This window comes from Melanotaenia boesemani, chromosome 8 (assembly GCF_017639745.1).
Source record: "Melanotaenia boesemani isolate fMelBoe1 chromosome 8, fMelBoe1.pri, whole genome shotgun sequence".
Classification (NCBI taxonomy): domain Eukaryota; kingdom Metazoa; phylum Chordata; class Actinopteri; order Atheriniformes; family Melanotaeniidae; genus Melanotaenia; species Melanotaenia boesemani.
Window position 1 is genome coordinate 17,973,354 of NC_055689.1, and position 120,307 is coordinate 18,093,660.

Here is a 120,307-nt window from a genome sequence, read left to right on the forward strand (position 1 = left end):
CAGAGACTCTTTGCAGCCTATGGATGGAGGCTTTGTCATTGTGAAAGAGATTCCTCCTATCCAGATGAAACTGGTTCATCATTTGGTTTGATAAAGATGATCACTCAGATGAGCTTTGTATTGATTTGCAAAGGCCGTTCTCCCCCAGCCTGCAGCTGTACAAACGTTGCTGTGTGGATTTTACATTTTGCGACATGCATTCCTCCACCATCTGCTCCTTGTGTAACGGACAAAAGAGGATAACAAGAAAATGTGCTGCTGGATTAAAGAAACAACTAAACATATTAGCCACATAAAAAAAGTACTAACATGCCCAGATGTTTTAACAACAGTTGTTTTGTGACTGATAGTATCTTGATTGTAAATTGAGTTTTTATGATCAAAAGTCAAAATGTGATCTGAAAATTGGCACACTACTTAATATGTTATTTACTTTGTAGGTTTGTTGATCTTGAAAGCCTAAAGATTTGTGTGTGTGTGTGTGTGTGTGTGTATGTGGGGGTTTGTGTAAGATCTTGAGTGGATTCTGGCCAGCAGCGATGACCCATATTAATTTTACGGCAAAGCTAAATTTATTAATCAGTGCTGAAATTTTAATTAGGTAACCGGGACAGCAGCCCTCAGACCTGGTTTGTTTGAGGGGTTGCTGTTACGTAACAGGCTGTTGCCCCCAGTCAGCTGTCCGAGTTTCAGCCTGTTCTCAGAAAGAATCAATAGACGTTAATGTGTAATCAGTAAGCCATCTTGGATCTGAGTTTAAAGGAGCACATAATTCATTTTACGTGAGATTCACTTTACATGTTATAGGTAACTTGTCAGTCTTGTCTGTAGTCTTTTTAGTCACTGCCAGAGCTTGCTGAAGTTTGAGAAGAAAAACTAATTATGTCAAGAAGGCTACTTTATGTTAATGCAGATTTAAGTTGTAAGAATATACATCTTATGTTCAAAGCTGAAGATGTAACCTTGCCTTCTGAGCTTGAACTATACCAGGGACTGGAATCGAGACATACAAGCCTCAATTTTGACTTTGAATTTATGCCTTGGGATTTTGTGCTTTACAATTTTAAAACACTAAATCACAATAATACCTCTCCATAAATGTAGCTTAAAAGAGTCTCAGGTGTAGAGAAATGGCTGATGATTTTAATCATCACACAAACGAGTAAAATATGTTTAGGTTTAGTTAGGTTTTTAGCTTAAATATTTGTGGCTATGAAACAAATTCTGTCCACTTTGCTGCAACCAAGTCATAACAGAAACAATGTTTGCACCGATAATAATAAGAGCAGCTCAACTGGTGAAAGGATTGTTGTTCAGCTTTGGCTCTTAACATCTCACCCTCCTCTTTAATTCCAACCTACACACGTAAAAACTCACTGTTGCTGTCACTAAACTGCATCATTACTCATTGAAAAGGCTAAAGTGTTTTTCTGGGCTTGATGAGGAGTATTGTCATCATGTGTGGGTATCAGGATGAATCATTTGTGACTGAGTGTTACTGTGTGTAACAATTTAACTCTACTCTAGAAAATTCTTTCCTCTTATAGTAGTGCATTTACTAGCGTTGCATACAGTATTTCACTAACAGCACATGTCAAGGTTGTAGGTTTTTTTTTTTTTTTTTGAGGGAAGCAAGCCTTAAAAAGTATTTGCAGAGACTGAAGACTGGCTAATGTAGAGTGCTTGGTTATTCTTCATTTCTGCTTTTTTATTTATTTATTTATTTTTTTTTTGCAAGTGTAATCATGGATGATGAGCTTATCTTCTTTCATTCATCCCAGTCAGAAAGAACATTACTCACTTTCAGACTTGTCAATCACAGGAGTCCTGTAAAGCAGCATTATCAGGGTACAAAGATTACTTCAAAATCTCAGTCATTGTTAATTGTTCAAATGTTCAAATCTAAGATACTAACATGGCATACTGGCAAGTAGTGTGACTTTCTAAAACTGCTTCATCTGCTTTAGTCTTTGTCTGGTGCCTCAAGCTCATGAAAAAGCATTACAGGAGAATAATATTAACCATTTCTTATTGTAGTGTGTATACATCTTGTGTGTTTTAAATGTCAAACTGTCCATTAAGTAGAGGACAGTAATGTCATGGAATACCAGCTTTGGTATCAGGAGGTGTCATTACACTGCTGAGTAAAGTGTCACTGATTGACAAAGGCAAAGCCATCTGTGAAGAGGCAATGCAGACTCACAACACAGATAAGAACTTTATTTGAGCAAGGACTTATGATAAGAAATTTCCTCAAATAAGTTTCTACTAAAAGAAGAAATGGTTTCATGTTAGGGTTAAGTTGTTTTTGCTCTCTTCTTTGGATTTAAACAGAGTAAAGGAGGATTTGGGAGAGATGAGGGCCTAGGTGAAGAATTAAGGCCGCTTTGAGCTGTCTGTGTCAAAGGTGAACAGAAGCCCTTTGTGTTTGCTAGATAGAATCGGATGAAAGGCCACTGTGCAGTGATTGGTATCCAAAGCAAACACTCGCACAACCGTGTGCATCTGCAGACAGAAGTTGTCAATACTGACCGATGTTGAAAGCTTTAGTAACTGGTAACATTTCCAAGTCAAGATTTTGACATTGTCAGCTTGAAATATTATGCAACGATTTGTTAAAATTTTATAATTCAGCTTGAAAATGGATTAATTTGATGCTTTCCTTCTCGGATTTTTAAGACAGTTTGGAGGCTTGAGCAGTTAGACAAAGTGAGCATTGTGAAGGTGACACTTTATTCACTGTTTTCAAATTGTTTCCTGCCTGGAGGGAAACAGAAATGCTGAAACTGCTGGAAGTCAGAAGCATGAAATCACAATTCATGTACAGCTGTATCTACAACTTCTGACAGAAAGGCCTCAATCTGTCAGATTTCACAGCACTCAAAAATGAAACCTCCCCACTGTAGACATGTTGAATTTAACTCGTTTTTCAGATTTATGTATCTGCATACATTATTGCCTAAGAAACTGGAGGCATGGTGCAAAAGGAACTCTTTTTAACATAAACAAAACAAAACAATAAAAAAAAAAAAAAAAATAGACATCAAGAGGATACATACCAGAGGGACACAGTCACCTCATATAATGAGGGACTGTACATGACCAACATGCTTATGTGGATCTCCAACTCCAACAGGTGCAGGAAAAAGGATCACTGCATTATGAAGGACTCCACACACCCTGGATTTGAAATGTTTGTCCCCTTTCACTTCTGGAAAGAGGTGAGGCTGCACCAGACCTGTACCACCAGCCTGAGGAACAGTTGATGTGCGACTGATAAACTCACAGTGGAGATGCGATGACATTCACACATCAGGGACATAATGTATTCTCATTACCTGTTATTAGAATATCATTCAAAAGGTCATGCACAACATTTCATGCTTTTTCTGCTTATTTCCAGCAACACAGAGATCAGCACGCCTGCTCAGCCTGTGTATTTGTTCATCCTGACTACAACTGCAAACTATGGGTAGTATGCATTTAATTGACGAAGATTATGAGGAAAATGTTAGAATTTCTTGGTAAACTGTGAAAGTTTTGCTCTCCAATAACACAATTTTGTGTATGTGTGCATCAATTCACCACTAAGTTGAGGTTCCAAAGTCTGCTTTGATTAAAAAGTGTTCATATTGACATGTTATTCTCCAGATGAAGACCTTTCCAATGATGTATTTGGTTTAGTGAAAGCCAAAGTTTTTATTTTTCTCATTTCATTGACAGAGACCTTCAAAGGCTTAGTTTTAGAGAGCACTTGCAAGACCTATTATACAAAATTAAGCTTTTTGTTTTGTTTTGGTTTTTTTTTCCTGTAGTTTTTGGAAAGTATAGGATATTTAAAAAAATGTTGGATTTAGGGTCAGCACAGTCTATGGGTCAGTCAGGGTTACATCACAGATTATCAAATATATAAATATGCATAGGCTACCATTTCAACAACTGTTGCAAAATAACATGAAAAAAATTAAATGACAAAGTTTTATTTAATGAAATTGAAATCTAAAACCTATTTACAGAAGCTAATAGCACATAGTTTTTAAACTGGATATAAAAGATTTTAAGTATTTGCTTGTGCATAAGTAATTTATTAATGCATCACTGGGGTTTTAATGCAATGCACTAAGTCCGGTTTGATTAAATAAATGAAAGTATAGAAGGGTTTAATGACGGATGCCGTTTAGAAAGACCTGTGTAACCCCACATTGATCATGTTTTTATAGTAATCGTTTAAGATTTGATCTGCACACGCACGCGGTTTTTCAATTATCCTTGAAGGTGTAATTTTAAGTCACCATTGTGACATAAAAACCAGGGCAAAATATTGAAGTAGCTACTAATACTGAAGATGCAAACTGCCATTGCAAACTGTAAAAAAAGGAAAAATATCCTATGTATTCTCGTAATATACATGAAAATAGACATAGACAAAGCTTATAACTCTCATACCGCTGGCCGAAGGTAACGTGAAATTAAACTCAGCCCACTGATAGACGTGCACGTAGCAGCGTCCATAGCAACCACGTTAACAACGATCTCGCGAGACGTAAGAGTCTGTAAATAATAAATAAAAAAAGACTGTTAACCTTTTTATTCAGTAAGCTAATATGTTTAAGGTCCATTGGGAATAAGAAGCAGCTTTTTCATTGTTATTTTGCTCATAGTCAAAGTTTAAATGTCTTAATTTTACGTCGCTTTTCCTGGAAATGGGACGTAATTCTGTCTGTCACCGGCAGACTGGATCAGGAGTCTTCCTGTATCAATCCTGCTGATCAGCGCTAAATAATGGACTGGAGAAAAGGAGAATAAAATGATCTTTTTAGTCACGTTGGCTAAATGAAACATTCCAAGAGTCAGTGGTCAGGTTTCATTCAAAATGATCTAAAAAAGAAAACACCTACACACAAAAATTATAATAAGGTGATCTTTTGCTATGAGACTCAGCAGCTACAAATTAAATATAGCAAAGCATATTAAAAATAAATGCATTCAAACTGAGCCCAAAGTAGATAACAATCCCTCAATTAAATTTTATTTCAATTCAGAATATTAATAGAGTGCCAAATTACAAGATTAATCTCAAGGCACTTTAAACAAATTCAACACAGCCCCATTGAATCTGATCTAATTCCACCATATTATAATTCAGCTCAGTTCATTTCATCATAGCCTAATTCAGTCCTATTCACTTTAATTTATATAATATACATACACACTAATGTGCCTAGGTAAGGAAATAAGATGATCACATCAATTCTTCACTTTAAGTCCCTCGTTCTGAGCATGCACCTGGTAGCAAGGCCACCACTCTATTCTGTAACTATAATGAAAGTGGTACACAGCTAAATTTAATGGCTTCCATGTCTCCTCCACATTCAGTCATGCACTTTATGCTTGGTCTTGCTAACAGAGAGATAAAGAAAAAAAAAAGCAGGTGATGACTTAAAGAGACTTATGCAAACTTTAACATTGGATGCAGGATAGTGACATAAATATCAAGCAATACTGACTTAAAAAAACAAAATTAATATTAGACTATTGTCTAGTTATTAACTATTGTGGTTTGGTTCGACTCTGAATTCCAGAAATAAAATATTGTTTATTTCATACCACACAATCCATCTTTCTGCTTTTGTGATGGGAAAGGTTGATTAAATTATGGCTGTACCAAAGTAGATATCGTACCCATCCACTTTTCCAGAATCATGTCTCAGAACTTTCTAAGTTGCACCATCACAGATAGAAATTAAATGTATTGTGAAAGAATAAGAAGGGACATTGCAAAATTTGGCAGATATATTTGGTAGAGGAACAAAGAATTAGGTGTTTTACAAATCAATATGAACCTGAAGCTCCTGGGTTACGTAATATTGACTGTGTAAATATGAGGCCTTGTGGGCCAAAATGCAGCTTTAAATAAAAAAAAGCATAATATTAAATGTAATTTTTGCCTTTTTGTCATGAAAAGTCTGAAACCTTTTTGAAGACGCAGAGTTATTACTTAAAAATGTTGTATTAATTGGGCCTGACTGACAAACAGTAATCATTGAAAAATGGTATAATTAGAACTCAAGTATCAGTTATATTTAACAAAGCTGTGCTCCTTAGGATATAAACTGCCCAAGCACATATTAAATATACAATCTAATGTTAATTAGATTGTTAATTATGCATTTGCTGAAGCAGGATTATTAAAATAGGTATTTTACGTGTAATGTGTTTTTTTTTCATATTAAAGTTCAGAATAAGTCTTCCACCTGTGGCCAGTGTTATAGGCTATGAACAAATTGGATTTATTGCATTTAGAAGATTTGCTGCTTGTGTTGTCCTTTACAAACAGACTGGTGATGAACAAGTCAATGAATCAATGTGTCCACAAAGGGCATCTGGAGGGGCAGTGAATCTGAAACGCAATGCAGTTATACATCACGTACATCGTTACCAGGAAAACAACTTAAACTTTGAGGAAAAAACAGTATATAAGATACTCAGAATGCGTGGAAATGCCCGTCGAGAACAGTTTTCTGTGCCTGAATAGTTGCAAGGAGCAACAAACAATGGTTTAACTGTTTCTGATGACTGTGAATTTCCATTATGTGGAAATTTTGGACAAGGCTGTGTAATCTCTCTCTCTCTCTCTGTGTGTGTGTGTGTGCTCCAGTGTACCAGCACACTAAAGTACACACGTGCTTGCCCCCCTGCATTTTGAAACTTGAGCAAACTGAGGTATTTTATCTCTTGGCCCGGTCCAATCGGGAATGCTATAAAAACCAGAGCTACCTCCCAGACATTCTGCTCTGCCGGACAGGAGACTCCCACTGCCCAACATGAAGCCTCTCCTCCTTGTGGCATTGTTCGGGTGCTTCGGTAAAGACTTTTTCTGATTTTGCGTGATTTTAACCACTGACTGATGATTATAATCAGTGCGTCTGAACCGGTATGTCGATATCTTTTTCTTTGCAGCCGCTGTGTTCGCGGCCCCTGCTGAGAAGGTGAGATGGTGCGTAAAGTCGGAACAAGAACTTCAGAAATGTTCTGCTCTTGCAGCCGCAGCTCCCACCTTCTCCTGTGTGAGAAAAGAAAACACCCTGGAGTGCATTGTTGCAATTAAGGTGAGAAAATTCACGTTACTTGGGTTATTCACTGAAATATGCTTAATATTGACCTAACTGCCCTGGAGAGGCATCAGTGTGTGACTTAATTATTACTAGTTGTATACGTGTGCTCCATGTAGGACTAATAGATTGAAAAGTGTGTACTGGGCCAATATAGATGTATTTATTTGTTTAAGTAAAAATAAATAAATAAAAAAAAACATTGCATTTTTTATATTTCATGCCTTGTTCTACTACTGTTGGGATGCTTGAATATTTTCAAACAGCACTTTTTGTTTTATGTCATATTTGAAGAAATATAAGTACATTTGAAAAGCCTTCAAGTAATTACAATCTGTTACTCATAAACTCTTAAATACTAAAGCCAATGAGCAGATAATATGTCTCTAGGCTAGTTATTTCTATCACTGTGTTCTATGAGCCAGCCAGCAATACATTTAGAAAATTCAGAAACACTTATTTTTACATTTAGAGAGATTGCATTGAAGACACTGTTTTATCTTACAGGCTGGTGAAGCAGATGCTATAACTGTGGATGGAGGGGACGTTTACACAGCTGGACTGTCCAACTATGACCTGCAGCCCATCATTGCTGAGGACTATGGCTCCTGTATGTTTACTTGTCAGCAGCAATCTTAGCTAAAGATATAAGCATAAGAATGTTTACCAATATACCACCATGTTTACCATTACCCCCCTACATCCTAATATATTCAGCTTCAGAAACCTGCTACTATGCTGTTGCTGTTGTGAAGAAGGGAACAGGATTTGGCCTCAAAGACCTCAAGGGAAAGAAATCATGCCATACTGGTTTGGGAAAATCTGCAGGCTGGAACATTCCCATTGGAACTTTGGTGTCCATGGATATAATTCAGTGGGCCGGCATTGAGGACAAACCTGTGGAGGAAGGTGAGTGTTTTTGCACTGTCCTCAGATAAAAGATAGCCAATGACAAGGGCAGAGCTTTTAGTACTACTGAGGACACTCAGCAGTAGCCTTTTTTTTTTTTTTTTTTTTACCAGTCATTAAATGAGATTATTGGTTTCCTACACCTATAACAAAACAACAGTTATTTTTCACATCTAGTTTTAACCTGTTAAAAAACAAGCTGTGGTTTATAAGAAATAGCCAAAGTTTAAGTATCTAGCCAGCTTAACATGATATGCTTTAGGCTGATATGAATATTTTCAGTTTCACTGTATTAAAATTATCCACTCCAAGGCCAAAAACATATCCATCCTTACTTTAAAGACAACATTATGATTTTTATATTTCATTGCATGTAGAGTCAACAGGCCCAAAGTCCACAGGGAAGGGAGTTACAGTCTCCCCCACAGAGGAAACTTTTCCTGAATTGCTTTAACACAACACAACACACACACACACACACACCACAGAACAAAACTGGAAACTTTTCTTTATGTTATCTGATCTAAGGAAGGAAATACTGCAGCACAGCACCGATTTTAACAAACAGTCAGCATTTCTAAAATGTATTTATTTATTTATTTGTTTCACAGCGGTGAGCAGCTTCTTCCAGGCCAGCTGTGTCCCCGGAGCAACCAGGGGCTCCAAGCTGTGTGAACTTTGCAAAGGAGATTGCTCCAGGTCACAAAAGGAGCCTTACTATGATTACTCCGGAGCCTTTCAGTCAGTATAGCTTTTCTTCCATGCTTCCACATTATGACTTTTATTGTTCTATAACAAGTTTTACATGAACAGCTTATGTTATTCTCCATTTAGTCTGTAACACAGTGCCAGTTTTACATAATTAGATGTTCTTTTGTAGAAAAACACAAACAATCCTGTAATATTGATGCAAGTCTGGATTATTCTGTCTAATAGGTGTCTGGCAGAGGATAAAGGAGAAGTGGCTTTTGTGAAGCATCTCACTGTACCTGGTCAGTGTCATTTATAGATTCTAGGATCTAATGAAGTAATGATCCATATCAACTTTTTTTGTGGTTTCATTCAAAGCAGCATTATATGTTGGACACAATCGTCATCACCATTGCTGAACATTGTTTATACTTTGCTGCTCTTTGACGTGCTTTATATGAGCCAGAGAGAATAGTATTAACATTCAGTTGGCTGTATACATTGTAATATAACTATTAATACCCAATTATTTATGTGTTACAAAAATATTATTTATTTATTATTATTATTATTATTATTATTTTATTTTTTTGTCTCTCACAAATTTAATCCAAAAATGGTAAGTTCAGCTTTTAACGCAGCAGCAAATCCCTTCATAAAATCTAATGAATGTAATAAGTTTGATTGATTACAATTTTAGAGGCAGGAATATGGATGAGAAGTGTATTTAGAGAGAGAAATACAAGTTACATCTTAATGGTGTCACTCTTCCAGATTCTGAAAAGTCCAAGTACGAGCTGCTGTGCAAGGATAACACCAGAGCACCTATTGACAACTATAGAAACTGCCACTTGGCCAAAGTGCCAGCTCATGCTGTTATCACCCGCAAGGACCCACAGCTGGCTGACTTGATCTGGAAAAGCCTCACCTCAGTTCAGGTAAAATTAACAATCATTTACACTGACTGATAAAACAGAAAGGACAAAAAAAAAAAACAAACAAAAAAAACAACATGAACAATATCACAGCTAAAAAAACAGTGAAGGAACTTCAGCTGCCTCATATTGTGCTCTGTGCTTTCATAATGACTTGGCTCATTTTGTGCCCTTTTAGAACTTCGAGCTCTTCTCATCTGAGGCCTATGCTCCTGCCAAAAACCTGATGTTCAAGGATTCAACCCAAAAACTGGTGCAGGTGCCCCCAAACACAGACTCCTTCCTGTATCTTGGTGCTGAATACATGAGTATCATCCGCTCCCTGAGGAAAGGTACGTGCAAGAGAAACACATATATGAATCTAAGATGAGCAGAAAAAGAAATTTATTAGACAGATGTAAGCCTGACTCATGCTTTACGTCCATCTTCAGAGCAGACCCCAGACCCTGCATCCTCAGCCATTAAATGGTGTGCTGTAGGCCATGCTGAGACCGCAAAGTGTGACACGTGGAGCATCAACAGCATGAGCGGTGATACCACCTCCATCGAATGCCAAAACGCTCTGACAGTTGAGGAGTGCCTAAAAAAGATTATGGTAAAATCTTGTGGACAAATGGGAATCTGTTACCAATTCTATCTAGCTGCCCCATTCAGTTTGTCACTGATTATCCATTGTTATATCTGTGCAGCGTAAAGAGGCAGATGCAATGGCAGTAGATGGAGGACAGGTGTACACTGCTGGGAAGTGTGGCCTAGTTCCTGCCATGGTTGAACAGTATGAATCAGGTATGATGTTTGCATAGCATAGAGACCATCATATGCTGTACAGTTCTGTCATTAATATAATGTTTTTATACATGAGTAATGTTTGCATCTTTGTTTCTCTCCACAGAACTGTGCACTTCTTCAGGTACTAAACCCATCCATGTTTTCAGTTTTAGTCTTGGAAACAAATGCAAAGACATTTTTTACACATCTAGAACATTTAAAAGAGGCTAATGAGATGTGTGGTTTAACTACAAAATAGCCTCAGTGACCATTTTATAACACTTCATTTATCCATTATTGAAAAATGATTTTGATGTAAGTTTCCAGAAAACATTTTTGATATTTGATGCAAATTATAAGATAAATAGAGTGGACTTTGGTAAATTAGGCAGTTTCAACTTGAAAGTGATCTTGAAGCATTTTGAAATGTGTGTATATTTCTCATGATCAGTCTCCTTCTAAATTCCCTTTCTCAGGCACAGCCTCCTCTTACTATGCTGTTGCTGTGGTAAAGAAGAGTTCAGGAGTGACCTGGGCAAATCTAAAGGGAAAGAGGTCGTGCCACACAGGCATTGGCAGAACTGCTGGCTGGAACATCCCTATGGGTCTGATCTATAATGAAACTAAAGACTGTGACTTCAGTAAGTGACTGGTTCTTAATCCTTTTTTTTTTCTTTTTTTTTTGTCCTAGCAGAATTCTAGAGTATTATAGACATGTTTTATGTGTACAGTATCTTCAAGTGTCTCACAGCTAAGTAAAACATGAAACATATCAGACAAATAGCATGACTTTGTGGAAAAAAATTAAACAATTCATAAAACATCTGATATAAACAGAAACAAGCATGCTTTCGGCTTAACTAAAGACAAATCTGAAGACAAAGTCCAACAAAACAAAGAACAACTGAAGACAACTTGATGAAAGGCCTGCTAAAGCATCTGAAATCAGTTACTGATAACACTCACATTTATGTTTGTCCTGTGAAAATGAAAAAAAAAGTAGTTCACAATCTAAATGTTGGATAAACTAGATTACCAAAATCTAATTTTTAGTTCACCCTTGTTGCATAAACCTAACCAGGCACCATTCATGTCTTCTCAGTGTAGACAAGTCTAAACATGATCATTTTTAATGTCAGCCTGAGTTGTCTTTCTCTGTCTCTTCTTCCCTACAGCCAAGTACTTCAGCAGTGGCTGTGCCCCTGGAGCAGACCTTGCCTCACCATTCTGCACTCGGTGTAAAGGCAGTGGCAAATCTGTGGGAGATGAGGCCAAGTGCAAACCCAATGCCGATGAGCAATATTATGGCTATGCTGGAGCATTTAGGTATGACAAGAAGTAGCATAAAACTTGATCCCTGTGCTGTATTTCATTCATTCAAATGTGGTTGCTTTGATAGCCTCCTTTAAATGTAACATTAAAAATGACTGTTTTTACAGTGTTACATGTAAGGCTGAAGCAAAAGAGATTCAATATACTGTGTTAGGTGAGGTTTAGAAATAATCATAGGTGTGCTAATCAGGTGTTTGGTCTTGCTTCCTTTTTGCAAAACTGCCTCACAACTACATCCACATGAAAGCTGGATCATTTTGGAAAATATGTTTGTCATTATTTCAGATGTCTGGTTGAGGATGGTGGTGACGTTGCCTTCATCAAACACACAATTGTTGGAGAAAATAGTGGTGGTAAGAGGTGGACCTTGATTTAGTTTTATATCATGTTTCTGCTGTGTTGTCTCCCAAGAAACTATGTCATTCCTCTTAAATGTGTCTCACCTCTACTTGTCAAAGGTAAGGGTCCTGAATGGGCTCGTGGTGTGAATTCTGATGACTACCAGCTGCTCTGTCCTGGCAAGGATCCAGCACCAGTCAGTGACTACGCTGAATGTAACTTGGCTATTGTGCCAGCACACGCAGTGGTGACCCGTCCAGAGAGCCGCAGCGAAGTGGTCCGCATCCTCCAGGTTCAACAGGTCAGTAATAAGCTTCTAGGTCACAGAGTTCTACAATATTTATATGGACAGGATAGAAATTACATTTTTGATTGGCAAAGAATTTATTAGTTATGGCCGTGTAGAGCTCCTCTGTTGCCTAGTTGGTGGTTTCTTTCCAAATATCATAGCAACACTGAAATAGCTCTTTTTGAAATATAAATTTTGTTCTTTTGCCCAGACCATGTTCGGACCCAGTGGCAGTGATTCCTCATTCAAGCTGTTCCAGTCAGATAATGGAAAGAACCTCCTCTTTAAGGACTCCACCAAGTGTCTCCAAGAGGTTCCACCTGGAAAATCTTTTGAGCAGTTTTTGGGACCAGAATATGTATCTGCCATTACCGGACTCAGAGAGTGCAGTGACACTGCCTCAGGTTTGTGCTACTGACAGCCACATCAATAATAACAAGATAGAAATGTGTTAATGATAAAAATGTTACATTTGTAGTATCCATGTAAAGCATCACATTCTGCTCTCCATTTAGAAATAATTTATTTTTTTATCCCCCAAAACCAGATCTGGAGAAATCTTGCACTTTCCATTCCTGTCAGCAAGCCTAAAGGTGGTGTGGACCATGCAGTGTTTCAACAGATCTCAGTGATTCGTTCACTCACTCACACTTCCTACATTTGACACCCAAACTGCACTGTTTAGTTATAAGTGATCTTTTTGTAGGTCGGTATGATCAGTAGAGATTGCAACCCTTAAATCAACAGTCACAAGACCATTCAAGTCTGCATGTGGTAATTTTAATGCAGCTTTAACAAAATGTTACAATTCCTTTCTTTCTGGATCAACTATGTTTTGTTAAAACGTGCCTGACTTTTCACAAATAAAGCCTTTTAATGCTCTTTCATGTGGCCAACATGGTTTCTGTTTTCACACTGATTAAAAGAATAAATATCTGTTGTCTCCTCTCTAAAGTATCTAAACTAAAAAAAGAGTGGATAAAAAGACAAAATTACAGCTCCACTTTCAAAAAGAATTGAGAATACTATGTAAAAAGCAGCAATACCAAGGGCAATAATTTACAAACTATTTCATTATGTATTTTAAATTAACTTTGTTGCAAGCATAAAATTAAAAATAATTACAAGTTTTTAAGGAAAATCCAAACCTGGTTTGTTGTATTTGTACTATGTTTAATTCTATGAATGGATTAATAATTTACAAACTTTCATAGAAACAGTGTTTGATCAATATCAATTTCTTTTTTTATATTTTATTTTTTATTGTTTTCATACATACAAGATCAGTAAACAAACAGAAAAAAATCATCAATCAGAACAGACACAGATTGTAAAGAAAAGATCAATAGCAATTTCAAAAGAAAATGTAAAACACTTGCAATCTGAAATTGCATGGATACAATAAATATTATGCAACCATATTACAGTGGGAAGGTCAAAAACTGATAATGTAATTGGTAAATCACTATGGGATGACGTTCAATACAAGGTTTATTATAACTAATCACTAGAAAGTAAATAGCTCATGTTCATGTCATATGTCCATAATGAGAAATTAATTTGTAATTTCCTTTCAGATAAGTTTTTTTTCAGTCAAAATGATCGTACATAAATGCACCGTAATGCTCTTTTTGATGTGCACCTTGTTTACACTGATATAATACTCACTATGATATTCCTATAGTACTTAAACCCTGTACTATCAACACTTTATACATAGGAAATGTATATAATAAATGGACCTATTATGGATAATTTATTCACCCTGTCAAAGCTTAGGTAAAATGAAAAAAACTGTGCAATTGACTGAGGTTACAGACATGGCCATTATTTTCATTATAAAAAAATATATAAATAATAATAATAATAATAAGATTATTATTGTTGTTATTATGTCATTTCAAAGTGAGGTTGAGGACTCTCCCGACCCTATGTGCTTGGGACACTTTAGAAATGACTACACAGTATTCATTATTGGAGTGATTTTTAAGGATTTTTATGGTGTCATCATTACAGTTTTAGATGGTTTTGCTCAGCTGTCATTGAAATTCAACAATCTCCATGTTTTCACAATGTAAGCGTCTCATAGAGAGGTGTGAAGGTTTCCTCTTGAATCCTTAAACATATCCAAGTCTGCTTGGACTTTTTAAAGTCAACCAGCTCTTTGGAGCAAAAATATCCTGATTTTCTCTGTATCTTTATACTTGGTAGTGTACGTGCAATGAAATGTGCTAAACAACATAAAAATGTCGTTGCTTTGTATAGTCTATTACTTTCTTCTGTTTTATACTTTCTCCATTGTAAGATGACTAGGAGACTTATTTGATCAGATGATTCATGCTCCTGTATCACATGACCAAGGCTACGGCATCCAAGTTTAATTTCCCCGGAAGTTGCCCATGCGACTTGGAGGCGCACCGGCTCCACACAGCAGAAACATCGCACTATGGCCTCTGCCTGAGCCTCCTCACACGACAGTTGTGTACATACCTAACCGGCAATCCGTCACCATCGACGCCTTGAACATGGACCTCCGGTCCAGAGGCTTATTTCGGGGCCACCGGAGTTGTCAATAGTACTCCTGAAGAACTATATTATTAGATTTTAAGCACTGTCACTTTTGGACGTCCTGGGATTTAAACCGAAGTGACAGTAGTAGCACTCACTCCATCTGCCGGTTAGCTTACTAGCTCGCTAAGCCAATAGCTAAGAAGGGCATCACTTTTCTGTTGGAGTAAAGGACAAGAAACTACAACATTTTCATTAACAGAAGACTGATCAGTGGCAGATACTCCGACGTCCTACCTTACAACACTGTCACAATTTATAACTGGTAAGAAAAAATAGAATCGACGGCGGTAGTGCTGGCTCTAAGTACACCCGAGTTGGACTTCATTTTTTGTCAAAGGCATGCGGGCTGAACAGGCCCTGCCGACTGTCATTCTTCACAACAGAATATGAAGCATTTTTTTTCACAATAAATATAGGGATATGTCAGACTACTTTAATATAATTTTAACTGTAATTCATTGGCTGCTTAAACTTTGTGTTCTTTTGAAGAACTACTTACTTAAAGTTAACTTGACGTTAGACTAAATGACAGCTCGTGGCTAAATCTCCCTGGTTACCGTTATTAGCTTTAATTCTTATGTGCTCAGTGTAAACGCGGTTTGTGTTCTGAGACGGTTTCTTGTTGCTTGCAGTTAGGTCTGAACTTAATTGTGTTTCCATAAAATGTGTCCAATGTAACGTTGAATGTCAGGTTGGTGCTTTCATTTGATCGTGGAGCCTGCTGGGCCTGCAATGAAACACTCTTGATAGCATAGGGCAGGGCTAATCTGCTAGCTAACATTCACCAACAATAGCTTAACGGTAAACCTAATCGGTCGCAAGTGTGGCAGCACTATTGCCAGATCCAGTTTATTTGCCTTCTTGAGTTTTGGAAGTAAACGTATCGTCCAGTAGCAGTAGCTACCAAAATTAGCGCTGTCTACGTTAAGGTTAAATATGGACACAGCCACGTAGCGTAACTACATAGAATGTCTATGTGGTAGCGGGACACGTAATGTTAGCCGGCTGTTGGCTAACGATTTAACCTGCTTTGGCCGGGAATGCTGCCACGCTAGCGGGCCAGCAAAATGTATTTTATGCTATATCCATGTTAAGACATCATAATCTTTACGTTAAGAACCTACTATCTTTAATCACGGTTCACAAGCGGGTTAGCAACCACTGCTGACAAAACCATATGGCAGCATTGCACATTAATGCTGTAAAGCATGGCACTAGCTAGCAGCTAACGATAGTTCTTGTGTCAGCAGGTGGATGCGGTATGACACGTCTGTCAGTGGTATTAATACTTTTTAAAATTAATTAAGGCCAGCATATCTTAGATGTTTTTAACGTCCACACAGTGATATTTTATTCTTTGTTTAAAATTTACTGGTAGTTATGACATCAATAGAGTTATTTGAATAGGTTATTTGCACGTTGCTAGCACAAGGGAACATTGAAGCCACTGTTAACACAGTAAATGAACTTTGACCCGAGGTATCCATTTTCTTAAAATTACTGTAAACATCATTCCACGTAGTTTTGTTGTTGATATTTTAAAAGTTAAGTTGAACTTTAATCCATCAGTGCCACTCATTACTACATGTCTCCTGTTTGTATTTGTCAAATTATATTTTTAACAAACTTTTAAATCCTAATTCAAGCGACTCAAATGAAAAACTTTTTGGTGTTAGGCAAAGCACAATTCTATAAGGTGATATGTGCAAGGAAATCACTGGAATGTATGTTGTCAAAAATTGATTTAAACACATGCATTAACTATGCAAAATGAAAGTCAACAAAATTTTGGGAGGTGGTGGCGTTATCATAAGCATAACCACAGACCACACCCTCACTGCTGCTTTAGATGTTGACAAACTAAAGATGTCACCATACGTTAATGTTTTTTATTCTTGTTCTTTTTTTTTTTTTCTTTTTTTTAAACCAAGTTTGGCTGCAAGTTTGTTTATTCCAGATTTGCTATGCTGTACAAGTATTTATCATGATATTGTTACAAGTATATTTATTTTCTGCTAAAAATAAACTCAATTGACTTAATACCAGGTTTGTACTGTGTTGCATGTTCTGAATTTTGGCATTTCCTGTTCGTTTTCTCCTCAGAAAGGCTGGCAATACACCGCCACCCTAATGCAGACCCATAAAAGAACGTGAAATGAACAAACCGCCACAGCCTATAACGGGACCTACTTCTGTCCCAAACCCTTCCCCTTCTCCTGGACTTACACAGGTGAGACCCTTTCACCAGGTGGAATTTAATTAATTTGTCAGTTTGATGTTTACTAACATGTCTTTGGTTATTTTTGCATATGTTCTCCCTTGTCAAGGCTGCCTACGGGCCTGGCCAGCCACCTTCTCTTGTTTTTGCCACCCCTCCTCCACAAATGAACTCCGCACAACAGCCAAGACAGGTATTTATCACAGTATGTTTTGGGTTTTTTTCCCCTGTGCAAGGGTTTTTGCATTCAGTGTCTTACTATGTGATATGTATGAGAACGCTTAACTTTTGGCTCCGTCACATAGATTTCTAACATGGCTTCTTCTGCTGTAATGCTTTGGCTAAATGTGTGTGTTACAGCCTGTCTTTCTCCTTTATTGTCAGTCTTGACTTCTTTCCTCTCTTTTGCTGTCCCCCAGTTTGCTACAGGGCCCCGTACATTACACCAACAGGTACTAATTGCCCTCACTTTTCCTTACATCCCCTCAATTTCCTTAGTGTAATGCATGTCTTCAGATCAACATGTTGGAAAATTAGACCCAAAAAATATAAGAAAGGCCAATATATCATTCTTGAAATGTTTTTCCTCATAGCGATATTCCTCATTATTCTTCATCATGTATTAAAAAACATTATTAGTGACTTATTTCTGTAATTATCTTGCATTTTTATGTAGCCAGACCCCCCCCCCATAAAAAACTTTTTAAAATATTATTCCAATACCAGAGTAATAACTTTAGTTTGTTTTTGGAAAACTCATTTCTTATTCAAATCTGAAAAAAAATGTTTATTTGGTCAACCTTTTAGTTATCCTAAAACCCTTAACACTATGCTTTAACAACATAGTCACAGTTCTTGAGATGGTCTAATAAAAATGATGGTTTTTGTATTTGAAACCAAGTCCTCAATTTATCCACTCGCTTTACTCTTTTTGAAATTGCATTTCCACTTCAACTCGCTTTGCTAGTCATGCACAAAATGTATATTGTCCTCCATTTTTATTTAATTAATATTCAGTTGTTTCTTCTTGAAATCTTTATCCAAAAATTACTTAAGCCAGTATAATTATCATCAGTCAGTGCTGTATACTGTGGACAATAATCGTCCTGACATTGCTAGATTTCGTTCCTAAAAGTTTCTGCTTTGAGTTTTGCATGTTGTCCAGGGTCACTAACGGTGTGTTCACACTTGTGTTTCAGTTCAATGGTCCAGACCAAAGTATAAATTAGTCCTAGTCCACTTTGCTGTTTTGGGTTTCTGGGCTGTTCATTTGCCAATTCTTCCATCAAACCATCAGATGCCCAAAGACCTATATCCTAGTTGCGCCCTTATTGAATGGGTCTGATTTGTATTTTGTAAAGCTAATTTGTTAGAATAAATGTATTTTTTTTTTATATATGGGGATTTCACAAAGAACTTTATAAATTAGAAAAAGTCAAAATAGAGTTAGGAGGTGCTGCATACACAAGGGAACATATGGTGCACAGAACAGTTTATCCAGGATCTGTATTGAACTATGGGCAACACAGCTTCTTAGATTAGATAAATGCGGTAAGCTTTACATAAAGAATCGGGGACTGGATGTTTTTAAGTCTTTGGTTTAACTACACTAGTTATTCAGGAAGCAGATTGATATCCACCTTTTACACCTGTTTGGTGTATACTAGGGCTCATGTGACAGTGTTACTACTTCTTCAAATGTCCCACACTAGTTAAGCAACTGCTCCAAGGCTTGTTTTAATCAAACAAGACCTCCTGAGTGTGACCACATTTTAGAGCTCCATATTGGCCGCATATCATCTTGTGCAAAATATCACCTCTATTTTGAGTTGAGCACAATAGATTTTATACCTTATTCCTCTACTTTCAACTTGCATCTCTGACAAGCCCAAACTGGCATGGTGTAAAGGAGCCTTGAAAAGTTCCAGCATAATAGTTTGATAGTGAATTAATCTTGGGTACCTTCTTACAACATGATCTGTACAGAGTTGCATGCACATTTATGAGTGAGCTCACTGCTCATGGCTGTGAGACACATTGCTGCCTCTCATACCCCTCCCTCTAACACCATGTAATCTCAACCTTCCTCATTGTCTGTAGTCTTCATTTTCACCTTAATCTCACTCCCTCTCTTGCTCTCTGCTCATGTGTTGCGCGGCTGAAGGGTGGATACAGAGCATTGCAGGTAACAGCTTTTCTCTTCGTACCTCCCCTCTTAATTTGAGCTAACCTCAGTGTGGCAGGGAAACATGACTGTCAGTGCAGTGTAGATTACATATTGCCCAAAACTAGAACTTACTGCAGCTGCTACCATGTATATTAAGTGCATTGCTTCAAAATCAGGTTAAGTGTTTGTGTGTGACTGGACACATGCACACAAGCACAATGCTTCAACATTGTAACTCCTGTGTTAATTGAGACACTAAAGGCACATTCAGAGCAAGTAGATTGCCCCCTACTATATCCATTATTTTCTCTCCAGGGTTACTATCAGAATCGACCTGCAATGGCCGCTAGTGCTCCAAGGGTACAGGCGAGTAGTGGCCCTCGACCTGTTGGACCTACACATGTCTACCAACCCAGCTCCCAGATGATGATGATCCCCCAACAGCAGCTGCCCCCTTTCGCTGGCTCTCCTCAGGGCTACTTCATCCCCCCTGGACAGGTTTGCTCACATTAGTAATTACTTCTCACATGGTATCTCTTGGCCCAGTAACCTGCTTACATAATGCAGAGTTCATGCTCATATTACCATGGTAGCATAGTTGTAAGACAGGACTCCAACTACAGCCAAGATAAGACAAGCTGAGTTTTTGTACAAGTTGCACATCTTTTCTATTCACATAGTTATGTAAACTGGAATAAAGATGCAGTTAATTATTTGTATTATACCACAAATAAAATGATAAAAATTTAATTGATTTAAAAGCACTTGACAAATGCAGGTGTTTTAGGAACTTGATTAGAATTAAAATGGAAAAACAGTCATGATTCATGAGTTTGAATTCAGATCGGCTCATATAATTCATATTCTCCAATACATATTACCAACTCTTGATAAATGTTTTTTGTAAATTTCAGTTTTAAGAGGCTTTACTTGTTTTGAAAGGGTAGTCTATAACAACAACAACAAAAAGAACTTCAACAAAGCCTGGTTGTGTTGCTGTTAGAGTAGCTTCTCATTCCTTGATTTATTTTTGCAGACACAGATATTTTCAGCAGAGGCAATGGTCTATGTTAGCAAGCTGTCAGCATCTTAAGTAGTGTTGAATTTTATTCTCATCTCTAACTCGATGCTTGGTTTGCTACTAACTTATGGGCTCGACACACTGGGGACCAATGACGGCGACAGGCGAAACTCATCACCACCCAGCTGAAACCGAACACATGGGACGCGACAAACGGCAGCAACAGTGGCAATGTGGCGCATTGCGCTCTGTGACCGTCTTTCGCCAAGAAATTTGATTAGTTATGATATTCTAGGGAATTTTGACATTTTCAAAGCAGTCTGAGACAGACAAGGCGTGACGGATGTTGAGTCAGAAGATTTTGCTCAAACTGACAGAAATCTTGCTGTTTGACTCTATTGTACAAAAGATAAAGACAACCCTGGGTTCATCCTATTTTACAAACAAGGAAACAACATGGTGAAAATCATTTGATGGCGGACCTCAAGGCTGGTCCAGATAAATCCAGGACCTACGTTCGGACAAATTCACCCAGGCTCCACGTGGCTGCCTTTTTATTTACACCTCTATAATCTTTGTGTGAAGTATCGTAAAGTGTGGGAAAGTCACACATAGCGAAAATGATCAGTTCCTCCATATTCAGGACTCCAGACTAACTTTCTTTACGAGGAGCACAGTGGTCCCTAACTTAAATTTTTAGGAGCGCAAGCAGAAAATTTAGGGGCGCACACTGAAATCGCCTTGCGAAGCAAATATTCACATTTCCTCTCATTTTCATTGTATTAGTGATAAATACTTGAACAATAAATTCAGAAATTATTGTTTACATTTCCCATTTTTTTTGCAGTTGACATAATATTAAAAAAAGAAAAATATCTTACTGGACGCACGAATACAAAACAAGTAGACATAGAAATTGTCAAATAAAATCAGATTTGATTTGATTTTCACTTTGTAGTCTAAGCAGAACTGCAACTTTGTCACCATCATCCCCCAACGGGCATTGTATGACTTATCCATGTAGTTCCTGGCAATAAACAGCTTCACGGACTGGTACTCCTCTCCAACCACTGTTCCCAACTCCTCAGTAAGAAAAGTAGCTATTGGCTGTCCTAAAAGTGCTAGAAGTCGCTAATTAGCATAATCAGCCTAGTACATATAAAGTTATATATATATACATATAGTTATAGTATAATGGATGCAGCCATAAAGAGGGATATAGTGGGAAAGGCAAAAATCTATTAAAAAGACTACCTAAAAATGTTTAGAACAGCATATAATAATAATAATATTAATAATAATATTTTCTTTATTTTTTAGTTCAGTTTTTTTAAGTGTATTTTGTTTTTTAATTAGGAGTCTGGAACATGTCACAACACTTTTAACTTTTTAAACATTTTTGTCCACACTCTTCATTAATAGATATTACTTAAACAGTAAGTCAGCGCAGGATCCTCCAGCAGCAGCTTTGTACGTTTTCATTTTCAGCCTTGTCATGAAACAGAGGTGAACTTCGTCTGCTCTGAATAGAGCTGGGAGCTGCTGCTGCTCCGAGAAGACCAAGCCTTGTATGAGCGCTTTTGTACGGGGATGGGTCTGTACAGCACCCACTCCTCATTGGGATGGGTAAACTACTTTCAATCACGTCAGTCTCCAAAAGTCTCCAATAATACCAGAAAAAGTCGCTAGATTTGTCATTAGTCCCTAGAGGAGTCTGAAAACTCGCTAAATATAGCGACAAAGTCGCTAAGGTGGTAATAAATTCCCCCAAGACCCGCCTCTTTCCACACATAAGCCAGTCAGTCACAGTGGTCGTTCATCCCCGCTCACACGCACATTAGCTGTTGTCTTCTTTGTTGGTGTTCGTCTCCTTTTCTCGTATTGAAGTTAGTTTGAGTCGGCAAACCAGCAGCTAATTTGCTAAATTACTGTAAACTACTGGGCTGAAGAGGGGAGCAGAAGTTTGTTAGCGACAAAGTACATTAAATTCTAACTACTATAAGAAAAAGACCAGCAAATGTATTGGTTGCCTTTGTGCGAGTAGATGAAATAAAAAAATTCACTCGGCACTGTCTCACATTTTAGCCGCAAAATTCGACCATTTGGTTGCAGTTTGGAGCCCTGATATTAAAAGTGTTTGCAGACTGCAGTGTCTAGTGTGGAAGTAATTTTGCTGCATATGGTAATCACTCATATACTAATAAAATAATCACACGTATATTCAGTTTTTCTGTATTCATTTATTCATTTCTTATTGTTAATCCATTCACTATTACTAGCCTGCTCTCAGCTCATTGGTCAGTCAATGAAGAGCATCGCTGGTTGGTTGTAGCGACAAAAATTTAACATCTCTCTATTTTTTTGTGTTGCGTTGCAAGCCCCCATGTGCACGTCTACATGAACGAGTGCAACATTTCATATGCACGAATGTTGCCTGTTGCTTGGCCTTTAGGAGGGCAGCGATTTTTGCCTCATCAAGCAATTTTCATAAGAAATGAATAGAGAAGGAGCGACGTTGCCTCCCATGTGTCGAGCCCATTACACTTCAGTGCTCTTGGGAGAGATGGCACTTGGTTTGTTTGTTTGTTTGTTTATTTATTTATTTATTTGTGGAGCTTGAAAGTTACTTTATAGAAAGTTTGTGGCTAGTTGATCTCCATTAAAATTGATAGATACTACCCACTTTAACCTCCAGAGCTTTTCCACAGCTCATCACTTTGTCAAAATTGCATCCTTGTCAGACATTTTTGTTTTGTTTAAACTGAAAAATTATCCAAATAGTACAGACCAGGGCCAAATTGTCTCTACAGTGAAGCAAAATTGAAGACAGAATATCATGATGGAAAGCTCAAAAATACTGAAAGACAAAGAAAAGAATTTCTCTTGTTTCTGTACATGACAAACCCTGTTTAAACAAACTACACAAAGGTTCTGGACGCGGAAAAGGGTTGATTTTGTGTCGGGTGTAGTTTGTTACTATGGATTTGCCAGAAGTAATGGGTTGGATCTCTAATATTAGTCATTTACTTTGATGTTTGTTGTTGCAGTACCGGCCGCAATATATGCCACCTACCCAGCAGTATCCTGTGACCAGTGGTACTGGCTTCTACCCAGGAACTAGCCCTGCTGAGTACTCCGGTTATGGTAAGAGTTTTTACCTGAGACCAGCAGCAACCAAGCACAACCATTAACATGATGATTAACATTTTAATGGGGTAAACTTCTCAAACGCAAGGGTCCGTACATCTATCTGCCTTTTTAAAAGCTGAATCCATTTTAGAATTTCACTGCTTAGTTCAGAAGTTATTTTTTAATATGTCATGGTTTTGCTTGGCTGGTCGGAGAATTTAATGCTTGTCTGGGTCAAAACAGTGCTATGTGTTCAACTGCCAGTTGCATGTGGTCTGGCTTGTTTCTGCTTCAGCCTGTGTTTTTTCTATCTGCAGTCACACCTGACACTGCCTTACAGGTTCCATGAAATGACTTTGAGGCTGTCATTTTGATTTGTTAATATCTAATATAATTTTTAGGTGGTATTTCATGTTACTAATTTGAATATTCAATGAGTCTTAGTCAGGAAATGGTCTCAATTGCACACTATATTACCATCCAAACACACCCCTGGCCTGTGTTTTGAGACAAATGTTGAGTACTGGCTTGTGCTCACACTTAAGGACAAAATGGATCAATTAACTAAACTAATAACATTTAAGAAAAGAGTTTAAAAGCTGAAATATATTTCTACATAATAAGATGCAGCCAGGAATAATCTAGGAGCACAATGAAGCCTTTGTTCATTTCTTTGGACCTTCTTAACACCCTGCTTCCTCTGGATCCTCTCATTAACTCATTCTGCATCTGTCTCTTCTTGCCCTCTTTCCTTCTTTCCTCCCTCTCCCGTCCCTCACTCCCCTCCTCTTCCTTGCTGCGTTGGTTCAGAGCCCTCTCTTGCTGCGAGGGAGAGGCGGGGTGGTGGGGGGAGAGGGAGCGGGCGAGAGAACGGCCGTCTCTCTCTCCATGGTGCTCCTCTTACCTCCCAGCGCTACCCCGGTGAGTAGTGTGTGTGCTTGTGTGGTGGTCAGCAAGCTTCAGTGGCAAAAATCTCCATGGCTCTTCCTGTCGCTAATCATATCTTGTATGTGTACTTTTTCTTATGGTAACACTCAAGGATGAATTTATGGAGATAGTGTGTGATATGTTGCTCATTTAAAAAACCAAAGCTGGCAACAGTAGTTTAAAACAAATGATGATCTACATGAGCACACATATTTTGTATGTCTGTAAAAGATCTTATTACTTGTGAAGTATTAAAATTAAATTTACATTTCTGTCACATTAATTGTATTCTGCAAATATACCAACGACTCCTAAATCTACACAAGATTGTTATTTATATTTTTATATATATATATATATATATATATATATATATATATATATATATATATATATATATATATAAATATATATATATATATATATATAAATAGAGAGAGAGAGGGATAGATTTTCTGTGGATTCAGCAGGTTAACGTGTAATTTTAACCTATGGTCCAGGCAGTGCTGGAACAGAACTTTTCCTCCTTGTGGAGAGGTGTAGAAATATTATGACCCAGATTTTTTTTACATTCAGGAGAATATAATGATGTAGGCTTAGTCTTTGACCCTACTTTGGAACCCAAACTAATGGGAAAAGATATATGGACATTGCACACAAAAATTTAAGCTAAGTAATTTTGTGTAAAATTGCATCTTGTGTTCAAGAGTTCATCCCAGTTTTCAGTAATGCATACTCATGTGATGTGATAGCATTACTACAAAACACAATGTCAACTGTTAGTTTAACCTGTGGCTCTATGCAAACCTTGAATTGTCTGTTGGGTGATTTGATTATAAATAGGCTGCCCTAAGTACTTTAGTTTGCAATTTGGTCCCAGGGGATCAGATGTGATCGGATATCAGTTCCCTTCTCTGAATAAAAAGAATCCTATTTGCAAAAAAAACAAATGTTAAAGTTTTGCATTGATGTCGTTTTAAAGACCTGCAGTCATGTAGCTTACAATCTTGGAACTGACTTACTACCCCCAACCTACTGATATAGCTCAAGTACCGCAATCCTTTTATTACACGCTGTTCCTCATTGATGCACAGCCATTGTGCCTGTTGGTAGAATTTAAAATAATTTATGAAAACCTTTGTAAAAATCAGTGCCTAATTAGAGGCATGGGTACCGGGTTGTTTTTCCCACTGGTGGAAGGCACCTCTTTTGGATAGATGATCCTTCAGTGAGGCATGGGACACATCTGTGTTCTCACTGCTTAAGCAATTTGTTGTTTTGTGATCAAGAGCTACAGTATGTCAAGATGTGTTTTGGTCAATCACACTTAAAGCTGCCCACTTTTGGTCAGTAAAACATAACACATGCAGATGTAAGGCTTGAACAGGATCTGTAAGGGTTTTTAATACATACACATTAACATGTTTTAGTTTGTTTATAGTCTGATCCACATACTTATTATATGTTGTCATTGTTGGCTCTGTAATTGTATAAGTGATTTTGTGTGTGCACAAGCAAATGTAAAAGTTGCACTTTCTTTGCACCATTATTACCATTTATAATATTAACTCATTAGGAATAAGGTCATAGCAATTTGGAATGTTTTTTTTCCATGAAAAGTCATAAATTTGAATATTGTGTTTTATTCAGAGCATCCTTTGTTTTGTTCTGTCTTTTACAGCAGGAGCATACTATCCAGCTCCATCGCAGTACTCTGCATCTGTCCAGCCTCAAGCGGTCATTATCAACCCCGCCCAGCAACAGCAACAAGCCCCGCCTCCTCAGCAGCCACCGGCACAGTCACAAGGCCCACCAAAGAGGGAACGCAAACAGGTAGTGTGTCCCAACAAAAGGACAGTTCAGCTCTGGTCCAATGTAAAAAAAGAAAAAAGACAAAAAAACTTTTGAATGGAGAGTATTGTCTTTTCAATGTGGAACATTCCCTTTTGGCTGAAAATAACAATAGCATTTATCATGATGGGCCACAGCTATAGATCAGTAGTGACCGGATAGTTGCATACAGTTTGTTGAATATATGTTTGGCAATATTTTTATGTTAGATATAAGTTTTGTGGAAAGCTTAAAATATATATTTTCCATCTCCGGCAGATAAGAATACGAGACCCCAACCAGGGTGGGCGCGACATCACAGAAGAGATCATGTCGGGTGGAAGATCCACTACCACACCGACTCCACCACAGGTAAGACGTTGGGCAGTTTAGTTTGTATTGACTAAGTTTAAACAAAGATATAATACAGGTATAACTTTTGTCTGCTGTTCTGTACAGGATTTGTATGCTGTGTGTGAGAAATGTAGTTAAATAAAAACAGTTAAGGGCAGGATTTGATTTGTTTTGTAAAACCCGAGCTGTAAAAGGAAAAACCTCGAAGTCTTTTTTTTCTAAATAAAATAGAATGTATGGTCAAATAATGTGAATTCTAAAGATAGTGTGTATTTATTTATTTACTTATAAAGAAAGTACACGTTTCCTGATTGAACAAAGTATTCATTGTTGGACACAACAAACCAGTGCTTTGTAATTCTGGACATACCAGCCCCACTCTTTTATTTTTCACAGAGGTGGTAAAAATCTTTGTTAAAAATTCATATCATCTGTGCCTACCAGATCAAGCAGTTTTAGTGTTGAACTAAAATACTCAAATTTTGAAAGCTCTTTTTGACCTGTGGTCAAATTCTGTCAGCTTAGTTGTTGCAGGCAGCATATAATTTACATGATACATTTCAGGCAACAAATACAGGTTTTAATACAACCAAATGAAATTGGTACCCCTCTGACATAATATCAACAAAAAACAAATGGAATCATCCTAAAGATTGCATGTTATAATCTGTCACAATGGTCACTGATGTTTCCAGTTGCATATGATTTCTGTTTTTTGAATCATCAGTTTGAGAAGCAATTGTAACTGCTGCGATTTGATTGTAGGCTTCTGTAGGAGATGCAAGTCCTCCTCAGACTAATGGTGAAGTTGGCCCACCTTTCAATCATATGACAAGAAGAGGTGAGGAAAAAGTTTGTGATTTAAAAAAAAAAAAAAAAAAAAAAAAAATGTACCATTTCTGCAAGTTTTTCTTATTGTTTGATCTACTTCCTGTTTCACACTGTCCAGATGATGTTACGGACCTCCCTGCTTGTGCTGAAACCCCTTCACCTCCTGCTTCAACAAAGATAGAACCTGTTGTGGAGGCCAAACAGGAAGTGGACAAGCAAATAGCTTCGCCTCCTGAGTTAACTGCTCAATCTGAAGCCCCTACAGCTGCTGCTGAGGCACTGCCCCCACTAATACAGGACCAGCAGTCGCCACCTTCACTCCCTCCAGCTGCAGCAGGCACTACTACTCTTGATGAGGTAGTAAATAAAGTCAGTGCTGATGTTGGAGACACGGTCGACTCTCCCGTAGAACCTTCAGCAACATTACCGGTGCAGGAGACACCTATGAAAACTGAGGAGCCCCGGGCAGCTCCAGCTGAGAAAGTACCAGAAAAGGAAGAAGTGAAAAAAGAGGATGTTAAGAAACTAGAAAAAGAAGAGCAAGTGACCAGCACTAAGTTGGAGCCTGCAGTTGAAGTTGTAGCAACAGTTAATCCTGTTAGCATGGCAAAAGAGAAAACGGCTTCAAAAGAAGTGAGTGAAGTCTCTCAGTCACCCTCCTCTGTACAGGAACCTGCTGCTTCACAGAGTCAGGATGCTGCCCTGAGCTCTGCCCCTGAACTAGAGCCCCCATCAGTTGAAACAGTAGAGCCTCCCCTCTCAAACGGTCTTCCTCAGGAGATCGAAGAGCTGTCTGAAAATATGACAGTCACAGACACTACACCCCATGACAAGCCTGATACTTCTCAATCTCAGGAATCAATACCTGTGGCTAAAACAGCAACACCAACCCAGGAGGAGGAGGAGGAGGAGGTTGTCGAGAAGGAGGAGAAGAAAGAAGTGGAACAGAAAAAGAAAACAGAAGATGACCCTCCTACCTCTGTCAGCTGCCCAGAGGAATCTACTATGCAACGTATGATGGAGCAGTTTCTTTCTTTGATTTTTGATAGTCATGTGGAAAATGTTGATTTTGAGTGGGGTTGTAATGTCAAAATTTTTTGCTTATTCTGCAGCTGCTATGTCTGTGCCAAAGAAGAAGAAGAACATGAAAGAGCTCAACAAGAAGGAAGCCATTGGGGACCTCCTGGATGCCTTTACAGAGGTGTGTTTCCCTTCAGACACCAATACAAGGATGACATTTAAAAGCAATTTTATCTTCCTCAACAATAATTGTTAGGATATTTAGTCTTGACATGTACATTTACTGTGGGGTAACTATAACACTGAAATATCTCCATTCCTGTTTGCAGGAGCAGGGTGCCAAGACTGTTCCTGAACCCTTGCCCACTCAGGCCAACCTTCCAGTTCCAGCTGAACCTCCTATTGAAGCAGCAGATGAGACCTGGGAGGAGAAAGAAGACAAGCAGAATGCAGAACCAGAGAATCCTAAAGCAACACCTGAGCCAACTGAGCAGAAATACCAATACAAAGAAGGTAGGTTATGACATACAAAAGTGCAGTAGTTGTTAATTAAATAACATTGCATACATAGATTATTCAGGCTATATTTAAGAAAAGATGTTCAAGTTTCTGTCTATTCACTGTTTTTGATGTATGATGTATTGAATGTATATTTTTGAGAGATTTCTATTTAAGTCTCTTTCAAACATGCACTGCATCTCATTTAACATTCGGCAGCGTAACATGCTGGTTTTATGTCTCAATAAGCACACTGATGGTTTTCTAAGCTTTGTGCTAAGGGATTCTCATTAGTTCAAGCTCAGAAACGTACACATTGCTGTCACCGTGGCACCAGTCTGAACTGCAGCAGGCACATTAACACGAGGTGGATTAAACTGGTTTCTCATCAGACATATCGGCCAGAATGTGTAGTTATTTTCTCTCCAAACTTACCTTCTTCATGGTTTCACCCACAGTAATTACTTTCTTCTCCAAGCCATTGTTTTTTTTTTACAGTATCGGAGACAAGTTACCAAGAAAAAAACTTGTTTTAGTTACAGCCCAAAAAAAAGTAAGGCTCTGTTCACAAATTGGACAGTCTTGCCTATATGTGGCCCATTTCAAATCTTTTTATGACTGAACAGCATTGAGCTGGTGGGACGCAGCAATATTTAAAAAATAGACAGAACTAATATTATACATACTTTTGTCAGCTCCCGTTCTGCAACAACTTTAAACTGATGTGCACACTTTAACATGTTTAGCATCCATATTTACCTACATATGTTCAGCATGCTGCTTGTGAGCATCTGTGGGGGATGCGAAGCCCATCAAACGTTTCCCGATGAGAGGTTTCAAAACCTTAATAAGACTAAGTGAAGACGAGGTAGGCTACATGTTTAAGTTAAACATCATGTGACAGCTACACTGAGCTGTTGAGTCATGTCTTTAAACATCATTACGGACTTATTTTCCATAAATGATTGAAATGCTGAGACAAAAATCACAGGACAAAAACAGTCTAACATCTGAAATGTCCCGATGGGGTGAAAAAAGACTGTTTTACTGGGTGGGGTTGCTCTAAATATTCAGTTTATCTCAAATAATGTGTAACCGACAAAAAATATTGGATCCATTTTAAGCCGTGATATGACTCAGAGTGACTGTAGAGACATAGTTTGTTCAGCTGTGTCTCCGTGATGGACATTAAGTTTTCAGCATAAGTGTTTCCATCGTCACCTCCCTGGGAGAGTTAAAAAAACAAACAAAAAAAAAAAAAAACAGGATTTCAGGTGGTTGACGCCACATATTGTGCAATACAAGTTCTCTGCTGGTTGGAGTCTGTGCACCTGCATGTTCACGTGTCTGTCTGTGTGGCATCAGGGTGAAACTCAACTGTGTGCAGTACAGAAATCATGTAGAGAGTAAAGATGTGCTGTGGTGTAAACCAGATAAATAACAGACTGTTTAGTTTTTACCACAAGGACAAAGTATAAACCTGTATCAGAGAAAACTTCATTGTTTTAGCCATAGCTTGCATCAGTGAAGCTGTTCACTGCTCAACTTTTTTTACTTGTTAGACTATAAAGCAATTCATATTTAGATGTCATGAGATAATCCTATATCTCATATAGAAATAGATTTCTGCATCAACATTCAAACAGAAGCTGGAATTTGATGATTAAATTAAAAGCCAAATCAAAATATTGGTTAGAAAAATCGCAGTTAGATGTTTTTTTTTTTCCCCCAAAATAATTCAGGCCTATTGTTTGACCTTTGATTCCACAAATGGCAGCATCTTCAGCTTAACACTCTTTCTCAAGTTGAAAACAATTTTGCTGTTACAACAGGGTAAATTGAACTGGTAGCATAACACTAACTGTTCACTAAGGCCCCTTTTATACTTGAACAAAGGTATCTGTCTGTGTCACACTCAGATTGCACTCAGATGTGCAGTCCTCCATAAATGTTCACGGAACATAGCCTTTGGGGAAGACTGTTTACATTGATAAAATGCTGACTGAAAGTTAGCTCGAGCTGGAATGGGCCAACAGCAACCAATATGATTATAATTAGAACAAAGAGCCAAAAATGAGAAATGGCAGATAAACACAGGGGAAAAGCTCAGACAACTGCTGCACCGTACAGTCTTTATTATTCAGCATTAGTTTCCCTCCATCACAAAGCAGATCTTTATCTACTTCTGTATTTTTCATAACAGTAAAAGTAAAGCAACACAAACGCAGCCAAGAGCAGCTCGCAGTTCGGATTGTTCCACATATTTCTGAGACTGCCACCAAGTGGCAGCAAAATGCTATAACATGCAGATGTGCATTAGCCATGCCCAGAAATGAAGTTCTTGCAGGAGTGATTCTTAAGCTTAACCATGAAGAAAAGTTCTTGTTTTTATCCATTTCTATCTGCTATGTTTAACACATAAGAAAACTGTGACTCAGAGGACATTATTGATGCACCTCACTTGATTCATTGTCCATTATCATGTGAATGGCAAACGTTGCTTTTTCCAACACTTTCGCAGGCACAACTGATTGAGGCCGTTACAAACATTAACTCTTTAAAGGGCAAACTAATGAAAGATTAATCTTGTGTTCAATCAAAGTGTTCAAATAGCTTGGTGGAACTGCAAGAAATAATTACATACAGGAGTAGGAACACCTCTCAGTACAGCTGTGTGTGTTACATCAAAGAGAAAGCAGGGTGCAATGCCAAGACGCATAGCTCCAAAAATAAAAAATAAATTTGTGGCTGGTGAAGCAAGCTGCTTCAAATAAATTAATTTACTGTAAAACGTAAACAGCACTCCCACGTGTGCAGACATAGCAACAGCAAGCTTGCTGTGTGCTTTTTTTTTTTTTTATTTAAAACCACTCATCGTTTTGTGTCTGCTCCCACAAATGTATTTTTTTCATCTTGTGTTTTCATTTTTCTCTGACAAATTGAATCTTGGGACAGATAGAACTGCTTCCATTTTCTTGGTCATCAGGTGTATGAGTTTTCCCCATATGATTCATGGCCTGAAATGGAAGTCATATTGACAACAGCATATTTCTGAAATGTTTAGAGGTTTTCAAGTGGAAGGATTCAGCCCTGCTGGACAAAAAACAGCTTTAACTTTTCATTTGGCAGCAGCACACTCCAGCTCCCCTTAACTGGAATCCTTGAAGAAAGATGCTAGTTCCTCTACATGGATACTCAGCCTAAAAATACAGAGTTTAGTACCCAAGATTAGCAGTACTTGCAGTCAAAGGATAAATTCCCCTAAAGGCTTTGCCTTTTGGCATGCCCTTGCTGTATATAAGAATTTGTTCTTTGTAACTTGCTGGGAAAAGTAAAGATTAAGTTAAAAGAAATATAAGATAAAGATACATGTAACCTCCCCTTCACTGACATATATCATATTGTCACATGATGTTACTCAGAAAATTGGAAGCCAATAAATCCAGAAGAGAAGAAGCAGTACGACAGGGAGTTCCTCCTCCGCTTCCAGTTTATTAGCGCCAGTATGCACAAACCCGAGGGCCTACCGATCATTAGTGATGTGGTCTTGGACAAGGTAGGTGATGGTTTGACTTCACTGAAACAATCTCCACTATATGAAAGTACCTTATTTGATGTTGCAAAAAATACCTTTGCTGTATTTGGCAATTCTGAGTGACCATGTCAAAGTTACCTGTTGCTTATGTCTCAGGTGAACAAAACTCCCCTCCGGCCTGCTGACCCGACTCGACTGATGAGTGTCGGCCCTGATTTTACTCCCGCATATCTGGGAAATCTTGGAAGCAGATCAGTGGGAGGACCACGAGGACCGGTTAGTTCAGATGTCTGTATTTTGGGTTATATTATATCCTACGAGTTGTAGTCTAGTTCTCATTATCATTATTATGGTAATAATTGTAACTTAACATTTCGTTGAATAAAGGTTCTTTCTGTTCATTTTCTATATAAGCATCTAGTTACCTTTCTTATTTTTTCTTATAGCCCCCTGGGCCTCGACGCTCCCAGCAAGGCCAGCGTAAAGAGCCCAGGAAAATTATCAGCAGGGTGTCCCTAAACGATGATGTGCAGCTCAACAAGGCTGAGAAGGCTTGGAAGCCCTCTGTGAAGAAGTCCACTCGTCTGCTTAGCGGGGAAGAAGAAGACGATGACCCAGAGCAGGCCAAGACTCAAGATGTGTTTAAGCGTCTGCGCAGCATCTTGAACAAGCTGACCCCGCAGAAGTTTCAGGAGTTGATGAAGCAGGTGACAGAACTAAAGATAGATACAGAAGAGAGGCTGAAGGGAGCCATTGACCTCATCTTTGAGAAGGCCATCTCAGAGCCCAACTTCTCTGTGGCCTATGCCAACATGTGTCGCTGCCTTATGGGGGTAAGTCACCTTGTACTACTATAATAATGACTGCTGTTTTGTGCTGTGTCTGGATGCTGAAAACTAATGTATGAAGGAGCTGAAGGAGCACACTTTCATATGTACATCTAAATTTTATACCTACTTCATGCACCACATGAAGATTGTTTGTATTCTAAAAGGCATACAACTTCTTAATCTACCATTGTCATCCTCCAGTTGAAAGTCCCTGCCCCAGACAAGCCAGGAAATTATGTGAACTTCCGCAAACTGCTGCTCAACCGCTGCCAGAAAGAGTTTGAGAAGGACCAGGATGATGATGTGATCTTTGAGAAAAAGCAAAAGGAGTTGGAAGCTTCCAAAGATGTAATTAAAAAAAAAAAAAAAAATCTTTCCCCATTTACCATTTTTAGAGACCAGTAAATGGCTGTGCAAATAAAATTGTTTGTGCAAGCAAAGACCCTCTTTTTGTTTTTGCTGTCAGGACGAGGAGCGCGAGCGCTTGAGGGTGGAACTGGAGGAAGCCCGAGACCAGGCTCGACGGCGCTCACTGGGCAACATAAAGTTCATTGGTGAACTCTTCAAGCTAAAGATGCTGACAGAAGCCATCATGCATGACTGTGTAGTGAAACTACTGAAGAATCACGACGAAGAGTCTTTAGAGTGTCTCTGCAGACTGCTCTCCACTATTGGCAAAGACCTGGACTTTGAGAAGGCCAAAGTAAGTCTGTGATGTTTTTACCATCTGCTCAGAAAATTGTCCCCAGTGATGACTTTTGTGTTAGTGCCACGTGTCTGGGCCACTGATTATTAGTGATGGGTTTGAGGTACTGAGGAGACATTAGAATTTCTCTTACTTGCACAGCAGCATTTGTTTCATAGCAATGCAACATGAACGCCGTCTTTTCTACCTCAGCCTCGTATGGATCAGTATTTCAACCAGATGGACAAGATCATCAAAGAGAGAAAAACATCATCCAGAATCCGTTTCATGCTACAAGATGTCTTAGATCTCAGAAGGGTAAATAATACTTTACACCACAGCAGTACATTTGGTTTTGGAGGATGTTATCATATTAAACCTCTTCCACAACTGATCCTTAGAATAACTGGGTGCCCCGCCGAGGAGACCAGGGTCCAAAAACTATTGACCAGATTCACAAAGAGGCTGAGATGGAGGAGCACAGGGAACATATCAAGGTTCAGCAGCAGCTTTTATCGAAGAAAGACGGTGGTGGTGGTGGTGGTGGTGGTGGTGGTGGAGGAGGAGGAGGAGGTGGCAGGATGGGAGGGAGCACAGGGGGCAGAGGTCCTCACACTCCAGGAGGGGGCCGGGTTAGCCAGCCGCAGGATGAGGGCTGGAACACGGTGCCCATCTCAAAGAACCGACCCATTGACACCACCCGCCTCAGCAAGATCACAAAGGTAATGGGAAAAACCTCCAACCTGCGGGTTCTGCTATTTTTGTATGGTTTAACATTTTAAACCTTAAATTAGTTTCAAGTTAGAAACTATAGTTTTATACAGTGTTAAATAGTTTTTGTTATATAGTTTGTTTATAAATGGAACTTTTTGGTTTCTCTTAAGCCTGGTGCTCTGGACTTCAACAATCAGCTGCTTGCTCCAGGTGGAAAAGGCATGTGGGGTAGCTGGGGAAAAGGCAGCAGTGGAGGAAGTGGAGCTAAATCAGCAAGTGGCGAGCAGGGTAAACACCTCCTGTCCAAAATAGACAGTATGTATTTGTGGTTATTTTAGTGACTGGGTCCTAATGTATTTTTCTTTCTCATAAAGACACTGGGCGCCCAGCCACCAGCACACTCAACCGCTTCTCGGCCCTTCAGCAGTCTGCTTCCATGTTGTCTTCAACAGAATCTGATCGCAGAGTTCCTCAGAGGTATGCAGACGCAGCAGATATATTCCCCACTAAACATCCCTGTTCCTCAGCTTTTCTGCTCCTCAGCAAATAACCGTAGAGTTTTTCAAGCATTTTTGTTGGCGATTAAAGCTCAGAATAAAATTTAAAAAAATAAATAATTAAAAGCACATTTGACATATTCTAAAAAGATGTTTGTTTCTGTTCAGGTCGAGCTCCAGCCGTGAGCGTGGTAATGACAGAGACAGGAGTGACCGTGACCGGGATCGGTTTGACAGATTTACTCGCAGCGAGGGACGGGATGGAAACCAAATCACCAAGAGAAGTTTCAGCAGAGAGTCACAGGAGCGTGGCGGGAGGGGCGGAGAAAACCAAGCTTCAACTGAACCTGTGCGTCGCGTCGCCAGCATGACCGATGACAGGGACAGAGGAAGTCGGGACAGAGGAAGTCGGGACAGAGGCAGCAGAGACCGAGGCAGTAGAGACCGAGGCAGTAGAGACAGAGGCAGTCGGGACAGAGGTCTAAGCAAAGACCTTACAGGTATGAAACTTCATAACGAAGTAAAGAATTTAAATGCATGCAGTAATGGAGACATGTCAAGTAGATAAACAATTATGTAAATTGATGACACCCAGGATAAAAGGTGAGTTTTCATTTGTATTTTCATCTTGTTTCTCTGCAGTTAAGCGTGAGAGCACTGCCACCCCTCCTCCTCCTCTTCCTAAACCTTCCTTGTCAGAAGAAGAGGTGGAGAAGAAGTCAAATGCCATTATTGAAGAATATCTCCACATCAATGATGTCAAGGTACAAACCTGGTATTATGCATGCCTTCGCGCAGCAGTGTGAACTACACTGAAATGTGCTGACATGGCACCACTGACATCTTTCTTTTTTCTGGCACTTTAGGAGGCATTGCAGTGTGTGGCAGAGCTCAACAGTGCCTCGCTGCTCTATGTATTTGTTCGGAATGGTGTGGAGTCGACACTTGAACGCAGCACCATTGCTAGGGAGCATATGGGCCTGTTGCTGCACCAGCTTGTAAAGGCAGGGACATTGCCCATACAGCAGTACTACAAAGGGTGAGCATTTAACTGGAAATGTATCACACAGTTTCCAGTGTCTCAGCTGGGCTTGTTTTGCGTTGCATAAAGCTGTGTGCTTCAAAAGAGATTCAGTTTACTCTTTGTATCCTGTTGTAGGCTTTTAGAGATCCTGGAGGCAGCGGAGGACATGGCCATAGATATACCTCACATCTGGCTCTACCTGGCTGAACTCATTACCCCCATGCTCCATGAGGGAGGCATCCCTATGGGACAGCTCTTCAGGTGAGTGCTGAAGCAAAAATGATTTACTAAGATGATTTCATAATGCAGAAGTTGAATTCAGTGTAGGTTTCTGAAATCAAGAAAAACATGTAAATAAAGCACATCTGGTAGCTATAAACAAGATTGTGGTGGACTTGTGGTTAAATAAATTAGCAACCTTTATGCTAATTTAGCTATTATAACTGATTAACGTTGGTGACTATTTTACTTCACACAGGTGTTATAGAAGCACAAAAACTTAATGATTTTCACTGGTAGTTTTTCTTTATATGTCAAATATGAAGCTGTCACTTAATGCCAGTGGGAATCCCTTATGGAGTCCTTGCCTTTTTTTTTTTCCTTGAAACATCCATATTTTTTTAACTATTTATGCTTTTTGCCTCAAATACAGCTGCAGTTTTACCAACAACTGAAATAAGCTAATGAATAATTATTTAAAAATAGCAAAAAGCTTAATTCAGTTCACTTGCCTCTTCAGGGAGATCTCAAAGCCTCTCGTGCCTCTGGGGAAGGCTGGCGCGCTGCTGGCACAGATCCTCAAGATACTCTGCAAAGGGATGGTAGGTGGATGAATCTTTAAGCTGACTTCATACTAAAGTAATTGTACTTGGTTTGACATTGAGAACGTTGTAAAGCTAAATAGGGTCTTTATCAAGTCCCTCTCTTACCCACTTCAGACTGCTAAGAAGGTCGGGGCTTTGTGGAAAGAAGCTGGGCTAAATTGGAACAACTTCTTGCCGAAGGATGAAGACGTCAACAAGTTTGTCACAGATCAGGTACAAAAGGAAGCTGTTTTACTTTTAATTTTCTAAAATGAAGTTTATTGAAAACATGATGGTGTGGAAAAGGGTTTCTCATACAGGGCACATGCAGGAAATTAATACACATTTAAAGCTCAACTTCACATGGACCCCTGACAAATCATTTAATATAATTAATGGTAACAGAGCTTTTGCTTTTAGTCTTGTGTGTGCTGCTGGTAATACATCTGCACTTTTAACTTTTTTAAAATGCAGGATTTTTACATTGAATTTAATTTTGTGCCATCAGCTCTCCCACCAGTGTTGCATGGTCATGTGTTAAAGCTTTGACTAAAACAACCCTTCAGTCGTAGCAATGAGTGAGTGCATGCTAGCTAATTCTGGATGTTGAAATCTGTCACAAAATATTTATTTTGGTTGTTTTAAGCACAGCAACATGTTATTTTAATGTGAGGAAGAAGTGATTAAATTTGGAGTGAATATGGGTATAATTATGTAACTTATTTGAGCATTAAAGGTGTTTAAAATGCTGAACTTGACCTTAAAACACAGTGTTAAACTGCTCACTGCTCAGGTGTCTGTATCATTAGAAATTAATGTTGGGTTCAGTTTTTTTTTTGTTGTCTTTACTCAACCAAAAACTGGTACTTCAAGTTTGACAGAAAACGGCTCAGGATAACTTGCCAAGTGACACCTTCAGACTTTTTTAAATGCTATGTGTATTTCAGAAAGTGGAGTTCACCACAGGAGAAGAGATGGAGTCAAAGGAAGTCAGTAAGAAGATCCTCAGTGGGGAGGAGCTCAGCAAACAGCTGGACAGACTCCTCCAGGACAAGGCCAACAACCAGCGAATTAGAGACTGGGTTGAGGTGTGTAACACTATGAGCAAGAACTCAGGTTTTTAGCTACTTTTATTCAAGCACATTAGTTCATGCTAGGTGTGCATTTGTAAGCAATTTCATTAATAATCATTCAAAATGAGGGAAATACAGTTTATGCTTCTCTTTCCTTAAGCTAATAAAGCACTTTTTATCCATATATAATCAGTGTTCAATGCTACATTTCCTCAGGTACATAAAAAAAAAGTAAATATAAAGAAGATAACTTGGTTTATAGATTTGGACATAATAAAAAAATAATTTAAATTTAGATTTAACAGCCTACCTGCCAAAATAACTAGAATGGCGTATGGTAAATGAGCTGTAGTCCTCTATGAATGGGAGAAAAACAGCCTCTTTACAAAGGAGTTTGTCAATTTGCTACCATGTAAGATAGCACACACACATGATGGAGTTATAATTAAAATTAGTCCTGCTGCTGGACACTGCTGCTCAGCTCAAACCGATATCCACAAATACTTGGCACCAACTTACAAAATTGTCACTTAAAAATTTGTTGCATTTATTGTTTGTAGATTCACTTTGTAAAACATCTGCTCATCAGCAGCATTTGCATCTGCTGCTGGTGTGTTGTTGGACACTTAGCTGGCGTTAGCATTTCAAAATGGTATCGGCATGAGCTTCCTGCAGTTAAGTGTACAACCGTGAGATCATTTTCCTTTTTGTCACTTTCTGCAGCAGCCTTCATCAGCACAACTAAAACAGCACAGTTTTGCTTACTTACATTTTCTGACCATTTACATCACATTTATTTGGGCAAGTTGACCTCTATCAGGTGTAAATAGTTATACAGGAAAGCTATGTCATATTACAGTGCACTTCTCCTGTCTCCTGGTATTTGTGATACCAGAAAATGATAAAATGACCAATTGTGGTTAATTGTGAACATTCTTTCTTCATGCAGTCTTTTGTTTCATTAAGTGTAATTATTACATGATTATTAACGTTCTCTTTCCATCAATGTTTCTTATTTAGGCTAATCTGGATGAGCAGCAGACTGCTTCCAACCAGTTTATACGAGCACTGATGACTTCAGTCTGCCAGTCTGCCATCATCTGTAAGTATGACTAATTCAGCCTGTAGAAGTCAGACCTGTTTACCTCTAAATTTATCTTACGTTTTTGTGTTAGTCAGCACTGACAGTCAAGACAGCAGCACATGCTAAAAGAAGAGAAAATGTTTCTCATACAAACATGATGTTATTTTTCAGGCTAATAAGCGAAACCTAAAGTGGCACGAGTCTTTTTCTTTTTTTTTTTTTCTTTTTTTCCTTTTTTAAAGTTTTTTTCTAATCTTGTGTTTGTAATGCATTTGAGGTGACAACCCGTACAGGGTTGACGTGAAGCAGATCAACCAGAGGGCCAGTCTGCTGCAGAGGTACCTTGGTGATGAGCAGAAAGAGTTACAGGCCCTTTACGCCCTCCAAGCTCTCATGGTGCACATGGAGCAGCCTGCAAGTGAGTATTATGCACGTAAAATGTGAAACCTGCAGAGAAGAGAACAACTTGAGTCATTGTTCTACAGAAGCTTTTCCCCGTGCTGACATGCAGCTAGTGTGTTTTGGAAAACCCATCAAGGGTCATTCACTAGCACTCCCAAGCTACAACACAAACTAGAAAGAAGGAGTGTGTATTTTCTGGGTTATTTTAAATTTCCCCCTTTGCTGCAGTAAACTGGACAAAGTGCAATTTGCTGATTTAAGACAATCAGCTCTTCGAATGTCAGGGATTGATCAATACTTACTTCTGTGCAGACCTGCTGCGGATGTTCTTCGATGCCCTTTATGACGAGGACGTAATCAAAGAGGAGGCCTTCTACAAATGGGAGTCCAGCAAAGACCCTGCAGAGCAAACAGGCAAAGGTGTGGCCTTGAAATCAGTCACCGCTTTTTTCACCTGGCTCCGCGAGGCCGAAGAGGAGTCCGACAAGGACTGAGGGAACGACGAGAAAGCTGGCACCCCCATTTTTGTGAAGGTGGTAGTTCAGCAAGGAGTTGTGGAGAGTTATGAACAATATTGCCATAGGGGCAGACTCGAATCAATCCTCAATGAGGATAAATCTTTTTTTTTTTTTTTTTTTTCTTTCTTTACTTTGAGGGGTGGACTCAATCATTTCTCTCTTCCCTCTCTCTTCTCTCTATCCTGCTTCCTCATTATCTCTCCTCCTGCTTTACACAGCAAGTGTCCTCATCAAATAAACTTGAAAATGGATTCAGAAGGACTGCTTGTTAATGAGGTGTGAAGTATCCCACATCACTACGAAACTTTTTTATTTTTTTTTGTCACAGTAACACAAACCAACTGGCTGCTTTTTCATTGATCTTGACAATTATGATGCCTAACATCCTATTTGACCTGCAGGAGGAAAAAGCAAGACGTGTGGTGTAGTGAGTTCCCAAATTCATGGGTATCATCATGCTATAATGTGTGTTCAATCCAAACACAGCTCTAATGTCTTTGTCCTTTTACTGGAGTGTGCAGCATGACTGAAGTGTGTTTCTATAATAATGATACCGTGGGCAAAATGTTCGTAGATGAAATGTACATGAACCAATCTTAATTTGATGGATGGAGTTTTTAAAGCAAAGGTTGTCTATTTTCTCTTCCTGTTTCCTATCATAAACTTGCAGAGGACTGATGTTGACTTTGACTACTGGGGGGGTGGTCTTAATGCTTCCTCTAAGCCATCCTCTCCCATCCCCAGTAGTGAACTACGCTGACTGACTCTTCATCTTTACCTCTTCTGTACTTAAACCTGAGCAGTTGTAGAGAACACATAATGACCCAATCACAGTTAAAACTTGAAATCTACAGAGAAATTGACTTGATGGATATATATAAAGTGGAAAAAAAGAAGATAAAAGAAAAAAAAAAAAAAGCAGAAGTGATCCGAAAGCCTTTTCTACTTTAAGTGGAAACTCATTTCAGGACCGTTCTGTAAATATATAATAACTTTTTTTCAATTTTATTTTTCAGAAACAAATTTCTGATGTTAATTGCAGTGTCTCCTTTTCCAGCAGAAGCCACAGTTGTCCAGATGCAGAGAGGTGCTTTAGATAATCCATTGATTTAGTTTTATTTGAATTTTGTAAATATTGTTTTTCTTTTTTGTTTTGTTTTTTTTCTTTTGCTTCCTTTATTTAAGAAATTATTGGCTTCTTTTGCATCGGAAACTGGAAAGTTGAGGTAACGGAACATTGCAAATAAAGGACTTATTAAGTTGCTGAGCAGAGTTCTGTGTCTGAAATGTGTTGAATACCTTTAGCTTTACCGAGGCCACACTTCATCTTATACTTGCAATTTAAAAAAGGTGAGGTTATAAGCCCTAAATGTATGAATCCACAAAATAAAGGGAGTGGAGGACTAGTGTGTTAGTATGCTGGTTCAGGTTAGGGTGGGGTTTATCAGCCTGCTGGTCTGCTGTCCATCAGCCATGTGCCCGGCTTTTGTGCCATTTTAAATTATAATCTTGAGTCTGTACAAGTCAGAGCCAATGTCATCATAGCTGGTTAGAAATGTTTCATATGACGTAATACAATAACATAAAGCATGAATGCAACATATATACCTGGGGAATCTTTTTCTCTCTAAACCACGTTATTAAAGGCTGAGTCCTCGATTCATCTTTGACATAGAGACCATTTGGGTCTTCTTGGGTCCAGTGTTGGTAATTTGGAACCTAGTCTGTTTTTCCATAAAGTGTCATTCTTCCTCAATATTCAGTCACTGATCTATCCTTGGGGGGTCTTTTCATTCAGCCATGGTCTTTTTATGTGAGGGCAAAATCTTGAAGTGATATATGTCCCCACTCTGGAGTGTACAAAAGATTCAACACTGCTGAATTTATCCATCTTTTAGAGCCAGTTGGTGGTTGTGTTTTATACAAAGAGGACAAATCCATCCAGCAATCGGATGTTAATCCATTTTTTTTCCACTTAACTGTCTTAGTACCACTTCTGCTAGCTCTTACACACTTTAAAACCATTTTTCCAGCAGTATTTTATGCAATTATCACTTCATTACCTTCTAAATTTCCTTTTTTTTTAAGTCTGTATAATAAGAATGTCATAGCTGAAGATATCTGAACAAGTCTTTATTCTCAGACAAATTCAACCAAATATACAATTTTTCTATTTATTTTACATTTGTCAATAGTCTATAGAGAAGATGGTGCATGCTGTAAATTCTTACAGGAGCAGATTATGAATGACAGCTTAACTAGAGATGTCCTTTAAAGGCAGGTTATAAGATAACTGACAACTGATTGAACAGATTCAGGAAAAAATGCGTTAATTTGTATACACAGCAACAATTTAATGCTTTATAAGCCATAACAAGTATATACATGTAGCCTACCTACTGGGGCAGCTTATTTGTGTTCTGCTTTATTCTATTTGTCTTTTCCACTGTTATGTTTAATAACACCAACACAAAACTGGAAACATAATGTAAAAACATCATGACAGCAAAGACTTCTGGATGTTTTGAGGCTGCAGTAAATTTCCACACATTTACTGTGCGTCCTGTCACAGCTGTTTACCGACAAGCGACTGCGGATGTGTGAGGTCTCTCATGAAATGAATAAAAACTAAACATCGGTTGTTTTTCTTGAACTAAACCCGCAGGTTGCAGTATCTTCTTGGCTGCAAGGGGGTAGGAGGGGAGGGGGGGAGAAGCAATGACACCGCCTTGCTTCGATGACGCTCGCCATCGGGAGACATTTGGACAGCCTTCAGCCTATGTAACCCATATTCCGAGCAACAAATGGTGCGTCTGAGCCGGAGATGTAATCCTGGAGTTAGAAAGATGTTTCCGCCGTCAGTAGGGCACTGATGCTCAACTACAGACCCTGCAGCTGGAGGACAAAACGCGCGGTATCATCTGTTGATCGGATTGGAGACAATTAAGCGCATTATCATGAGCCGCAGCGGTCCGACTTCCAGGTAGGTACCATGAAAGATCCGCTGTGGAGGGAAATAATTAGACGCACGCGAGCATAAAGCTGTGCAGATGTATGTAAAGGGCAAGAGCTTTCGCTATATCCGTGGTGTTTATCTGATGCAGGTATCGCGCTATTGGTATGCAGATTGAGACTTCAGAGGTTTGCAGGGGATCTGCTGCTGCTGCCGCCTCTAGTGCCTTATTTTTCCTCATAATTGCAGGCTACATACTTGCTCTCGTCAATGGCGGGGGGATGTGTTATTCAGCCATCAGCGTGTCGCTTCTGTTGCTTGAATGCACCATTTCCAGATGAGAAAAAAAGGAAAGAAAAAACCTTTGCTTCTCAGCACTGCAGCTTCCTCCATTCACACAGAGCTGAAGATGTTTGGCTGCAAGCAGACTGACTTCACTCGATCCCACTTGTTGGTCATATAAGTCACAATCACAGTCTCTCTGGAGTTGCCATAAGAGACAATGTTTGGTCAAGTCACACTTTGATGTGTCAAACTTGGACAAAATAATCCAAAGACCTCATGCTAAATGCAGTTTTACTACAGTCATGTGGCTTGTGTGGATTAATTAGCAGCATTTTGTCAGATGTAATTTAGAGCTGGAAACCATCCATGTTAAATATGAGTTTTTAAACGTGACATCACATAATTAGCAGCTCTAGAGCCCAAATTGTGTCAGTGCAGTTACTCCTCTATATTATTTTCTAAAAAGTCCTAAAGCTGTAGGGGGAAAGAGAATATACAAAGAAAGACATAATCAAATGATATACTTTAAAACATGTAAATTTAATTGAGCCTACACAATTTTCAAATTGGAGAAGCTAGAACCAGAGAATGTTGTACTTATAATGACTTAGACCATATATCACGTAACTGAATATTATTGTTGATTAAATTCTAATCTCTTGACTAATGACTTGATTAATTAAAATATATGACTGAAGCAACAGAAGAGCAGAGCCTGTAAGTCTAAGCCAAATGCTATGTAACCAGCGTCTAGCAGTGGTTTCCAGCCTGGGGCCTGGGACTTTCCTTTGGGTCACAAGATAAATCTCAGGGGTCAAGAGGGAAGGTCACCTTACCACTGAAAGGCACATAAAAAAGGCAAAGAAGCACACAATGAGGTATTGTATAACTATGAAGACAGAAAAAATATTTAAAAACATAAAATTATTACAAAAAAAATCTATGGGTAAAAAGGAAAAGGTCTAATGTGAAAGCAAAATTACAAAATAAAAAGACTAATGAGAGCATCTGTGTTTTACTGGTTGTTTTTGGGACATTGAATCGCTTTAACATGTATCTAATCTGTAATGATGACATGATTAATGCTGTGTAAAATTGCTCCTCAACATACATTTATGTATGTATGTAACCCTTTTAATGTACTGGAAATGATCTAAATGGGTCAATAATAGAAGACAACTTATATAAAAGTCTACTCTATAGACATGTCACAAGCAAACTAAAAATAGATGGTCAAGAACCACAATAATACAGTGCAAATGCTGCTAATTTCCATGTGACCTACTATAATTGTCATTTCTAGTACTCAGTTGTAATGTAGGCTAAAGTAGAAGCTGATGTCCATTCATTGGACTTATTGTCTCCATGCGATTAAAGAGCTGAGCTGTCTGTGGTGCTGAAATCTGTGTAACTGAATCTCAACAGGAAGCCTTTTTGGAGCGCTGCATGTTGAACATGTTTATCAGCGTTCGGCATGAGTGACATCTCTCAGGTGCATTTTTAAGCTGAAGCTCTCCTCTGTGGAGCATGAGTTGTCACCTTGGCTGGAGAAGCTGTTTGCACCTTTATATCACTTCCTTCCAGCATCCCTGATGCACATTTACTGTCATGCTTGACTTCAGAGTAAGCCCTGAACCACTGTCAGAGGCTTTTTCTTTTTTAGCTGCTTTAGGGGCCAATCTGCTTAAGAATGTCTGTCAAGTCAGATGTGTGCTCAGGCAACATGTTTCTTGCTTGTTAAAAGTCAGCCACTCCCACCCGAACAGTTTCAAATCTTCTTGTGCTCTGACTACTATAGCTACAGATTTGGATGACCCATCTGGTCTACTTGGTCATGTGTGATTGTTTTGGACATGGAGTTCATTAGGTAGCGCTATCACTTTTAATCAGCAGCTTTGTGGTGAACAGGCCTGGCTGGAGCTGCTTACTCAGGGTTGGTCACACGCCATATGTTTGTCCAGTCAAATGGAGACTGTCTCCATTGCCCTCTCCGCCCCTCCACCCCAACTATTCTAACCGGTTTCACCGGCTTACTGTGGCTTTAGAAGCATCTGTGCAGTAAATTTAGGGCATTGCTGTCTGCTTGTCTGCCCTGTGGTTTAAACCACTATACTCAAGCTGTGATGTTTAGTTGTGTTGGTTTACTGCGCCGTGAAACCATCTCTGCATGTCCACAATGAGGGAGAGAACCAGGAGTAGTGAAAGAATGGAGAGACAGAGAGAGAAAGAGGTAGGATTTTTTTTCCAATCTTAAACTTGATGTGAAGCAGTTTTTTTTGTTTTTTTTTTTACAAGGAGGCCAAAGATGTGTTTTTGTTTGTGTTCATCCTGTGCTCCATATTTGATCTTTGAAGCTATTTTAAGGTTTTTCATTTAAAAGTTGCCACTGCGTTACAATTAGCATTTTTTTCTTTTGAGAAACAGAAAAAATTGACAAATGCTTAATATGGCATACAAAAACAAAATGAAACAAACTGTGTAGTTTTGTGCATTAGCAAACAAAAATACTTTTTGTGTTGTTGTTTAACTCTTACATGTCCTGCAGGTGAAATTTGAGGAGAGTGAAATGATTCCAAAGTCAGGAAAATCTCCAGCTGACTCACGGAAAGGTGTAGGCATCCATGAGTTTGCAGCACTGGCCAGATCCTCCTTAAATGGTGAAAGACCCTCTTTTGTTTTCTGTGTTTTTAACAAAACATCAGATTCTAACCTCTGTTACTTTGTGTCCAGGCATCTCTCAGGCAGTGAGGGACCATGTGACAAAGCCCACTTCGCTTGCTCAGGGCCGGGTCGCCCACCTGATAGAGTGGAAAGGTTGGCCAAAACCTGCAGCTGCTCCACCAGGCACCCAGTCACAGTTTAACTCCTACTGCCATCTGACTGAAGGGGAAAAGGAGGCTCGGTTTGCTGCAGGTATTCACTTTTTCTGTCTTTTTTGACCCTCAGCTGCCAGAATCTTTTGTTTATTTTATTTCAAAAGAGTGTGAGGGGAAAATAGCAGTGTTTTGTTTTTATTTTTTCTTAAGTCACATGTCTGATTGTGTCGGCATGTGTATCCTCTTAGCATTGTTTAACTACAGCATCATCTCGTGACCGGTGCCCACCTTCTGTTGTGCACCTAATCCCCTCAAACTCCTCTATGTCATCTATAAGCTCCACCCATCATGGTGTCTCTCGGGTGACGGCTTGTCTTGGCAGCAGATGGTGGCCTATTAGACACTCTCCCATAGCACTTCAATGTCCACCAGCAGTACATCAACCCTTGTTGTTTTGCTGTGACTCATCCTTTCTGGCGCCAGTGACATTGCTGTGGTTTGATGAGGAGACAGAGCGAGAGGGAGGAAAGCGAGGTGCGGAGTTAGCGTGCAGCATGTACTTTATGAAGTTTTCCTTTTTCTGCTTGCTAATCAACACAGCAAATTGCCAAAAAGGTCTTTCTGTGAATATTAAAGTTAAAGAAACCTTTTGAGCTGGACCAGTTTTATTTTATTTATGGGTAACTTATTAATTATTTTAGTATGTATTATGTATATATGTATTAATTTATGTGTTACTAGGTACTGTTCAACGAAGAAGACGATGCAACCTGCAGGTTTAGTTTAAGAAAACAAATTGGTACTTATTTCATGAGAGACCTCACACATCTGCAGGTGCTTACTGAATCAGTTCTGACATGATGCATACAGGATATGTGGGAATTTACAGCAGCCTCAAAACATCCATAAGTTGTTGCTTTCATGAGATTTTGGCCTTATCAGCCCAGTTTTGTGTTGGCATCATTAAATGTAGCAGGACTTAAAACAAAAAGGAAACAGAATATAGAAAAACACAGAAAAGCCATGCAAACGTGCTGCCCAAGCAAGTGCTTGTAGGACATACTTGAAGTAGTGGCTAGTAAAATATCAAACTACATAAATGTTTGCCAGTTTTTATTAAGGTATCTGTCATTTGCTTTCTTATAGCCTGTCATTTAGTATGATTACAGCTGTGTCATTTATAATCTTCTCCTATCATCATTTACTGCATCTAGCATCTTCTCTATAGACTACTGTTGACCTATTTAAAGAAACAGCTTATATATTCTAACATTTTATTCTAACCTGTATTTGTCATAGACTCATACAGCCTTATCTGTGCATCACAAAATAAGAAAAAATGGTTATATTATTCATATCTTCCTTAAATTGTTCATTTGCCACAAAAAAAAGAAGAATATTGGATTAATAATTTGTCTTACTGTCACTATTTAGCTAAAACTTATTAAATCACTTAAGTGGAGCCAATTGGTAAAATCAAACTCTCGCTGATGTTATTCAGGAGGAAAAACCTTCTGTTGTATTTTTTTTCAATGATAATTGGCTTATTATATTTTTATAATTTTTTTAGTTAAATTGTTTTGACATGTTGTACCATATTGCCACTGTACACCAGTATCTGGTCCTACATTACAATAAAGCCAATTTGTCAATATTGTAATAATATTTCAGAGTTTCACTGTCATTCTCTGAAAATTTATTTAAAAACTTTGAGTCATCTTGCACTCAAGAGTATATGCTAGTTTTGTGTCATACATTAAATTACTTCATTAAAAGTGAGTATTTTTTCTAAAAATGTTCCAAATCCCTTTAGGCTTTTTTAAACCCCATTGATAGAGGATCAAACCATAAAATGAAAAAAAAAACAAGTTGGCATGCAAAACTAGTAATAAAAAATAATAGCAAATGAAAGTTTCTGACCTTTTTGCTCTAAAATGAATTCATCAGTAACTCCCATAGCCACCCAGACATGTTAGTCAGGTCAGTTACACTCAACTACATACAGAGTTGATTATTTTAAAAGGACCACCAACCTTGTCTACAAAAGGTAAGGAGAAAAAAATATTTGTGGAAAAAAATGAATTGACATGGTATTTCATGAGAGAAGTTACCTTTTTAGTGGGAGTTATAGTCAGAGGTGTTTTTGGAGTCAGTTCAGTGGTGCAGGATTGGTCTTACTTATATATCTGGTGTTTACATCTATATTTTATTACACACAGCCTGTGATTTAAAACCAAAACATTTGAGAACTGCTGCATTAATTCATTAGACCTGTGTTTCTCATAGGTGTGGCTGAGCAGTTTGCCATTGCTGAGGCTAAACTGCGTGCCTGGGCGTCTCTGGATGATGATGACGAGGAAGTTTTCAATGATGAAGACTCCCACATGAATGGACAGACTAATACCGTGTCCAGCCAGGGCTCAGGTATTCAGTATGACCACAAAATGAATCATTTCATCTCATGACACTCATCATTAACAGTCATCATCAATGTAAGAACACTTTATCTCCATCTCCACCCCTCCAATAATCTATCATTTTCCAGGTGTTCTGACTTTTTACTCCTCCCTCAGAGTCCGCCATGCCTAATCCTTTCAGCGGAGAGCAATGGCAGCCTGAGACGCAAGGCCTTGAAGCACCATCCTCCGACTGTCCTATGGGCTCAAACAACAGCAGTCTGCTCTGCGATAGGCCTTCAACTTGCAATGACCTACATTCATCCCAGACCAACTCGCCTACTTTACCCAGCGACTGCATGAGTCCATTTCTGGAGGAAGAGGAAGAGCAGGAGAGGCTGGATGGTCTTGAGGAGCAGATGGTTCCTTTGCAGGAACAGCACAGTGAGGTCTGCATCCACAGCAAGCCAGAGTGGAGACCTCGAGGCAGGAGCAGCAGGTTTGACTCCTGCTACTCCACCTCTCATTCAGAGTCTCCTGGAGAGGAGGATGAAGAGGATGAGGAGGAAGAAGGCAGCGTGTTTCACGACGTTCGGGTTTGGCACTGCAGCCCTAGGGGCTTCTTCTCTGACCGGGCATCCTCCGGAGTGGCATCGTTCGATGAAGAGGAGAGAGAAGGGATAGAGGAGGAGAAGAAGGAGGAGAAAGAGTATTTGATGTGATGTGCTGTCCATCTTTAAGTCTCTTTTGGGTCTGTGTTGATTCTGATATGACATAATCTATTCTGCTTACACTCTAAACCTCTCGTCTCCTCTTCCTCATCGTCTCTTCTCGACTGGCAACCTTTTGCCCTTCATCCTCCTGGCTACTCACTGATCTCACCCCAGTGTTTATTGCTGTCCCAAACAGTGAACATGTCAGAGTTCAACCAGAACGTAAAGCTGTTGTTCAAACTGAGTTTTGTACATTTTCGTGAGTTGTGTGTTGCTATTGCGTTGGTTTTCTATGGATATTTTGTAGTGTTGTGTCTTTTCCGGGTCATGCTGTATAACGTGGTTTTGATATGGAGAGCCTGAATGTCCTGCATATATAAATATGATTTTTTGAAACATGATTCTTAATTGTTCTTTTTCCTACAAAAAAACAAACTTAACAAGAAAAAACAAAACAAAAAAACAACAACAATTTGACAGATTTTTCAATATGTTTTGCTTTAAATTTAATCATTCACTCTTACAAAAACAATTTCATGTTCTCTGAAAAATAATAATGGCTGCTGATTTCAAATCCAAAATTCTTCTGTATACAATAACATGTATGTGATTCTCCTCCATGTCTTTTCATATGTACAAAGCATATACAGGCCAGTGCCGTGTAAAGGGAGAAACTACAGACTTATTGCTTAACTAGATACGCTGCAAATTAGCTTATACGAATTCTACATTTAATTCCTTATATGGCGAGCACTACTGTACATTCTATATGCAACCAAAAAGTTAAGACATTAATTGTGCAATTGCTTACAGAGACAATAAATAAATAAATGAATGAATAAATAAATAAATAAATTGATAAATAAATAAATAGGCTGTTTTTTGGTGTGCTGCGGTGATATCACATAAGACTGAATATGGCTCAAAAGTGGTGGATGAAGGTAAAATACATCCAGTAGAAGGTCATAACAAATACTCACACACACTCTTTGCTCTACAACAGTGATCTTCGTACAGAGATAGATTTCTCAACATTGTATTAGAGACCAGGCGGGATTAAATGTTCTCTGTCATAAATATCTACAGTCACAGCACATGTGTCCTTGTCTGTTTGTGTTTGCTCTATACAACCGCCAGTATTTTCCTGTCACTCCGAGCTCAAGAGTCGCTCTTTTATCATGCTAAAAACATGTCAAACTCACAAACAGCATCAGATGTTTAAATGATGAAACACCAAACTTTGTAAAGACAAACAAGGCTACATGTGCAGTAAATTAGATCATGATAATTACAATGTGCTTCACTATCAGATAGAGCCCTGTACTAAGCTTTGGGACCTTTGAAAGCTGCCTTTGTCATTGTGTTAGCTGATCCCAGCTGACAAGACTTGGGGACAGAGAGAGACATTAATATAAGATAGTAAAAATAAATAAAAAAAACTCCAATAACAATATGTTGCGACATGCAGTTGTTGACTGTTAACCCAGTCAGCATTTCACCTTTAATACATTAATAATATAAATTTATTGCATATCAGCTGACACATAAACCAGAAAAAGCCGTTTATTCTGGCCCTCTAAGATACTGTATGTTCGTCCAGTGTTATTAAATAGGTAGTTGTTTGAATTCCACCATAGGTGTGCTCATTTGAATATTTTTTTTGTTCTGTGCTTTCTATATTATTTTCTCTTTTTCCTTTCCACCTTACATTATTTGCATGTGACTTCTTTCTGTACTTGTGTTGTTTGGCATCAAGCTATCAGGATGCTGTTTTGTCAAATTAATTTTAATAGTCTGGACCAAATTTGGAAAGTTTCTCTCTCACACACAAACACATGCAGACATCTATAAACACACGCACACACATGTACAGTAAAAGAAAAAGCTGGTGATGTTCTATATGCTTTTATCGTCAACAAATCCAATTTTGAAAACCAAACTGCTGAAGCCTGAGACTGGTCTGATGTGCTATTTACTATCACCATCATTTAAAAAAAACAACTAAAAATACACAATAAGCCACAGTGTCAACTCACCTGACATGATCCCCCATTACAAGAAACACAGGCACTGAGGAGACTTTTGGGATCTGAAGCTAAACAAATTCATCACTTACTACATGGCATAGTAAGAGGTAGGGAATAATTAAATTTATGTGACATGACTGGGAAGTTTCAACAGCTATTAAATGGATGTTGTGAAGCAAATCTCAACCAGGTCAGTAGTCCACCGCAGCAGTTTCCCAAATGAATATTTAAAAATGAAGAGTCAACAACATTGCAAGTCGACCAACGATATTTCAGAAATTTCCGTGACACGTGATAAGCTGCTAATGCATACTCCAGCCTCAAAAACAAAGATGAGGTGCTCCATCTACAACATGAAACTTTTTATTTCACTAAAAATAATTTATCTTCAAACTGCATATGTGGGGAAAAGAAATGCTTTTGCAGTGGGACTCACCCAATACGTGTAAACAAACTCTGATGTATAAAATATTAAATCTTTCAATAAAAAGAAATACACACGAAACTCAGAAAGAGCTGTTAATTTAGGTCTTATCAAGGGATCTGTTGACTGTAATAAATATATAAAATAAAACCAGCTTTTTTTTCACACTTTCTTTCATACACTTACAGAACTAACATTAGAAACACAAGTATCTCGGCTGGATTTCTACAAATGTAAGAAACAGCAACATTCAAGATATGACAGTAGGATCTGATTATTCGGACAGGTCCTCAGGGTGAACGGCGCTACCCTCTCCGTCAGGTTCTGATTGGTCCCTGTTCAGAGATGGACTCCCTTGCTCTTGTTCCATTACATCCGGCTCTGGAGTTTGGATTGAAGGCTCATAGTCACAGGCCAGCTCTGATTCCTCAGTGTGGGAGGGGCTATAGTCAAAAGTAAACTCTGATTGGTCCTCATTAAATGATGGGCTTTCCTGAAGCACCAACTCTGTCAGCTGGTTTGTGATCTCGCTGTGGCTGCTTTCAAACTGCAAATTTGTTTGTTCCAAGAAGCTGACAGGACTGTCTTTGTATGGAAGATCTGGCCTGTTGGCAACGTCCGGAGGGTTTGGTTCCCGTGGCAACGACAGTCCTCTGTGGCGCATGCACAGCTTGTGTAGTTCTGTTACCTCGGATACGCTTGTGCTGTTCCCACTATCACGAAAACTGGCCAGAGGAGGGCGCACTTTTACTCCAGTCACCGTTACTGAGCCCTCTATGGCCTTACGCAGCTGTAAATGCAGAGGAAAAGCCAAAAGGGAAAAAGAGATATAGTGTTTATAGAGTGGATAAAAAGAGAGAAGAGGTTGTCTTTTTATTTTTATTTTTTTAATTGTCACACTTCAACAATTCAATGAAACACATACACACCTCTTTGAGAGAGACTACTCCAACCAGCCGCCCCATGCTGGTGACGTAGGCATGGTCCAGGCCCAGCAGTGAGAAAATAGTGTGAGTCTGTGGATAGGAAGGAGAGGTGGGTCATGGCCTATATAGAGTCAAAGGGGGGCTAATTTGCATTTTAGATCTGGGTTATGTAAACTGTCATGCTGTAATTGGACTGCATCTTATTTTTGGTTTGATGGAAAATGAGTTTGATGAGGCAGTCCTCAAGTCATAAAATGGTGCACCCAATCACAACTGGACACATCATATGCTAAGTGTGAAGTACACGAATAATCATAAAAGCATTTGCTTCATAATGGCTTTTGAACAGAGCGAGCACAGAGAAGTTCCGATGTGGCATGATGCTCCTGACCTTGGGGATGACCGTTATTCTTCTTTTAGTTTGGCATGTTGACAGCTCACAGTTTAATGTTTACATTTCCCATTAACGTCACAAAATGTAGAATCAGACTTGGCAAAAAAAATACTGGAACAGGGCTTCTTGAGGTGCATCATTGTTGGCTTCCACAATAAAGCGGGGTCAGACTGTTAATGTTATGATTGTAAACGTCACCCTTCATCCGGTCATGACTCTATCAATATCAGTGTTACTGTGGGCCAATGGGTCTACTAAAGCCTGCAACAGTAGTGGCTCATTCTGCACGCTAGCCTCTGAAAGCAAAGCAAAGCTAGGTAACCTTTCGATTTAGGTCACAAAGCATCTTCATGGTGTGATTTAAATTTTCTTGAATTTTAAAGCTAAACTTCTATTAATAATGAAGGAAAAAATATGTGTTGATGGCGTTTTGTTGATACTGTACTTTGTGCAGAGATGTTTGCTCCACCAGCTGGAAGGGGGCAGGATCAATCTTGCAGTTCTTGAAATCCACCAGCTCATCAAGCTGCTGCTCCTCCCACTCCGCTATCTGCAGAGACACGGCCAACAGAGAAATGAAGCATGTAATCTCTGAATTATAAAAGTCATTCTGAATCTCTTCTATCTGTGAAGGTCTCACTTCTTCGGGGGTCATGCAGTCTTCCACTTCAGTGGAGTCCTGAAAAGACCAAATTCAATCAGCCACTGGTTCCACAAATACACAAATACACAAATACACAAAGCTCTGTACAAAATAAAACTGTGCACTGATCACATTGGGGTAGTCTGCTTTAGTTACCTGTTAGTGTCAGTGTAGCTGACACTGAACGGAGTTTAAACAACTTAAATTACTGAACTCTGATGTTAAAAAGACTTATCTCCTTCTCACACTCACACACACACACACACACACACACACACACACACACACACACACACACACACACACACACACACACATGCTCTCTTGGCAAAGCCACTCTACTGCTTTTGGTTTGCGCACTACAAATATTTTGGTCCAGCACTCACTACGTGTGTGTCGCAAGGCAACGGTTACTAAGCAACAGTCTCTAGGCGGCAGACAGTCTTACCGCCATGGAGATCCTCACTCGTTTGGGCTTCAGCTTTATCTTTTCAGGAGGAGCCGGCCCAGCTGGGCTCTTCCAGCCAAAAGGAGGGGTGGGGGGGGGTCAACACAGCAAAACATTAACACAGATTGAGAGAAGCTGAACAGTTTTTACCCCTTAACATGCAACATCGTATCCCAGCCTGACTTCTGCTGGGAGAAGTCTCTGTGATGGGAGCACAACGCTACTGAAAGGATATTATTACAACATCATTGATAAAAATGAGAGCACAGTATCTGTAGATACTGTGGATCTGGATGACAGACAGTACCACAAAAAAGGAACTGTAAGTCAAACATTTTACATTTTTGTTGAAATTTAAATGTCTATTTTTGCAGCTTTAATAATGAAAAATGATCGCTCACACACAACTGAATCAGCTTGTTTAATCTGCTCAGTGAAGCAGTGGCATGATCAGGATGCAAATCGTAAAGGGAAGCTAACAGACTTTTGAAAAATATTTTATTCTTTTAAATTTAATAATTATTATTGCACTGTTTTGCAGTTAAAGAGATACACATTGTTTCAACACTTAGATATTAACAAAAGTATTTAAGTTTAGAGGTTTATTCTAAAGAGGCCTCATATTCCAGATCCATCATGAATGACATTAACACATATATTATATATTCATAAATATATAAAAAAAAAATAAAAAAATGAAAAATATCATAAGAATATGTTAAATGAGAATAAGATGGTGTAAAAGGTGCAGGGGACATATTACACAAGCTAACAAAAGGTGGGACAAAGAAAATAATGTATCCAGAATATTTTACTGATAACCATGGTGATAATTAAGATATGAATCGTCGTCAACAGAATGAATAACTTTTTTGTGAATGTGGGACCAGAGTTGGCAGCGAAGATTTCCGGCCAAGGAAGAGACGCCATGTGAGGAACACTCATTAAGAATAATTCTCACTCCATCTTTCTCTCAGCAGTAGAAGAGTTGGAAGTTAAATCAACTGTTAAAAATGGTAATAAATTCTCTACAGACTGTGATGGTATTGATATGGCGTTGGTTAAAAGAGTTATCGATGGCTTCTCAAAACCATAAACTTACATCCACAATTTACTGTTCCAAACTGGCTCATTTACTCAGAAAATGAAAACAGCTAAAGTAATACCACCATTCAAGCAAGGTAATAAGCATCTGTATACAAACTACAGACCAGTGTCACTCCTCCCAGAAATTTAAAAAATCTTGGAAAAAACTTGAAATGAAAAGTGCCACGCCCCTAGGAAAGCCCTGCTTCCTGAAGGGGACTGGACTCAGACAGGGAGCACACACACACGCTCTCACAGTGCAGTACACACTCTTGCAGAGCACTTGTAAATGTATTCACTCTATATTTCTTACCTCAAGCAGCTCCTTGTCTTGATCAGCACAGGAGAGGGTCTGTGAGCCTTACAGATAAAAAAAAAAATCACAAATTTTTATTAAATTTGCTTTTCAGTCATTTATTTCAACTGATGTTTTCTTAGTGTCCTTTATCTTTGTTTCGATGTGTAATCGTCTGTCTGTGTGTGTTCGTGTAGAGGTGTAAGTACATACTATTTGGTGTCTCTGTTTCACTGATGGCAGACACAGTTTTCAAGGCTGATTTCAGAGGAAGCTGAACATTGGAAACCACGGGGCTGAAGGAGGACGACGACTCCTCTGTGGAGATCTATATGGAAAATATATTAAACAGAGGATGCCAGACACAAGCACATACACATACACACACAAGCACAGAAAAGACAAAAACAAGCACATGCAGGTAAACAAACAAGACAGCACAGGTAAGGGCACAGACGACAGAGACACAGAGAACAAGAGTTAATGTAAACGCACTAATAAATTACATTAATACAGTTTGCAAAAACTTACCACAACCACAAGAGCAGTCCAAAACCTCCATCTGTGCCTTTACCTACTGCTACATGCTTCACACATGCTGTTTCTCGTCCACTTTTGGTCTACTGCTTACAACCCACCCCAAGCGAAACTTCTCCCCAGCCCTGCCCCTGGCGCCCCCGGACGCCTCACACCTCTTGGTTGCTCACCAAGAAGCGGACCCCTTGGCGAGCGCCGGTGTTGGTCGAAGCGTTGAGGTGGCTGTGGGCACAGGGGGAGCTGGGGCTGCTATCCGTGGTCAGACTGGGCAGATGGTCCTGAGTGCCGTTGTCCTGGGCCTGCTGGCTGAGGTACTCCAGTCTCCTCTGGCGGCTCAGCTGAAGAGACAAGAGCGACTGGAGCTGCAGTCGCTCTATGGAGCCCAGCAGGATCATGGACTCTGAGGGAGAAGTGAGGAAAACAGAATGGCAAAGGAGAAGTATAATGATAGAAGACAAAGTGTTGAAAACAGTGTAAAACATACATGTTTTAACTTGGATGGAAGTTTTGAAATGAAAAGTTAGACATGCAGTATAGTAGTAATAGCTTGTGATATTTCTTTAGCTACCAAAACCACATTATAAGTAAAACCCAATTGGTATCTTTTATTTTAATTGGAAATGACATTGGGAAATGCAAAAGTGAGTTGTTAAGATGCCAAATGCATGTTAGGAAAAATCATCTTGAATGTGACAGAGAACATCTTATTCTTGAACTGTGGCAACACAAAACAAAAAGTTTTTCAGAATTTGGTTGAGGCTGGCTTTGGCTTGTAGTCTGAGCTCCAAATCATCCAAATAGTTTAAGACAGAGGTTGCAGAAGGAAAAGTGATTGTTTTGGGGTCACTTTGCTGCCTTAGTGACTGGGTAGTTCAATTTAGCACTTAATTCTTCAAGTTATCAAAGAGCTCTTAAAGAGAGACCTGAAACTGGTCCTCTGGAGCTGGTCCCTAGCACATTGTCATTTAACACATAGGCAAAGACCCAAGGCCTCATTTATCAAGCTTGCATAGGAACAGAAACCGGCAAACGCCAAATATAGGCAACTTTTGGGATTTATGAAAACCTAACTTGACAGGAAAATGTTCCAACTCTGACCCAGGTGTACGCACAAAATCTGGGAAAAAGGGAAACTGCGACACCACGGTACACAATAAAATCAAGAAAATGATGTAAAATGTGAGACATTTCTGTACAATCCACTATTACCTTTCACACTACGTGTTATTTATTAAAGCTGTTTGCAGAAATTAATAAAGAAGCAGAGTTGATATTAATTCCCCGTAGAGCGCACGCTCGGGGTGGAAAAAAAACAGGATTTTCAGGAAAAAGGGAGACGATATTGATAAGAACCTCAACCACTTATATATGTTCTGTCATTGTGAAACAAAACTTACATGTTATAAAACCCATCCAGCTAAATAAGGTGGACAGTCTGCTGCCAGCATGTAGCAGTCAGTGTGAAAAGTAGCTTTGGTCATTCATTGCAGCAGAGAGGATGCAGACTGGAGGCTGGAGGTCTAGAAGTGATGCAACGCTAATGAAACGCACAAGAGGTGGATTTCCTTTTATTTATTTATTCATACACAATGTTTTTTTTTTTTTTAAATTGTTGTCCCAATTTCTGTCAAGATGGTCTTTATTTCCTGCAACTCCTTGTCCACCTGGTTAACAGCGGTGATCATGTCCCTCTGCACCGCCTACCCAGCTGGAGCGCTCAGCAACTAAAGCAATATTATTTAACACTAAATAAACTGCTACCAATCTCAGATGTATGTGTACATATTTATTTTATAAATTAAAACAAATGACTAAATTACTGGTATCAATAATGTCATTTAGCAAACGCTTTTCTCCAAAGCGATTCACCACTCTGGGAATTGAACTTCAGCCTCCCACATGGCAGACGGATACTCTACCAACTGAGATATCCAGCTGTGTGTTCCGACTCCTCTGGCATGTCTTTTCTTCTGATACTGCGATGACAACATCTGCCACCTGCTACCACTATTCTGCCTTTCTGACACAAGTAATGTCCATGCCGTGCCCACCAATAAAACATTTTTACGTTTGTCAATGTGGTCCATCAGGATCTCCACCGCACACCCCGAAAAATTCCACTTCTTCCCTCTTTTTCCTTCTCAAGCAATCATGCAAATGATGTAATGAATATGTATCATAGGCGTCCACCTGACCATTTATAGTCACCATGTGGGCGTAGGAAGGCGTTCCCTCATGTGCGCCCGCTTTAGAGTTGATTCTAATTTATGAATGGAAACAGGTGTAGGACGTTTGTGCGCACTTTTTGATAAATCTGAAAGTTGAAGTGCGCAGCATTTCCTTTTTGCGCCGCAAAAGCCACCTGTAATTTGTTTTGCTACACAAAGTTTGATAAATGAGGTCTCAGGCCCTGGACAGATATAAGAGTCACTTACAGATTTGTACCAAAATATTTATACATAATTTGCTGTGATGGCTAGTACTTTGCACATTAACAGTCAAAATCTATGGCACTCAAAGGGGATTGTCCATATAGTGTAATTATTTATCTAAAATAATTTTTTAATAAATTTACCACACACAGCATCCTAAAGGGACAGTGTGTCCTAAATGTCAAAGGTTTTTGTTGGGATTTCTTATTTATTATTAAAATATGCCAATGACTTCATCATCATTCCTTTGAATATATCCACTTTATCTTTCTTTGTGGACCTAGCTGGGCGCATGCGTACAGCCAAGATAAAACAGCGATTACCAAGCCTGAACACATATTGTGCACACACTTACCTCTGGATTCAACCAGGGCGAGCGTTTTGAGTTGACCAGTCAATAGCATTTCCTGCAAGTCTCGGTAGGAAGAGTTAAGAGTGATGTAGCGCACATCCCTGACCATAATGTCCCCCACACGGATATTATATTTCCTGATACACAAAGGAGAGACAGATGTTAAGAAAATGCAACAAGAGTCAAATGAGCAGAAAAAAGAAGCATTAGCAAAAACAAAATCAAGATCAGAATTTGGCTTAGAATCATTAAGATCAGATTTACTCGTGGTGTCCCATCCCCAGTTCAGGCAGATAAGGAAGTTTCTTGATGCGAATGATGGAGTCGTACAATGATGGCTGGAGCGCCTGCGCCACTGCATTGGCCAGGATTACAGCGATCATCACAGGCAAGATGTGGGAGATTTGACCAGTCAGCTCAAACACAATCACTGCTGTGGACACAGTGTGGGTGACTGCTCCAGACAGCGCTGCAGCGCCTGTAGAGATGAAATGTAAATGGAATAAACTCTTTTTTTTCTTTGCCTCTCTAATGGGAGTCACAGAGTTAACTGTGTTTAACTCAAAATGTTCAACATAAAAAACAACTAATTGCTATTAATTACAGCAAATCAAAATAGTTTTCTACAGGATGTTGCTCTCATTCATACCATTCAGCACCGAGTGAGTCATGACTGTTTTCGGTTTAACTTCGCTCCAAAATTTAAAGTTCAACTTAAGAGGAATTGATTTTTATCAGACAATTTTTAAAAAAGTCTGAGAGAGGAAAAGTGGCCAGAAAATGTGTTAACAATTCATGGTTGATAAAAAACAAAAGATGAATTATGGCAACTTACCAACAACTGCATAACCGCCAGGAACTATGGGATACACACTACCATCCGCATGTATGCCATCAGGAAACATAGTTGCCATGATCTCTCCAACCAGTCGGCCAAATGCCGCACCTGTTAGTCATGCACAGATTAACAAGTAATTAAGTCAGAAGGTTTGCCAGCTCATTGTAAACAAAATAAAACAACATAAACAAACAATAAACAAAAAACATGGAGGTTTCCTTCACCTATAAGAAACACAGGCATGAAGGCCCCACATGGAACAGGCATGGTGGTGGCCACAGCAGACATCCAGAACTAGAATAAAGAGAAAATTTGAGGTAGAAATACTTAAAACAGTATCAAATTATACATTTTTCTCCATATACACAGAAATTTAGATTACTATGGATGACTCAGTATTATCAAGGCAGCAGAAACAACCTGAATCCAATAAAGAACAAAACAAATCCACCACGGTGCTGAAAAGTAGTTGCATTGTTAAAGGCAAAGGATGCATAAACTATACTTATTTTATTTTAGTGCCAATACCCTTTACACTCTTATGCAAGGCTTACCTTCATGATTATGAAGAGCATGAGTGTGACGAAGACATTGACCTGGGGGTGCTTCCATGCATGGTGGTGGCTGATGTAGTCAAACTCCTCAGCCACACCCTGACGGCACCATGTGCGGTTGTCAAACAGTGCGACCAGAGACTCATGCTGGGTCAGCTGACAGGTAAACAAAAGAAATGGTTATCTAAATCATAACCTCAGTTTATGAACATCAAGCTCCACAAACCTTAATGGTTAAAAGTTGTTTGCTTTGTTCAGGTTAATAATGTAAATCTCAAAACAAACATTTAGTGGCAAAAGCTCAGCTGGTTTTGAATCCTTAAAATTTAGGCCCTGAGTCAAACTGGCTTCATTTTCTGCAATGTTCTTTCTATCTTGATGAAAACACACAAACTAAAGACACACTCAGACTTTGGTGCAGTACCTGTCATTTATGTTTTTAACTGAATGTGCTGAGGCACAGAGCTTGCAGAACAAAATGTGTGACTGGACTGTATGCCGGCATGGGAACAGACTTGTTGACAGACTTTCACAATTAAATCTGGACACGTCACACATTCACATTCAACAAATGTCAGACTACAAGTTAAAGGATGTTCTCTAATGCAATACAAAAAAAAAAAAAGAAAAAAAAAGAAAAGAACCTGTTACGTCTTTTAAATATTGCATCTACAGTATGCATCTCCTCCCTCAGCAGCCACCTTACCACGGTGGAGGAGTTTGCACGTCCTGATGATCATACGATCTATGTTGTCAGGTGCTTCATGCCCCTGACAGGGTCACCCATGGCAAACAGGTCTCTAGGGGAGGGACCAGACAAAGCACACCCTATGTGGTGTGTGGTGTTTGTTATTGGACGTCTGTGCTCGTCATGGATTGTCCATAATGAACATCATGCTCAAGCATAAGTGTCCACATGTGCACTTGGCACCAGACACTCTAAGCCACAGTTGCATGTCTTGGACGCTCCGGTGAAGAAAGGGGTGGAGCTGTCAACTGATCACCACCTGGTGGTGAGTTGGCTCAGATGGTGGGGGAGGATGCCGGTCAGACCTGGCAGACCCAAACGTATATTGAGGGTCTGTGGGAAAGTTTGGCAGAGTGCCCTGTCAGAAAAAGTTTAAACTCCCATCTCTGGCGGAGCTTCGATACAGGGATACAAGGAACCCCGGATAAAGGGTAGAAAATGGATGGATGGATGGATGGATGGATGGATGGATGGATGGATGGATGGATGGATGGATGGATGGATGGATCTACAGTATGTAGCCAAAGCTTATGCTAATTTAATAAACCATACAAGTACTATTATTTAATGATGTAAAGCCTCATTTTATGCAGCCCATGGTGGTACGAATCTCAGCTGTGGCTACAATAATAACTGTGATTGAATCCATAGCTTATAGCTCTGCTTGTTGTTGTTATGATTCTGACTACATGTAAGTGGTTGTGTGTGCTGGGCTACAGGGTTGTGGTGTGACCACATTTATTCTAGCAACACATCTGTCACATCTGATCAAAACAACGCAGGTTTAAATCCTATGTGGCTTAATAATGCTTTAATAGGAATGGCAAAGAGCTGTTAGGATAGAGCGTGGGGGGATTACTAAAGTCATTGGGTTCATCCTGAGCATACCATGAATGTCTGCAAAAATTTCACTGCGTTAGCTTCTTCTGGATTAGAGCTGTGGTCTAGCAAACTGACGACCATCCCTCACATTACAAAAAAATCTGACGGTGTTTTCTGGGAACAAGTAAACTAACATTTTCTTGATCAAAAAGAAGTTTTTCTGTTCGCTAACAACAAACGTCTCATGTCTTGATCTGTCTTTAAACACACCACATGATGCTACAATTTAATGTCAGAAATCAACTGAGAAGTTCAGGCAGAGGGTTAAATTTTTATGAGAAAAAACAAAGTTTAACATACTATATAGGAAAGCTATTAAAAAGGTTATTGGTATCAAAAATGACAAGCGCCACCAGACACTGATACTCACTTAATTTAAAATGAACATCAGTCAGCTCACATCAGTCAGGGCATGCTTTAATTCTGACAAAAGGGTGTGAATCTATTTTCTCACCTGTCCAGCCATGAACTGTCCAAAGCCCGGAGGGAATGTGAGAGTGGAGACCAACAGGGTGACGAGAGCAGGATACACCAGACGCCTGACAGGAAGAGATGGACTGTCGGGTCATTAATTAGTGTGTTTGTCACACTGTTCATGGATACATGATTCCTTGGTCTACAAAAAAAAACACTCTATGATAAACGTAAAATAAACTTTATTCATACTCCTACATTTCCCAGTACATTAGCATTATAACTTAGAGCATGAGAAAAATATCAAACATAAATGCTGTTTTGGTGATTTCTTCTCTGTTTTTATTATCTGTGTTTCTTTTTGCTGTTGAGTTTTAAAAGTATACTTAATGTTTTTATGATTTGCTTTTTTTTTTGTGTGTTTTCTGAATGTTAATACAAGAAGAAACTAAAGCAATAACCGAAAAGTTATAGTGGAAGTGATAAAATGATGAATAACAGAAGTGTTAAAAGCAGCTACAGAAATGTGTTAAACTTTGGCTTTTGTATTTTTATTTGTATTCTGTGCAGTGAGCTCTCAGGGCCTCCGCCCTTGTTTATCCTATGTGAAATCAGTGGCTGCAGACTGTAAGCTTGGAAGCAGCTACTTCTTTTACATAAAGGATTTTAAAACTGAGGTCAGATACTCACTTTCTCAGCAAAAACTTGTTTATAGTCTTCTGTTTTCTCATGCACTCCACGATCAGCCGGTTCAGGTAGACAAACAGAGCGCCACCAAAACCACAAGCGATCCTGCAAACAGACATACACACACGACTGTTTGTGGAAAGCTGTCTGAAAAAATAAAAAAACATTAAACCTCCATTGAATTACAGCCTGGATTTGTCATTCATGGTTGTAGGCTGTTTAACAGGTAGCCAAGCAATGATAATTTATTGTTGTACTCTAAAAAAAAAGGAAGGAAAAACGATTTTAGCTTCCCCAAAAATTTAAGCTCATATTGATATGGATCCATGTTCTGCTGGTAATCAGCAGACTAAAAAGTTCATTTCATGCCCCATTCATCAAATACAAATCAACCTTCAGAATCCAAATCCAAATTTAACTTCAGAAGGAGACTCAAAGCTGGTTTGAATAAAGACTCAAATCTCCTTAGTAACTAAACACAATGTTTAATGCAGTGTTGCTCCAGAGAAACACACTCACCCGAGGATGGCGAATGCTGGCAACTCCTGAAGGTCAAATGGGAAATCCAGACGGAAACGTGTCTTAAAGAGGGCAGTGATGGTCTCTGAGGAAAAGAAGACTTTTCTCACTCTGCGGACACTGTACAGCAGTAAAAAAGCATAAACTATGACTATTCTATAGAATAACCAAATTGCACCAATGTTCACACTAGTGCATTTTAACCCTTTGACCCCTGTTCTTAATTTTAGAGCTCTGCTCAGAAATTGCATACCAATAATAAAAATTAGTTTATTTCTGAATCCACAAGCCTACTGAATACTTTTTGGAGGCATAATAAAGGGAAAGCTTGTGAGATTTATTAAGATGTGCAAATATAAGCATGTGTGTTAAAGAACAAATGAAGATGGCACAATGTATCAATGAAAAAGGAAGAAAAAAATCATTCAGGATGATTGTAAATATGCTTTGGAATGATGCAGCTGTAGATCTAAACCTAAATCAAATCATAGTACGACATATATGTGGACATCATCTCTACAAAAGCAAACTCTAATAAAGTGCAGCAGAGCAAAAAAGTTCTGGGCAGTTGGTGTTACAGAAAAAGTCAAACAAATATGCAAACATGCACAAAAATGCAAAGAAAACCTTTTTGTACTTTACCTTCCTCCTGGTTCCAGACAGCGAGTACTCTGAATATGAAAGCACTGAAAGTGGCAGCGAAGAAGCCCCTCCAGTAGTTCCTCACTGCAAAAAATGTTGATGTGACCTCAATACTGAACAGCACACCTGCAACGCAACACACACAGGCACAGTGAGACATTCCCACTTCAAATTGTATTTAAGCTAAACGTGATCATAACTGTCTTATACATACTGAAAGTATAACTCTTAGAGTGTCAATTATCATTTTGATTGATAATCTTTCAGTTTTATTTTAAAACAGTCAAACCCTTATTTTCTAATTAACGAAAATTTTTTTTACTCCAATCATTGATGCTTTGAGATTTCCACACTTCATTATTAACATTTAGCAATAATTGCTCATGAAATATATGTATCACTGATCATCTTCAAAATACCATAAATCTTGATGATCGGTGACTGTGTGGGGCATTTTGTTCCGATGTCAGCATAGATCAGTCTAATTGCTCTGAATGACTGAGACAAGGCGTCAATCATGTCCCAAAACAAGCCCAATCTGCCTCTTGTATATCCACAAGCTTCTGTTGTATTCAACTCAAACAAGGCTGACATAAGAAGCCATTTAGGTTTGCATATGAGGTGATTTACAAACATAAAATAAAATGGCTTTATATTCTTCACAGTGGAAAAACAACAGCACAATCAAACTAAAGTGATAGTAAATAAGATAAAAGAAAAACTGCTTCAACATAATCACACAAGATTAACTGCAAGATGAAAAGCCGGCCTGCAATGCTGATAAAAGGTCAAAAAGTTCTTAGTGTTCAGAAAAGATGGAAATTTGAACATTTACATTTTCCAAGTGGGCGAGTCCATCTGCTAAGAGTAAGAAACAGATGAAGACAGAGCAGCTGCTGATTGGACAAAATATGATTCATCACTTCAACACTTTATGCAGCAGATTACTTTATAATATCTTGAGTGGATATCATCCACTGAGATATCACAGTGGATGAAGTATGTATTTTAAACCCTATGTGCAGTAAAAAAAAAAAAAAAAAAAGAAAAAAGAAAAAAGAAAATACATGTTTAGGGAGTTAAAATAATAAAAAAGGGTTTAAAGAGTGAATAACACAAAAATCCACAGAAAAACACTTAAACTATAACAGCACCAAAAACAGTGAGTGTAAACATCAACTTTTAAGTTGATGGGGGGGACTGGTTAACAATCATTCACTTAATGACAGAAAAGATTTAAAGTCATGTTACAGGTTGAAGTAAATCTATCCATCTACAAAAATGTGGGGAGAAGCAACATATTAGTCAGGGTGAAATGTTTAACTAAGAAAAAAAAAAGATCTGACTTACTTTTATTATTATAAACACAAGTATAGTCATGTTAAGGAAGACCTGATATAAGAGTAAAACAGTCTTAAATATAACTGATGCATTAAATAATATTTAATCTGCAGTGTCTTCATTTATTTAAAAATTATTATTATCTGTATTCTTTTATCTATTTTTGAGTTGAAATAAGGGCATGCTTAAGTAAAATAATTGGTACAAATTTCAAAATCTCTCTAGGCAACAATTAATCTCTTTAAAAACTCTAAATGTTTTTAGTAATCCATGTAAAAATTGTTCATCTGATCCAAACTCAGATAAGAAGCTATTACTTGACAATATATTCCCCAGCGGCTCTTATATTTGTGTTTGGGGCACACAGAGGGAACTTGGAGCAGAGCTTATGCTCACTTGCATCGAAACTGGCCAGTTAAAGTTATTCAAAGATCTGAATTTGATGCATCGAGGGTGCCTCCCAAAAATCTTAATCTGGATTGAATGGATTACAAATCTCATTTTGCTTTGGGAATGTCTTGGGATAACCCAGAAGGAGCTGAAAAGCATCAGTTGGGAAGAGATGTCCGTAGCATCATGCTAAGCGTGTTATAACCATGACTCAACATTTGATGTAGGGAAGAAAATGGATGGATTGGTGGATGGGATCCCCGGTTGACTTGACATGGGATATCCCACAAGGAACATTGGGAAACCTTAACAACCATAAAACTTTAAAGATAATTAAGCTGATATCTGTTACACTACAGGATATTGCATGTCGATTAAAATTAGACATATGCTAACAAAGATCGGTAGCCCCTACTTCTAGCATTTTTTTTCTTCTAATTATGTACTATAATTAGATACAATTAAAAAAATGCTCCAGCCATGGTGTCTTACCTCCAATAGGAGCTGCAAAGCAGCAGCCCACACCCACTGCACAGGCAGCTGACAGCATCTCTGTGTTCCTCAGCTCATTCTGCACAAGAATCAGATATACACACATACAAAACAGAAACAGAGCCGTACATTCAAGGAATCCACATGTACAGTGCACACAAAAGAAATGCTTTTCTTTTACAGAAACCAAGACAGTTTACAGATGCAGAAATTATACAATTAAAAATGATGGCTGTGCCCATGTTGGACCACTTATATCAGCTGAGGTGTATGGAAGGTTCTGATGAAAAGCAGGAAAAGGTGACAAAGATCAATGCTTCGCTGTGACGGTTCACTGAACAGAATCAAACACAGTGCAGACAAAGAGCAGGACATCAATCTCTCTGTTTCTGAAATGGACAACATGGATTATTGATGCTGATGGAATCGGCAGTGAAGAAACTATCTAAGTTGTGCATTCATACCTTGCTTCCCTCAAAGGGCTCTTCCTTTAGCAGTAAAAGTAAAAAAAAAAAAGACAGAAATATGTGTGAGAGCTGAAATTACCTTTTTATCCATCAAATCAAACAAGCAGTCAATGAGCTTCAATCTTTATTCCACAGTGGACTAAATTAACATTTTCTCAACTGATGATGTTTAATGTCCTTGTTGCTAACCCCTCTGTTATTTGAGTCTTTCTAACTTTGCTGACATGTGCTTTCCCTTTTCCATTTCAGTGCAGTCTATCTTCCTCCATACTGATGTGGCTGTTGGTGCAGCGAGGAGAAGTACAGCAAAGCATCCAATGCAGGAGTAAGACAGAGGCCCAAGGTGAGGTCTCACATGAGTGGAGGTGAGGTGAGAGTGCATCCTGGGAAATGGCAGAAAGTCAAAGAAGTATCAAAGACTCTATCAAACAATAACTGCATGTGGTTTTTCTTTCATCATAACTAACACAAAGATGAAAAACCTCCTCAGGAGATTACATTTAGCACAGTCCAGTCCCTGAAGTCAACTTCCTCACCTACTTACACTCCCACAAAATGGGCTGGTTGCAGTTTACTGTGAGTTATTAAAAAAAAAGAGGTTTAACAAAAACTGATGTATTTATTAGATATTTGATGGTGTATCAATTTTTAATCTTTCGTTTTAAATGAAAAAACAAAGTGTCTGAATGTACACGGACCAATTTGTTCACTGTTACATTTTTCTCTTTACAGAACATGGACCTTTAAAGCATTGCTTGGTTTTGAACTGCGTGTTAATAATAATCCAGATAGTCCTGCATCTATTTAACCCAGAGGATGCAGCATCTGTAATTTCTTAAAGGAAATTAAAATTTTGTTATTTTACTCACAGATAAGTAAAATACATCACCGCGTTGCCTCTTAAATGAGCTTGTTGTTCTTTGCATGATAAAGCTTTAACTTGCCTTTGTGGGTACAGAGACACTGACAGAACTTTTTAAAAATGTTTCTGACCTCATGGAAGGATTTCCACAAGCACTTGGTGAGGAAACAATGATCATTTGGCTGTTCAGTACTGCTTTTCAGCTCTGCCTTTTCGGTACAAATTTTCTCTAGGTAATGGGCGACTCCAGCTCTTGAGGGCCACAATCCTTCAGATTTCATATGTTTCTCTGCTCCAACACATCTGATTCAAATTAAATGGCTCTCCTCAACAACTTGTTGTCAATTTCTGCCAAAGCATGTTGACCTATTAACATGATTTGGGTGTGATGCAACAGGACACATCCAAAACCTGCAGGATTGTGGCCCTTGAGGACTGACTTGGTCCATCCTTGGATCAAGTCCAAGGATGAAAATGTATTAACTCGACAGACAGACAGACAGACAGCAAAACTCCTAAATCTTTTTCAACTGCAATTCAAGAAAAGTCAATCTTAACCTGCACCTCCTGTACACTTATCACCTGTGAGTTGTCTTATTTTTCTAAGTATTGTGTAACTTTTCCAGTGTTTTCTAGTCTGTGTCCCACCTTTTCTGATGGCATAAAATTAGTCTATTTTCGAAAGCAAGACATTTTCGACATTTAGTATGCTGTCTTTATATTATCTTAAGCTAAATTTAGGGAATAAATAATCTGTCAATCACTGAGTTCATGAGGTGAGTGGTTCTTTGTCTCTCTGTCTTGGTCCTGTGATGGACTATCGACTTTTCCAAGGTTACCCTGCCTCTCGCTTAGTAGCTGGTGGAATATGCTCTTGCACCCCAACCAATATTAGAATAAGCAGGTATAGAAAATAGATGGATGAATGGATGAATTCTGTTTTCATTTAAATTTTTAAACATTATGCCATCTTGGTAAATAGTAGAAATCAGATAAAATGTGTTTTGGAATTCAGCAGATGTCCACAATGAACAACTGACTTTAATAAATTCAGTTCAGTGGATATTTTCCCTTCAATCATACAAACTCCAAACCTGATAATACTAAAATGTTCTTTTCTTTTTCAGTTATACAGGGACAGCATCCTAAAAAAAGATTTTTTATAGAAATGGTTAGATAATAAATAATTAAGACTCTGTAATGACGCTTAAAAATGATACTGTTCCACAGTCTGCTCAGACATCTAAATAACAGTTTTGTCTTTCATTCTCACCATGTAAATCCCACCGAAAAGGGCAGCCATGAATTTGCTCAGGAGAGCTGCGCACAGACTGGCAACGTGAACAAAGGGTCCCTGTTGGGGAGAACAAAGAGATACCAGTGAACTTACAAATGAAAGCACATTAAAACAGAGCGGAGCATGCTGCATTAAATATGAGAGGCAAAACAATTCATTGTACAATTTAACCCCTACTCAGTTTAAGACTACTTTATTACAGCCTGCATGAGAAACTAGTAGCAGTAAATCATGTCATTTATCAGACTGTTATGTCTTTAATGAGACCAGAAGAGGGATTAAATCCTCCTCACAGGAAACCTCCAGCTCTCATCATATGTAGTTTCAAGAGTCAGGTAGCCTGTGATGAAAACTGATGAAAAAAAATGTCCTTCTACCTCTTTACCCAGAGGCATCCCACTGCCCAAAGCACAGGTCAGACCAATGACTTTAGCCACGAAGGTTTTAAACGTCAGATACTCCTTGAGCACCACCCCCCTGAGTATGGTCTTCATTTCGGGAATGCCTGAACCTGAGAAGGAAAAAGAGAGAAAGAAATGCCAGGTGGATGATGGAATGCACAGACAAGATGAGTTGAAAGAAAGCAATTAACGGGAGTGGAATGAAGGAATAAATGAAGAGCGAGGGGAGGGGTAAATGGGAGGACTGATTGATATTCATAAAGTTTTGTGTATGCGCATCTCATCACAGGTATGTTTTATGGATGTCCTGCAGAGACATGCAGCACATGTCCTTGGAGCCTTATTGTGCACTTCAGAGCCAATTACATTATTCAAATACAGAGAAAGGACCAAGAATTAGAGAGACGATTACATATGTTTGCGCATAATTTGTGTATGTTTCTTACCCACAGCCTGAGGTGCCAATATTTGAGTGAACCCTGCTGAGAAAGTGATGAGTACCACAGGGTAGGTGACCCAGGCGATGTACTGCAGAAGCATGTTACTGTCCAGTCCGCCATACATCCACTTCTGTGCTGCACATATACACACATAAGTAAATTCATCTCAGTATAAGGCAGCAAAAAAACTATACCAGTTTATTTACTTCTTTTTCTCTATTATCTTCTTTGTCTGTTTCTTTGACCTTTGACAGCTAGGTGGGTGACTAATTCATCATTAACTTCTTTAATTAGAAAATTCATACAAACAGATGAAGGAAGGAAAAACTATCAAAGATCAAAACTAAACAAAACCATGTACATGTTAATAAGTGTTTCATTTTAGAGCAGATAAATATTAAATTTTCAGGGTATTTAAATTAATTGTGTTCAGTGACCTACTGAATTGCATCTCTGCAATCTCTGGATTTTTAGGCTGGTCCAGTTCCTTACAACATCATCATGAGGTCAGACTTAGCAGGGATTAAAGTTTAATGCAATTTTATTGCCATTGTGAAAAAAGTAACTAGACATTCTTGTCTCCTAGCTTCCTGTCTCTTTCCTACCTTCTTGGCAGAAGGCAATGGCATAGTCCATGACCCAGCTGACCAGAGCCATGAGCAGCCCTAGCAGAATGAGGAAGATCCAGTCCTCCCCCACTCGTGAGATCAGGAACTTCTGGCAACGTGATGCACACACTGAGGGAAGAAAGCAAATATCTGAATTAAAAACTCTTCAAGGTGTGATGGGACTGTGGATAGATATTTGTCTGTAATTCAGAGCAACAGTGTCAGAGAGCAAAGAAAATAAAAGTAAGTAGTCAGGTTTCCTTTCACGACTAGCAAAACTAATGTGAAGGGATTAAAAGAGATGAAGAAAAAAGAAAAAGGTTAATCACACGTTACCATAAACTGGTTTTAAAACAGTGGTGGGGAACCCTGATCCTCAAGGACCGCAGTCCTTAAAGTTTTAGATGTTTCCCTACTCAAACACACCTGGTTCAAATCAAATAGATCCAATAATCATTAATCAAGTTCTGCACAGTGACTTGCAGAACGAAGAGGGCCAAGGTTCCCTACCGCTGGCTTACAGCAAAAAAAAAAAAAAAAAAGATTTGTTGCTGGGGGAGGTAGTTACGTAAAAGAAGTACCTGTCCTAACCAGAAACCAAAACTCATACTTCAAGGAGGACAAGATTTAAGAAAAACAAAAACCCCAAAAAACCTCAGAGCTCTAAAATAGGAATTACTGGAATATTTTAACATATCTGGGCAATTAGTCACCTATATTCAAAACCGGAAAAAACTAACCATCTCCATAAAATGTGAAAAGCTTTTTAAGTTTCTACCTATTCCAGTCGACTCCCCCCTCCCCCCCTAAATCTTCTAAATTTACATTCAAGATGTCCTTGGAAAACCAGCTAACCTAGCTCCTCTGCCTGATTTTAATGATCTGACCATAATAATAATAATAATAATAATAATAATAATAATAATAATAATAATAATAATAATAATAACAATAATAATAATAATAAGAAATTTAACTTTGCTACCATCATAACTCTAAATGGCTGTTTAAAAAGAGGTCCTTCTGATCAGCTGAACTCCTAAAAGGGTGATGGTGACTCTTGACCCCACATAACCCGTCTGGAAGTTGTTGTTGCTTGGAAGCAAAAAACAACTTTTAATAAACACAGTATGTTTTCAAGACATTGCCTCCAATCCAACCATATATAGTCAAGTCACAAGCTGAATGCTGTAGTTTGACTTGATTTGCAGACCAGCATCTAAAATCTCAAGACAAACTTGAAGCTGTCACAGAGAAGTTAAATATGGTCTGCCTGGCATGACAAAACAGAATGAACTGATAAAATGGAAAAATCATTATGCTGAAATAAAAGGACCTAATTTGACATGATAAGAAAAGAAAAAGAAGGACAAAGAATCAAAATGAGTGGACGGATAGATATTTATACTTATCAGGCAGTAGTGAGCAGATAATAAACTAAAGTAGGTACTTTACTGTACATTTTATGATTGACCATATGACTTTATCTCTATCCACTCTGAATACAGTGACAACACAAAGTTAGGTCATAGTTATAAATTCTACTATTACATTATAATCCATAACTCTCAGCTAGGTCAGCTAAAAGAAGCATCATTGAACTCATTTCCTCTCTCTTGTCTGCGGACACTGCCAAAGCCTGGAATTCACTTCAATATCCAGAGCATTCATAGATGTGCCCGTCCCATGGGAAGATAAAAATGTGTCACTAACACATTTGCACATCCATATTTCCTAAAATTGATTCAGTTGACTTTGTCATGGAGAAAACACAGAATTAAATAAAAGGGGAAAACAGAGCAACAGATGGGTGGATATGAGTAACACAGACACACTGAAAGGGAGGAAAAAAAGGATGAAATGTATGCACAAGGAACAAAATTTCTCTGAGTGAATGAATCTCTGAAAGACCAGAACTATCAAGTGAATCTTATAACTATCATCCTATCATCCTCACCTATTTACTAAAATGTCTCTGAAAATAACATTTAACAGTATTCATTCCTTTTCAAATGAGGTTAATTATAACAGCAGCGCTCAACCAGCTAGGGTTGTTGCATCTATGGACACCCAAAGCAAAAGTAAACACAGCAGCTAGCAAGATGGAGCTCGGTACGGTGTTATCACTCATTGGGAGCTGGTTCGGTTTTACGGCCTCAAACTCGGAACAATTAATGACACGTTGCAGAATTAATTTAAAAGGCTGTTTATACCAAAGATGAAAGAACAACTGATTTACACCTCAGTAGTTATGCTGCCAAGTGGGAGACGATGACTGCTGTCAAATGAGCTGAAATTCTCTCAGTCATCTGAATATATTATTTATTTTTGGGAAACTGTAGGTTATAATGGAGCCTGACTATTTAACCATCAACTTTCATGCCCAAATCTCCAGTGTGTTTATTTATACTTTCAAAGAGTAAAGTCCTCCCACTTTTTCTGGTCAAAGTGTTGTAAACATGAGCTGGTTCGCCAGAAAGCACCAAAATTCTGAGCCATCACTCACTCCTGGAATTTAGCTGTGCATATAACCACAGTGACAAATGCTGCTCTCTACAACATGCAGAAGACAACTTCAGCCTACAAACTCTCATTAAGAGACGACCAACATCAGGGAATTTATTTCCACAGTGGATCCCGAACGATAAGGATCCAGATAGAAAGAGATCATGAATGTGGTTCTGTTGCATATCTCTATGCAAGATATGAAGCTATTAATATGGTGGAAACGTTATGACAATCAATTACCGTCTTTGCTGTCGTTCATTCATATAAATAAATAAATAAAACAGAAACACCTTTTGCACGCAAAAACTTTAGTGTTGTTCATGACTTTCATATGTTTTTAAGAAACATTAAAAATGAAATGAAATCAGATTTGGTTTGAAAAAATCTGAGATATTATTTTTGGCCATATTGCCCAACCCTAGGCTGAGCTATGCCAAATGACAAAGAACCTTTTTATTTATTTATTCTTTTAAAATTTTTCTTTCTTTCCTTCCTTAATTTTTTTGGTTTGTTTTTACAAATTGTACAAACAGATTTTTTTCAGATATCATGTGCAATCACACATCACTTCTTATTTATTTTTGGTATTCGTTTAAGATTTTTTTTTTTTTTTTTTTTTAATTTTCACTTGCAGCAGAGGAATTTGGACTTTTTAATTTGTTTATTTTATTATTATTATTATTATTATTATTATTATTATTATTATTATTATTATTATTATTATTATTATTATTATTATTATTTGTTTTACCTTAGACCCTCCAAAAAAGTTACAGGTTGTAACACAAAAAATAACAAGAAAAGGGGCTAAGGGGCAGATACTTTGAATAGAAGCTACTGTTGTCATAAAGACTTTTTTAAAAAATACATGAAGGTCAATTTATAAAGGTTCAGGCTATGCTGAATGTAGATGGTCATACTTCAAGCTTGTTAAAATTGACCAATTCTGTTATTGCTATACATACTGCATTTACTTTTATTTGTACATGTTTCAATAAATTACTTCACCTATTTTCATCTTTCCTGGCAATATATACAGAATTGAGGACTGGCTCAAGAATTTTGCACAGTAGTATGTTTTACAGGAAAAATAAAGAGTGTGAATTACGCTTAAAGAAATTTATATGCGAGAGTCATCTCACACCTGGATGTTGAATTTCCTTTGGGAAACAATATGCAGCTGTATGCATGACAGGCAAACCTGTCTAGCAGCTAGGCCACCTGCTGCATAGAAAGCTGCCAGCAGAGCATGTACACATGCACATGCAAAGTTCACATACAAATGCTCATGTGCAGACAGACCATGGAAAAACATATCAAGTTGATGGAAAAGAAGAGTTATATTTGTTAAGATAAATCCATCTGAGCATATTAAACTGTCATGTATTATTTTGATGTGTAATTTCTACTTCACAGTTCACTGAACAATCACTTATGGGGGGATGTTTGAGAAATTCCCACAGCTTCTCTAAACCTCTAAACAGACCTATGAAGAAGTGTGAAAGTAAGTAAGAATTGCCAAAATGTCCAAATTTTACCCAAATGTCCCCACTTTGGTCCTCATGAAGATAGTTATAACACTACACAGACACACACTGTCTGGCACCTGCAAAGCCGCATACCTCCATGTGCATCTTGGCTCATGCTCACATCCGCAGACTCAGTGGCGTTCACAGATGTCTTTCCTGATCCTGATCCCTTAATAAAGATCATACGTAAGCCAGACATTTTCTCCACCTCTCCTAGTCTTGCATTACATCACCAGACATAATGAAGCTTTAATCATGAGTAATGCTCAAAGTTAATGGGCTCTTTCGACTACATACTTACAATATATTCAGAGATTTACAGCCCCTAAATGCTCTGTGCTTTCTGAGGCTGAATCAGAGATTTGAATCACAGCGCCAATAAAATCCCTCAAGATTTCCCTTTTGAGAGTCAAAATAAACACAGTGAGGCAGTACATGTATTTAGCTCTCCATCACGACTTGCAGCAGAGCCTTTAGTTGCATGTGTATGTTGCCTTGTTCAAAGGCTGCAGTCACTGATCTGAAGTGAGGCACTCACACTCGAAGTCCATCACCCACAGAGAAGCTATTCCCACACAGATGCATGAGAGGAAAACACAGAAACTCCCACTTCCACCAAATCTGAAGAAAGCCTCCTTCTGTACACATTACCTAAGAGGAGAGAAGCTGACCAGCCTGAGCATCTCTAAAAATACCAGCACCTTTTGATCTACAAGCACACACTGCAGACTGGGAGCACACAAATCTCTGACTGCTGATCCGAGAGTGATTGTTTTAAATGGCTTCCATTACAGAAAGCAAGTGAGGCTGAGCTGATATAGTGTAACTTTCATCTACGGTACAATCTATCACACTTTAATCAGACCACAGTAGTCACAAGGGCAAAAAGGTAGAGATTGATTGTGGAAAGCAGCTGGCTCACACTGTGCAAATAAACACTTAATCTATCCATCTGGATATTAACTGAAGTATTATGTCGCATATTTCACTGCTATAAAAATGACAGAATTTGATCTACATGATAAGGTTATCAGTTCTGGAGCCTCCTTTTCTCAGGATTTATTGGTAAATGTATTGGGAATAATATCAGAAAAAACCCCAAACATTTACATTATAATTTTTATTTTAAGCAGCAACCTCTGTAGCCAAAAGAAGGGGCCAAGATTACAGTTCTTTCAATGCCCACTTGAGGGGAGCTCAAAAATCAAGCCAGTCCCCACAGACCCTCATGTTAAGAAGCCCAACTGTCCAGCAAAAATAAACACATTTATAGCATGGCACCAAGATAGTTCCCATCTTTATAGCTATTTTTTGCTACAGGGGATTTTTTAAAATATATCTATCATTAATTTTAAACTGTATTAAGGCTTACAGTCATGCATAATTAAAAGTGTGCAAAGTTTGAATGGCACCTAAGTGTCTTCACCCAGACACAATCAAGAAAAGATTGCTTGTCCAATAAATGTCTTAATTTGAGCAGTTAAGTGAAAGAAAAAATCCTCTACATGCAGTACTTTTTCGAACGGAGCATTTCTGCATTAATGTTATTTTCACCGCTGGTGAAAAAGCTTTACTTTGTGTAGTAATAGTACTCTTCTCTGACTATATGGGCAGATTCCCTGCTGTGGACATGAGCTTGCAGACATGGTAGACCAATGGGGTGTTCCAGTTGAACATTAAAATCAGTATTTCTGAGTTCCCAGAAGGAATGTTCAACTGGAACAGCCCTGAAGTTAGATTTCTAACTCACTGTGAGAGGAACCTAACCATCCCTGATCTCAACATTCAATATGTCTGCTCAGTGTATAAAAAGTAGTGACAGCTGCAGTTTATAAGTTGTTTATCTTTTCTTTATATTTGTGTCTTTGCACACATAGTACTGTCCAACCCGTCAGTGAATTTATCACTGCAATGACTATATGTGCAAAACAAAGGGAAATGCCTTACCAGTTGGTAATGCTAATTGTAAGCCTGGTCAGTGAACAAAACCCAACTAAATGTCCGTCTTGCAGCTAGCATGTGGCATTATAGCATTATATCCTATTCTAGAAGACCAGAATTACAATTTTAACCTCACTAAACCAGTTTAAAGGTCAGAAAATGCTACTTATTGAAGTTGAATACTGATGGAAAGTTGTATGTAACCATCGTACAATAATCTGGTCATTTTGGCACATTTCAGCAGAGTATTTCATGAGATGCAACAAACAAACAAACAAACCCCGGTAAGGTCTATTCAGGATTACTCGGATTGAGGAGGAGCAGTGTGGTTTTCGTCCCAGTCGTGGAACAGTGGACCAGCTCTACAGCCTCTTCAGGGTCTTTGAGGGGGCATGGGAGTTTGCTCAACCAATCTACATGTCCTTTGTGGACTTGGAGAGGGCATTTGACCGTGTTCCCTGGGGACTCCTGTGGGGGGTACTCCGGGAGTGCCGGACTCGCTTGTACAAGCTGTCCAGTCCCTGTACGACCGGTGTCAGAGCTTGGTCCGCATTGCCAGCAGTAAATCAGAATCATTTCCAGTGAGGGTTGGACTCCGCCAAGGCTGCCTTTTGTCACCGATTCTGTTCATAACTTTTATGGACAGAATTTCTAGGCGCAGCCGTATTGTCAAAATAGTTTCCAGATAAACTTACAAACCACTCATTCATGCATCAGCACATTTTTCTTTCTCATGTAGTAAACTAGGCATTTATTTAGTCAAGCTCTTTACCAAACCAACACGAAGCAGGTGAGGGGGATTTCATTTGTGGAGTTAACATAATTGAAAAAAGATTAGGACTTTACCCTGTCTTTTCAGACACAACATCTTGGTGGCTGAAGACACAAACACAACTCATGCAGTGTGTCTCTCCATCATTGTTTGATACATCACTCTGAAGTGAAACTCTCTTGTGGTGCCACTCCCTTATCTGCAGCTATCTGAGATGACTGGACATAAAATAAACTGACAGGTCAGTTCACAGTTCAGCTCACACAAGCAAAAATACACATACAAAGCAAATATCTTCAAGCACACTGATGAATACACTGCGGGTCATTGGCAGCCAGCAGAGGGGGCCTTCTTTTACACTGAGACAGCCTTTGTTAGCTGGAGGTCATTGCTCAGATCAGTCACATTTAATCTTGTTCACGTTCTCTCCTGCTTCCTTGTGCCAGGTAGCTGCTCTGTTTTACTTTAAAAAGTCAGTGTTTTCACACAACATGGTTGTCTACTGGAATGCTGCAATCTGCTGCAAAATGCAGCTTCAGGGCTTCACACATACACACTCACCCACACCAGTGCATTGGACTGACCTTCACAACACATCTAAGCACAACACTGCTTGTACATTTTGTCACTGGAAGCACAGCCTAACGGAGGTTTAGGGCTTGTTTGAGGGATCATCACTTACATTGGCACTTTGCACAGGGATCTTTCTCGTACTCCAGCAGATCTGCAGCACGACTTCGAACACTGGCATTCCTCCGCAGTCCACCGCCATCCCGGGCCGCTCCATCTCGTAGGCGGGCTGCCTCCTCCTTGGCATAGACACCCAACTCCTGGGTGTACCGCCCATACATCTGTTCATACCAAAGACAGAAAAAAATAAAGCTTTTATTCAGGTATTAGAGGTGGGAGGTAGTGTGATTCAGCAGGTTTACACTTAAAAACTACCATGTGTGGTCACAGTAAGGTATTTGTCTTATGTAAACACTGGGGATTAAACTCAGTCAAACTCAGACTATAGAAGCAGGTGTCAGAAAATTTTTCTGGCTCCTCTTAAGTCTAATAGAAAAGAAATCTACTGAGGTTTGACTCAGCAGTTGTGTAATAACGTCTTCTCAGTCTGATGAGCAGACAATAAACTCCACCTGTCAGATCTCTGCTGATTAGCTCTGCAAGGCTGTCACACAATTGAATCCTAACAATGAGAGGCGGAGTTCATGGCTAACTGTTCACAATCAGTCATGTATAAAAGCTGTGCGTGTGAGTAATGCATGTTATGTCTGCAGTTTTGGCCAGTGTGCATTTCTAAACACCAAATGGAGCTTTTTAAGTATCTATGTGGCGTGATTATGATTTGTAGCGTTTCTGCACAGCATAACTGGATGCAGCCTTGGCAGAAACACCAGGCTTCTCCTCCTCTTCAGCCACAGCTGAATGTCCTTTCAGTTTCCGTTGATAAATGTCATGTGGAGGAGAGCGAGAAGATCCATTGTGGCACTCCAGATATCACCTCTGAGCAGTGTGAGAACATCAACTGCTGCTTTGATGGGCACCAATGCTACTATGGGAAAGCAGGTATGTTAAGTGCATCACATCTAGTTGTTAAAACTGCATCAGCTGCAATTGGTGATTGCCAGATTAAGCCTCCATGAAGCACTGAAGCTTTCCAGCAAATTGGTTTAGAGGTGTGTGTGTGTGTGTGTGTGTGTGTGTGTTTTTTTTTGTTTTTTTTTTTGTAAGTGTTCATGAAGCCATGTCAACATGCCAGATAACAGAACTATAACCTTAAACATAATCAGGGATGTCACACTACTGAAATTATTCAAACCCTGATATACAGACATACTTCCTGGAGTACTTCACATGCACTACTTGGTGTAGTAAATCAATCACACGTTGCAATGTAATATTCTATTTCACTTTCAGTGACTGTGCAGTGTACCAGGGATGGCCAGTTTATCATTGTTGTAGCTAGAGATGCTACTCTGCCACCCATTGATGTGAATTCCATCAGCCTGCTTGATGGAAATGATGCAGTCTGTGGTCCAGTTGATGGCACATCATCCTTTGCTGTCTTTCAGTTCCCTGTCACAGCTTGTGGCACTACACTAAAGGTAAGTGGCTTTTAGAGTGTCTTAATTTTTATTTTTTCCTCCAGGTGTTATGAAGTTGAATATTCAGGTTGTTGACAAGTCAAAACTTTAGATGCATGTGTAAATTCTTTTACAGGATGAGGAGGGATATGTGGTCTATGAAAACCACATGTCGTCATCCTATGAAGTGGGACTTGGACCCAGAGGATCAATTACCAGGGACAGCCATTTTGAGTAAGTCTAGTAAATTGGAGGGCCATTTCATGACCCCTGAAACAATGAGGTGTTTACTACTAAGCACAGCTACAAACATGATTTCTTAGACAAGTCTTGTAGATGGCAGTATAAATTTTCATTTGCTTTTAAGAGTTTGGTGTTGCCTTACTGTAGCCCTCCGAGTTCCTCTGTCCATATAAACCTTCTATTGCTCAGGTCAGCAAGCTCAAACTAGGCCTTTATGGTGGTGGAACCTGAACTCTGGAATAAGCTCCCCTTTTTTTTTTTTTTTTTTTTTTTTTTTTTTTTTTTTAAATTATGCTATTGTTGCACTTTAAACTTGTAGTGCATTATAAAGTTTCAGTAATTTTCTACTTCTGACCTCAGCACATGGCGCATCAGTCCTTTAACCCTCTGGTGCATAGCGGTCACTGTAGTGGACAGCTTCTAAAGTCATTCATTTTTAATACATTGGTTTCTATGGTGGAACTGCATATTACCCTCTAGAGTGCTCTCTGCTGCCATGCTCCATTGAGGTCAATTCAGTGGTCAGTTGTAACTGCAGGTAAATTTCCTCTGAATCCAAGATGGCCGACAGCTACCCCTACCAACCACTGCTGGCATATCCTGCCAATTCTCCACTGGTTAAAAAAGATACAGTAACATCTAAGGAAAGATTATCTGTCTGGAATATGAAAATTGTCATATGTAGAAAATTACACATGTCCAATGAAGTGGACCGAATAGTCCAGAATAATGGGTTTGGCACAGGATATCACTAGCCCCAACTTACTGAGGGTAAAAATGCAAACTGATGCCATGATGCTGCGTGCACACGGAAGACCAAATGCATCTGCATGCAGTGCTGTGTGCCGCTGTGCCCTGGACGCTCTGCAAACTTTCATACAGCCTAGGTGTGAACATAGGTTCGAAGATGAAGGGAGGTTAATCAGTGTGTTCCAACTTGTCTTCAACATGAGGGCTTAGTAACACTATCTTGCATCCTTATAGAGCTGTGGAGACTCAATGTTTCTTCTGTTGGAGATGGTTTGACAGATGCAGGTGTAAGTGTAACGACTCATTGGTTTTCTAATTCAGGCACAAACATTGCGCTTATACAGTGCTCAGGCACATGTAGTCCACTGGAGTGGACATGTTTAACTTTATGAAACATATATTTGGAAAATTTTACCTTTCATGTCCAAAGAAGGAAAAACACTTCAGAAAAATTGCCCAAGGCTTTCATAATTCATACATCAGAGGGTTAATACAGTTTCCTTTTATCAAGCACTTAAGCGCTAAACGGATAGTGTTAAGTCTGCGCTAGCTCAACTGAGCTGGGGATAGAAACTTATTGCCTAAACTGTTGGGTGTGTTAACTTGGTCTCAAGTGGCTTCACTGAAGCAATACTTGATCACAACAGGGCTACCAAACTCTACCCCAGTAAATGGCAGGTGTAACAGAATTGGCTTAACCATGTGTTGCAGGAAATGCAATGGCACTAATATTGCAAGACTAAATGGCTGCTGAAGGCACCCTCTTCAGGAGTGAAATATGTACTCTCTGCCAATAGGTTGTTGTTCCAGTGCAAGTATTCCAGTTCAGCTGTGGAGGCCCTTGTCATGGAGGTGAATCCTCTTCCTCCCCCTGTATCAATTGCAGCAGCAGGGCCCTTAAGAGTGGAGCTCCGACTAGGCAATGGACAATGCCATGCAAAAGGATGTGTGGAAGGTGAGAGGCATGAACTTAATGATACACTGCTACATAATTGGTTTACTGAAACTGTCTTCATTGCAGAGGAGGAAGCATACAGCTCATTCTACACACTATCGGACTACCCAATAACTAAATTGCTGAGGGAACCAGTCTATGTTGAGGTGCATCTCCTGGAGAGGTCTGACCCCAACATTATCCTGAATTTGGAACGCTGCTGGGCTACCGCCACCCCAAATCCTCAAAGCCTCCCACAGTGGGACCTTCTGGTTAATGGGTATATAAATGGACAGTTTGAATGCTGTAAATTTGCTTTTTGTCCTACTGATCTAAGGCTATACTCTCCTTCACTACAGGTGTCCTTACAGTGATGACCGATACATGACCACATTGGTTCCTGTGGACAGCTCTTCTGGTCTCGAGTACCCTACCCACTACAAACGTTTCATCAGCAAGATGTTTACATTTGTGGCTCCAGATACCTTTGCTGCTCAGAAAGAAACGGTATGCTTCAAACTATTAAATGACCTTGAAATTACACATTGTTGACCTTGTATTCTGTTTCAGGTCTTCATTCACTGTGCCACAGCTGTATGTTATCCAAGCAGCATAAACTCCTGTGAGCAACACTGCCATCGCCAACGTGAGTATTGTTTGCATAGGCATAAAATGCCTGCAGTAGGCTGATGGCATGTTAACGATTCCTGACTCTTATTGACTACATGAATTGGTAAAATTGTCTGCAGATCCCAAAAAGGGTTGTATTAAAGGCAAATTCTAGTAGCTTAATTAAAACTTTTGTGCACTTTAATCTCACTTTAGTCTTTGCATTTAAAAAAAAAAAAAAAAAAAAAAGTCCACAGTAAATGCAGTGCAATTGCAACCAGATACCAGAATTTTTAAATTCCAGTTTGACCACCTTCTCTTGCAGGAAGAGCTGCTGTAAATGTTTCTTCAAGCCAAAGGTCTCTGGTTTCCAGTGGTGAAGTGATTCTATTAGATGCCATGTCTTGAGATAGTCTAATTTTAAATAAAGCCTTGTTCAAAACATGCTTTCCAACTGCCTTGTCTAAATTGGGGGGGGGTCACTTGGCCCAATAGTCTGAAACTACAAATTTACATGGGGGGGGGGGGCCCTGACCAATTTCGGTTAAAGTATAAGGCACGTTTATAGCAACCCCAGTTGCTGAAATTGTACACTTTAAAAATGTCAAGCTGAGATTTTAAGACTAATCAAAACCATTAGGGCATCAACCAGGAAGTGACGGCGCAGCTCCAAGGCAGATGGTGCCACAATTTTAGGGCAGACTGGGAATGCTGTTGCCTCTGGAATGGCCCACCTCTAGGAGCAGCTGAGTGGAAGATTAGTGCTCCAACTGGAATGTGAACTAACTTGGACGGTGGACAGACTAAATGACAAAGTCATTAAACAGTAAAATTCTAAATTTGCCACACCTGGTAAGTCTTTAGGAAGTTGTCTATGCAACATGCAGTTCATGTTGCCACATCTTTTCTGAATTCAACTTCACTGCAATCTGAGCAACTAACGAGTCCCACAATCCAAGTGGTAGAGGCTTGAATGTATTCAGCCAAGTGTTTCCACATTTGGCATACAGGCAATTGTCAAATGCTTAGATTTGACAATCTGGCAGGATTTTGCCTTTGCACCAACCTTTAAGTCATGTAGATTCTGACTTTCAGTGGGAAGTGCACCTGATGTAAGCCAATGGTTGACAAGCTGCTGTCACGATACGTCATTTTGTAGGATGCCCCTTGTATGCTTGTCTAACATGCACCTAAAGGAACACCAGATTTGCTATTTGAATCTTGTCTTGAATGGGACTATGTAGCTACAACTTGCAGCATATCCTCTGCTGTGCACCACCTCCCTCTTTGTTCCCCCATATCTCATTGAGATGGGCATCACGACTCCTGCAGGCTCACTCTTTCTGCTTGTATGAACATGGAGGTGCAGAGGGAAAGCAGAGCAGCTGTATAAGAGCAAAAGAGACTTTGCTGTCAGGATGCTCATCTCCCCTCACTTTAACCCCTGCCCTGCTGGGAAGCATTAAAGCAAGAGTAAACTATGCATAATATTCTCAAGGCAGCAGTGCCTCATCTATAGGATACACAGCCAAACTGTCAAAGGAACCTTTAGTTAGATGTGAAATGACAAGCACCAACAGCAGCTTCTGTGTGGTTGTGCCTACTCATGCCAAACAGGTTTTGCAACCAGTTAAGAAGCTTGGAAATTAAGTAGTGGATGCAGAGTAGACAGTGTACATGTGTAGTGTTACAAAAATTTGGACAGGGAGAATTAAGCAAATGAGCCACAAAGTAAAAATGAACATCTGGGCAAAATGATGCCAAAAACCAACATTCATGCCACAGTGAACAACCAAATTTCTAAAACAGCATTAAATTGATACTTCTGTAAAATTTGTTTCTAAAGAATTTCAGGGAAATTTACCTTTACTGCAAAGCAGACACAATATTGCCTGTTTATGCTGTCAAAAATTATAACGGTGATCACTCCCAAAATATATCTGCACCTTCCAGATCATTGATGACAAAGTGACCTAGACTACTTATATGAGGGTAGTGGTTAAATGAAAAAATGGAAGATGAAAATGAGATAACAAATGAAGCAATGAAACAAGATGTAAACCAATTTTTGATCTCAAGTTAATTTTTCTTTACTTTTTTCACCTTATTTTGTGCAACATTTTTAGCTATTTTCCTTAAATAAAAAATGCCAGATTTTGTTTAAATTATTTCAGCACATGTGACCAGGTTTTCATTATGTCCCGGTTATCTTTATAACATCAGTCTTCCATTGATCAAATAACTTAATGAGTTGTCACTGTTTTCTTTTTAACTGTTTATCCTTTTTCAGCTCTATTTTTATGCCAATACTTTACCATCAACTCTACTTTAATTGTTTAACCTTTATCCCTTCTCTCATTTGTATACTTGACCTTTTACAGTAAAGTGAACAGTGTATGTAATTTCTGACGTGCTAAATATGTCAACTCAAAACTTGTCAGAAGATGGAAAGTTAAAGAGATCAAATAAATCTAAATGAAACACAAATCTTCAAAATTAATATTTAAGTGCTGGACTTTTGTCATCACTTCTTAATATAAGCTCCTTTTTTGTTTTTACACCACATGGCTTGTGCTTGTTTTCTCTCAGCTCAAAATGGGGAATGACTGATGAAGGCTGCTAATAAAATGCAGAAGAGGAATTGCTATGTTCAGTGATTATATGGACATTTAAAATAGGTAACTAAAAGCTGCTGATTTGTCACTGACAATACATCACTATTTGTCAATTCTGATAGTAAATCTTATTTTAAGAGGTTAAATTAATTTAAGTCAAGACAAAACTGAAATAATTATCTTTGTTTAAGTAAAAGGCATGTCTGGGATAAAGGAGACACGTGGACCTCTTGGTTCGTTGGCAAAATCCTGTTAGGAACCTAAGCATAACCTTGATTCTGGTTTTACTTTGGACACACACGTAAAGTCTCGTCTTGGTTCTTGTTTTTATCAACTGAGAAACGTTGCCAAACTAAGATCCATCGTGTCACATTCTGAACTTGAAATAATTATTCATGCTGTGTCATCACAATTGGATTATTGGAATGGACTATTCACGTCCTGTCTTAACAAAACCTGCCTACAAAGGTTGCAAGTTGTTTAAGGTGCTGCTGCCAAGTTTCTGACAAAATCCTCCAAGTTTTCTCATGTGGTTCCAATCTTGATGCGTCTGCACTGGCTTCCAGTTTAATTTAGAGGGCAATTTAAGATTTTTTTACATACTTGGAGAGCTCTTCACGGACAGGCATCAGGTTATATAAGTAGGTTTCTGCTGCCATATCTCCCTGGCAGGTCCCTGATGGTACCCCATACAAAGCTTAAACCATAAGGAGACTGAGCTTTCTGTTTAGTGCCCCCCAGACTATGAAATTCTCTTTGGACTGTAGAATAGTGGACTGTGTGGTCACTTTTAAAAAGCCATTTAAAAATACATCTTTTAAAATCTGCTTTTTATTATTTCCTCTTGTTATGATGCATTATTGGCTCTTGTGAAACACTTTGTGATTTTATATCTTAAAAGGTACAATATAAATAAAATTTTACTTATTTACTAAAAAGTAAACAAAGTACACAACAAAAAATGCCCTAAGCTATCCATGTAAAAAACCATTAAAAACTACATTTAGATGCCCTGTACAACAACCTCACCCTCAATGCAAACAAAACAAGCTAGATTATTTTGGACATAAGGAAGAAGTGAAGAAGAGGGTGTGATCTGCGCTACATCAGTGAGGTCTTCACCTGAACACTAGACACCATACAGCTGTACTTCCTGAGGAGGTTGAAGTTTGGTATGTAAAATCCTCAGAAACTACTACAGCCACACTATTAGTTTAGATTACATTAGAAGCTTTATTGTCATTGCTCAACAGGTTACAGCGAAACTTTATTTAGCAGCCATCTCCAGCAGCAGCCATATGTACATATGTACACAAACAAAAAGCCACATGTATATAAATACATAAATACTCAAGTCACTGTGCAATAATTAAAGTAAATGTGCAAACTAAAAAGTTTACAGCAGCACTAGTATGGACCGCAAATACCTGAGTGGTGAAGGATGCTGAGAGGATCACCAGTCCCACTTTGCAGAGCACCTATCACAACAGATTGTGAAGAGCTGTTGTGATAGATGTGACAGAAAAGAGGCTTTCAACATCAGGGGTCCCAACCATCCCTAACAGTTCACACTTCTACCCTCAGGTCAGAAGCAGGAAATGAAGGACATCGATTCTACAAAACTTCCACCAGACGCCTTTGTTCCACACTCATTTTTTGCACATTATGTATGTGTTTTCATCTCCATAACTCTGTTTATTCATTTTTTAATCCACATTCTACATAGTTTTTATTTCTTTCTTTTTGTTTTTATCCCTCTGCGCTAGGGGTGTTGAATTTAATCGTTTCTACAATGCATCGAGAAGCGGACGATTTTGCATCAATGCATCAAAAAAATAAAATAAAATAAACAAATATATAATCTATTATAATAATGTATATTATGCAGCTGCTGGCATGTGTGGCGTGATCTAGCTTCTGCAACAGCTCGGCAGATAACGGTCTACCAAGAAAGATCTGAGGCTCAAAACTGTAAAACTAAGCAAACATATAGAAAATACATCAAAATCTCATTAGAAATCTCGGCAAGTTGCACATCAAAATGTATCAATACCGATAAGTTAGCTTAAAGCTAACGTCAATAGAAAGTACCATTGACAAGCTAGCGGTTAGCATGCGAGAATGGAGTAAAGGGATTAAAACAACTTTGTTCACCAACAAATGTTTACCTTAACAAAATTATGTTTTCAATTCAAATTGACTACTATACTTACAGGCAAATGTTACTGGTCATAAAGGAGAACATGGAAAACATCTGAAATTCCATATTATTCCATAAGGGAAAAAAAACACACAGCTTTACTACAAGAAATCACTACTAGAGGGCTGTTAAACCCGAACGTTACAGTATAGTAATGTTGTTTTCTTGATTTGGAACAATAATTAATACAAGCAATGGAACAATAATGAAGATAAATATAACACTTGTTTACATGTTAATTATGTTTGTCAATGTCAGGAGATTTAGAATGATTTCTGAAATGATTACAAATCAACAGGAAGTTCATAATTAACTGACTATTTGTATTCATTAATGAAGAAAGTAGCAATTTGCGGCAATAAATAAAACTGAGGATGCAACACATAGTGATGCATCATGATGCATCATTGAATTGCATCGAATTGTTCACAAGATAATCGGAATCGGAATCAAATCGCGAGACCAGTGAAGATGCACAACCGTACTTTGCTCCATGTGGATGTTGTTTTTATCTGTTTCTTTTTATGTATGTTCTCTTTATTGCCTGACATTCATTGTGGACAGCAAAGCAAACATTTACCTGAACAGGGAAACCTGTTTTCATGCTGTGCACATGACAACAAAGTTTAATTTGAAAATCACTTCATCAGCATCAACAGACTGAATGCCGGTTCTGTCTTTTTCCAAAATTAAATCACCAGATCAATCTGCATCTACAGATTATGAACGCCATCATATTATAACAATAAGCTGTGAAATGTGTTAGACACTGTTATTTACTAACTGATCTACAGTTAGTAAACAGCCCTGAGGGAAAAATATTTTCACATGAACTGTTTATTTCAATTTTTCTTTTGAGTTTTATGTGTTGACAAACAAGTTTTCATGCACCCACACACTACAGTATACAGTAGGCACTCAAACACACTACCAGCATCAGCAAACTCCTACTAGGATTACAAACGGGTTCTGTTTCTTACACAGGGCCTGTGTGAAAGCGATCACTGGCCATCTGGAGTACGGCCTCCTGGGGAAGCAGCAGGTGGGACCCAGTGGGTTAAATGAGCTATTATCTGTAACCAGTTTACTTCCCATATGACCAGCTTCTGTATGTACATCTGTCAGTTTACTTCTCACAAAACAGGTATCTATTTTAGTTCAGCCCCTGCTTTTTAATAGATTGATAGTCTTTTATTTATTTATTTATTTATTTATTTATTTATTTATTTATTTATTTATTTATTATTATTATTATTATTATTATTATTATTATTATTATTATATCACAGAGACAAATAAATTGTTAGCAGCATCTACCAAAAACTGAGGTAATTTGTTCAGGAAGGAGAGGAGGGCTGTGTGAATCTGAAAAGGAACATGCAAGCAGCAGTTATTGTGTTTTTGTTGCTGAATGTCATAGACCTATTAATACAAAAATCTAAGTAATGACATAATATTTACTTTTTTTGCACACAAATTTCTATTTAGGAGGACTTGAGCAACTCAGCTTACTGAGGCAATGAATAATCATAGATAATTATATTAAAATATGCCACAAGCTAATATCCACATGCACTTGCAGTTATTTAACAAAAAAAAACACAAGTGTTTATGTGACAAACATACAAACATAAAGTCATTAGTATATGATTAACCATATAAGAGGCAAAATCGCAAAAATGCGCAAAATTGGAGGTTTAAGCTCTCCAGAAAAAGAGCTTAAACCTGTTACCACTTTTCACTGCTAGATGGCAGACTTTTGAATCTTCGGTGGGGCGTTTTTCAAAGTTTGTGAGGAAACCGTGTTTGAAAGACATCATACGAAACTGAGGAGGAAGCGCTCATAGTTGGTGATACAGTTTACAGAGAAAACATGCAACAAGGTTACTAGAATAGTAGAATTTCAACAGTACCATGTTCGCATCTTGTGTCCAGTGGCGTCTATTTTGTGTTATAGTGGCCCTTTTCTCGCCATAATACTCTGGTCCTTCAGTACCTGACGCAGACCTTGTTTCACCGGGCGACATCTGAGCATCTTTAATTTTTTAACACGCAATTAACGCACGCACCACCTGCATCGTTTCAGGAAGTGATGTAGAAATGAGGCTGGGGTTCTAAAGCAGAAATGGACACAGAATGAATCTTTTACATGGACATTTTAGCTTTAAATCTCTGCAAGATGGTTCTCTGGACAAGACTGAGGTAATTTCTTTAACTACTGTTAATGGGAACTGAGTTACCACTGTGCATCGTGTCTCATTACTACTTGATGCTCAGCAAACAGATGATTCCTCTAAAGACAGTCTGTGATGGATAGATTACAGCAGAGACATCCTGGTAATTCTACAAGCAGCAACTTTAGAAAGCAAAGGCCTTAAAAACGTCTGACATGAGCCTGAGAGTAGCAGATTGGTAAGTTGCAAGGTTGTTCATCCATCAGTCAGACTTGTTTTTCCAGCACATGCTGGATTTGCTTGAGATGTGGAGAATTCAGAGGTCAAGTTAACACCTCAAACTCATCAATGAGTTCCACAAACCATTCCTGAGCCACTTTTGCGATGTTGCTGTGCACATTAACCTGCTGAAAGAGTTCCCTCTCATTAGGGAACAGTGTTTTCATGAAGGGATGTTGGTTTAGTTACAGTGTGCAGGTGGTATGTATCAAAGAAACATGAATGACAGAAGGTAAGGATTCCCAGCTGAATCTGCAGCGCATTCTGTTGGCGTGTCTTTCTCAGATAAATGACACGCTTGCACCCAGCCACCCACACGTACAAGAAAACGTGATTCATCTGAGGAATGCAACCTTCTTCTATTGCTCTGTGGTCCAGTAGGGATGCACACATGCTCATTGTAGTCATTGTAGATGGTGAACATCAGCATCCTACCTAGTTGGCAGCTGCAGCCCTATATGCTATACATTGCAATGCACTGACTTATGATACCTTCTATTACAGCCAGCACTAAAATTTTTAGGTATTTAAGTAGGTCTTCTGTTGGAAGCTAATAGAGGACCCCACAAGAGCTGCAGTTGTGGAAATGCTATGATGCAGCTGTCCAGCCATCACAATTTGGCCCTTGTCAAAATCACTCATGTCCTTTTACTTGCCCACTTTTTCATGTTTTCAACACATCAACTTCAAGGACAGAATTTTCACTTGCTGTTGAATATATCCAACCCACTGCCATGTGCCACAGTAACATGATGATCAATGTTTTTCATTCCAGCTGTCAGTGGTTATAATGTTATGGCTGATTGCTATACATCTGTTCCATGGCCATGTGCCATATGGCTGTCATACACAGGTTCTGACCTATAATTTATATGGTGTCAGCTATTCAAACCATAAATAACAGATTCTCTGCTTATTTTAGTACAAAGGAATTAAACATGAACACAACATTGACTTATTTCCTGCTTTCACATACACTGTACAGTGCACTGCCCCACATATCAGTTAAACATTTTCAGGCAGGTCCATCATTATCATTCATTTGGATTGATTTTTCTAGCCTACCTGAATGCAAATCCAATATTCACTCTGTTTTAGGATTGCTTTTGTTTCTGTCTTTTCCTGCTGAGATAATTATGCCGCTCTTTAGCTGCTCGATGCACCACTGTGTTCACCAGCTTGTTACTATTTGTTGCTGCTGTACTGTTGTTTACTGAGCTTTTCACTTAATAAAGCCTCCTGTTATGAAGCTTCAGATTCAAGTGATGATTCTTTTTGTTCAGAGTTCATTTCCATAGATTTTCTTTCAACTTTGGTATATATATTAAAAAAAAATATCAGATATAGTCACTGTAACTCTAGGCCTTCTACGATGAACAATTAAATTGTGTAACTATGATTTGCTGAGATAACTGTGATTTTGTAATTATTATAATACACATCTATTTGGGTAAAACTAACAAAAATGTCCTATTTCCAAATGTCTGTCCACCATTTGACAGGACTGACTGATGGCTAGAGTTAACACTCTACTCATGTTATCTAATCATGACGGTGTATATGTCATCTCTGTCATAAGCAATGCATGTTCTGACAACATAAAAGGCAATCAGATATTTATATATTTATCTGTGTTCCTTTAACTATTTTCACTTAAAAGGTTGATATTAATTATCAAGTGCTTACATTAAAATATAGTCATGGCATTATATTGAGCAAAGAAAATTAAATCATAAATCTTATTTATGACAAATAATGATCTACTAAAATTTAACAATCATAACTGCACTATTAAATAAATAAATAAATAAATAAATAAGACACTACCTTACTTTACCTTACCTTACAGTAAAAGATACATCAAACTAAGTAAAATACAGTCAAATGCAATAGGTAACTCTTGGTGTGTTTGGTAGTTGTGTGTTAATAAATTAGCAGATATGTAAAAGTATCAGATTAGTTAAAACACTTTTATTGGATGAAAACTGAATTTATTGCATTAGCTACATTTAGAACGACTGGATGTTCAGCATCTGAAAAATCAGACAGCACAAAACTAAAACCACTGTCTATTTAAAGCCTTTCACAAGTCTGTGGGGTTTGTCCATCAATTTCAATTACAATTTAAATTTCAGTTAAAAAAAAAAAAATCTGAAAGGTTTCTTTTAGCTCAGTATCCCAAACAATAACAAATATGAAAGCATGAGTATATTGTCTACTAAGAACGTCATTACTCTACTATTTCTAGAAGTTGAAAGCTTGGTTAAAAACTTGTATATACTGTAAATTCTTTAAAGGATTATCACTTAGAGCAAATTAATATTACTAAAGATACATTATCCATATTTCTCTGTAACTAGCTTGCTGCGGCTTATTGTAGACGCATTATTGTCAGAGAATATAACAACTAAGAAACAGCCCAATAAAAAATGTCAGCATTACATTTTGTGAGCCAGCAGGTTTTCTTTTTATTTAAGAGGCTTAGTAGACTTCAAATGTATGAAGCAGAAGTGTTTATTAAAGCTCAATAGTGAGAACACAGATAAATAATCCAGTGATCCATTCAGAGCAAAGACACTCCAGATGCTCCATCCTGTCCTGCAAGTAGTTTACCACCATCCTTCACACATAACATAGGATCAAAGAGGCTTTTAGTGGGTTCACAACCTCTGCTGTTGTAGCATTACTACTGATTTTTAATGCACTTGTGTGAAAACCTTTAGAGATCTTGCCTTAAAAAGAGGATCATTCTTTCACATTATCAGCCAATATGTCATTACCAAAAGAAGCTACAACTAGTATCTGACTCAACAGTACTGTACTCCATCACCCACCAACATTTTAGCAAGAAGACTGCTCCACATGCCCACCAACTTTCCACTAAGACCCCCCACTTTACTGCCACATCACTTACTCTGCCACATTTTTAAGTCACAGTATGTGCAAGCCTAGCATAACAGATGAACTAAAACATGCAATATTATTCAGCAAGGAAAAATATTTGACACTTAAATGATGAAGATCATCTAAGACTTTCATCCCTGCTGCTTTTAACAATACATATTCATAGAATGATTTTAATCTCTTTTTTTGCAGCATGAGAAAGCGATGGGATCCATCACTGCAGGAAGAATGATGGATGCTTTAGACCTTGTATATGGTCATGTCATTCTCATTACTTAAGCACGTGCTGAGCGTGTATTGATGGGATCTGAGGAATAACAGGACTAAAGCGCTTGAGCTAATCTGGACCCTGGAGCCTCCAGGGATCAGGCTGAAAATTGAATTAGAGGAGGAAGTGACAAATTTGACTCAGCCTGCTGTCCACATTTGCATTAATATAGGTAGTGGAGGCCGCTTTTAGAATAGTTACCTATGAGTCATAGCTCTCTCACACATGCAGAGAAATAAACATGCGTAGTCGAGCGTTGTGAGTCCATGACAAGTGAAAATACATTGCAACACAGGGCATAAACACGAAAGCAGCGTAGAGATTGGGCAGAGGGGGAGGACTAATGTCAGGGAGACTGAAGCTTCAAGCAGAGAAAGTGACACCTTGTCAGAAAGCGACTTAAGGAAAGAGGCGGTTATTTTGCATCTATCATCCACAGAGATTATGCTTGCAGCAGGTTTTAAATGCCAGGAGTAAGAGCAGAGAAATAAAACACACTGATACAAAATTTAAACCAATAAGATTTTAAATTCACAAGTGTTAAAAGTGGTGCAACATCAGCTACTGATATCTGAGGTACTCCTCATGTATTAAAAAGATGGCATTGCCCAATTTCTTATCAACATTGTGATTTAGTTGACAAGTGAAAGGTGAAAAGACGTCTTTTTCATGATGAAGAATATAAAAAAGCACCCCACTGTACCTTCCTGCATATTTCCAGTGCAGGGTTGTAGGTAGTGGAGTCTATGTTAGTGTCTAGGGAAGGGCCAGGTACACCCTGAAGCAGTCACCATTTTATCGCTGAGAGACAGGGGCTGTGACAACCCCGAGTTGACCCAGAGTGAGCCCACACATTACTAGGACATGTGGATACAGACAACCTGATGTATTATAAAAGTAAGAGTTCATTTCTTTGAATAGAAGTTATCCAAAATGCCCTTTTACAGCCTTGCCCACTCATGTTGAATGAGGACATCAAGGTGTTCATTGCCCCAACAGAAATAAATGTGTGCACACACTTGTTAACTTCATCAATGATATTAATTGCTGGATGCCCAGACACTTAAAAAAAAAAAAAAAATGATAACATTAAAATACTGTTTGTTGGTCCAAAAAGACAGAGAGAAAAAATATTGACCTACTTGTCTTCTCTTTTTCTTAAATGGGCAAAAAGCCAAATAACTTATAACGTTTATGTTGTTACTTACTGTCCAGGATTAGAGCTAGCTCTGAGTTAAACTGTAGCCTCTTTAACCCTCGCAATACTCTCCACTTTGAAAATACCAGGCCAATGTTAATCTGGGTTATGTCCCTTTCTTTTTCCAACAAATTCGCCAATGACTGTAGTTTTTTTAGAAGTAATGTTGGATCACAGTTATCTGCAGGTGAACGTTTTGTTCCGCTCTCTGCCATTTTGCTTCGAAAATATGAGCTGTTTACTTGAGGAGGGTCTAGGGCTGACAGAGTAGAGAGGAGGTGGTATTCACGTGAACATAAATGTGGCCAGACTGGCTGGTAAACACAGTGCTGGTAAAGTAATGGTGTGTGATGTAATTCTATACTGATGATGAAATTACACCTCTAGTTCTTCATATTGCGATTGTTGAATTACTTTAATCTTGAAATGATGAATTTCCACCTATTGCCCCTTTAAACACAGTGAGCAAGTCAGGAACTTCGGTATTATTGTAAACAGTCACCTTACAAACATCTCCGTAATTGCTTTCTACCATCTGAAAAATATATAAAAAATTAGAAAATTCACATCTCAAACGGACTCTGAGAAACTATTTCAGGCATTCATATTGAGCCGACTGGATTTGTGTAACGCCTTATTTGCAGAATTATCCAATCAACTTGACGACTGCAATTTATTCAAAATACTGCAGCAAGAGTTCTGACTAGGATGCTCAAATTTGAACTGAAATCCCTTCATTGGCTGTATGTTCAACATAGAATCACATTAATTAAAATCATCTTACTTGTTCGTAAAGCACTAAATGGCTCAGCCCCTCCATGCATCCCTGACTTGCTCACTATGGATGACCCCATCAGGTCCCTCAGGTCAGCAGATGCAGGTCTTGTAGTTGCCTGTTGACCTCAGGTCAACTACTACTATGTCTACATTTAAAACCAAACATGAAACTTTACTATTCTCAGGCTTTTTCTTAATACTGTTGTGTCTATGTTTGTCAATATGCATTAATTATATGGTTTTTATGTGTATTTTTACACTCATGTGTGCTAGTGTGTGTGCATAAATGTATGTCAATGAATGTGTAAATATGCATATACTTGTGTACTTATGTTCTTTTTATGTAAAGCACATGTGTTTACATGTAATGAAATGTGCTATATAAATAAAATTGCCATTGTTTCCACTCTATTTAAAATGGGTGGTTGGATGGAGCATCAGCTGGAGGACTCATGCAGATCTGAAAGGATTTTTGTTGAGAACACTCGTTTAAATACAAAACATGGCTGGAACAAACATTTTGGAGCAGGTTTGCTGGTGCACTTACAAAAGTTCCAACTTGATAAATAATGTTAATGTTTGGCCTTCATCTAAATTCAGTAGATAACTGCACATCAAAATGATTCCCGAAACAACTAAATCTGCTTATGTTATGGGTCTGTTCAGTTGCTCTAGCAACAAAGAAATGACCCAGTCTAACTCATTTTTACAGGATTTCTTACATCACGTTCAATTGACACTGTTGAACAAAGTCGCAACTTAAAGTGTTAGTCGACTGCCAAACATTAAACAAATTACAACAATCTGAAACAAATAAGTGCAAAATTAGGATTTTATCTTGAAAGTTTTATCATTTTTATAATTATCTGAAAGATTGATGCTTCCTTTGTTTTAGTAATGCCTCTCCTCACCAGCAATGATTGTACAAGTGGCAGTGTGGTCAACAACCTTCTCAACAAGTCACTGTGCTGTTATCCAATTAAATTTTAATTAATCTATTTAATTGACTGAAAACAACTATAAGTATTAGAAATCCTGAATTTCAAACTATTTTAAAAGCTTGAGAAATCTAAACAAATCAAAATAATAAAAAATAAAAATAAAAAAAAAGAAGAAGAAGAAGAAAAAAAAAGAACAATCAGGGTTCCTATGAAAAACAGCTCCTTGCATTAATGAGTTACAAATATAAAACAGACTTTGGAGACTGTCTGGATCTAAACATCTTTTTCAGCAGTCTGGAAGTGCAAAAGATTTCACTTAATGACCTTAATTAGCTCAAACTACTTGAACTCTTAAGATGCACTTGTGAATATAGAGGATGTCACAAATTTTAAATGGGATTTAAGCAAGGACTCGTTAAAAGACTTCAGCTCTCAGGTTTTTGTGTTTGCAAATCTGTTATTAAAGGTATAACAATTACTCTGACCAGGATTTAAATTGGAAACAATTTTCAAATGAACTTTTGAGCAATTCTACCAGTTAAAAATTCCAGTATGCAACATTTACAGTAACCATTTGCTGTAAAAAAAAAAAAAAAAAAAACCCCAAAAAAACAAAATAACACATTGTTATGTGTGTAAAATCACACTAAAGAGAACAGTTGTGTTTTCACTAAGTTAGAATGACAGTCTATATCTAAAAACATAGCAGTTCACCCTCCTCACTCTTGGCCACATTAGGTAAGCTGGTTCAGTTCATTCTGCTATTTATCACTACACCAAACCTTTAAATCTTTTCCTTTTTCTTTATAAAAATAAATTTAAAAAATGGGCTTTGAATCTAATTTTCCATTTTGACATTGAACTGCCATTCAATTTTTTAAATCAAAATTTGTATCATCCCACATAAATCCATCAATTAGCCTTTGTTATTTCCAGACATTTTCCTAATTCTGTTTTTTTTCATGAATATGGAAAAAAGAAACTAGATTAACCTGAATTAAAAAATAATGGATGTGTCTTAAATTCATAAAGTGTTCAGAGAGATTTTTTTCCCCATGTATGTAAAGTAACCAGAGGGAAAACAATGCAGCAAATATAAATGGATTTTCTCCATTTTGCCCAGATTTGCATTTAGCCACTTATATTCTCATGCATCAGCATCACAAATAATTCTTATAGGATATACCATGATAATATTAATACTTTTAAAAATTTATTTTATTGTTTTGTTGTAGAGGAATGTTAAAACTTTTACTGAAACACATTAATTTTTTTTGTCTTTAATGCGTCTCTGTTTCTTGCTATGTGATGCTGTTTTTTGTTTTAATGGGAGCTGTTACACAGTTCTGAAATTATTTGGTCTGTAAACATATTCCAGAGAGTATGGTCTATTTCAGGAATGAAATAAGATTGATTCTTTAATCCAATTAAGTTCATAGTGTCTATAACGTTTTATAGCTTATTTATTTATTATGTTATCAGACACTTATGACAAAAAACTAAGTGATAACATAAGTAATAAATAAGCTAAAGATTGATTCTTTGTTTTGTTTTTGTGTCTGCAGTCTCTGCAGTGACTAATTCAGTGGCTTGCAGGTAACAGCACTATTTGGAAGTGACAAGACCTGAAATGGACGCCAGCCAACCTCTGTGAGGTAGAATAGACAAAGTGCTGACTATGAGGAACCAGAGCCCCCTGAAGAGACAGCGCTTTTGTGTGTGTGTGTATTCGCAACAGCAACTGAAACAGCAAAAAATGCTGAAAACAAATCTTATTTATTACTGCAAATTTTCTTCATAAAGCACAGAAATATTTTTTACTCTCTACCTGAACCATTTAACAATGAGAGGTACAGCAACACCATTTCTTTTTAAATGCAGAAATCCTTCAGAAGGACAGAAGTAAAGTGCAAACAGCATGTTCATATTAACCATCCCAAATGGTCTGTAACACTTTACACAAAAGAAAAGAGAGAACAAATCTTGGTTGCAAGTCCAGTTTTCTGTACACAGAGTGCTGATTCAGTGCTGTTCTGTAGACAGTCTGGTTCTGATTTCTGCATAATGTGCAGTAATAGAATGTTAATATTAGTTTGTGCCGTTGCAGTGCTGTGTGTAATTGTACTTATTAAGATGTGTGTGCAAGTGCTTACTATGTAGAAACAATTCAGACACATACATGTTATATTAGTCTTCTATTGCACCACTTTTTACACAAAAAATGTTATAGAATCAAGGCTTTAAATATTTAGCTAACAGAGACACAGTGAAAGAAATCGGAGCTTTGAATCTTAGTAGAGGTGTGCCATGACTGTCAGTGAAACACTTCAGTAAAAAAGAAGAAAGAAAAAAATACATGCCTTCAAAGAGACTAGCAGTGTGTGTACTGTATATACATTTCTGCGGTGCTGCAGTGCCCTGTGTCGAGGGAGTGGGAGTGTCTTTTTCTGCTCAGTTAGATGATGGTTTTGATCCTTGAATCCTCAGACCTCCTGCAACTGGACAGACATGCTGTCATTAACATCTGCTCTGCTATTAGCTTATGTGTAGGCAAATGCAAATGAGTAGGTGGAGAACATACCCTCCCACTCCCACACACATCCACATATACTACTAAAACTAACTACACATCCACAACCTATTTGGCAAACTTGCCCACGCTTCTGAACAGAGAAAACATGCACTCAAGCAAACTGTATGACACATCCAGACCTCCCACATCTCTGAGAAAGGCTTCTAAAAAGGTTTTAGAAGGAAAACTGCAACATTTTGAAACACATCGCCACAGCGCTGTCTCTGTCTCTTTTCAGTGTCTGGCCTGCCTCCTCTCCAAATTACCTGTGCCATACCTCCATCTCATGAGATGCCAGAGAACCAGACAGTAGCCACTACCCACTGTGCTAGTATGCACTGCACTTGACAGATGAGACAGTAACCGTGCCACGCACCAAACACATCAGCTACCATCTAAATACCTGAGTTTTATAACATCTTTTTCTTCTTTTTTTATGGTCATCTCAATAACTCAGGTAAGTCAATGGAGATTTTGAAATGCTTTAAATATATTTCCAATAAATCTTGGTGGAACATTCATGTTTCTTAACAGTGGCATGAATGGGAGATGAGGCCATTTTGTATCATGGAAATATGCAATGTATATTATTGTTAGTATTTGTCAAATTGCAGCACTATTATGAGGCATTAGTCACAGACTTATTTTAGTATTTTTGGCAAATACAGAAGCTGCTATATCTCCTAAAGATCATTGCTAGAAAATGTATAAATACTCAAAGAAAATGACATTTTTCAAGTGCATCAGCTGTAAATGATGAGACATTTATGTACCTTCCTCTCCTCCTAGGAAAAGTTTATCAGACAGATCTGTATTTTCCCCCAGCTACTCTGTGTCATCTGCTACAGCACCAAACTCTGCTGCCAAACTCTAAGCAAACACATGTCTCAAAACCCTCTAAATCTAGCTGATTGCAAACCATAAAACATAGAAGAGTCTTCTGTCAACATCAGAATCCAAATTTAGACTGCAGCTAAACCTACAAGAAACTGTGCCTTACCTTATCTGATTTTTTATTATCTTTTATATATATATATATATATATATATATATATATATATATATATATATTCCTCATACTCCTTATACTCCCTAGCAAACTAAAGCCTTTTTCTCCATTTAGTCTCACTAATAAGTGGTTTTCTTATGGCTACATAGCTGTTCAGTCCCAATCCCTTGAGTTTCAGTTTTATTCCCAATCCCTTGACTTTCCTTTTTATTGTGCTTGGGATTGCTCTTATTGACACTGTTACACGTAACCCTGAGTTTACTGTTGTTTTTCTTTAATTTAATTTCACCAAACATTTAAGTGATCACTGATCATGATCATTCAGGATATTTTCTCACCACATTTATTCCTCGAAGATGATGGTGCCCCACTATATTTCCAGTTTTTAATAATGATTAGAGCAGCTCATAACCCCAATTTTAGAAGTTTCTACAATCTCCTTAGATGTTTTTTCTGCTTGATGCATGCCAATGATGTGACCCTTAAACAGACAAACATCTTTTCCATGATCAAGGGATGTGTCTTTCAACATCATTAAGAAATGATAATCTACTCAATGCATCAGTTGAGGTTAAATAACTTTTTGTCGGCTAAAAGATAATTGCCATTCAGCAATTATCCAATAGCAGGCTTGTACCTGTTTGCTTAATTAAATCCATGTGATGACTCTTATTGGATGCCAGGCAGTATATATTATACACACACACACACACACACACACACACACACACACACACACACACACACACACACACACACACACATATATGTATATATATATATATATACGTATGTGTGTGTGTATATATATATATATATATATATATATACACACACAAACACACACATACTGCAGGACATATACATCTATAGAGGCGTACCTATTCTGGGACTGGCAAGCAGAGAGTTCATGATAAAGCCAATTGATCTGAGTGATATGTTTAGATAAGAGGATGGGGTAAGACAGCACGTTCAAATCTTCAGAGACTCAGACTGCCATTTTACTTTGCTATTGATCTTTACAGTGAGACACACAACATGGAATCGATCTTGACACCAACAAGGGGTGGGAAGAACATCTCATTGCTACCCAGAGCCAAACAGAGCAGCACAAAAACAGACTGACCATCAGACTGGTCTGTGCAATGGCAAATGAAAAAATTAAAAAAATGAAAAATGGATGACTGATAGTTAATGTTGGATGGCACACAAATCCACCAGCTAGCCTGACAGACTGCCTGTCTGTCTCTCTGTCCCTTTATCTGAATATAGATAAAGTGCTCCAGGGTATCACTGTCAGTCCTGCAATGACATGAGTAGGGGGAAAACTGGTGCATGAAGCAATTAATATTCAGAAAGACTCCACTTTTAGTTCATAGAAGTGCTCAATCTAGCAAACAGGAAGGGCTGAGAGAATGATGACAGGGGCATAGAGGAAGGGTCATCAGCAGGGACAAGATCTGCAGGGGAAATAGAGGGGATCAAGAAGACACACGTGGGTAAAATATATGAGCACAGTAGGCAGCATATGCTCCAATTTATATTTCAAGGGTATTGACAATAACCCATTAGACCATATAGTGACTGGAGACAGCAATATGTGCATTTCTGCAAGCTGAACAAATTAATCTGACATGGTTTGGTGAAATCTAAATTGATAAGAATTAATTAAGTGGGTGGGTAAAGGCAGACACCGAGAGTGACGCAACACCTGTGGATCAAGGTGAATGAATGGAGAACAGGGAGGGCTCCAGATTCTCACTGAAGAGGGACAATAAATCAAAAGACTTTTACATCTTTTTGTGTTGGAATATTTAAAGGCAGAGCAGCGTATTGTCTGCTGTTCTCCTCCAGGACCCAGCTGAGGCGGCAGCTGTGTCTCCATCCTCCAGCCAAATGTGCCTCTATGACAATACTACGTGCCCGACGCATGTCTGCAAAGATCATCTATGACATCACCCCAAACTCACCAAAGTTTGCTGATACTGTAGTGTCCGTTCCTCCGCCTTGTCCTTCACCATTGCCGCAATATCTTCATTAAGACACCAAAATCCGAGACTCCGAGTCGTCCGCTCTAATTAATTTGCGGAGGAGGACTCGGCGCGGCTGCCTGTCATTATATGTGCAGTGTGTAACAGGGTTTTTTTTTTTATCATAAGCCCTCCCGCATGATGCAGAGAACCACCGCCACGACGTGTGTGTATGTGTGTGCCAGATGAGAGAAAGCACAGCCGGCTGTAGCCTTGCAGCAGCGCTGGTGCAGTTAAACTGCGAAACACCGCCTCCCTCCTCCACGTTCACACAGCTGCTGTCTCTCTTTGGACTTGCTGCTGCTGGACTTGATCATCTTTTTTTTTCTTTTTTTTTTTTTTTTTTTATGTGGACGAGTACAGGTACAGGTGTGCTATATAGTTTGATTTTGGTATTTCTGATCTACAGCTGCACCTTGTTCCTGAATCATCACTGATGTGTTCTAGAGTAATTTGCATGGGCTGCTGTGAGCCCAGATTCCCATTAGCCTGAGAGATAAAGTTGCCCCATGCCCCTTTAGAATCTGAAAATGCGTCTCTGGACGTATTAGTGACTTTAAAGTCCATTTTTCAAACCTATATGTACAAATGTGACATTAATGGCTACATCTCATTTGGAATTCCTTTCAGTCATTTTAAGTCAGGACAACAGAAGTGGAATAATGCTGTTTTTACCACAGAAGTGTCAGGACATGTAAAAGTGGTACAACTTGTTTAAAATTTCTGAATTTAATTTATTATCTTGCATTTTTAATATAGTCAAAATACAGGTATGTGCTCCAGAAATGTGATTTTTTTTTTATGTCCCAAATTAATGATGAACTGCACGGAACTCTCAACAACCTGTTCAGCATTTCTAAGAATGCAAAATGACCACAGAGAGAAATAATAGGGTTAGAAATGACCAAAATGGGGCATAATAATAATAATAATAATAATAATAATAATAATAATAATAATAATAATAATAATAGTAGTTGTAAAAGACAACACATAAAGATTAAATGATGCAAAACACATGCAAGAAACACATAGTTGCACAAACAAAACTGCAAATTGTATCTGCATTTTTTTCTTTTTTCTTTTTTTTATAATTTCCTTTTGAGTTAGTTGTCACCAGGAGTAGTTGGAGGTCTTCAACAAATCTGTGTCCAGGGGCCCATTATTTTAAAATTTGTCCACACTCCAAGCCCAGTGAGTTTTCCTCAAACTTTCAGCAACTAAACACAACTTTAAATGTGAAACCAGTCAAATGCCCCTTTAAAATGTGAGACATTGTTATGTTGATGCAATCTAAGTCACAATGACAGAAACTCACTGACTCTTTGAAGCACAACAGCAGTGTATACAACTCAGATCGAAAAGAAAAAGGAGTTCTTGATGATGGATTATTGCAACAAAAAGTCTCATATCTTACTTTCTGAAATTTTATTTCTGCATCAGTTTTTTTCTTTCTTTCAGTAAAGAGAACATTAACAGTTTATTTAATTTATCCCAAATGTTCATACATAACAACACATAAACATGTACCAGCAGATCGCAAGTTAAAGTTACAACCCAGTGGGTGTTTGTCCATTTTGACAATCCTTGATGTTTAAATGAGTCTGTGAATAATTATGATTTTAAGTTTTCTGATTATCAAAGATTTAAACCATTTTAAAAATACCAAACTGCAGAATATCATCTGATATTGTGATGTTCATACCTGTGGAAAGTCAGAGATTTGTAGTATCTGTGCTCCTGGGCACCACAACAATCCCCTAAAGAGTGTGTGTTATGGCTCATTGCTCATCTCATGTGTCATAAAACTGCTCTGTGTATCTATGTGCACATTTGCAGAAGCACTTCTCAGTAGAGCTAGTATCCAACACTAAAAGCTCACACATAAAGGCTTGCTATGCTCTCAGATCATTTCATTTCTCAGTTGACACATGTATTATCATACTGTGAGAGCGCATATCCCTGGGCTTTCACAAAAAGCTTTTCACGAGTGCTACACACTGGAAGTGAAATCCATTGCACTTAAAGATGTAATGCCAAAATGGGCCTCACACCTGACTAATAAAAATGGTTCCAAAGAATTTCTGCTTCATTGTTGGAAGCCAAAGTGTTTGCCAATGTATCTTAATTTAGGTTGGAAACTCAAGGTGTAATGAAAAGGGGTTCACAACTATCAGGTCAAAGCATGGTCTCACCTAACCCACATATTCTTTGCATTGTGATAAAGACTATTCCACCACAAGAGTGCCAACAATAAATTTGTAATAAATAATTGACATGGTCATAGGTTTCAATATCAAACTTTCTGATCCTTTCAGGTTAAAAGACTTAATTCCTGCAGGAGTTAAGGCCTCCGACTGGCTGAGCGATTAAACAGTCCCGCATAAGAAAGCAGCTGATTGGCTGTTGGCAAGGCAACCAGTAGAAAGACCACATGCACCAGAATAAACCAGGACCTCAGAGACCACTAAGTGGATTCACTACAAAAACGCACACTTTCTCACACAAATTCCATTATTTTTGGGATTCATGTTCACGAGCACCTTGGGCTAACAACTGGACCTCGTGTATCCCATAATTCAGGGTAATGACTGTCACTGGTTGCATTATATCAGGGAGTTGGCAATCATAAGCAGAGGTATCTTGGCCCCAAGGCATAAGAGAAAATTGGTGTTCTGCAGCTCAGAGCCCCAACATACTAACACAAATCTATTCATTTTCACATCTCTGCAGGGTTCTTCAGAAAAGGACCACCTGAACAGAGGCCAGTGTGACATGGCAGTAACATTATTAGAAACGAGGAAGATTAGTGGATTCTATATTTAAGAAAATTCACATGACAGCTAAGAATGACACAGTCTTTAATATAAAATTGTATAAATTAGATTGTTATTGGAATTAAAGGATGACTTTGTGTCACTGTTTGAAAAGTTGTTCTTTTCATGGTGGAAAAAAGTTCAAGTAAAAACAACTGACATACAGACAAAAAATCTTTCCCTAAAATATTTTATTGTAATAAAGCAGCAGGCTACAGGGACCTTGAGACCTCCCTGTGTATCATTGAGATGTACGACCACCTGTGCCTCTTTCTGTTTTCTATGGCAAGTTTCTCAATTGTAGGTCATTCCTACTGGCTGCAGCTGGCAGAAAATGCACAAGCTTTGAAGAATAACCACAAAACCACCTGGATACCTGCAAATAGAAAATAAGACTATAAGACCTTCGATTGCCATTTGTCCTTGAGCTGGACATGGAGAAACTTCAGGAGGTCTGTGCAAGGATTCTATACCTGTACAAAGAAAAAGAGTTTGTCAGGACGCAGTGTACTCACCGTTTCCTCCGGGGCTGATTCCTGCGCTTTTTCTTTTTCCTTCTCTCCTCCTCGACTTAGGGATTCAGAACCGTCAGCTGTGTCCTTCCATTGCACCTCAGCGGAATGTTGTCTGAAATAAAGGGGCGCACAGCTACAGGTTGCAGCGCTCACTTAAAGGATGATTCAATTAGACAAATCTGACCCAGTGATCACAGAATACTCCAGACACTGGCTTGTTGCTGATGCGCAATCCATATAGCACCGCGCCAAAGTTATCAGCAAGGCGCGTAATTGCCAGCTTTGCGCCTCCGGAGCAGTGCACAGCAGAGCAGGCAGCTGCTGGCTGGCTTTGGAGACCAGGAGCGACAGCAGCGAGCGGTCTGAGAGCGCAGGAACATCAGTCTATCAAACTCTATGATGAGATGCTACAGTCCGCTCCTGTTGAGGTGGGAGGGAGACAGCGGGGTACCGGGTGTCGTGTCGGTGATGCAATGCGGGTACCGTCAGTGCTCCGGCCCGCAGTCTTTTCCCTGTGAGTAGAGATCTAGGCGCTCTGGTCATTATCTGCGGAGGCGCGCCGCACATTCGTCTTAATTAACGGCAGCTGGGTTGTCTGCTGAAACATGAGTGAGCTTTGAAGGAGAAAACCAGAACATATGTTTAGTGTTCACACTCTGTCTTTTTCTCTTAATCTTTCTCTTTGTGTATAACACCACAGACAGGTCTGTTATTAGGCGTCATGGGTCTTGAAAATGACATGCAATAACAGCTTGGACGCCAATGATAAAGGACAGCGGCTCAGTCACTGTCAAGAAAGAAGTGACTGGGATGAGCACGTGGGTCTGAAAATTAGGGTGTATGGTGCATTTACTATGTTTTCTCTAATCCAGGTCTTTCAAGGCTTTTATATCTCCTCAAACCCACCACAAGGCAATTGAATTTTAATTACTGCGTCCTCCACTGCGACCTCCAGGCATGAAACCTGGTGGATGATCTCATGTTTCTGGGAGAAGACTGTTCACCTCTCCTGCATTGTGATGTATGCAGCGAGTAGAGCTATTAAATAGTCTTTAGATGGATAATCACGTTGGCAATGATGTCATCTTGTCCTGTCTAAACAGACCAGCCTGTTACAAGAAAAAACATGATATTTTTACTACATAAGTATAAAGTATAAAACAAGGTCAATCCTGGACCTTTTCTACTAGCTTTTATGAATTAATCAATACAATTATTAAGCAGTGGGAGTGTCTCAAATCCCACAAACATTAAGTCACATAGTTAAGGCATTAAGTTAAGGCATTATATCATGCAGAGTTAATCATACAGGTTATACACCCATGGTGCTTGCATATACATGCTTGGCTGTGTGTAGCTCCCTCTGAGAATTTTGTGTAATATTTGAAGCCAAGCTGCTGATCCTTATTAGTAAACCTTGACAAAACCCCTAAGCTGCAGTGACTCTGTAGTGAATTTGATGGCAGCCATGTAAATGAATTATTTCACAATAATAAATCATTAATATCTAGTCAGTGACCAGGTGTTCCCTGAACACCATGAAAGCCAAACAAGAAGAAAGATAGGCTTATATCTCTAAGCTGCCATTGTCCATCTACAGCATTCTGTGCTCAGCAGCAGAGAAGTTGGAGAGCATCCTGCTCTCTGAATAACACTCGCACTTCCCACAACTGAAGGTGGGAAATCAAGTAGTGAGAAGACAAAAAGGACTCACGGCTTCTCTTTATGGGGTACTACAGAAGACTCGGGGCATTTCCCATCTGGCATATCTCTTAATGAAACTAATGTGGACTCATCAGGAGCTGCCAAGCAGAGCATGGCTTTGAGCAGTGGGTACTGAATCTAAATGGTTTGAGTAGCTATTTTAATGGACTATTAATAAACTGGCTCAGGGGTCAACACCCTCAATGCGTTTTTATGGATTTTATCCAGGGCTCCTGCTTTTCTGTGTGGTAGCCTCTGAGGTGTGGCACACTGAAACCAAACTCACAATATTTATGTGCAGCAAAGCAGCCAAGAAGGCTGTGGATATTGTGCCAGAGATGGAAACTGAGCTGGTGAGGATATGACTGATTGGGATAAAACTTTTTAAACATTTGTTTGTCCCTTCCTGGGATGCTTGAATCGAATCCCACATCTACCAACTATCAGTCTGTAGTGTCTGTCTGGCTTCTGTCCCTTGTCTCTTTCATTATAGAGTGAGTGTATTGACTTGACAATCCTCTCCACACTGGTTCAGCTACCCTGCACCAAGCTGCACCAAGCACCAAGAATGTGGCCACCTATATGAATCATCCTCTACCACAGCAGATTACATATTAATTTCTTTTCAAGTGGTTTATGAGTTAAATATTTAGTTCCATGCCTTTCTTTTTGTTTATGTGTTACTGCAGGACCAGGAAAATAGAGGAGACATACTTGTATCACTGAGATTTTTTAATGAAGGTGTCAAAGCTCCAAGTAACCAAACACATGCAGAATGTGGGACTTTGTTACTGGAGAGACTGGAGCACAACATCAACAACTCTGCTCACGCTCACAAACCTTCAGCTGAGTGTAAGAAGTAGTCACAGTGACAAATTGCATGCTCACAAACACTCCCTGTAAGCACTGTTTTGCTGATCAAAGTAAGTGTTAATAATAATGCTAAAATAGTTTTGAATTTGACTAAAAGTATTTTTGAAAAGTATTTCTGGACGTCTTACATTTTGAAACAGTCTGAATTCTTTTTTTTTATTGTTATATACTTAGATATACTTCAGTATAGACAATTCAATGTTTATGAAATAACTTTGGATCAATATGAGATTTTCACTTTAGATTTCAGAGTTTGGATGTCTGAAAAGTCAAAGCTGACTAGATTCAGTCAGTCTTTGTCACTCTCACATAAACGCATCACAACAAAAAAAAAAAAAAAAAAGAAAAAAATCATAGTTAGACATTGTTTGTAAATTTTCCCACAGGGGATTAAAATATTTTTCATTTTGTTTTATTTAATTTAATTTCAAACCTGTTGAAACTAACAAGAGAGACAAATTAGGGAGAAGGACACATGTCTCTCACATCAGCTTGCATTTGACTCAGAAATGTGGTCTGCTCTGGTGAGTAAATATCCTGGTTTCTCCTGAATCTTAAGCTTTCTGTAATATCTATGACTTGAAAATGAATGTTATGTTGTGTGACCCCAAGCCTCCTTCTCTCAGGACAAGGAGAAGATAACAGTTGCATATTTGTGAGACAGTCCTCAGAAGTCACATCCAAAATGGTCCAGTGTACAATACCAGTTCAAAGTATACAGACATCCCTATGCATTGATTCTGAATAAGTGTGTATGTCCAAACCTTTGATTAATTCTATGCATGGTAACTTTATGTAATGTTAATTAATAGATTTCTGCAAACCCTAATAATCAAACTTTTTTGGAGAAAAGGTTTGATTGTTAAGCACAGGCCTGCCACTTAAAATAATCACCTGAATATGATTATTTCAGCAGATCCCTTTCATTCACTTTGGATATATCATCATTCTGTGAGTGCTGTTTTAACCATACTTATTTGTTTTACAGTTAATTAAAATTACAAGGTTTTGACTCTAGTTGTGCAGTAGTTGATTTAGCCTGTTTTCACCATTATCCCTGTTGTGTTTTCTGTTTGGACCAGCAGGGGTCAGTGCTGTCTCCATCATTGTCTTGTTTTCTTCGAAGCATCCAGACCCCGAGAAGTCTTGCAAAGCTACAACAAGCTGATCTCAGGCAAAGTGGAGCGTTTCATTGTTAACTTGGATGCCAGATGCTCTTCCTAGTGACTCAGTAATTCTTGTTTGGGTAGAAGGGGTTGAGCTCATCACCACTGGAGCCACTTTTTGATAAAAGAAGAAGCCTTGGATCTGGAATTTCTCTCAACTCTTTTAAAAAAAATGCACACTTATGTAAGTTCTGCTTGTATACTTTGATGTGTAAACTAAAGCTGAAAATCTGAAAGACTATGAAAGACAGAGATATATATCTGCATTGATAGACTTTGCAGATAAACTGATATGAAATATTAAGGCAGATATATCATTCTGTGAAAAGATAAAGATGTTTAAAATTTGAATGCAGATCTGCCAAAATGCATGCACAAGGTGATGTTAAAGGAGATACTAATGAAAAGTGCCTTGATGAGGAGATGGAGGAGCATATATCATCATATACTTTGCCATTGATTCTTCAAATCTGTGGGATCCTGCTTGAGAAAGGAAACATCATTCTACCAATAGATATTTCCTTGGAATTTTTTATGATGGTGGGAGAGAGCACTGTCAGACATGACTGTCCCATAGGTATTCAGGTGGACTGATTACTATTTTCATAGTAATAAAACCATTTAGTGACCTCTGGAAAAAAATGCTCCCATCAAAAAGAAATGTTTCGTTGTAGGACAAAGGTGATCACTTAGGACAAATTTGTATTGGCTTGCAGAGAGCTTCTTTTAAAGGGAATAAAATGTCCTCCAGTAAAAAATAACTAAGTCATCAGATTAACTCACTATTCAGTTTATACATCACAATGGCAAAAATGAAAATTGTAGAAACCAGCAAGAAAAAAATGAATACAATAAGACAAAAATGTAGAAATATTTACAAATTCACGTATGTAAATAATGGATAGTGCAAACAGTGAGGTGTAAACAAGCTTTCTGCAGTATACATAATATATTGCACACATTCTCATAGTCATTTACAATACCGGAAATAAAGCGATCTGTGCAGCAACTTGGGGAAGGAGTGTAGTAGGTTTGTTTGCTCTTTTTAGCAGCTGCAAGTGTGTCTCCGTGTCTTCAAGGATCTATGATAAGAGTCCACAGTTTTATTTTATTTTATGTTTTTTGTAATTAAGATAAAATGCAGTAAACTTAAATCACTGAATGACTCATTTATCTGTACTTTTTTATTTGGTTTCTGAATTATTATTTGCTAATATTATTACATCTAAAAAAAAGTAGTCTGTGATCACCTGAAAAAAATTAAAGGGACATTGTGTAACATTTTCTGTTGTTTGGCCGTGTCCGCATGTATATATGTGTTATCATTGGTGTATTATGATCTGCTAATGATCTGATACATTCTCATAAGCAAAGAATTTTAGATTTGTTCATATAATATATTGGTAGGGCAGCGCCATGACGGTCTACCATCTTGAAACTAGAGCCGCCGGCAACAGACTGGATTGGTTGTTAGTGGTTCCGGGCCCTTCCACCAATTCTGATGGATGCCTCACCCTTAAATACGAGGGCTGATCATCAGTCTAGGCAGATGTGTTAGTAGGGCTTAGCTCGCCATTAGGGGTTGGTCTCAATTGTGTGTGTATGTTTGCCTTTCCCCAGTGTGTGTTTGGTTTGGCTGAACAGAAGGTGATTGCTACCTTTGGGTTTAATTGAGTTGAAACTTACTCATTAGGAGAAGCTCCCTTTCTTTTGTTTGTTTAAACCGGGTAAGAAACCTTAAGAAGTCCCAGACCGTGTCTGGTGGGTAATTTGTTTTCTGTTTATTTTGTATAAATCACCAGAGTGGGCGTTACCTGTGTAAGGACATCTTTTGTTAAGTTTCCTTTATTGTCCGTTATTGTTAAATGACGAGTTTTATTTTGCTGCCGGTTTTGTGCAGGTCATTTATAGGACACTCTTTGTTGGTATATTTTGTATACCTTTATAGGACACTTTACATTGGTTTTGTATTGTAGTATATTTCTGTAAATAAATAGTTTATTCTATAGTGCTTTTGTTTTTTGGTTTTTTTTTTTGTTTTTTTTTGTTGTTGTTGTTTTGTTGTTGTGTTACCGACTCTTTTTCTCCCCTAGACCAGGAGGGGCTCGTAACAGGGACAAATAGTGCCAGCTTTTTCCTGCGAGCCACAGTGATTAAGATGCGGGTGGAGAAGATAAACAAGAGCGGCTTACTGTTAAATTGTTATTCACAAAAATGTAGGACTATGCATATGCAGCAGCAGCACGGGAGCCATTTTCACCATCACCAAGAAAGCAAAAAGGGCACTAAAAAGGCAGCGTGACCAGACGATACAAAAAGGACAAATGCAAAAAAGAAAAAAACATTGGACTATTCTTCCCCAGGTAGAAGGAGCTTAAGAAAGAGAAAGATTTTGAATGGTAGGCTAAAGTTGTAGCTTTCTCCTCAACAAGTAAGTCATTGGTACTGCCTAAATCTAACTTTTTTCATTTGGTTTTGTTAGACTGTGTTGTTCGTTACCATGGACAGCACAACAGTAGTTTCTGCTAAAATACACCAGCCTCATTGTTACAGAACTGTACGTTTATGTGGTTTCAGTCGCTTTCATAGCCACAACAAACGCCGACTTTCAGTCGTGGTAAAACCAAACTAAATAGAGATGTGACGTTCACGAACAAATCGATTCTTTTGAACGGCTCTTTTAAATAAATGATGAGAACCGAGTCACAGCTGTGAGCAGTTCATTTGTGAGCAATTCTTTTTATATACAAATTTTTACCACTTCCTTCATCACATTTGTGACATAGAAATCTGATGTCCAACACGTTCCATTCATGTGAAGCATTTATGGGCAGAGAGTATTGTTCGGAAATAAATACTGTGAGTTCTATCCAAAACATTTACTAGAATTTGCACAGACTGCTCAGGCTTATCCTTTTTTATCTATATTTTTCCTATAATTTTTAAAAATCTTTTATAGTAGATTTTATATAGGTACATATTTTGTTTGTCATTCTTATATATTGTGAAATTTTGTAAGATATTGTAAGAAGGAACCAGTCTTTTGAATGGCTCTTTAAAAGGAACAGCTCCTCAAGATCCGGATCCCTTCAAAGAGCCATAAATCCCATCTCCAGAACTAAAAGCAGGTGGGAAGGCTTTATAAACTGGCTTTTACTGTGACAAAAAGCCAGTGTTGTGTCGAGGCCAGTTTCCCCATCAAGATCGGTTCCTCGTGTGAGATCCATTCATCTAAAACACAGAGGAACCATAGCTGACAGTGAATCTCCGTCCACCAGATCTTTCCACCTGACCAATTATGATCCAGAGGGAACTTCTTAACCTGAGTGTGTTAAGTCTTAAATACAGTAACTGTGGTACTGGTTAATACGTACTTCTGTCTTTGTTTCATGGCGGTTAGATATGTATACCGTTAGTTGTGAAGGCAGTGGAAGTCATGTTGCTGGTACGGTGAAGTAAACGCAGGTAGGCAAACTGCATTGTTGTGAATATGGCAGAGGTGAATAAAGTTATGTTCAACTTCAGAAGTGAGTTCTTTTTGTGTAACAGATATCGGATAACATGCTTTCATTGGGGTTGTCAAGGCTTTTTGAGATATGGCTGCTACCATTGTTGCAATACGTGTTTGAGAAAGTGAGGTGCTTGCATGTACTATACGTTAGAATCTAATACACGATTCCAACATTAGATAGAAGTAATTCTTACATAATGTTCCTTTAAGCATTACCTGCAGGTGAAGTAAGAGTTGGTGGTGGAAAAGTCCAAACTTAAATTTATCTGAGCTGCTTGGGATTCTTCCTATTCTCTCTAGTTAATGCAGCCTACCTGTAGTTGTCATTAAATTAATGAATTATCATCAACCAGTACCAGGCCGGAGCACTGAGTTGTGGCTGCACAGTTTGGTTTTCAGGAGAAAAGATGGCTCATAAACCAAGATATTATCAAGGCTTGGCTAGTTTACGTTCATGAAAGTGGTGAAGATCCTTAATTTTAATTAACTGTCATGTTAAATTTAAACTGAATTTAACATGGCACAGCCAGGCTGAAAGAGAATATTGAGCTTTTGGTTAGGAGTCAGGGGGGATGGGTGCATAAAAGCACAACCAAATTGGAGCACCATCACAAAGCAAGAATGCAGTGCAGTTTGTTTTTTTTTTATTTAATCTGAATTAACATAGATGAAAATAAACATTAATTTTAAATACATGCTTGTAGAGGCTGTATTAATTATTGTAAATTAAATAAGGAACTGTTGGATACAATAATAAGTGTCTTTGTTTTGCTGCTGTTTTAAAAAGTAAATGCCACAGGAAAAGTAATTAAGCCTTGTTGGATTTTACAAATTATTTGTTGATGATTATAACTGTCCACTATTAAACTCTATGGAGGCAGTTTCCATAACTTGAGGCAAACTGATGAGACAGTAAAAATGTATTTGAGTTGTACAAAGGAGTTTCCAGTGTACCATGTACGTCAGAGGGTTAGACAGACATTCAGCATGTCACTTGTTATTAAATTAAACTGATTTGTCACCCCAGGTGGGAGCCTGCATCTGTGCTAAAGCCACCTTTATTATTTTCATCATAGTCATGACAGTCCTTGCATCCATCTTCATGATTATTTTTTTCACTGGGGGGCTTACTGTGGTGATTCTGCTTGTCCAATGAAAAATACCAGCACAAGTGCTGCCAATTATACTGGAATCTGACTCCTGATGTTAAAGAGCCCCCTGTTCTGTAAGTGCTGGACATATTGTCACCTATGACAACTGGGCTGTTTATTAACTTTTATAATAAATGTAGACTAGTGGAAAAATAAATCAACAATAAACCTTCTTTCATATTACAAAACTTTGCTCCGAGAGAATACAAAAATAATTTCTTTAACCTTGTACTCAAGTTCCTTACTGTTTTTTTTTTTTTTTTTTGTGCAGGTGATCCCTGACCTGTGAAAGTAATCTTGTTACTCAAAGCCACAACGTAGATTACAACACTGGTGGCATGATGGGTTTTGCTGCCATGTTCAGTGGCTGCATTGAAATTATGGTGGGTTCCAACATATCAGGTATAACTTTTTGGTTTTTTTTAAAATGCAAACAATCAATTTAGTTGAAACTTTGAGACTAGCTTCACTATTTTTCAGGAGTGGAAGATTTTCCACAGTTCAGGCTGCCAACAATAACAGTAATTTATTCTTAATTTATTCTTAAATTAATTGAACAACTTGTAATGACCTCAAGTGACAAAAATTATTACAGAAAACTACCCTCATGATATATTTAAAGAGTTAAGAGAAACAGAAAATGTAGAAAATCACCTAACAGTGAAAAAACTGATGAGCTGTTGTCAGATTACAGCATACCTGCAAACTGATGCATGATTTAAGTCTATGTAGAACTCGTGTGAAAGTCTGAACTTTGACAGAACTGCCATTATCCACAAATATATTTGATTTGGTTAAAGAGTGAACTCTGACTTCTGTTATGTAGGTGATCTGGGAAACCCCAGCCCAAGCTTTTCCATCCCAAGAGGAACACTTGCAGCTGTTCGTACAACTTTCATTCCGTATATTCTGCTTAGCCTGCTGGCTGCGTGGGCCTGATCAGTAAGGGAGGGTACACATATGCGCATAGTAAAAACACAAACAGACGCTGAAGAAATCAACAAATTTTTTTAAATGCTATAGTTAGATTGTGGTCATAATCTTAATCCTTTTAAAATTTAAGTTAATTATTTTTATAAATGTATTAAATTACTCATTTTTACTGAACATTTATCAATCCCAGTTAGCTTCTCCAAAGAGACTACAGCTTCCTTTGAAAGATCAATGTATGGCCTCCCATGGTGACACTTGGTATCTACTCCTCCACCATGTCTGCTGCAATGAGTAACCTTATAAGAGCCTCAAGGATCTTATATGCACTGTTTAAAGATGACTTGTTTGGTGAAATTCTTCAGTATAACCTGCTGCTTGTTGTTCAAAGTTTGTCCCACGTTAAAAACTGTGTACCACAAAGCAGCCAGTTGGGTATTAGTTGATATAACCCCTGACTTTTCCTGTAATGAAAAAGGATTTGATTATTTATCTGCATGACTGAGGTCACGATCAGGGATATATATCTGATCCACAGTTTATAAAGGGTTTTCCAACCCAGCTGGTCTTCTATAAAGCTGTGTCAATATTTTTTTAAATTATAAGCCATCTGTTAAAATTGGGTTAACTGCTCCAATGTGAGAACTCGGCACTTGTTATTGATTTTCGTCATGGCCACTTTTTGTCCTAGAGACATGAAAGGCATGGTTCAACAACAGATGGCTCACAGTGTTGACTTCTACAGAAGGGAGAAATCCTTTCATTGTGCGCTTGGCTTAATGAGCACAGGATGACTCAGTTGTTTATCTGATCTGATGTTGGAGTGATGAGCAATGTTGAGACTGTTTTCTTTTTCTAATTTCATAAATATCTATAAGTGGGGTCCTGGCTTTGGCAAGAAAAACCTCTCAAAGCAGCAACCCCTTGGTGTTTGTGCTTATCTCACGTTTGCTTGTACAGGTACAGTGTCATCACAGTATGCAAGCATGTAGAAGATTCTTCTTTGTAAATAAATAATAGTATATAAAACTGCCTGTGCTTGAGTTTTCTGATGTAAGGTCACACTAAGTTTTCCTCTTCATCAATAATCATTAAATAAAATCTTTACATGAAATGTAAGGGGTAAAGGGAAGTAATGACACTTGGAATCAATGAAAGGTTTAACAATATTCTGTTCCTACTGTTTAAAAAACACAGCACAAGCTCTATTTATAGTGATGAAAAAGCAGTTGACAAAAACTACAGTAGCATCAACAGTCACCATGGCATGTTTTGTTTTTGCAAATGTAACAATAATGTGCAAGAACAGAGCTGAAATAGAGGCAGACAAAGACACAATGACAGAAGATATTAAAGAGCTGAGATGGATCTGATCCTTTTCCTGGTTCTAAATAGCATAAAACCTTTTGTGCATTATTATGCTAAACTAAAGAGTAACTGTACCTGAGCATAATGATTAATGAATAAGTTTATTTTGGTGGTTTTTCTTTAAGTCAGAAGACATGTAGACGTTTGAAGCTACAGTACTTGTGTAGTATCTTTTGTTTGTTTGGCCTTTCAGTTGTAGTAAAATAACCAAAACCTCATCACTTACTACAATTTCTTCATTTTAGAAAATTATTATATGTCTTTTTCTTAATTTAGTCGTTTTTTACCCATATGTGTAATAATCAGACAACTTAAAGTTTTGTATTTCTTCCACTAGGTGGTGCTGTTTGCTGGTAAATTGAACTTCATTGCTGGTACAGTAACAATCTTCTTTCTGGTGTATGCTGCTGTGAATCTGGCCTGTTTAGTTCATTATAAGGCTTCTGCCCCAGATTTCAGGTATGGTGCATGATATGGCAATAAATTTTCTGTTTTGAAATATATTTAGTAAATCATTAAACTCTGATATTTATCTTTCTACATTATATTCTCTCTTTTTATTCAGGCCCTCATTTAGTTGTTTTACATAGCATACTTGCTCTCTGGGCATCTTTGGCTGCCTTGTCATGATGTTTTTAAACAGTACCATTTTTGCTATTACCAGCATTGCATTTATGCTGCTCATATTAAATGCTTATAGACCCTCTGGGGCCCATCAGCAACTGGGGCTATATTAACTAAGCTGTCATCTTTCATCAAGTGCACAACCAGAATTATACACACACAAATAGCCCTAAATAAACTTCTATACGTTTGTGTGACTAAAAACTTTGTTATTGCTGATGTTGCTGATGGTTGCAAACCCTCACAGCTGAACAGGTCTCATGACTTTCATCAATGACCTGAGTAAGGTGGCATCTATGTGCTGGGACATGTAAAGCTGGGTTTTTTGGGTAAGAATTTGCTTTTGTCCTTAAACTCACCCAATGTACACTTCAGGTGGAGGGTATGACAACAATAGCACTGTGTCTGAGTGAGACATTGCAATGAATTCTAATATTATTTTACAATAAGAAAAGAGTCAGAAAGCTGTTATGCTTTGGGCACCTAAATTGCTATTAATGGCCCTGACAGCATAGCATGCCACTTACAATCCATTGCAAAAAAAAGCTGCATAAAAGAAATTCTTCTTTGGAGTTTGACTGCAGTTCAACTAAACCTAAAAGTGGAAACTTGTTTCCCTGAGGCTGGAAAATCAAGGGTCAATAATTATGATAATGTAGGCTGCAAACTCTCAGTTGTGCTCTGTCACTCCATGGAGGCAGGTTCCCCACACTGCAGCTTATTATGAATAAAGTTTGCATACCTATCAGAAGCGACGTCCTCTTGTAGTTCACAGGTTGTTACTTTGTCACTCAAAACAAACACACACTATCCTTGAATGGGAAGATGTTTTTTTTTTCAAATGAAAGTTCAATGCCCACAATAATGTGAACAACTTTGTGTCTGTTCGATGTGCAGATGGGTTGCTGTCTGGTCCGTTGCAGAGCTGTTGTGACTCTTGGCCATCCTTGGTGGATTATTTTAAAATAAAGATGTTTGTCAACCTTATATTAACTGACTTGTATATGCTTATGTTGAATCCTGAAACAATGGCTTTTTTTTTTTTTTTTTTTTTGCATTTACAAACTTTAGAATTTTTATTACATTTCTTGATCGTAGAGTGTAGTTATTAATATAAGTATTGCTTTTAGATAGAGTAAGGCCAAACACTCTAGTTTGGGGTTTCTATGACAATTGTATCCCTTACGAGGACCTCCACAGTCAAGTTTTCTGATCAATAGACCACGGCTGGGGTGCAGTGTCTACTAACATTATTTCATAGTGTACAGGGTGCTGAGGAACCCAAACAGCTACAGGAGGAGGAGGAATATGTGTCTGTGATTTCTGATGCTGTAAAAATGGGAAAGAATGTGGCTTTAGCTCATTATTTCAGCCAGTTCAATCAGGAGGAAGCCTTAGGTGTACAATAAAAGATGGGAGACAACCAAAATGCAACAGGGCCGTTTGTTGATGTATGGCTTTTGGATCTGCTTCAGCCAGACAGCCAGACAGCCATGGATACGTCAGCATCTGCCCATTGATCCTTCTGCAGAAGTTTCAGAAATTATATCAGGTTATTGTTCTTGCCTCTTTTTCATGAATTTGCATATTTATTTATAAATCTATCTATAAATCCATCCATGCAGTGTGTTTGTAGTAAGATATGTTCCCCATAGAACCAGCAGAGAGCGACATGTACCAGTATCATGGCTATGGTCATTGTTAAAACATGAAATTTGTCTTCATACACAGGCACAAGAAATCTAATCTACCAGAGCACAGCCTCCTCACCACATGGTTGGCCAGTTTCTGACTGACCTTTATAATGAAACAAATAGTATTTCTGTATCAGAACAACGTATAGCCTGTGTACAGATGTTGAGCTGATTTTGCTGATTTGGGTAAATGTGGGTAATGGTTAGACTGTTTAGCTAGCACCATCTGTGGAATATGTCCCGTTTGCTTTCAGTTGCAAAGCACTCACACCCACCTACACAACAGCTTGTGGGAGGGAGTGTTTGCCCAGAAGGAGGCAAGTTTCACTGCATCCAAGAAATGTGCATCTAGGATGTCATCTAGGATCTGATGAACTATATATTTTTCTGTATGTGTTAAAATAAATTTACATCAAAATCACAGATAGGTGATAGTGCACCTGTAGCTTGTTAGTCCTCAGTCTGGGTGGATATTGAGCATTATGCCTCTCCACCTCCTAACCCAATGAGTGGAAAGATGGAAGAACTGACTCACTTCCGACTGACTGGAAGAAGGATTATCGATGTAGAAAATTGTACTGAGGTGTGTGTAATAGAAACTCTGCAGCCCATTGCTTAAGTACTTAAACGTGGTTCTGCAACTGCTCTGCATGTTAATTGTATTACTTTCAGTAAAGCAATAGATTTTATGAAACCGGTCTTATAAACTCACTACTTTTAAGGCAGACTTCTTGATTTAAAGTGGTTTGTTACCTAAAATAAAATACTTTTCCCCGAATCTAACCTGTTCAGGATGGCATTCATAACATTAATTCACTTTACCACCTCAGTGAATTCAAAATCTACCCATTTATAAACATTACACATCATGGAGGAGAGTGGGAGAATTAAAGAGGAGTGAACTTCCAAATGTGGTGTGGTGCTTGTAGCCTGGTAAGTATTTTCATTTCTGTGGGCTTTGAGTGGACTAGAATATAAATCTGAATATTTCTGGTCTGCTTGCATCCTGAAAAGGGGAATCCTACATCTGCCTTTAGAGCTTGCAGTTTGTGAATTGGGAATGTACCAAAATCACGACCTTCTACTTAGCTGAGTGTTGAGCAGCATGTTATAAGAAGAGTTAGGTTCCAAATTAACTGATGAGGCCTCACAAAAGGTCACATTAAGTTGTTTAACAAGGTGTCAAACAACAGTTTTTTTTTTCTTTTTTCAATAAGAGATCATCTTGTGGAGCCTGCAAACCTATCAATGTTATCTTTTGTTTTGTTTCATTGTCTAAATTTTGCTTTTAGGGTGACTTAATAACATCTGTACATAGACAGCAGATGAAAAAAAAATTGCTTTCATGTCTAATTCTGGCATATTGACAGCAATGTTTATTAATGGGAACTGAAAAATTAAGTAACTGTCCTACAAATAATCGTGATTAATAATTCTATTGTTTCACTGATCATTTTTATGTGCCTGTTATAATCCTTCTGATTATACACATCTGTAGAAAAATTGTCATTCATTATCATAAATAATTCTAATTTAATTTTCTTTCTAAATGAGCATTTGCACATGGTAGACATGCCGCATCTATAGCAGAAAACATGGGTCTTTCTAGATGGTGTCATTAAAAGGCTTTGATTCATGCGCAGCATGCAAAACAATCGGAAAATAGTTCTGCAACTTTTATCCACCTAATTTAGGATAGATTAACAGTGGAACTATTGCAAAATTATCATGGTTATTTTAAATAATATATCATACATTTACTTGAAAACTGTGTCAGGCATAGAAAACTTCTTCAGCATTTCCAACAAGCACATTCTTGACTAATAATAGAGCAGATGTACTACAACTTATTTTTAGTAATTTTTACCATTTTTAAATGACACAAAAAATAAGCCCACACCTTCATTTGTTAAACCTTTAAACGAACAAATCATTCTACTGCAAAATGGTGGCGACTTATCCTGTACTGGTCACCCCAGATGCTCTGAACAAACTAATCAAAGATAATCTTGTTTGGCAACAGTAACCATTGACATATTTTCCTCAGACCAAAAACATCTTTTCAACAACCTCCAACCAAATACGAGGCATTATGGTGATGTTTTTCTTTTTGGTTGCTTTCCTGCCTTGAGAACCGAGCAGCTTGCAGTTATTGATGTGAGGTCATCTTTTTAACAGCTTAAGTTTTATCGGAACTGGACTGAATGAGATAATGGTCCTCAGCAAACCAAATCCACCTAAAAATGGCTCTAAAGGAAGAAATTAAAGCTTATAGTTTAACCTGAACAGCACCATAAATCCACATTTTAAAGATGAAACAGGGTATATTTGCTGTCAAACACCTAACAACTTCCATGAAAAAGTGGCCAATCAGTGAGTATCAGACCTGACATTACTGAAATCACTCGGGGAATGTCTTAACATGCACCTTGTCTGAGTTCAAGCAAAAGAAAAAGAACAGATCCTTAACAGATTCCCTTTGCTTGACCTTTCTGGTTCAGTTTTATTAGAAAAGGTTAAGATAACTTGGCTGAGGTAGTTTCTCTCTGCCACATAGGTTTAACTGCATCTGATCAGCAGACACTGCCATCTGTGGCTTACGTCACACATGCGCCAGAATTCCACATTTTTCATTTATGTTTATCGTCACCCGCCTACATCTCGCTGACTATCTGTATGTGGGATGGAGTGCGTTCACAGATGGAGGCAACTTGAGCTCCAAGCACTATAAGGGGAAACCACAGTCACAGTGAAGAGCTCTTGTTCATCAAAAGCAGAGAGTCCTAAATGCTTTGTACACACAAATAATTTGTTTCCTAAATTGTCTCTGAAAATAAGTTTTGGTTTGGAGGCTATTCCTCAAAGCCCACAGCATCAGAGAACTGAATCACTTCTGACTGATGACGGCTGTGGGATGGCAAGCTACCAAAAAGGTGTGAAAATGTATCAGAAACAAAATATAATGTCTGTGGACCTGAATCAAGTTACTACTTCTTGGTAAGTAACACAAATGGAAGTGAATTGTCATATCTGCAAGGTTTGTGCAGTATTATATTGAATAGCCAATTTAAATATCATAGGTATTATATTTCACATGTTGTAGCTCTTTTAATGCATCTTCCATTAACAATAAACAAGCATTTTAATCCAAACATTCTCATTACTTTTACATAAAAGACTAATCAAAGATAAAAGGTT

The 120,307-nt window shown here is 38.4% G+C and overlaps 5 protein-coding genes, 1 non-coding gene and 1 pseudogene across 13 annotated transcripts; 6 read left to right on the top strand and 1 right to left on the bottom strand.

Annotated features, from left to right (window-relative positions):
* The first annotated feature begins 6,732 nt into the window (after window positions 1-6,732).
* On the top strand, window positions 6,733-13,256 carry tfa (transferrin-a). Its single transcript, XM_041992004.1, has 17 exons — window positions 6,733-6,864; window positions 6,961-7,109; window positions 7,620-7,722; window positions 7,830-8,021; window positions 8,633-8,762; window positions 8,958-9,013; window positions 9,486-9,649; window positions 9,825-9,978; window positions 10,078-10,241; window positions 10,336-10,432; window positions 10,539-10,556; window positions 10,891-11,055; window positions 11,590-11,740; window positions 12,032-12,099; window positions 12,205-12,386; window positions 12,586-12,778; window positions 12,922-13,256. The coding sequence occupies exons 1-17, from the start codon at window positions 6,825-6,827 to the stop codon at window positions 12,963-12,965; spliced, it is 2,070 nt and encodes a 689-aa protein (XP_041847938.1). The 5' UTR covers window positions 6,733-6,824; the 3' UTR covers window positions 12,966-13,256.
* Window positions 13,257-14,781: 1,525 nt separating this feature from the next.
* Window positions 14,782-41,377, top strand: eif4g1a (eukaryotic translation initiation factor 4 gamma, 1a). Of its 3 annotated transcripts, XM_041992005.1 has the most exons (32): window positions 14,782-15,207; window positions 17,049-17,175; window positions 17,273-17,356; window positions 17,583-17,615; window positions 19,328-19,348; window positions 19,646-19,828; window positions 23,399-23,495; window positions 26,089-26,240; window positions 26,517-26,609; window positions 27,357-27,432; window positions 27,541-28,434; window positions 28,535-28,623; window positions 28,772-28,955; window positions 32,363-32,496; window positions 32,632-32,751; window positions 32,922-33,308; window positions 33,507-33,653; window positions 33,772-34,008; window positions 34,204-34,308; window positions 34,392-34,712; window positions 34,875-34,992; window positions 35,079-35,181; window positions 35,370-35,701; window positions 35,844-35,965; window positions 36,068-36,240; window positions 36,361-36,486; window positions 36,965-37,046; window positions 37,164-37,262; window positions 37,976-38,116; window positions 39,122-39,203; window positions 39,463-39,603; window positions 39,900-41,377. In XM_041992005.1, exons 2-32 carry the CDS (start codon window positions 17,101-17,103, stop codon window positions 40,079-40,081), a joined length of 5,133 nt encoding a protein of 1,710 aa, XP_041847939.1. In that variant the 5' UTR covers window positions 14,782-15,207; window positions 17,049-17,100; the 3' UTR covers window positions 40,082-41,377. The 3 variants fall into 3 exon arrangements, with proteins under 3 accessions (XP_041847939.1, XP_041847941.1, XP_041847942.1); XM_041992007.1 differs by lacking the exon at window positions 19,328-19,348; XM_041992008.1 differs by lacking the exons at window positions 17,583-17,615; window positions 19,328-19,348.
* LOC121645327 lies at window positions 34,049-34,125 on the top strand. The gene has a single exon (XR_006011412.1). It is a non-coding gene; the product is annotated as a small nucleolar RNA SNORD66 (small nucleolar RNA).
* Window positions 41,378-42,712: 1,335 nt separating the features above from the next.
* fam131a (family with sequence similarity 131 member A) lies at window positions 42,713-49,669 on the top strand. The gene is made up of 5 exons (XM_041992419.1): window positions 42,713-43,088; window positions 45,889-46,000; window positions 46,074-46,256; window positions 48,446-48,583; window positions 48,733-49,669. Exons 2-5 carry the CDS (start codon window positions 45,910-45,912, stop codon window positions 49,275-49,277), a joined length of 957 nt encoding a protein of 318 aa, XP_041848353.1. The 5' UTR covers window positions 42,713-43,088; window positions 45,889-45,909; the 3' UTR covers window positions 49,278-49,669.
* A 1,107-nt stretch (window positions 49,670-50,776) lies between these two features.
* On the bottom strand, window positions 50,777-104,479 carry clcn2a (chloride channel, voltage-sensitive 2a). 5 transcript variants are annotated; one of them, XM_041992416.1, is made up of 25 exons: window positions 104,089-104,479; window positions 77,847-78,015; window positions 70,412-70,543; window positions 69,813-69,941; window positions 69,343-69,476; window positions 68,942-69,022; window positions 66,804-66,827; window positions 66,340-66,418; window positions 64,117-64,242; window positions 63,475-63,559; window positions 62,959-63,060; window positions 62,309-62,411; window positions 60,225-60,380; window positions 59,895-59,964; window positions 59,668-59,778; window positions 59,097-59,310; window positions 58,836-58,969; window positions 56,204-56,448; window positions 55,725-55,839; window positions 55,530-55,576; window positions 54,131-54,199; window positions 53,680-53,718; window positions 53,485-53,589; window positions 52,649-52,735; window positions 50,777-52,509 (listed from the first exon to the last, which is right to left on the bottom strand). In XM_041992416.1, the coding sequence occupies exons 2-25, from the start codon at window positions 78,013-78,015 to the stop codon at window positions 51,994-51,996; spliced, it is 3,072 nt and encodes a 1,023-aa protein (XP_041848350.1). In that variant the 5' UTR covers window positions 104,089-104,479; the 3' UTR covers window positions 50,777-51,993. The 5 variants fall into 5 exon arrangements, with proteins under 5 accessions (XP_041848350.1, XP_041848348.1, XP_041848346.1 ...); XM_041992414.1 differs by lacking the exon at window positions 104,089-104,479 and adding an exon at window positions 100,698-100,888 and having other exon boundaries at window positions 62,309-62,393; XM_041992412.1 differs by lacking the exon at window positions 104,089-104,479 and adding an exon at window positions 100,698-100,888.
* LOC121644469 (zona pellucida sperm-binding protein 4-like) lies at window positions 78,428-82,236 on the top strand. Of its 2 annotated transcripts, XM_041992418.1 has the most exons (8): window positions 78,429-78,736; window positions 79,088-79,275; window positions 79,391-79,488; window positions 81,045-81,202; window positions 81,269-81,461; window positions 81,541-81,688; window positions 81,752-81,827; window positions 82,116-82,236. In XM_041992418.1, exons 1-8 carry the CDS (start codon window positions 78,433-78,435, stop codon window positions 82,196-82,198), a joined length of 1,248 nt encoding a protein of 415 aa, XP_041848352.1. In that variant the 5' UTR covers window positions 78,429-78,432; the 3' UTR covers window positions 82,199-82,236. The 2 variants fall into 2 exon arrangements, with proteins under 2 accessions (XP_041848351.1, XP_041848352.1); XM_041992417.1 differs by having other exon boundaries at window positions 78,428-78,736; window positions 81,045-81,461.
* Window positions 104,480-111,321: 6,842 nt separating the features above from the next.
* LOC121644425 lies at window positions 111,322-117,207 on the top strand (annotated as a pseudogene).
* Window positions 117,208-120,307: the final 3,100 nt, after the last annotated feature.

Excerpts from the sequence above, each read along its gene's own strand:
- tfa (XM_041992004.1), top strand. The coding sequence starts at position 6,825 with ATGAAGCCTCTCCTCCTTGTGGCATTGTTCGGGTGCTTCG. Across the intron at positions 6,865-6,960 it reads GGCATTGTTCGGGTGCTTCG|CCGCTGTGTTCGCGGCCCCT; the intron begins GTAAAGACTTTT and ends TTTTCTTTGCAG. Across the intron at positions 8,022-8,632 it reads GGACAAACCTGTGGAGGAAG|CGGTGAGCAGCTTCTTCCAG; the intron begins GTGAGTGTTTTT and ends TTTGTTTCACAG.
- eif4g1a (XM_041992005.1), top strand. The coding sequence starts at position 17,101 with ATGAACAAACCGCCACAGCCTATAACGGGACCTACTTCTGTCCCAAAC. Across the intron at positions 34,309-34,391 it reads ATGTCTTAGATCTCAGAAGG|AATAACTGGGTGCCCCGCCG; the intron begins GTAAATAATACT and ends ACTGATCCTTAG. Across the intron at positions 34,713-34,874 it reads GCCTCAGCAAGATCACAAAG|CCTGGTGCTCTGGACTTCAA; the intron begins GTAATGGGAAAA and ends GTTTCTCTTAAG.
- fam131a (XM_041992419.1), top strand. The coding sequence starts at position 45,910 with ATGATTCCAAAGTCAGGAAAATCTCCAGCTGACTCACGGAAAGGTGTA. Across the intron at positions 46,001-46,073 it reads GGCCAGATCCTCCTTAAATG|GCATCTCTCAGGCAGTGAGG; the intron begins GTGAAAGACCCT and ends CTTTGTGTCCAG. Across the intron at positions 46,257-48,445 it reads GGAGGCTCGGTTTGCTGCAG|GTGTGGCTGAGCAGTTTGCC; the intron begins GTATTCACTTTT and ends TGTTTCTCATAG.
- LOC121644469 (XM_041992417.1), top strand. The coding sequence starts at position 78,433 with ATGTTATGTCTGCAGTTTTGGCCAGTGTGCATTTCTAAACACCAAATG. Across the intron at positions 79,489-81,044 it reads ACCAGGGACAGCCATTTTGA|GTTGTTGTTCCAGTGCAAGT; the intron begins GTAAGTCTAGTA and ends CTCTGCCAATAG. Across the intron at positions 81,689-81,751 it reads TTGCTGCTCAGAAAGAAACG|GTCTTCATTCACTGTGCCAC; the intron begins GTATGCTTCAAA and ends ATTCTGTTTCAG.
- clcn2a (XM_041992412.1), bottom strand. The coding sequence starts at position 100,748 with ATGGTGAAGGACAAGGCGGAGGAACGGACACTACAGTATCAGCAAACT. Across the intron at positions 70,544-77,846 it reads TCCCTGTGCAAAGTGCCAAT|TGTGTGCATCACGTTGCCAG; the intron begins GTAAGTGATGAT and ends TTCTTCCCTCAG. Across the intron at positions 60,381-62,308 it reads GACAGTTCATGGCTGGACAG|CTGACCCAGCATGAGTCTCT; the intron begins GTGAGAAAATAG and ends TTTACCTGTCAG.